At 48.5% G+C, this 133,430-nt stretch overlaps 1 protein-coding gene across 1 annotated transcript; it reads left to right on the top strand.

Moving 5' to 3' along the window:
* The first annotated feature begins 22,439 nt into the window (after positions 1-22,439).
* On the top strand, positions 22,440-116,481 carry LRRC75A (leucine rich repeat containing 75A). The gene is made up of 4 exons (XM_075720197.1): positions 22,440-22,703; positions 55,466-55,594; positions 80,463-80,575; positions 115,896-116,481. Exons 1-4 carry the CDS (start codon positions 22,440-22,442, stop codon positions 116,479-116,481), a joined length of 1,092 nt encoding a protein of 363 aa, XP_075576312.1.
* Positions 116,482-133,430: the final 16,949 nt, after the last annotated feature.

The following is a 133,430-nucleotide window of genomic DNA, read 5'->3' as shown; positions in this document are numbered from 1 at the left end:
GAAGCTTGTTAAAAGCTAGGCACTGTGTATTTGACAAGTACATGTCTTGCTTCTCTGAAGAACAGAGTTGAAAGCATCCAAGTGGTGCCTATTCAAATCTGGTGGCGAATGGGAGCATTGTTTAAAAGCAAATCTGTGACACTGTTTTATATTTTTTACTGGGGAGAGGGACTCTGAGAATTAGTAGAAAAAAGTGATTTTAGTGGAAGAGTTTTTACAAATCCCTTTGGTATGGCTCTAGGAAACCTGGCTAGTTCTGAAATGCCTGCCCTGAATGAGCGTTAATGCCCTGTGTTCACATGGTCTCAACTTTGAGTGAGTCTGCCGCTGTTTTCGTTAGCAAAACTAAGTCTTTGGCCTCCACTGAATCCTGTCCCTCAGCCAGCAAAGAGGAAGAGAAAGGCAGTCGGACACGTATTCACTTGTTTTCTGTTAAACAAACTCCCTTTCATAACTCGAGCACCCACTATTTGGCAAGTGCACAGCTTTGTTCACTGAGTTTTATAGAAGTGCAACTTGTGTGAAGAAAACATTTTTCATAGCTCTTGCTGCATAGAGTTACACTTCAGCAAACTTATAGGAGGATCTATAGTGAGTTCCCGCTGCAGGAAAAGTACTTGGCAAATCAATACATGATTGAATTCATTTTGCTCTAAAGTAAAGGTGAGCAACCTGCTGCCTGGAACATGTCCCAGGCCTCTTAAATGGGGAAAGTCTTGCTGTAATTTAGTGCCATAGCCTTAAGTCAGGTTCATTCAAGGTGCCCTCCTGGCTCGATAGTATGAGCAGCTTAAAACTAGGCGTTAGAAGTAGGTAGTACGATGGGGGGCGGGGGGGGGGAAGGTTGCTTTGCTGATATAACAGGGTATTTCCAGGTGCCGGAAGGTTGCAAGGGTGGGGTGAGCAGAAGGGATTCATTTAATAACACTGTAATCAGGCTGTTTGCTCATAAGGATGATGTTTGTTAACAAACTAAAATAAGGGCAATGAAAAATTATGTAAAGCTTGCTCATCTGGAAAAAATGCACGTGCTGTGTTTGCAATCAGATTACATCTAACATTAGCAGGATGCTACAGATTGGGATGAAAACTACCATCTGCCATCAGCGATGGCATTTCTTTAATGGGGTGCTTTGTGCCAAATATTTTGCTATTACGTGGAAGTATTGCTGAAAATGAGGAACAGCATCTGTCTTCTCACAGCAACACCTTCTTTCTGCAAGCAAATTTCTTTAGCCTTCTTTTTAAAATAGTTGAAATGTTCTCAAAAAGTTCATGTGAATGAGTATGCTGGCAGCTGCTGAAATTTGGATTGGAAATTCTCCTTTTCTCTCCAGCTCTAATCAAAATTTTGCTAGTGATGAATTGCCTGGTAGAGTGAGAAAAAGCTGTAGCTAAAGGTAGAAAACCATGTAACGCTTGCAACTTGTTTGTCTGCTGTTAACCAGCTATCTCAGTGATTTTCAAACTTTTGATTTCTGAGCCCCACAACTGTTGTCCTGGAAGATCCCCGAGAAGTTGCACGCACAAAGGTTCCTTCGTGGCGTCCATTGACTGGGTATCTTTTCTGTTGGCTTTTGCCAGCTTTTCAGAGGTAGCCTGGGGACTGACTTTGAGGTGTCTGTCAGCCCTGGGTTGAAAACAGCTCGGCTGAATGAACAGCAGCAATGCTGAGAAGCAAGGTGCAAGCTTGCTGGATTTGGATCTTCCTTCAGCAGCGATGCCAAGCGGTGCCCCTGTCCCTCAGTGCGCTGCACCGGCTCTCAGGAGATCTGGGTTCCTTGCTGTGCCTCGCTGGGTGACGTTGGCAGCTTGCTTTATGTTTGTAGGTCTCAGTTTCTCCTTTATAATGGGCTTTTAGAGCTCTGCTAAGTGCTGTGACCTTTAGCGATAGAAGTATCTTATCCTTGGCTAGAAAATGCATCTGTGACCATGCTGCTCCAGGGAGGGATAGGCTACGTCCTAACCTGCAAGGCTTCCTAGCAGAACCAGTATTCCCTGCTTACCTTTTGAAGGTGTTTCTTTACAGGATGTTAAACATTTGAGACCTAAGCATAGATTTCCTTGTACTATCTCTATTGTTAGCTCCTTGCAATGTGATTCTTGCACCTTGATGAAATAAATAAGATTTAAACTGCAGCTACAAAAAAAAAAAAAAAAAAAAAAAAAGAGTAGGGTGATACATAGACCAGCTTTTTCATAGACCTTATTAATGTTTGCAAATAAAACATTTCACAATATTCTTCATTATCATTTATCCTTTGAAAAGATCCCTTCTGGTAATGACCTCTATCTTGTAGCAAGAGGGTGCTTTACAGCGAGGAGGATGGCAATATCCTCTCTGTGGTCTTGGTATAAATCGCACCATGCAGTTGTTTTGTCTGTGGAAAAAGGGCGAGAGCCCAGGATCAACTCCGGTAAGGCAAGTTACTGAAAAATGTGGGTAAACCCACGTTATGTTCTTGTAGCCATTTCAACCCCAAGCCCTGTATGAACAAAATTGTCATCTTCTAGCAGGTGCAAATGGGTGAGAAACGTGATTTTGTGGCCTGTAGATGGGGCTGTGTCTGTGTGCATCTCCTCCCAGCAGCACTCACCACGGTTCAACACCCCAGGCAGGATTTTCACCCAGGAGTTTAATTCTGTTTTCCCTGGACTCCTACCCTCTCATTCCTTTGACAGCAGCGTTCGCTGAGCAGCTGGGGACAGGTTACTGCCTGCTCTGTTTTGGAGGGTCCCAGCTGGGAGGATTCACCATTTTGCAGAGTAATGAGGACAAGCAATACCTCATGCATGCCACTGAGAGCGAGCTGGTCGGGTTTATGCTCTGGCATTTAGCTAGAGCCAGGTAGGCTGGGAGCCCTGGCCCAGCACAGCTGGAGAAGGCTGTGAGATGGAGCCGGCTGGTGACCCACAGGAGCTGCTCATCACCCCTGATTGCTCCTCAGCTGGGTGGTGGGAGGCCGTGGTTGAGCTGGGGCAGTCACCACCCTGCGCTCCCTGCTGCTCCCTGGCCAGCCGGGTGACTTGTCTCCCCAGGGGACCCTGGAGAGCCATTTCAGGTCGTAAATTGATGGTTTGGGTGCAACGGCTCAGCGTGATCATGAGTAACTGCTTGGAAGTGAACAGGCTGCGCTGGAGCTACTGGATTCCTGCAGCCCTGGTGAGTGCCTGCCTGCGGGGAGGATTGTGGTGTGGGGGGCTTCAGGGGTGTCCCCAGCAGTGCCTTTGCTGTTGTGTGGCAAAATTGGGCTTCAAAGTGAGCTCAAAGGAGCCTTAGGGGCAGGCTAAGGGCTCGCTACGGGGCTCAGAGCAATGGGGGCGGCTGAATGTGCCGCAAACCTTTGAGCCTCACCCTCCTGAGAACCTGGTTGTGTTCATTAAGGCTCAGGGAGGGAGCAAATAGCTTGAAAATGAATATTTCCAAGGAAATCCTCAGTAAGATCAGAGCTAGTACAGGTGACCTAGAAACAAGGAGAAACCAAGAGCTGATCTGGGTCAGGAAAAGACATCTGAAACTCTGCAAGCAAATAATTTGAAGCACTGAGAGAAACTGAAAGTTGTCAGCTGAGGAAGGAGGGGGCTGCACCTTAACGGGGGCTTTGCAGGGTGAGCTGGAGGCCGAGAGCCAGGCTGGTGGCTCCCAGGCTGGCCTGGGGAGATGCTTTTGGTGGCTGGGCTCTCCCGGCGGAGCACCACTAGATGGTGGCAAGAGCTCAGCCTTAAACGCGCTTTGCTGGGCCGGGAAGGGGTCTGCTCCCTTGTGCCGAGCTGCCTTACCCCAAAGCTGGGCAGAGCAGGCATCTGCGTGGACCTGGGAGTGGATGTTTGTCCTGCGAGGGTGTGGGGTGTCGGACACACGAACCCCTTTCTGCTGCTGATCCTGCGGGGAAAGGGCAAGAAGGGGGAAAATCAGCTCTGGCAAAGCTACACAAGCGATCAGCAGCAGGGCGAGGGTGTAAGGTGTCCTGAGTCCCGTTCAGGGCACACAGGCTGGTAGGGGCTGTGTGTCTGTCTGTCTGTCCACGCTGCCACCCTACCTTGCTCAGAACAGAGCTCAGCCAGAGCCCCTTGGAGACTCAGGTCAGCAGCAAGGGCTCGTGGCTCTGCCTGGAGCTATAGGGGCCCTTTTCTTAATGAAAAGCTCCAGCACAGGGACCCTGCAGCCCTCCTGGGGTGTCCGTGACCCCAAAGGGAGGTGGGAGCTTCCCTTGTTGGGGCTGCTGGAGAGTCGGGGTCTGCATCTGTCGGGTGTCGTGGCTGCATCTCCTGAACGAGCGTAAGGAGCAGTAGTGAAAAGGTAGGCTGCTTCCCTCCTTCCCCTGATAAATGTGTCCTTGTCAGGTGTTGTGGATACCCTAAAATAGGGGGGGTTCATTTAGGAAGGGATAGGAAGTTGTTCAAACAGCAGCAGTTCTCCAGCCCTTTCCCCTGATGTTCCAAGTGGTCTCTTGGTTCATGTACTCCTTTGGACTTGGTCAGTGCCCAGGTTTTGTGCAGTGAGCTCAGCTGTAGGAGCCAAGACAGGGATTTTTTTCAGCCAGGTTGACTTTATCTATAGCTTCCAGTCGTGGCTGTGTCCCCTGGCATCTCCTCTTGCACCAGACCCAGCCAAGGCGCTGCTGGGGAAAGGGAGAGCTGTGAGATCTCCCTACGGGAGAGGTGATTCCAGCCAGCGCGCAGAGACCTGCCAGCCTTCCCGGTGCTGGGTCTAGGGGGGCTCTGGGTGCCAGCCAGGAGCGTGCCCGTCCTGCTCCCCTCCTGCAGTCCCACTCTCCACCATGTCCGAGCTGCCACCGAGCACAGCGGGGGACCGCACTGTGTCGAAACATCTCCTACCTGACAAACTGCCTTGTCTCTTTTGCCTTCATCTGTATTTTCAATAAATACACCTAGCCTTAGCACTCACTTAGCAGTAGGCATGTGCTATCCCCTGAGCAGCATCCGAGGCCACGGATGCACTCTTTTTAACTAGAAACAAATCTTTCATGCAGCAGAGGCCCTGGAGCGTTCCCAGGGCTGCTTTGTAGGGCTTTTAGACTGGCTCAAAGCTGGTCCTACAAACTGGTGCTCACTCCAGGTGAGTGTCAGAGAGAAGTAGCTCCTTGATATGTTTGGTGTGGCAGCCGATACCTCGGCTCGGTTCTGTGCCCACAGGTCCTTCCACGTCTGCAGTTGCTTGGGGAAAGTCTGGAGAACTGGTTCATTTTTCCTGGGTCTTGCTCCCAGGCAGGGGAAGGGAACAGCAGGAAATTTATAAGGAATAAATTGGGCTTGTGGATTACCCCTGCTGAAGCCCAGCCTGGTGAGCAGAAGGCTTACTAAGCAAAGGTCAAAGCAATTAGGCAAGCCTGTTCCTGCTATCGATTAAAGGAGTGTTGCGGAGGATTTGCCTTTCTCCATTGCGACAGTCATAAACCTCAGCCCCCCGGGTCTGACATTGGTGCTGGCTAACAAACATGGGGTCTGTCTTAATTCAGAATTAATATCAACAGCAATATTGGGAGGAGAGAGGGAATGTTTCCAGGAAGATGGCTCAAACTCTTGCTGGCAGCAAGACATTGACTGGGACCTGGCTCCTGTGCCTAACTTTGCTCTGAAGGCCACAGGAATTAGGTACCTAATTGGTCTTTGGAGGATTTGAGCTTTCCCACATCTCCTATTTTAAATAAAGCCACGGTCCACACGTTTCCTGGACGTGGTGGATGAAGGAACTCTTCTCCTTTCTCCCACCACTTTGGATCTTGCTTGAATGAAGATGCTGCATGCACGGTTCCTGCTGGCTGTTAGCAAGAGAGGCAAACTCCTGGCAAACTGTGCTGTACTTGGTGCTCTGAGAGCACACCCTGCTTGTAATTATTTATGGCACTCCATCGTGCATGAATAAAATGGTTTGTAGGAATACAGGAAGCCTTCATCAGGGGAGATGTCCCAGCAGTGCCTGCCTGGGCATGCTACTCACATGAGAATGTTCTGCCATTGCCAGAGCACCACAATCTGCATGGTGTCAACGCAGCCCTTCTGCAGGGGTTACTGTCTCTGCATCATTTTGTGCGCAGAAGGGATGTAGACTGATACAAAGCAGTTTTTCAGCAGAAAAGTTCCCTCCACCAACTGGTTGCCCGGGCATGACTGTACATGCGTAAAACAAACAAGTGACTGTAGCATGGGGGGAAGCCCGTACCCTGGCACACAAGGTGGCCGTCATCTTCTCAAAGCCCAGGCACAGCTGGAGGCTGGCATGGACCCTAGTGTCAATTAAAGCAGCTTGAAAGCTGCTGTGTTTGAGCTGGCTGGCTGGAGGAAGGAGTCCCCCGGCGTCCAGGGCTTGTTGGGGTGCAGCGCTGCCGGGTCTTGCTTGGCTGGGGTAGCTGAATACACTGGAGCAGATAACGGCCCCCTGGAATGGTTGCCCTGACAAAGTCAAAATACTTAGAGAAGCACTTCCCCGTTGTTGAGAATTGTTGGGATCTGAGCACGTTTGCTGAAAACCGGAGGGCTAAGTATGAGCATGTACTGAATAATACACCCTCAGGTCGATGCGCCAGCTAGTGCAGCATCAAGATCTCCCCTTGAGTCATTCGTGGCATGGCAGCAGCAGACAGACCAAAATTTGAGCTAAAGTTCATAGCTGCCCAATAATGAAGCCCAGGCTGCTGTTCCCGGATTGGATGGGATAAGGAGGATGTGGTGACGCTCCCCAGGAGAAGGAGCACGCCGTGCAGGGAGGGTGCTTGCAGCCCGGCTGCCGAGGGCGAGGGGCTTCTCCTGTTACCAGCCATCTGCTGCTGGCATCTTTGCTAAACTCTCGCAAGCCCTAAGTCCCTTGAGGCCGTCTGGTGCTGCCCTGATCTGGCTGCTCTGTGAATGTCTTAACCGCCAGATTAGAGCTGAGTGGTCTTTACCCAGGCGTGGGGAGCATTAGCCTTTGGGGGCTGACCGGGATGGGAACAGGTCTGGTGAAGGCTTGCTTAAGGGCATGAGCTGCTGTGTATGAACAGTGTTTAAGGTCAACAGAAACTTGCTGAAATCAACATTTCTGGTAGTGTTGAATCTTTCTAGGTTCATAACCTGGTTTGAGCAGCAGGTGACTTCAGAAACCTCGGTGACTTCAGAGCCACTGCTCCCTCTGTGTGCTGGTGAGACTTGGATGAACTCATGCCTCCACGTTTTTGTTTGCTGCCATGCTTAGGGCACAATGGTAACGTGTTTTCCACCAAGAGCATCTCTCAGAGGATCTTCAACAGCAAAGAGCATCTCTCTGTGTACAGGCATGGCTTGTAGGAGCTTTTAGCACTGAGACAGCTCTGCCGTGGCGTGACGGAGGAGGCTGGTAAATGGAGTAGGAGCTGCTACGGGTGCTCTCCATGTGAGTCCCATGGTGTGACTTCAGGAGAGTCAAAAGCCTGTGACTCTTGCGGATAGCACAATGTCTCCTATTTTTGGCCAAGTTTCCTGAGAGCAGCTTGCAAATGTTCATGTTGTTGGAAGCACAATGTCTCCAGGACCTGCCATATCTGTACGGGACAGCCCAGGAGAGCCATCAGCTTTCTGCTGGAGAGGTCTCTCCAGTGAGGGCTGTCTCTTCTGGGACTTCTCAGTAATGCTGGTAATGCTGCTGCCTCCTCCTCCCAGCGTTATTTCATGTGACACACAGCTTTGCCCGTAAGTGTGCCATTGATTGCAAAACCAGATGGTACCTTGCTGCCAAAAGATTTTGGGAAACATCCCTCCCTGCTGCCCTCTCCACAGGGAGAGGGTGCTCTGGGCATTGTTTTGCTCTTTTCCCTAAAATAGGTCACTTCCAACCACGAACGTCTGGGTTTTTTGCTGTTGCAGAAAGCTGCCAATAAGATTGCAACCTTCGGCATGCCTATGAGTGAGCCCATTCCTGGAAATGGGAAACCCTCCCCTGAACTGACTGCCCATCCATCACATCACCCAAGCTTCTCCATGCTGAGCTAGTGGGGGTTGCTTTTCCTTCTGGCAAATGAAAGTGTTTTGGGGTTTTTTTGTTATGTGTTTGTTTTAACTTTCCGAGAGAAGATGCCAAGGATGTGTTAGAGGAGTTTAATTTAATTTCTTGGGCTTCCAGAGGTGCTGAAACCAGAGGGTGAATCACTAACCCGTTCCGTGTGGGAAGGCAGGGATCTGCGTCACGCCAGCACAGACATCTGTAAATGGGGGGGGGAGGGGGGCATTTTTGAGACTGGTGTAAAGAGAAAGCAAAACGATTGATTTATTTGCTACCAAGGCCGCAATGGAGAACAACCCCCTTGGCAGCACCAGAATGGTCATTTAAGCCAGAAATCTCTTTGATGTCTCTGGGTTGGTTTGGGGTCTGTGTCTGGGGCCTCTTGCCTTGCTTCTCCAGGGGTGGTGTTAATGATGGGGAGGGCTGCTGGTGCGTGGGGTCACCTCCTGCACGTGGGTGGGTGGAGGGATGGGGTGGGAAGTGCTGCGTGCCAGATGGGAGTGGGCAGGTTCACTGGTTTCATTTTGGTTTTTTGGGGGCTGTCATAGCTTTGACAAATGCTGATATGGAGCACCCAAGTCAGAAAACCCTGCTGTGATGTAGGGCCTGACCAAGATGATTTCTAAGCTGCAGGCAGCTCTGTGCCCTCTGTGGATGGAAGTAGCTCTGCTGGGCTCTCCCACACCCACCACAGCTGTTTGCTGCAACTGTTTAAAAAACCAGTAGCACCTCTCACCTTGTACAAACCTCATCTGTCTTGACACCTTGATGCTGAGGGCTTGGGTTTGTATGTATTTCTATTAAAATTCATGATGCACAATAAAAACTGTGGCGAGACAAACCGCTGTTCATGAAGAATTTAAGACTGCTGTTTCTGGTCAGGAAATGCTTTACAGAGCTAGGGGTGCATTAGGAGAAAGCAAGCTTGAATAAGAAGCATAGCTGTACCTCTGCAGTTTAGGGGTTTTACTTAAAAAAAAAAAAAAAAAAAATCAACTCTCTTGTTGTGGCAGATAAGAGCTCAAGTGAATCTGAGAGAGACCCTGACCTTGGCTTCTGGAGATCACCTCATGCTCCTGCTCCAGTCTGCCTCTTGCTTCATGTCCTCACTGGCAAAACAGGGATAAAACCTCTCTGCCCCAATGGTTGATAAGATAGAGCGAGCCCCAGATTGGGACAGGATCGACAGACTCAGCAGGGAAGAGCATAGGTGTGAGGCTGCTGTAGTTACAGGTGGCGGTCTCGCATCTCTGTATCCGTGTTTGTTAAATGGGAGGTTGTGTTTTGGAAGGATTTCGTGGGGGTCGCAAAGTCTGTAAGCCTCCCTGGGATGGCCAGGAACAAAGGCAGGGCTTGGTGCTTCCCGCTGTGCTCTGGGTTAACGCTGCTGGTTCTCACTGCTCTGCGCCACCGCTTGAATCCAAAATCAGATGTTCAGAGCCCTCTCTGCAGGAATTCAAAGCACTCCTGGATTATTTCAATGCCGAAGGTTGTAGTGACAGGGAGAACTGCAACATTTAACTTTGATTTGATTTCTCTTTCTTCTTGTGCCTTTTAAGACTTTCAGGCCCCTAACTCTCCCTCCTACCCCCCGGGATCCACCCCACCATGTCCATCTGCTCATCCCTTATCTGCAGCTGCCAGACAGCTGGCTTCACTCCCATCCTCAGCAGCAGAAATGCAGCTGGTTATGCTGACAGCTGTCTTGATAGCCAGAGCAAGGACTAGAAGGTACCTGAGAGTGGAGGCCTCCCTGTGCTTTCATGAATTTTTCCTCCTATTTATGACCAGGGCATTCCCGCACAACAGCATGGGGAAACCTGGTGTGTCTGTTGCCCACCCATGGGTTGACCTTCCAATGCCAGATGTGCCGATGGGGTAATGTGTCCAAGCACAGGCTTCCTTCTGAAGGTGTCATATGGAAATCCAGACTCCATCCCCTGCAAATAGCCTTTGGAGTGATCCAGAAAGACACATGCTTGACTTTTCCTCAGGGATTTGCTTATGGGTGGGCTTACTGTAGCATTTGGTCTAAAATGTCTGAAAATATGAATGCATGTTGGCAAAATTGTTATTTCAGGGGTCCGAGCCATGGTCACAACCAACTGAAGTTACTTCGAAGAGCTTTGGCTCTTCTTTGCTGATGGGGGTGTAGGCTACCCCAGGTCATCTACTGGTTTGCCCTGACTTACAAAGAAGGGCAAGACTGGGAACATTTAGTGCAAGATCTGAGACAGTTGGGTCTTGGGATATCTCATCCCCTCCTCTAAATAGCAATACTCCCCTGGATCTCCAAGATTTAACACCCTCATCTTCTTACTGTGGAAAATAAGCTCTTCACTCAAGAAGTGAGGGCTTTTATCTAGATTAGAGCTGAGAAGACTAAGCAGGGAAGAGGCCTTTGAATTTGGTCAGGACTGCTACCATCTGGCACTTGGATGAGCTTTGTCTATTCTTTGCTGAATCTTTTTGTGGCTTTGGGTTAATTTATGCTCATTATGCTAGGGGGAAAAAAAAAAAAAATCACTGAGTGTCTGAACTGGTTGTCCCAAGGCAAGAGCTTCTCAGCATCCCGGCTGCTCTTGCCCCCCTGATGGCAGCTGGCAACAGCAGAGGCTCTGGGTCGTTGAAGGGCTGTGAAGTGATGGCCATTATTGCCGTGCTGATGATAGAGCGCCCTAAAAATGCTGCTCGAGGCATGGCAGCTTGTTGGCTCTGCAGAGGAGCTGAGGGGCTCCTGCACTGGATGGGGGTTTGGAGGGTGGCCTCTGCGTTGAGTCTCTGCAGAGGCATGATGAAGGTCTGATCCATCGGTGTTTGATTTCTGTGAGAGTTTTTAATGTTAATTTTGCCAGGTGAGGTGGCTACTGCTTTTAATTGCTCTGAGATTAAGTCCAGTGACTGCATTTAAAAACGCTGTTCTTCCGATCCTATGGTACTTTCATGTTTGCATTGTGCTGGGATTTTGTACGCAGTATTGCTGAGATGCTGAGCAATGCCACAAAAGGAGCCCTACAGTAAAGGGAAATTAGATCAACACTTCTTAACACTGTTTCTAAATTTTCCCCAGATTTTAGGTCTAAATTTTGGTTTGTGGCTCATCTGCACAGCTTGTCTTTTCTTTGTAAAGTGCCCTAAACTTTTGATGCTCTCATGTGTGAAGGGGAGAGGGCTGTCGGCCAGCATCCTCTTCCTCTAGCCCCATTTCCATTTTTCCTTAGAAAGCTGCAGTTTCTTTCCATTTGCCTTCTTCAAAAGGTTAGTGCTGTTATTTCCTTGTCCTACCTCTGCTTGCCATGATGAGAAAAAAAAAAATTCTGTTTGTGCTGTTGGGGACGAAAAAAAAAATGAGAGGAGCAGATTTTGGGTTTCACCTGCAGCATGAAGGCTGTGATTGCGCTGCCCTGGCTGTTTCCCTTCCATTCCTGCCCTTCTGCGTTCCCCCACAGTTGTTTTGTATTTAACATCTTCCTTTTATGAACACATTTTCCATCTGGGCTGGATTATTTAGGCATCCCAAGGAAAGTTTTAAGCTGCATCTCCCCTCCCCCTCTTCCCAGGAAACAAATATTTTATGCAAAAGACTTCACCGGCCCCTCGCAATTAACTGCCCTGTGGGGAGCGGGGCTGTGGGACAGGGGCAAGGCCAGGAGCTGGAGCTGAGTGAGCTCCAGTGGCTTGAGCACCTGGGTCTGGGCTTCCCTGCCAGGTTGGAAAAGGGAAAATCCTCGGTTCCATCAAGTCTTCTGACCTCTCGGGGGTGACTGCAGGAAGAAGGGGAGTGTTCATCAGTGAGGTTAAAATCTGAGCTGTACCCACTGCTGCACCGGTGGGGGTCTTGGGCAACTTGGCTGGGGATTAGGGCTGCTTACCTGGGGATGTGCTCAGGGACAAGAGCGAGGGAGCGCTGGGATTTTAATGCCTGAATAAATCCTTTTGATATAATCTAAAATCAGGCTTGGTTTCACAAAGCCCTCAGCCGCTCTGCTCCCCTGCTGCGGCGGGAGGGAATGGAGGGCCATGACCCCGCGAGCACTCGGGATTGCTCGGCAAATTCTCCTCTAAACATGGCTGCGTTTTCTGCCAGGGGAGTGCTGAGCGAGTATATCATGCTGGATTGGGTCAGCCTGACTCAAATTACTGTGTTTTGCTGAAATGACCCCAAAATATTTGATTATTTCAATGAAACAGAATTGAATCTTGATGCTGGTACATTGCATGATGCAAGTTATTTTTTTTATTGCCTCTTTTTTTCCCGTGGACAAGGCTTCCCAGCAAGGTCTAACCCTGCACTGCCAGGCAGATAACCCTGTTAGGTCAGCTCGGAAAGAGGCATCATCCCGGGTTCATCCCTGGAGCCCAGCCAGGCCACGAACCCTCCCCGAGAGGGAGGATGAAGGCAGGAGGAAGATACATTATTAACGAGAAATGCAGGGTGACGTTGATGCCAGCTGCCTTGCTTCCAGTCACTTCGTCACAGTAAACTGATAAGAAAATTAGTGTTTCCAAAATCAGAAAGTTTTCCTTGCATGAGTGAATGAAAACTTTGTTTTATAATTATTTTTTTTGAAATATCCACTTTTTACTCCAGGTTGGAAAGAAACCTATGGTTTAAGCCTCTCTGTGGCCAGGAATTCTTGGATTTAGGTCGGTTTTACCCCATGCTTGAGAGATCTGAACTGCAAACACAAAAGACTTTATTTATTCCTTCTCAAAAGAAGGGTCTTTTTGGTTTTACAAATAGAGAAGTTGCCCAAGCTGGATCATAGCATCACTTGGGACTTAAGGAAGGTCCAGATCTTGGTGCAATCCATTCTGGGGGTCTTACTCCTGCTTGGAAAAACATGCCATGCCATGCCACTCTTTCCTCTAAATAGAATATAATTCTCTTCAGCTTTAACAAAATTAAAATGAGGAGGGTAAAACTTAATTTTGCAATTAAACTAAGACTAGGCTGTTGTGCTGTGCAGGATGGAGTTTGTTTCTCATAACTGAGACTTTAAGCCTAAATTTTCTGCTCTTTTGAATGCCCTGAAAACAGTTCCTTCATTGCAGATAAAGCCCCCGATGACAGCACAGCTCGCCGAGGACACATCCAGTCAATGAACATACACAATCCAAAAGGGAGATGAAATTATGAGGATTTATTTGTGGCCCTCCCTCTCCCATCTGCACTTATTTTCCTTTCAGGCTCTGCTGAGCAGCACGTAACTGAGCCTAGATTTTTTTCATTTATTTATTATTTTAATCCTGGAGAGCTGTAAATGTCTAGCCTGCTTGAAATGCAACCCTCAGGTGCTGAGGCTGATGGCAAACCCAGACTATAAACTTGCTTTTCCCTGACCCTTATCAGCAAACCTGCCCAACCCCTGCACCAGGCAAAACGAAAAGGCTCCGAACAAGAGGCTTTAAGCAGCTTTGCACGAATAGGATTTGCACCAGTTTGTTTCTGATAAACAACCCCCAAGTTCAGCTCCTCCTACTCAGCCCGAATAGCTCGGGCGGATAGAGGTTATTTAGTTCCTCCTCTAAACAAAAGGCACCGTGAGCTCGGCTGGCAGTTTATTGTGCACATTTGTAAAGGTAACCGGGCTGGCATCGCTCTTCCCCTGTGTCTGGCGCTGAGATTTGATGAGACTGAAGCTGCCAAATACCAGCAACTTGATCCCTGGCGCTGAACTCCGTGTCCTGGAGCAGCAGATGATGCAGGCAGGGAGCAGGAGGGCCGGGATGGAAGAGCTCAGGGGCACGCGTGGCTGGGGATGCTGGCGTGTGTGGTATGAGAAATCTCCCACCTTTTGAAGGCACCGATTCGAATCAGGAATGGGCAGTAATGGCTGGAAAGGCAGTGCCTGCGGCATGAAACGGGCCAGCCAGCTTGGGGTGTGCCCTCGTGGCCCCGCGCTGTCCCCAGAAGCCACCTCAGCCTGGCACTCCCAGCAGCACATCCGTCGCCCCAGGTCGGCTCCACCAAACAGGCCCTAATCCCGCGCAGAATTTAGAGAGCAAATAACCGGAGTGCTTAATCCAGAGACACGGCACGTGCAAAACGGACTTAAACTCCCCTAATGACTGATGACCCCTCTTCCCAAGGCCAAACGTGGCCAGAGTTGGGCTGTGGCAGGAACGGATGGGGTCGGCCCCTCCAAAACATTCATCTTCACGTCACGGCTGGATGCTGGGAAACATTTGGAAAGCATCAGGAGCGTGAGTCAAACTGACTCGTGGCTCTTGGCTCCGCCCGGGCGCCGTGCTCGCTTCTCCCTCGCTGCAGAAAGAGTGCGGAGCGGCCGGCTCATCCAGGAGGGCCGGGTGCCACCCTGGCAAAGCGCTCCCCAGGCGCGGCGTGGGTCCTGGTGGGGTTTCCCCCTTCCTGGCGATTCGCCTGTCCCGCCGGGCAGCAACCAGCCCTTTGGTTTAGGCTGCGTGCAACAGCCCTTCGCACCCTCAGTCGCTGCTAATGCGCTGACCTCGGCACCTCGCTCGGCGGGTGATGGATTAACCCCGCTAGCGCCGCTGGGTATTCGCATCCCGTTACGGATCGGGTACCAGAGCCCGGGAGGGGATGCGACTCCTGGACACCAAGCTGTCTTCAGGAAAAATTCAAGAACATACTCCCGGAGCGTTGACTCCCAAATCCATATTTGAATTGGCCATTTCCCTGTGGCATATCTAACAGCACAAAATGATAATTCTCCATAAAAATCCTCATTGATCTTTTTTTACTGCTAAAGCATCTCAAGGCAATAATTTTTCCCTACAGACCAAAGTGCAGAAAACTGTCCAAGCCTTTTTAATCCTGCTGGAGGGAAAGCAGAGGGTAGTTTTCCAGATGACTCCAGAAAAATATTTGGCAGCTTTAACCTCTTGCTAAACAACTTTTGGACAGTGTGTAAACAGTCTTCTGGTTTCATAAACATGGCATCCAGATTGTTGAGTGGAAAAAAAGCTGAAGCCATCACGTGAAGGGAAGATGTATTGCTTCCGGCAGCTTAAGTATTTTTATATTCTCTCAGGGTTAAGGGTTTGAGTTTGGACATATTTTGCATGGGAAATCTGGGAGGAGAAAGAGGTGGCACTGGAAGGGGAAAGCACCTGAATCTGGAAAAATAGGAGATTATCAAAGCGTCTCTTGACAGCAGTCCCCATGCACGTTTGACGCCTAAGTGAGGAGGGGGAGGCGGGTTGTCCCTGCTCCCCTCTGCTCTAGAGGCATCAGTTTTGATGCAGAGGGGTCCATCCTCCCAGCACCCGTGGGTGTAATGCAGGCAAGCACCGCTACAGGCCGTCCTTTGTTATTGAGGAAATGCTTCTGGCATCTAACAAATATTTTTCTACTCTTCTGATTGGGCTAAATGATTAAACACTCGCCAGTGGCAAAAAAAAAACAAACCCAAACCCACCCAACCCCCTCCCCAACCCTAAACCTACAAAAACCCCAACAACACCCCCCCATGCATTCTCTGGGAGACAAATATAGCCTTTGCTGGATTTTTTTTAATGTTAAAAGGCCCATGAGTGAGCACCGGAGGGACCTTCTCTCATGCCTCTGCAGGGCAGTGGAGGAGAGGTGGTGGCTGTTGGTGGGATAACAGGGTGACAGCACGTTTTGGTGGCCCCCCAGCGAGCCCAGCTTTGCAAGGGGAATGGGGCATCTGGAGGTGAAATAGTTTGGCCAAGGGTGTTGCGTGAAAAATCCCAATTTCCTTCTGTTGCAGCAGAATTGCTTGGAAGGGGTCTAGGGTTTGATTTGAATGCTAATTCTTTTCTTCTAAAAACGCTTGTGTAGGTACAGTTATTCTAGTGTAATAAAAGTGATAAGGTGTAGCAAATTAATAATTAAGAAGAAAGCTTTCCACATCATGGTTTGGGGATTTTGGCAGCTCTGTGCTCTTGCCTTTAGTAACTTTTTTCACCCTGGTACCCAGGCTTGATGAACACGTCTCTCCTTTCCTCGTCTCTGGCCCTTCTCTGACCATCTCCCCTGGGCTATGCTGAAAAGAGATGCCAGAGCTCAGGACAGATTACAAGCAGCAAGGAAGAGCAGGAGGAAGGCACTTCCCTCTATATTGCACCGATATTTCTCTGGCTACTCGGATTATGTTCTCCCTTGCTTTGGGGGATGAAGACAAGGATTATTTTTTTTTTTAATCCTTTTCTAGCTTAGGCCAAATGTGGAGAATTAATTCAAAGGTGAATATGGGAAGACTTCATCCATTGCCTGAAGGAAACACAAGTGCTTCTACATGACATTCTTTCATTTCTCCTTAAAAACATCTCTCAGTACATGTAATGTTTCTCATCATTATATTGCCCCATTTATCCTGGAGTTTAGTTCATCTGCAATCACATCTTGCAGCATTTCACAAGGCTCTTCAACCCTGTCTCACTGCTGTGCCTTGTCAAAGCTGAATTGAATCAAGCTTAGGATATGGATAGCCTTTTGTTCTTTTAAAATCACATTGTTCAATTTGGCCTTCTTACCCAGATGTTGTCTGTTGAGACTGACTGCTGTCCTCTTCCTGGATTTGGTGGTGTCTTACAGTAAGGCTGTCTTGTTTTTTCTAAGAAAGAGACAAAAATCACATTAACTCTGAGATTCCTTTAAATGCCATCTTGGAAGTAATATTTCTTACAGTCAGCTTAGTCCTTTCCACATAGTGAGCAGCACTAACCTGAAGCTGATGCTGACATTTAAAATTAATCCTAATCATTCCATCCCTATCAAGAAAAATCAGCAAGTCCTGCGCTGCCCTCTAAAGCAAAAGAGATTGATGAGAAGCAGAGCTTGGTCCCAACTCAATCTCTGATTTGAACGCCCTGAATGTTTGGGGAAGGGACAGATGTAGATGAGATGGTTGGTGCTCCAGGTGCTTCCAGTTGCCATGGCTTTGTTCAGTCCTGCCAAGATCTGGGTTGTGGGAAAGATTTTAGGGGTGATTAAATGGTTACATGCTGGGGGTGTACCCTGACAAGCGAAATGAACAACTGTCCTTGAATTTGGGGGTGTTTTTTCTCTGTCTTTTAGAGAAACAGTAACTGTGGGGTTTAGATCAAGAGCTGAGCTGCCAAGAAATGCCCCCAAGACCTGTCAGGTGAGGAAGAAGCCATAAACTCCAAGGTTTCATGTGGTTGGGTGTCTCAGGTGGAGTATGAGAGCTCTCAAATACAAAGTGACGGTGGCGATGTCTTGCAACTTACAGAGGTCTACAAGCATTTTGAGCAATATCCCTCTTTTGAATATCCCATGTTGGACTGTACTTGTCCAGAGTGGATTTTCCAGTTTAAGATGAGAGTTCTGGTCAAAACCTGGGATCAGAAAGGGGTTTTCTGCCTCAGGCAAGCTGCGAAATTAATCTCCCCCATCTAAGCCTGTGAGTACATGAATACAGGGGTTAGTTGCAGCACCTTAAAAAGCACATTGCAAAGGACAACACAAGTGGGCTGGCAAGAGAAAAGCGTAACTAGATTGTGATCTTTCAGAAAAAACAGTCAGTCCTTCCTGGAAGCGGGAAGTTAGTTTTATCTGTGATTAATCTGAAACCAAATGTATATGCATACACATGTGCAAAGCGATTTGGTGGTGGGTACCCACACCTGGGATGTCGGGAAACTGAGGCTGTATATCTCTGTTTTCAGGTATTTGATGTTGGATCTCCTGCACGCCAGTTTATTCCATCAGGTTATTGACTCATGCGGTATGGATCTTCCCTGGCTTCTGCATAATACATTGAAAAGCTTTAGTTTAATTTTGATGTAGAAGTGAGAATGTTCTTAAATCTGAGTTTTGTGGGAGAGCATCAACGGTTTCCTTCCATGCTCTCATGATCTGAAGTTATTTCCTTTTAAAGCAATGGACTTTTCTAACACACCCTTAATACTAGATATCATGAGGAGTATGAACGGAGGGGGGAAAAAAAGGCAAACTCCCTTAGACAAGCATCTACTAATTTGCAGTTTGCACACATCTGTACTAAGGAAAAAATGCATATTGGCTGTGGATCCACTAATGAGTTTAGCAGAATATTTCATCGGTCAGAGAGCTGCAGAGTGAGGTCCAGCCTGCGGAGAGCTGCAGGGCAGAGCTGGTTCCCAGCACACAAGTGCTTGGGTCAGGTTTTTCAGCACTGGGTGGGCTTGGTTTGTACATGGGTGTTTTGAGCATGTATGGAAAATTGTGTGCATGAAAGCTGAGCGTTGCCATGAGGTTGGGTCTGTAGCCAGATGAGACCCTTTTGCAGGTGTAGAAGCGAGTAACACCCCGCGATGGAGCATTACTGAGGGATCTGCGTGTCTTGCACCATCGACCCACTGGTGCTGAGTCTGGAGGTTACTCTTGTGCTGTGCTGAGTGGTCACAGTGCCTTTGCATCCACTCCTGGGGAGCATAAATCCAACCTGGCAGCACTTGGCTTTTGCTTTGCATTGGTGTAACGAGAGTACACACTGCACTCTTTTTTTTTTTTTTTTTTTTTTTTTTCTGGCTTTGTCCTGTGTGCTATAAATAAGCCTGATCAGGAGCAGCAGATAAACTCTCTGCCCTGCTGACAGAAGTGTCATAAGTGCAAAGGTTGGGTTTTATTTATTTACTCAGGGCCATAGTTGCTGTGCAAAACTGCCTCCTTGGCCGGGATGTGGCTCTGCCTGGCTGGGCTCCCTGAGGGCTGAGCTCCCCTCTACCCCGGGGCAGTAGGTGGTGAAAGGAGAGGGTTTGTAGCTCTCATTCCATTGGGATCCCCAGGGGATGGGTACAGTGGTCCCCTCCGAGTGTGAAATGGCCCACTGGAAGGACCTGAAGAAGTGGAGGGAGGGCCATGTCTTCCTGGCACAGTCAGTCCTGCAGCCCGCGCTGACAAAGCTGCCCCATCTCATGGGGCTTGGCACAAACAGCCTCTTTTAAAGTGGGGAGAAATCAGTGATGGGCTTTGGCTCTCCATGTGCCTGTAGAAACAAGGCGTTTAGCCTGATACAGTCTTAGAAGATCAAATCCTGAACTATCAAAAGTAGTAAGTTTTCTTCCTGTGCCCCTTAGTGGCTTCTCTCTTCAGACCAGGCTGTATATCCCAATTTTGCATGGACGAGCAGTTCCCACTGGTGCTTCTTGGTGTCAGCAAGGATGCTGCAAACCGGCCTTGTGCTCTCCCCGCAGCCGCTGGGTCCCATGTGAGCTCAGGAGCGTGCTGCTGGGTGGGTTTGCTCAGCCGACCTCGTGTGAGCGTCCTCCCCCCAGCCCAGCCAGGATGGTCATGTCCAAATTCTTTTTCCTGCAGGACAAGCATCCGCATTGCAAAGCGCTGCCCAAGCTGGTATGGACCAGCATGAAGATTGTAATGGGCACAGGACCCACGCTGCCCGCTCCCGGCTTCATGTGACCTTTGAGGTCTGGGCCATCAGCTGGGCAGGCTGTGGGTAACTGGGCTGGGCTGGTGGCGTAAGAACTTGGCTCTTGGCATAAGGGAGGTGCGTGCTTTTCCCTTCTTCTTGGATGAGACACTCTGCTCGTACAGTGATGTCTCTTTGGAGGAGGCCTTGTTACTCAAGGCAGGATGATGTGCTGCCTGGCCTCAAATTCCACAGGAGCCAAGGGGCGCGGGGGATCCCAGCCCTGGCAGGGGTTTCTCTTTCTGCTTCTTTTCCATTATTTAATATTTTTGTTGGACAGATGAACTGACCTGATCTTGCTGGCTTCTCGGTGTACATCAGACTTAGAGGTGTGTGTAAAGAACAGGCTCTGAAATGAAACTCAGGGACAGGGAGAGGATTTTAGGGCTGGAAGCACCTTGCCTGCCAGCTCCTGTTAGGCAGGAAGGTTGCACGTATCGGCAGGACTGAGCACGCCGTTGCTGCTCAGGAAAGTACTGATGATGCTCAGTTGATTCAGGTGGGAAAATTGCCTTATGCAGAATGAACCCCGCCAACTTTGGGGCACAGTACGAGGCTCCAGGTCTGAAATGATGCTCCTTCAACTGGATTTTCAGACACGGGCCCCATGGAGCATCGTGCAGGGTCACAACAGCGTTTGATTGGTTTATGTTGTTATGTGTTATCACCCTGCTAAGAGCACGCAGAGGACTGATCCTTTTAAAGGGGGGAGGCTGTACCTAGGATGGAGTCTGCAGGGGAAAACACTGCTGCGGGGGTCAGGCATTGCTTCCCGCTGCCTCCTGTTGACGTTAGCAAATTGGCTGCCTCTCCCTGACTTCTCTGAGGAGATTTACTGCCAGGTAAGGTCTCTGGTTCACACAAACTTGTGGTTTCTGCAAACCACGGGGCTGTGTGTTTTCTCATGTGACTTAACTTGATATGGCTGAACCAGTGAAGTATAGTTTTTAGCTCGTGACAGCGGTCATGAGCTGTCTTCTTGGGGGAAGACACTGGTGTTTGGTCTGGTTTTGGATCCCGTGTAGTATGGCTCTGTAAACCAGAGCCAAACCCTACTGAAATCAGTGGGGTTCTGCGCCGTTCTTGTGGTCCGTGTATAAAAATGCATTACAGCGGTTGGCCTTTGGAGTTTTAGAACCAACTACCTGAGCCTCCAGCCACTTGGCTATCGAGGAGAGCCACCTTTTATTCATTGACGTAACATATTTGTGTATTCGTGGATGTGCAGTTACACAGGATGCAGAAAAGGCAAAAAGTTCTCATGTGTCACTTTGAGGTTATTTCTCACACAGCTGCAAAACGCCCCCGTACCACGTTCCTACTGCAGGAGGAGATGCCTTCCCCAGCCCGGGCACTGCGCAGTGCGATGCCTGCACTGGGTCTTCTCCTGCCCTGGTCAAGCAGAGGCATGGGGGTTGAATGCCCAGTTTGCTGCATGTCTGTGTTGGAAAACAGCCCCTCGCACTGGGAGAGGATATGAGGCTGCTGCTGGGGCCTCGTCAGTCCAAAGCTCATTCCTCCCAGCCATTTCTCAAGCAATCTGTCTCCTGCAGCAGGTGAGTGGTCCCTGTCTATAAGAGAGTTGTACATTATGATCTTTATCCAAGAGCTTCAATCCATGCCCTAAGCCCTGCCAGCGGAGTGCCTGGAACAGAAGGAGTGATTGAATATCGGATGGGGAACTGCTGGAGGGAGCAGCGTGCGCAAGGGGTGGTTGCAAGCGCTGGATGAGGGTGGCGGGGGGGCTTTGGCTGGGGCAGGGGGTGGCAGGGCACAAGCTGTGACTTCCAGATGGGCACTGGAGCAGCTGCTGGCAGGGATGAAGGTGAGGGAGGAGGCTGCGAGGTGCAGGAGCAGCCACGGTTTGGCGTGGCACGGCAGCCAGAGCCGGGGCTGGCAGTCCCGCGGGATCCCCCCCGCCCGCAGCGGTCCCTGCCCGGTGCTTTTCCCCGGGGGTGGGCTCACCCGTGGGGACAGACAGGGCTGCGTGCGGGGGCCTCCCCAGGTCGGAGCCACATCCCTGCGGGCGACGGGCGCGGCCAAGTGCCTGTCGGTCCCTCGGGGTGAGAATACAGCGGGAAACCCCTCCGTGCTCCTCCCCGGGAACCACCGGCGGGGATGCCCCACGCTGCCTCCCGGGGGCTGCCTGCAGCCGAGCCCCGGTGCCACCCTCCCCCGGTGCAACACCCCCCCCCCCCCCAATACCAGCCCGGTGCAACCCCCCCGCCCCCAGCGGGTGCAATCCCCAGCGCTGCGGGGCGAGATGAGGCGGCGGAGGAAGGAAGAGCCCCGGCCGGCTCCAGCTTCCTCCGCAAGCCCTGCCTCGGTGCACGGTGCCCGCCCCCGGCCCTCCCCCGGCTCTCCCCGTTGCATGCACCCCACGGCCGGGCGAGCCGCGCCGCCTCCCCGGGGAGCTCCCGCCGCCGCCGCCGCCGCCCCCGCCGCGCAACAGTTGCCCCCAAGTCGCGGCCGCCCCGGGGGAGCCCCCTCGGCGCCGGGAGGAGGAGGCGAGGGCTGCTCGGGGGGGTGGGGGGGGCTCGGGGGCTGCGCGGAGCCGCCGCCGCTTTGCAGCGCTGAGCACCGCCGCTCGCATCCCGCCGCCGCCGCCGCCCGGGGCCGGGAGAAGGAGCTCCTCGCATCCCGGCTTCTCGCCTCCTCGCCGCGATGGAGCGGGGCGGCGGGGCCGCGGCTCGGCTCCTCTCCGCCGGGTGCAGCCGTCCTCTCCTCCGCCTGCGGGAGCGGAGCAGCTCCGCCGCCGGGCACCGGCCCCCCTGCTAGGCTCCCGGGGGGCTCCGAGCCCCACCCCGCACCCCCTGACCCCCTCGTGCACCCCTTGACCCCCTTGTGCATCCCACCCACAACCCCTCGTGCGTCCCTTTGTGCATCCCCCCAACCCCCTGTGCATCTCCCCCACCCCTTTGTGCATCCCCCTGTGCGCTCCCAACCCCCTTGTGCATCCCCCCCATCCCCTTGTGCATCCCCCCCTGCGCCCCCCCTTGTGCCCCCCCCCTTCCGTGGCTTCCAGCCCCAAGCCCCCCGCCTTGCATGCAGCCTCAGGGCTGCAGGAGCCGGGGCTGCGCACCATGGGCACCAAGCAGACCAAGGGTTGCCAGCCAGGCAGCGCTGGGGAGAGCCCCCCGGCCCACCACCGCAAGAAGGTACCCCCCAGGGAAAGGGGGGACTTCCTCGCCTCCCTCGTGGTGAAGTCCGGCGAGAAGTTTGGGAAGGGTGGTGGCAGCAGCTTGCCCCCTTACCACCGGCGGATCTGCATGATCCAGGACATGCTGGTGCTGGTGAAGCAGGGGAAGCAGGAGGAGGCCACCGAGCTGCTGAGGCACCTGCGGCAGGTGAGGATGGGCAGGTTTCTCCTGGGGGGCTGCCTGCTTGCGGTGGGGAAAAGGTAGACAAGGAGCAAGACACATCCCGGTTTCGAAAGCCTGCTAGCAAAGAGGGGGCACGCTCGGTTTTTGCGGGTCTAACTTTCCTGGTGTAATTTTGGGGAAGTGGCTGAGGAGCTGCAGGGTGGTCATGGTGTTGGAGATGGGAAAATAACCCCGAGGAGGTGCTTTGCATTGTCTGCAGCGAGGAACCCTGCCGGGTGCATTTTTCTCCTTCCCTTCACTGCTCACGCTGATAGCTCTGGGGTTTGCAGTATGCACAGCCCACTCAAGGAGGTTCCCACTCAACTTTCAAAAAGTTTGGTGTTTAAAGCAGATCTGTAAAAGCGCTGAGGCAATTTGAGCTAGCAGCTATTGAGAATCAGCTCTTTTCTTCCTGGCTAGAGAAATACTGACAGTTAGCAGCTTTGCTTTTTATCTTGTTCTTTCTGACACACAATCACTTGGTCGAGTTTTGGTGGTGTTGACAGGGGCTGCTGCAAATGAGCGTGCGAGACGCTGTGCGAGAGTGGGAAATTAATTGTACAGAGCCCGAGACCTTTCCCCTTGAAAGTCTGTTTGAGCTGGGCATTAGCTGAGAAGCAACACTACAGAAAGTTGCTGTGAGCAAACAGAAAGGCAGCTGAGGAGCACTGCTCTGTATCCAGCAAATTAGCATTTAACCTTTTCTACTGATAGACGGTGATAAAAAGACCGAAGCGCTGGGCATTTTCAAGGCTCTGGGGTACACAGGGCTTTGAAAAACAGCAAGTTTTCCATGCAAACTGAAAACAGACCTGTCTTCAAGCTGGATTTTTCTCCCAACGAGCCTGCAAGGCACCCGGCTGTTTGGCGTAACCAGTTCTACCACCTGGGGAAAACTTGCTCAGATCTTCGCTGGGCATCGGGAGCTGCTTTCTTGCCCCATAGATCTGCTCTGTTGGCAGTCTGTCCACATGAAAACAGCTGGTCCAGAGTCTCGTGGTTTTCTTCTTGATTTGGGTTTTTTTTTGCATTTTTTCCTCATTTTCTGGTCCTGTTAACTTTTTAGCAAGTGGATGTGTTGTTTGGGGCATGTCCCTGACCCCTTCACCCCCCCGAGAGGCACACTTCTATTTACCCAGTCGGCCAGGGTCCCTCTGCCCGGCTGGTTTACGTGACTCAGGACTATCTTTGGAGCAGTCCAGCTGAGAAATCTGAACGGTTTCATACGTGTTTGTGTTCCTTTATAGAAAGCTCTTGCAACTTACTCTCAACCTTGAGATAAGGGGCTTTTTCTGAGACGAATGTGCCCCCTCCCTGGCAGTTAGGGGTGCGACTCCTGGGGACAGTGACCTCTCTGCGTGGGATCTGTGCGGCCGTGGTGGGTCACACACATGGCCGGGAAAACCCCATGGGGCAGAAGTGGCCGTGAGTTGGGCAGCAGATCCGTGCCAACATGTTGCGCCCTCTCAGCCCTGCCAAAGCTTTATCGTTGCACCAGCAGCCCATTGGAGCTGGCAGAAAGGCAGGTGCTAATTTTAGAAGGTGTTTATATCAAACACCCCCCCAAAAAAAAAAAATCTTGGTGCCTGTGAAGTACGGTGAGTTGCTCCCAAGTTGCTCTCTGGGTTCAGATACTGTTTTTTCTCAGCGATGCTCTGGACCGTCCTCTCCCTCCCCACGAGTTGGCCATGCAGGGTGTGAGGGAGCTGGGATGTGTCACAGCAGCTGCCCCAATGACAAATCTGACCATGGGGGCATCCCATCATCTGACTAAGGGGGGAAAAAAGCTAGAAATTAATTTTAAAATGCTGGGGGAAGCGAGGAACCTGTTACAGTCAGATAAGTCTTTGTGAGTGAGTATTTCTGAAGAGCTTGCTCTGATAAAATATATCTTGGAGTGTCAAAATAGGGAACACTTTGTCCTAGATACTATAATAGACTTGAAGCACATTTTTAATGAGACAGTATTATTCCTTGCCTCTGGGTAGCGAATGTGGGATGCCCCACTGAACAAATCCTGATTGCTGTGTTTTTTGACGGGCTGACTTTTGGGAGGTGGCGTTTCGGGGGTGCATCAGTGGCTGCAAAGGATGCTCGGGTCGCCCCCAAGGATCTGGGGCTGTGTGGCAGTGGGAGTCTTCGAGAGCTGAGCTCCTGCCTCATCCCAGCCTGAAAATGTGGATTTGGGGGGAAGGATGAGCTTCCACCTGCAGAGAGGGGTAGGTGGGTGAGCACGGTGGGGCAGAGACCTCTTCTCGTGAGCTATTAATATGGCATCCACTGCTGAGGGGCTGTGGTGTTGGCTGGTCCGCGTAGTTGCTAACGTAATATGCAATGATGATGATGCAAAACTGGGGCTTTTAAGCAAACCTAGTGACCTGGTACCCAGCTCTCAGTTTTGTTTAGTCTTTTTATTTTTTGAAAATCCCAACCATTTAGGTCACTGGGAGCATGTTGCCAGACCTGAGGCTGACCAGCTTTTCAGCTTTCCTTGCCGTAATGTCCTGCCTGACCCACCTCCTGCAAGACGAGGTTCGGGGGGCTTCTCTGTCCGTCTGCCAGGGCCCCCACAAAAGGTGTGTTTGATAATCAGCCAAAGGGCAGGGCAGCAAAACCGTATTTTGAACGGGCAGGTCCACGCTGGCACCAACGTCCAGCATGCCCTTTTGCATTTCACCAAATTTATCCATCGTGTTCCCCTCCCCTGAAATGGGAGCGACGCTGTTTTCTTTACAGACTCTCATAAGGATTAATTAGCGTTTCCAAGAATGCTTGGAGGTTGCAAACGACTATAAAAGCGCTAAGATACAAAGCGGATTTCTTTTTGTTTAAAAATGTAAAAAACGTGAACAGCAGATGGACTTATTTGCTTCGAGGCTGCTCCTCAGAGAGGTCAAGACGCGGTCTCCGGTGCGGAGGCAATTCGATCCCACTGCCTGCCCTCAAAATAACGCCTATGTTATTGCTGCGTGCAAGGGCTGGCGGCCGCCGTTAGAAAGGGTATGTTCTCCCTTTGCACAGCCAGCCTAATTAAATGACAGGCTCTTTAGCTAGAGATACCAGTTGCTCTTCCCTTCTGCTCTGGTAATGCTGTCAACTGCCCGGAGCCTAAACCCCACATTGTAAAATTAAAATCCCCTCCCAAGAAAGTGCTGTCCGCTGCCCTCTCTGGGTGAGGTGTATTTTCCCATAAGCCATCCTCGCCAGTGCTGCACGTAGGATGCTTTTGGCAGTTAAATGCATTGGAGGATAAGTGGAAATACACTGAATACTTAACATTTTATCGAGGCCAGAGTTTGGGGTTGCAAGAAGCTTGCTGGTCACCTGGATGGAGCCGGTTGCCTTTCATGGAAGTAATCCTTGCACTGAATGACTTTGAATTCTGTTTCTCTGCTATAAAGCGACTTCCTAGATACCTGTTGGCATCTTCTTTGCTTTCCTGCAAGGAGCTGCTGTAGGGCCTCACCCTAAGAGAGGGCAAAAACTGAATTAATTAAGGGTGTCCAGCACTTGGAGAAACCTGGGACCCTGTACCCCAACCCTGCCGACTGTCACGGGTGGGAGAATTGTGGCTCCTCTGTGCCGACGAATTGCTGTGCCTGTTACCACCAGTTGCAGAACAGGCTAGGTTTTAATATTATATAGCGTATCGCTCTTTTTTTTTTTTTTCTTTTTACTTTTTTTTGACACACTCTTGAGTTTCAGTGGTTAAAGCAGCCAAGCGTTGTCAGTATATTAAATTCTGGGAGTGTCTCTCCTGCTGGGGAGAGGATTTGTAAAACAAAGCATGTTTTCCTCCTCTCTGCTGCCAAACGGATCGTTTTCCCAAGCGAAATGGTGAGGCGCTTCCCAGCACATTACGTTTCACTCAAAGAATTTGCCATTGGTTATGGCTCGACGTGGACTTTTTGCTGGGCTGTTGCTGCTGCTCTGGCGGAGCTGGGCTGGTGGGAGAGGGGTGGGGGAGGAGGAGGAGGCATCCGCCGGCTCTGGGCATCACCTGCACGGGGCAGGATGTGTACAACAGTTCCAGGAATTAAAACAAAAAAAAGGGAAAAAGAGGACAAAGTATTGTAATAAAACCTCCGGGCGCTGGAGGTGGCCATAAGCCAAATTGCAAAGTCCAAGGTGCGGCAAAGCTTCACGACTTGTAAGGTGGCTTCTCTGCTCACGCCAGCCTCATGGGGGGTGTGGTGTTGGGTGGTGGGAGGGTGTGAAGGGCAGGGGAGAGGGGTCCTGGCCCCAAATGGGCAAAGGCACCATGATAACTCCGATTTGCAAGAAGGGGCCGGGGGCAAACATGCTCTGACGCCCACTGAGCTGTGCAGACCCTGCGCCCGCAGCGCAGGCAACTGCCCCATTGCCATGGACAGCCTGCGATCCCCATGCTCTGTCCCCCAAATACATCCCTGCCATGGGTGCAGGCATCCCCCTGCCCCGTCCGAGGCCGACCCCTGGGTTTTGCAGCCAGCGGTTGGGGGGAGCAAGGCACGACGTGTGCCGACGTCCACCCCGCTGGCTCGGTGATTAAATGCCTGCTACTTCTGAGCAGCTGCCTGGTGCCATGGGGACTGCGTGGCACAGGGATGCTTTGTTAATTAAATGATGAGTATCTTCATTATAAGAGGGGGTTGGCCAGGGGGAATAGTTTAAAAAAAAATTTAAAATGGCTAATGTAGAGACAGTTCACTTGGGGCTCCTGTGGCCTTCTCCCTGCTGCACCAGAGCAAAGGGCTGCGTGGTAAAATTAAAAAGCAATTCTTAGGGGCAGCCCTTCTGCTTAATTGACATTGGTAAGGGCATTAAATGGCAACTGATATAGATGGAGGGCTATTTATCCCAGCTGTCCCTGTGATTTGTATCACACCTGTCCGTATTTTCTTCCCCCAGGGCTTGGGATTTTGCACTTTCCAGGGAGGCAGGAGCTGTTGGGGAGAGTTTGGCGCAGGGCTGTGAAGGCAGCGAGCCACGGCCGATAGCTGGGGCAGCCCGCGAGGGAGCAATGAGGCATCAAAGGGCCGGCAACCTTCCTGGGGGAGGGTAAGAGCTCCAGCTTCTGGAGCTCTCAAAGAGAGAAATGCGGATGTTTCCAAACCTTCCTGGGAAGTCAGCTCTAGCATCTCGAGTGCTTGGAGATGCTGAGATGGGCAGGGGACGGTTTACCTGAGTTCAGACCAGCTGGGCAGCGTTACGCGCGGGCGGCCTTGAAAAGCAGTCGCCTGTGAAGATACAACTTGGCCCCTTGGCGTAACTTTCTGTGCTTGGTAAAAGCTCCTGAACTATTTCATGGCCCAATACCAGCCTGGTTTGTGTGTTACACAACGTGCACTTTCACAGTACAGGCCGTGGGTCAGGCGTTCTTTCAGGGTTATTTATTTCCCCAAACTACACTTAAGAGACAGAGGTGCTGTTGCGTAGTAGATCCCCATGGAGGTGGATGTGTTGTCAGGCGAGTTTGTGATGGTTGCGGTGTCTCTGGCAGCTCATCAGGATGAAGGGGTCGTTTTTCGGTGCCGCCTTGTCTCAGATTCAAACTCTCTCCCCGAAGGATGCTGGCCCCCGGCTTTGCACCAGCCTTGAGGCACGCGCTTCAGCCCTGCCGATACCAGCACTGCTTAAACGTTCCTCCTCAGCCGTGCGGTTGGACGTGCTTGTTGACATCTAGAGCAGACCTTGGGGAGCGCTGCGGTCTGATTGATAGGATGCAGCTTAGCCGCAGCCTGCGGGCGCCTCGTAGCTAGGACTGTGCCGCTCTGTGCTTGCTCTCGGCCCCGCGCGCACCAGCCATGGGGCATCATCCCCATGGAGACCGTCCTGTGGCCCCCGGGATGCTGGAGGACCTTCAGCATCATTTCTGCCACGGAAGCGAAGGCCTGGTCCCTCCTCCTGAGCGCTAAGAGCAGCCGATGCATTGGAGGTGACCAGGGTTGGAGTTTCTCCGCTCCCTGTAGCCTGGGACCTGCTGGCGGGAGGGCAGGGATGAAGAGGTTTGCAGCATTGGGCTTGGTTTTTTTTGGGAGTGGGAGTCCCCGGGGACAGGGAGCAGGGGCCAAGGCCGGGTGCCCGCTCTGCCTGCAGCACCGGGCACTGCACGGTGGAAGTTGGGTAACCCGGTGGGGTGGCTTTGGGATTAGCACTCATTTCCTCTGGTTTGGGTTGCTGATGAAACCACCAGCGCTCCCCACAGTTATTTTTAACCCTTAGGCTGCTGGAGGTGTTGACAGCAAATGACCGTGCCTGGCAGTGGTGGGGTGTTTTCTGCCCCAAACGGGTGTCTCTGGTCCCCTCACTGTGCTCCCTAACCCTGCCCTGCTGCAAGCTGCTCTCTTGCAGCATCCTTTTTCTGCTTGCTTCCCACCCTGGTTCCTTTTTCCTTCCCCTGTGGGATTTGCAGGTGGATGCGTCCCAGCGTCTGCTTGGCATCCGAGCAGCCTGGTTTTAATTAACTCTCTGGAAGGTTGCTGCTGCTGCTCTTCGTAAGGAAAACGTGTCTTTGGGGGATGCCGAGATGCAGGGAGGGAGGGGAAGGTCAGGCAGCGGCGGGGAGGGCAGAGGCGGTGCGTGCTCAGCAGCGTGGGCTCAATCCCTGGAGCCCCCCTGTGCAGCAGTGATGCTCACCCTGCCACTGGCATGGAGCAGAGTGGGTTTTCTCTTCTAGCAGGGATGTCCTCCCTGGGACTGGGGAATCACACGCATAAGAAATCAGTGTTGCTAGTGCATGCATTAATGCCACGCACGCAACGCACACGGGCAGGCCCTGCTTGCTGCAGGGATGGCAGTGAGAGAGCCTGAGCAGGGGCGAGATCTGTGTTCGTATATCTGCTTGCGTCTGAGGAGCACAGTCCCGGATGAGCTCCCTCCATGGCCAGCTTCCCCAGGGTCCCCGGCTCAGCCTTTCTGGAAGCGCTGCTAGCTCAGAGGGCTGCGTGCCCGGGGAGGTGGTGGCTCCCACGCATGCTCTCGCTGGGGATCCAGGAGGTGATGCAGCACGGGGCTGCCTCGTCTGGAAGGGTCAGAGCTGAAACTGCTGGGTCAGACCTTGGTTTCCTTCCTCTGGACCTGCAGAGCCGGGCTGGGCTGGGCTGTCTGCTCCTGGCCATGGGCAGTGGGCAGCTGGCTGTTCCCCAACGGAGGAGGAGGAGGAGGAGGAGGTCCTGCCTGTGCCCTCTCCGGAGCAGAAATCTCCAAGCTGGGAGAGGTTAATGGTTGCAGTTGGCGAGCCAGCCCCTATTCAGCACTTATCTGTTTATATAATAGCAGGAATGTGTCTTCCCCCCTGCCCAGGCTGCTGCTGCTTTCCCATCTGATGTGAAACGCAGGCAGCTCGGGGCTCCAGCCCTCAGACAGGCTGGCATGCACTTTTTTTTTTTTCTTTTCCTTTTTATCTTGCTTCAAACTGTAAAACCCCTGTGTCTGAGGATGTCTTCTCTCTATTGCCAGCGTGTGGGTGTGACAGCTGTGCGGGGAGAGACCTCTCTGCAGATCCCAGCGCTGGGACCTGTGCTGTGATGCTGTGCCTGGGTGTGCAGGGGCTCTCGGGGGACAGGGATGCAGGGGGGTGCACTTGAAATTCAGTATATTGTAGCTTCTTGATAGTTTTAGAGCAATAATAATATTCCATGTGTTGGGGGGTTGGTGACCTCCTCTTAGGTAAGGGAGATGGTTATATATTAATTTCATTCTTGTACAAATAGATACAGGATTTTTTTAGCATTTAACGTGGATTTTTTTTAGCATTTAACTTCTTCTGCAGATCCTAGACAAAAGCCTAATGTGATTTAATGCCTAATTCCCTTTCTTTCTTTTGTGTATCTCAGCCTCTTTCTCCTCCAAATTTTGGAGAAAAGATCAGCAAATGGTAAATTTAATCTTGCCTCTAAAAGCAAAAGCAAATTGTCCTTTCTGTTCCTCCCTAAGCAGAAGGTTTTAGCTCCAATTACTCCTGGCTGTGACCTTGCTGCTTTGCGAGCAGGAGCTGCTTCGAGCTTTCTGGTTTTCTCAGTTCTTTGCAAGACTACCTTTCAGGCTTTGTGTCTTTCAAAGTCAGCGACGCTTTCTTTGTGCGAGGGTTTGAGCGCATGGCATCACTAGCTCGAGGGAGAGCCTCGGACACGCACCAGAGCCGATGGGAGGGAGCTGCCTCCTTCCTCATGCCTTTGGGTATCTCAAAGGATATCTCATTCCTTAGGCCCTCTTTATAAATATTCCCAGAGGCCTGGCTCTCTTGCCATTACAGAGCAGGACTCAGGTCTGATATTGGTGGAAGAATTTCTTTACGAGATGTTTCTGGGTTTTGCGCGGGTTCCAAAAGCCTGTGCATCCTTGTTTGGCCCATGGAGGTCTGCTAGCCGCAGGCAGTGGACTGGGCTGCTGCTTTCAGTCTTTTAATGTCCCCCTTGCCTTTGAGATTGGTTTCTGAGAAATAGCAGCAGCATTTCCAGGGCTGCTTTGCTGCAGACCTGCTCCCGCTTCCCACTGGCACTGCTCCGCCTGCCCGTCCCTGCGAGGTTTTGCAACACTTGTGGGTGTGCTCACAGAGAGCAGGGGATTGCATTCTTGTGTTGCACAAAAGATTACTTCTAAGGCACTGTCCCTAAACTTCTAATAGTAATTGGGTTGAAATGAACATTAATTAGTTAAAGAAGAGCCCAAGCAACCAGCCTGCACTGTGAGCAGGACCCTCAGGTGCAGGGAGTGTTTCTTCGGACGACGGGGAAGCGTGTGCTGGGTTTCTCAGCTCCTTGCTTTACGTTTAGCCACAGAAAATGAATGCTAGCTGGGAAAGCAGAAGTATGCCAGGTTAGAAAAGGTGAGCCACCAGCATGGGCCATTGGGTGCAGAGCAGCTCGGCTGAGCTGGGGGGGACAGAGCAAGCGCTGGCCTCTGCCTTCACCCAGCCGGGGGGACACTGTGGCACCCACGGGGGACGGGCCCTCCAGCTATGCAGGAGGTGAAGCCGCGTTCTGTAAACCTCAGCATGCAAAACATGCCACGGCGAGTGAGTGCTGTCTGTCCCTTCCTCCCCCTCCAAAGCGCGATGAGCTCAGAAAACATCATATTAAAAAACAACAGCAATGACTTTAATGGTTCTCGTATCTTCATCTCTTGCAGGCAGAAATCTTCTTTGTGCAAAGGCAGAGATTCCCCATGTTTGCGTGACCAAAGGGCATGGGGCTTTAAGCAAATCTGTGCCTGGGAGCCCCTGGTCCCGTGGCCAGGTACCACACTGGGAAACGCTGCCAGAGCTGACTCTTCCTCTGTCTCTGGGGATGCTTAAACTGAGCCACTCGGGGGGTGGCTGGGAGCTGGCGAGAAATTAATTACTATCTCATTCTGCAGAGCTGTTCCTTCGCCCCCGTCCTCCCCAAGGCCAGGCAGATCTTGGCACAACAATTAAATCCCAGCAGGGGAAAGCAAAATCTGCTGAGGAAGGAGAGCAGATGTGCCCTCAGCCTTTTGCAGTCTACGGTGGGAAATGGTTATTTTAGCAGGAGATGTGGTGAGGGTTTTTGCTGGGACACCTCTCTCCCCGTGCCTGTAGCGCCGGTCCCGTGGAGCACAGTGCTTGTGGTGGGGACGGGTACCATCTCTCTGGCCGTGCTTTGGGGGACCCCACCTCCAGCGGGAAGTGGAAAGCAGGAGGTTGGGGGTCCCATGAGATGGCAAGTGTGGGGGCAAAAGCCGCAGGTTGGACCTGAGGGGTGCAAACCCCAAAAGGTAAAAGAGCACGTTGGGGCAGAGCCCCAACTCCTGTGCACAAGGGACGCGTCATACCTGCTGCAGCTTCTACCGTGGGCTTTTCTTGTGTTGAATAAGTCCCAGGCCCTGGCCCAGCCTGAGCTCACTGAAATCAGGATGGCAAAGCACAAATCTCTGCAGAAGCAGGACTCAAACCTGTCCAAACAGCCCATCCTTGATGGTCTCTTCTCTGAAGGTCCCTGTAGACCCATGGTGGCATGTAGGCAGAGCTAATGAAGCTTTTGTTCCTTCTGGTGTTCCTTCATATATTTCCATGTATCCCATCTATTTGGATACAGCTCTCCCCGTGCCAGAATTGGAAGAAGAGGGGATCTGGGGGAAATCTTGCTCCCAATGGATGCTGTGGGCTTCCTGGGTGGAAAGTATGAAGCAATTTGGGATGTGAGTATGAATGACCTACATGCATGGTGGTGACCTGAGCCAAAATCAGCAAGGAGGGGATCTTGATTTAAGTAGTCTGTTTTTGTGGGTAGGATTTTTTTTTTGGTCAATCTGTAAGAAAGAGGATGTTTTCCTGTTTGGTTGTAAAAAGCTGCTTCTGCTTGGTGTAATTGGATACTTCCTTTTCTGAGCAAGGAGCCTGGTGGATCTGGGGGCATTTATTTAGGCAGCTGTTCTGCTGGGTGATTAATTTTGTATGTTTTTATTCTGGTGGGAAATGGTGAATTTGGGGTTTACATGACTGATTTATTTTTTTTGTATTTCTGACTCAAGTTACATGGAGATGAAAATGAGTTTAAAATGCAGAAAACTAGTATTTAAATGTTATTTGATCAGTTAATAAACTCAAAATGTGCTGGATATGTAGGGCAGACAAAGGAAACATCTCAAAACATGTTTTACATTTAAAACTAGTTGATTCATTAACTAGAGTAGTAGTGGTACATAATGAATTGCACTTCTGGTCACCGTAATTAGCAATCTTGGCCTCTCAGGTTGCAGTTTTACTTGCAGATTGGAGAACATGCTTTTCTCCATTATATTTCTGATTTGTTCACTGACTTGGTGAAGGTAGGTGTTGAGCTGGACTAGGTGAATTAACTGAAATGAAGATGTTTTCTTTGTCCTTGTGAGATCTGGGAGGATCCCACCCCTGTAGCTGCCATACCTTGCTTACCCCCAGTTTGGAGGCACCTGCCAAGGTGATTCTCGGGGAAACATCCAAATTCCCTGGTGCCAGAGAGGGAAGTTACTATGAAAGTCTTCAAGAAAGATTTTACTTTCCAAGCTTCTTCCCTCTGAGCCAACTACCAAATACCTCTGACCAGATCCCAACTCAGAACAGCCTCCGCTCTACCTAATGGTTAAAAATCTTATGCTGTCAACAAAAACACGCAAGCATGGGATAAAACATGGGGAAGACCTGATTTCTTTCCTTAAGCCCCAAAACCTACTGACTTTACTTCAGTGATGTATTCCTGTAAGATAGGGGCAAGGTTCCCAGTTCCCCATGGTGTAAATCACAGCGCTGATTGAGTCTTGGGGTGGGAAGATGGGAGGCTCTTGAAGCACCCTGTGAAAAGCGGAGTTAATTTGCCCCAACTGATGGTCTCATCCATTACCTTCCCAATCAGCATCCCATTTTTCTGTGGGTGTTTTGAGAGGAAAGCCTCATCTTGGCAATTCCCTTCCTCGGGCTGCCTGGCAGCCTCTCATACAGCAGACAAAATCAATGTATTATTATGTGTGCCATTACCAACCTGTCAGGCTCTGTAATGGGAATTACAGACTGGCAGCCCGGTGAGCGGGGCAGAGGGCTGCAATTTATACAGCCAGTCTGAACAGCAGGCTGCGCTTGATAGCTTTGGAGGGGAATTAAGAGCATTCAGCATGGTCCTGTATATTGCAGGTATGGAGCTGTGCCTGCTGCCCTTGCCTCCTGTTCTCACCATTGCTGAGCGTGAGGCTGTGCTTTTCATCCTCTCGTCAGATTACAAGTGTTGCTCTTAACCAAATACCTAAGTGCCCTTAAAAACACTGAGCATCACCAGCGTGGGTGATACAAACAGGGTCCTTCCATGTCTCTGTGGTGTTACTTGTGGTGGGGCTGTGATGTCTGCGTTACAACGGGCTTGGGAAACACCCCGACCCAAGGGAGCCCTTGATGGACATAGGCGAAAGCCCTGTTTCTGCCCAAAATGAGAGACGGTGGTGTGTCAAATGTGCCGTGGCTGGTGCTGTTTGTAGCAGGGTGGTGTAGCCCTGGCTGGCACTGCTGTGTTTGATAAGTTCCTTCATGTTTCAGTTTTCCTGCGTGTAAAGTAGGATTGTACTCTGGAACTGCATCCGACGGCGTGTGCGGGGACTTGCGTTAGGGAGTTGCTAGCACAAGCACGCTTTAAGTATTCAGCTGAGTTATTTCACTGATTTGGCTTAAGCAGGGGAAAAAGGTGTCTTTGAATTGTATGCGCACAACATCTGCTCTCTGACATCTCCTTTTTGAGTATAAAAATCCAGTCCTTTCCATGGGTGAATGCCAGAGGCGGCATTCCTTCTCTCTTGCCTTGTTGCTTTAGGACGAGGGTATCAGCAGCTCTGAGAGCTGCTAGGACTCTGGGTTGTCCCAGCTTTTAGGATGCATGCGTCTCCTGGGTGTGTCGCAAGCAACATGGGACCGTGTGTGGGCAGCATCCGGCACAGCAGGTCTCTGCTCCTGCGTGGGGAGCAGCTGCTGTAACCGTACCACAAGTTGACTTTCCAGTACATGGCACTGCTCACTAAGTGGATAGGCTGAACTGCAAAAAAGAAGTGGCATGGGTGCTCTTTCTGACCTTCTGCATGCACAGCTTGGGGCTGGTTGGTCTTTCCTCTGTTTTCCTTCCCTCCCGTTGCTGTCCGGAGAAGGAGGGTGGAGAATTTGGCACGGTGCAGGTGACAGGGTCGGCCCCCATACAACAGTGCAAAGTTTGGCTGTGGTGAACTGCTCCATCCCTGTTCAAACAGATGTAAAGCAGCTCTCTGATGAGCTTAACTCCCTGAAATGTGGTAAGAAGTCTCTGCTTGGATGCTTTCATCTCTTGCCCATCAGGTGTTATTCTCCACCAACACAAAGAAAATAAATAAGCTAAGCTCCTCTCCTGCAAGACATTATTTAAAATTTTTCTTTTAGTGTTGCTGCATAGTGTAAATCCACTTTATTTTCTAGAAGGACTCATGTTTGCTTATGTGACCTCCCTTCGGAGGAGACAGTGCCAGAGAAAAAATGTGGAAGCCTGTAATAATCCCAAAGGCAGGGATAAAGTGCCATTCCTGCAGGTTTAGGTCATTTCACAGTGCTGCTTCTGTTGATTGCAGAAGGATGAGAATGACATCTTGCTGCTGAGCACCACGTGCAAAGTCCTGGTGGGACCCAACGCTGACCGAGCTCCATCTCTGGATACTTCATCTCTGACCGACCTGTCCGCGAGCCGGCAGGGTGCTGCAGGGCTGATTTGCAGCTCGGGCGCTCCAGGGTGTGCCGCTAGTTAAACTGAATGAAACTGTCTCCAGAGAGAGTTGCACAAAGCAAAAGAAAGAGTCGGGAGAAGGAGAAGTTGGTTTTGTGGTTGGGTTCTGGAGTAGGACCTGAGCTTCTGCTGTGTGTGTCTGTGCAATGCACATGTGGAGGCATGCTTTTTTGGCCTGACCCAGCTTTTACCGTTACAGCAGCTAAATGTAGAACAGAGGCGGCGATAGGGAGGGAGCAAGCGGCAGCAGCAGGTTGCAGCAGGACTGTGGCGCATGGGGAGAGACATGGCTTCGCTGCCCAGTGCTGGTGGGCTGTGCTCAGCCCTGAGCAGAGAAACCCTTGGCAAAAGGGACTGGTTTGTGGGTGAGATCAGCTTGGCCAAAAGGGGTTGCAAGGGCTAAGGGCTAAAGGGTGAAGAGCAATGGTGTATCACCCTTGGGAAGCGGGCAGACAGGGTCTCGTGGCTCCCCTCTTGCAGCTGGGCACTTGCAGTCTTTGCCTTCATCACCCCTTCAGAAGCCATGTAATGGGGGAAAGCATCTGTCCTACTCGCTTTGCAGAGGGAATGGAGGGGCAGAAAGGCTGAGGATCCTCCTGGTAAAGGGGAAGGGGAACATCCTCTGGAGCAGGGAAAATCCCAACATCAGGGACAGTGATGTCCAGAGGTGGCAGAGCTACGGGGAGGGCTCAGGGCAGCTGCTTTTTATCTCTTTCTAAACGTGCATGTCAGGAATGATAAGGGGAAAAAAAGGAAAGTGATAACACAAATTGAGTCTGCTTGTCAGCCTGCTGGCCTTCAGAAGCAGGTTTTTTCAACCTTTTCTACTTGTCAGTGGTGATTTTGGATCAGCCTGTGACATCTTCAGAGAGAAACAAGGTTTTTTATTCTTGTTTAATGTCTTGCAAAAGGAGTCTTTTCTTCAAGCGTGATTCCCTGGCGTTTCTTGGGGGGGAAAGAAGGTACCAAGCCTCATTTGGTGTTATTCTGTGTTCAAATGCCACCCCAGCCCATTGTGAACGCCGTTGTTTACCCACATCTCTTGTGTGTAAAGCTGTAGGTGTCTGGTTCACCACGGCCCGGTTGCTTCTACACTTGGAAACCAGCCCAGTGACTGTATTAGTCACGTCTCAGTGCTGTCTTGATACTGAAATCAGCTGTTTCATGGCCAGTTGAGGAATTTCAGCCCAGGGTTGTGGATGTCTCGCTGGGACCGTAGCAGGGAAGGGAAAGCTCAGCTCGCCGGCAGACAGGGCTGTGCAGTGAGCTCATCCTGGCTTTGCTCTTGCTCAGCTCATCATCTTGCATCAGGTTTCAGCAATTATTCAGCCCTGCGGTTGTATCTGGAAAACGATATTAAGAAGTTGGTCCTGTGTCCTGAAGGCTTCTAGGGTTCTTCTTTCTCTGCTGTTAACTTCAGGAGAAACTGGTGGTCAAAAATATTAGTGTTGGCTATTTTGAAGTTGGAAAATATATGTTCCTGGCTTGTAATGCCAGAGCTGTGGTGGGAGTTTCAAGCCAAAGACTTTGTTCTAGCACCTGTGGAAATATTCTTTGGCCTTAGCATTTCATGGGGTCTAGTTTAGTTTTCCCAGGAAGGCTCAACCACCCGTGGAGAAGGACAAGGGATTAGCAGGGTACTCTGTTACCGTCGGCATTTCAGACCTCTGCTTCTGGCTGGGGACGCTTCCTGAGGTGGTGTAACATTGTGAGGAAATAGGGAAATAGCCCAGGGCATGGAGACGGAGGCTTTCCTTGCTGGGTGCTTTGCTGCTGTTCCTCCGAGGTTTGTGTAAGAGGAGGTTTTGGCTGTCCTTGTAGACTACATGAACAGAACTCCTAGGCAAGTTTCCCAGGCACAAAAACCACTTCAGAAATTGGCTCCTTGTAGTGAACAAGCAAAACCCAGTGTGAGCCACGGGGACACCTGCCCCAGAGGCTGGTGTGTGTTGGACCCTGCTGCTGTGAGCAGCAGTGTTGAGGGACAACAGCCAGGTCTGGGGGGTAAAATTCAAAAGGATGCCAGGAATTACTAGAGGAGGAAGGATCTGCAGTAGGGTAAACAAAGGAGAAGCCAACAGCATATACTGATAACAACCTAAAGCCATTAGGGATGGGATGGAAGGGCTGATCTGACTTGCCAGCCATGTGGTGAGGGAGAGATCAGCCCACGCTTGTGCTGGATCACCGTGGTGGAGGATGTGGTTTCTCCAACATGGTGCGAGAAGATGTTGGTGTGTGGCTGACAGCCTGGACCTTGTGGGGCTGGAGGTGACAAGAGCTAGCCCATTGGGTGACCTGGGCCTTGGTGCTGGAGGTGCAGGCTACAGGTCTTGGGCACCTAATCAGCCATTTGGAGCTGGGAAGGCTGCTCTAGTTCAGAAGATGCAGCTGAAAGGTTTATCTAGGGCCCAGTTGAAGAGAAAGCCTGGAAAGATGTGCTTGAAATAACACCTCTGCTTAGTGCTCATCCACTTCAAGGAGACCTCAACACTCAAGTCAAGTTCAGTGTGGTTTTGGGGGCTTTGCCAGGTTGGGACAAGGTAGGGGGGAAGGCTGGGTAGGCAACATGTTAACTGAAAAATTGCTTTGCTTCTCTGTGGATGAAGACTGCAGAGTGTTAAGATGAAGGACCTAAGGGTTGCCCTGACCAGCTAGCATGCTGGATGCTACAAGCCTTCATCCCATAACCATCCCATGGAGGTTTATGTCAGCATCTTCATTGGAAACACAGGCTCTTCTATCTGAAAGAAAACCAGTGCCAAAAATCACAGAGTGAAGTACCAGCTGTCCTTTTATCCTTTCATCCCTCGCTGTCACTCTCCAAGAAGAAAACCCCTGGAGCTTGTTGGGCACCTCCATTCCTCAGTGGAAACTCCTGCTTTGTCTGGGGTATCTAATGGTCGAGTCAGCAGTGCCTGTTCTGTGCGAACAGTGACTCTTTTCTGGTGCAAAGGCTCTACCTTCCTAATGAGGGAACCCATTTGTGTGGAGCCGGGTGTTTGGGAGATGCAGATCAGCCCCAGACAGAGGAGGAGGAGGAGGCGTGGTGGCGTGCAGGGCACTGCAGACCTCACTTGGTGCAGCTCAGTGGAGCACCGTAAGCCAGAGCTTACTGCTGGCCCCGCTTTCTTCTTGCATCTTGGCCTCTCTGACCATGCTAAACTTGTGAGAACCAACTGTGCAAGTCCAGGCTTTTATCCTGAGCACCAGGGCATGGAGCTCAGCCATGCTTCCATGGGTGTGAAAACACAGAATAGGAGCTGACGCAGAAATCTTGATCTCCAGTGTAATCCTTTTCTAGAGCTGCCTCCTGCCTTGTTACTGGGACTGACTGGTGGTCCTTCTGGTCCTTGTCTCGGACCCCAACAGTGGAGGTTGGGTAGAAGGCACTGGTGGAAGGAAACTCCTCATCAGGTTGGGAGTGACGAGAAGCAAAAGCCTGTACTGAAATCTGCATTGCATCAGCTAGAAGTGCACGAACTCTGGCGTGACTCAGCAGTGGAAGCAGCAAGTTTTCCATGAGGCTGTCTCCTGCAAAGTGAGCTTAAGGTGTGGTTATTGTCACGCACAAGCGTTGGCTAATTGCGTGCTATCATCGGCTGGGCATTGCACTGCCACAAATCCATCACGTGCTGAATTTCCTTCGCAGAAGCTTCCTGGGCAAAGGTATGTTTTCTGTCTAGGTCGTCCTGAGTTCATTTGGCGCACGCTGCCGGCATCTTCACTGGGAAATGAAATATCAACAAGAGCAGCTTAATGGCCCTGACTGTCAAACAAAGCAGAAATATTCTCATTTTTAATCGAGGTGGGGAGGACGGACTTTGACAACTGTTATTGCTGAACAAGATGTACTGCTGCCTGTCCAAGCAGGAGGCAGCTCCTGGGTGGGCAGGAGGGGATGTGCTTGCTTCTCCTGCCACCCCCCAGCCTGCCTGGCTTGTGGGTGCTGCTGTGGGTTTGGGGGTGCAGAGAACACCTCTTCCACCTTGTAGAGGACCCAGAGCCTGCAAACAGGGCAAGAGGCATGGAGCACAGCAGAGAGGCTGTTTATTTTCTGCGTCTGTTCAGCACCACTAATGAAACCTGGATGAATTTCTCTTCTTGGCCAAGTGCAGAGGTCTCTGGCCATGTGTGGGTTAATCTGTCGCATCCCTTACAGCCACCATCCTCAAGCCCTTCTGCAGTGATGTGTGGTGAAATGAAGAGGATCTTAATAGCACTTACTGGAAACATTTGCTGGCGAGTTAGTGCGCTGGCTCTCACAGGGCAGAGCGCTTCTCAGACCAGCCCAGCCTACAAATTGCTTCTGTCTCGTGGGATCTCGTTGCCTGATTTTGTGCAAAATGCTCTTCCACTGATCACTTAAGCTGCATTTTGCTCTGCTGAGCTGATGTTCGTGGTGAGCCCTGGCCATTGCTTCTCGAGTCATACCCTGTGCTGCCGTGAAGGGACCAGGGTGGAGAGGGCAGTAGCAGAGAAGTTTTGCTTAGCAAAAGCCTGTATTAAGTGCTCTGCTAATCAAAGCCCTTCGGCTTCAATGGGACTTAAACATGTGTTTGTAGTTAATCACGTATTTAAGTGGTTTTCTAATTTGGCAAGCATGAGATAAGATATCCCAAAGGAGAAGGAGGAGAGCAGAGCCATGGCCTCCCAACTAAAGGTGTTTGCAAATGTGGATGTTCAAGGCTGAAGGCAGCAGTGTGTGAGTCTGGGGACTGGGGACGTGGGTTTAAATTGCTCAGACTCAGTTTCTCTGGTTTGTTCAGGGGAGGACTCTCTGCATACTCCACAGGGGCTTTGAGGCATCAAAGATGATGAGAAGAGCAGCGGTTAAGTGAAAGAGGAGACAAGCTGGGATCGGTGTGTTGCGGTAAATGCATCTGAGCCTGCGGCAGTGGAGGACAGAGGAAGGGTCCCACCAGCGGCTGATGAGCTCCAGGGGCAGGCACCTCCCAGAGAGGAGGACTCTGCCAGGTGCCCAGGGTGAGACCAGAGGCGCTTGAGGAGGGATTTTAAGGGAAATCATCTCACCTCGCACCTTGAAAAGTTGCTGAGCATGAGGCACTTGACAACTCTTCGGTAGGGCTGCACAGGAGAGGCTAATGCAATGCCTGGCTTGCGGCTGCTCGGGGGTGTAAGAAATACTTTCCCTTCCCTCCCTGATTTCACCCTGGAGGGACTAAGCAGTGTGGTTATCAGGATTAATTCAATAAACTCACACTGCCCCAGGGCTGGGGACCAGGCTTTTCAAAATGTGGAGGGAGCTGCCTTCATCTTCGGGTACCTTTGCACTACTATAGATCTGCTCAGTTTTCCATCGTTTTCTCCTCCATCTTGCTGCTGGTGAAGCTGAAGAAAAGAGAAATTATTTGCCCAAGACTCTGCAGCAATTCAGCAACTAATGTGGAGAGGCCTGACTCCTGCTGCTGATAACGAACGGGGCTGGGGGGACCTGCCCAAAACCAGAACAGCTCCATCATTTGTGAGACTTAGGAGTCTTTGATCTTCTCCTTCCCCTGTGAAAAATTGGGAAAGTCACTTAATAACCTGCCTGAAAGCTGAAGGAGGAGGTGGGGACAGCAGGTAGCAGCTCTCCATGGCTCCTGCTCTACCTCTCTGTTTGGTGTCAGCTCTGACACCTTTGCAGTATCTTTTTATGCAGATGTGGAGCTCAGCAGTGATCGGAGCATTGCACGCAAAGCAGCGCTGGTGGGAAACCCTCGATGTGCGTGGATGTTGGTGCCAGGCACCCTTTGGGGTTTCAGCTGTACAGCCATGCCATGCCTTGCTGCACGCAGCTTTAGATCTCATGCTACATATCACCTTGGCATCACATACTTTTAGGCAAAGCTCCTGCAAAAAAGGCAATTCACAGGCTTGATTAGGAGTTAATCGGAGAAGGGGGTGATACCCCTACTTTTCCCTAGGCTGGAGCTGCGTGGATGTGGCTGGTTTCAGAGCGTGTCTGTTATCATCCTGTAATTAGGGGGATAGCTCGCCGGCTCAGCTCAGTGGGTATGTGTGCAAAAGTGCGCGTGGTGGGTGTTTAATGAGACTGCTTCTGAACCGCCTGCTGTCGGTGTCTGGAGAGAAATGAGCTATAAGCTCCAAGTCTAATTCATGAAATGGGATTGCTGAGGAGTTTGTCCCTTCCCTGCATGGCTCAGACAACTTCTGCCCCTCGCAGCTTTTGGGAACATGTGGGATGGTAACCATGGGTGTGCATGTCCATTCAGCGATCGAAGCCTTTCTTTATCATAATCACAAGGACACGATGGCACATAATATGTCCTTTTCCCTTTTTTCAGGTAAGGTTAGGAGCGGCAACCCTCTGTGTTAAATAGCATCCTCCCTGATTTCTTCTCCCTGCTGCAACCACTTCGTGAACACATATCTGGTTTTCTTGCCTGGGTAGTTCTTTGGCAGCCGTTCATTCCCAGTGCCGGCAGCCTCCCACTGCAGGAGAAACAGACCCCACCAAGCTCGTTAGGTGGCCTGGGCTGGTCTTGAATATGTCTCCATATAAATACACAGCATTATAATTACCGTGATTATTATGCGAAGCATAGATTATTCTAGCATACAAGTGTGTTATGTATTGATTTACCATTACTTTGAATCCCATTACATGAATCTGCTTTATTAATGGACTTTGTCCATGCTTGAGATTAACTGTGATGCTGGATTTGCAAATGAAAGAATTGAAATTCATGTTGTCCATATTAATTACTTGTGCGATGCTGGCCGCCTTGGTAAGCCTTTGGAAGCTGTGGAAACCTTTATTTTTATTCCATTCCCGTTGGTCTGTCTTAAGTAAGAAAATGAGTTTGGTGCTGTGGGATCTGTTTGTTTTGCTCCTTTGCTGGAAGCCTCTTTTAACTGTTGAGAAGGTACCAAGTGTAGAATGAGGCTTCATCCTTGGTGTGGAATAGGCTGTTGTTAACTCAGGATAAGCCTTAATGCAGAAAAAGGGCAGGGAGGTTTTATTTCAACGTCAAGTTCAAATCTATTTTTCTCATCTCTTGTTTTGAGCTAAAATCTACCTGTATCTTGTTCCCCCTAAGGTTTTACAGTGTAAAATCTCTAATACATGTCTTCTTGCAGTGATATGTAGCCAGACTCTTGTGTTAAGCGCAGCAAGGTAGCTGTAGAGGGTAACTCCAGTCTACTTGCTGGTAAAAAAACAATGATATACCTGGACTTTGGATGTCCATGTGCCTGCAGACCAAGACTGAGATGAGAAGACCTATTATGGATCAGGGAATCAAGACTGCTCTTTCAGCTGCATTCAGGTGGTTGACGCTTAGGTCTGGCCAACGTAGAGTTGCCAGTGCAGTTCATTTGGTGTACATTTGGGTGGGGGGAAGAGAAGATGACAGAACTCTATTTTTGGCAGGAATGAGGTAGGGAGTGACGCCTTGGGGCAGCAGCAGGACCAGCATGGCGTGCTTGGGGAAGGGCAGCAGTGCTGTGCGCGTTGCGGGACATGCACATGCTCCCGTTTCTCCTCCTGTGGGATGCACCCATGGGTGCCTACATAGAGGACGGGGTGCTCAGGCTAAGATGGGAGAGGAGCATACTGATCGCCTTGCCTACCAGGGCATGGTTTTGGCTACAGCAAAACATTTCACCTTCTGATTCAGCTGTGCGTTTGCTTTCCGGAGGTACCGATGGCAGCCCAAGAGTGCGGCAGCATACTGGCGATGTATTTGGTATGCTTTGGGTAGTGCCGGTGGTGGACGTTGCAGCGTCTGGCTTCCTGCTATCTATACAAACCCATTTCTGTCCCTGCTCTCCTCTCACCCAGCCTTCTGCAGTGGTATAAATGGCACAAAAACAGGCTTGACATGTTTTTATTGGAGTCAGCTGCAATTTGCTCATTTAAATTATCTTTTTGTAACATCCACGTCATTCCATGGCAGCCAGTTTAAAGAGTTAATTGAATATTTGTCTCTCTCAAAGATGTCTTAAATTACTTCCCTTGAATAACATACTCTGGAAAAGAGCTGTGTTGAGGAATCATTGACGGTTGTTTTTACTAGTGCCTGTATCAGTAAGATCTTAGGTTTTATTCTAGCACCTATCTACTTTGAAGGATCCCAAAGTAATTGTTGAAGCATTTGTATAGTCTTCCACCGCTGAAATTCAGTCCCTTTGAAGTAGAGCCTAGCATTCATTGAGCAGTAACAATATGTCCCTCCATAGCTAATGCAATAATAATCAAGCCAGGGCTTGGAAGTGAAACCAGGTTTTAGATAGCAGTTATTGGATTGCAAGCTCTTATTGTATGTGCAATGACGGATTGATTTCTTTTGGGTGCTGGGAGGGTCTGGGAGGCTTTCTGGTGATACGGTAACGTCATTATCAATGCTGCAGGTTCAACGTGATGTGCCTGGGAAGTTCAGTACTTGGGGATGATGTGGGAGTGTTCCCGGTGGCTCACATGGGTGCCTGTGTGCTCGCTGTTGGCAGAGCTATACACCAAAACAAAACCCCTGTGTCAGATAGGTGTGGGTAATCCCCATCTCAGCATTTTTGGCAGCACTGCTAACACAGACCTGAGTGATCCCCTGAAATTATCAAGTTTCTTTTTCCATCATTGGATTGCAACAGCTCTCCTGGCTGAGGAGAGGAGGAGAGATCTTCAGAAAGCAGCATTTTGAATGGGTAGAAAAGCAAATGTGACTTTTCAACTGTGATTTGCAATTCCTTCATGTACTTGGCTGTATTGGGATTGCCTTCTCCTGGGAGCAGCTGATTAAGCTGTGCTCAGAGAGGACTTTTCACCCAGCGGGCAGGGTTGCATCGTTGCACGCCAGAGGGAGACCCGTGCTGATCTCCTCCTGAAATCTCTCTCAGTGGCAGCTGCTGGAAACAGGAGATGGGGCTCAAGTGGGCCAAGGCAATAAATCCTGCTTTCCCACTAACCGGAGGCTGATTCAACAGAATTAATGCCAGACCCAGGCAGCTCATGCCGTGTTGTGTTAATCTGTGAAGTGAGGGCAACTTGGACAAAGTGGCTGAATTAGAGCAGGGAAGACTGAGAGGTGAGGACTCCTGTTCTCTCATCTTCTCTGTTTAGAAAAGAGGGTGGTCCCCAGTGCAGGGCCAGGTGAGGCTGGCTTTTCTGCAGGCTTATCTTGATTGTCCATCACATCAGCCAAACCTCAGTTCTGGGAAAATCCAGCTGCTCCCAGTGTCTTCCTTGAGGTCCCAGCTGGGCAACCCTGATGGCAGCTGTGGACCATCTGGCCCAGCTGCAGACCATTTGTCCTCCTGTCCATCCATCTGCTGCCATGCAGGGCGTACCACAGCCAAGTCCTGGTTCTTCTTTTATTGCGGTCTCTTTCTTCCCCTGACACCGATTCCCCAAAACTTACAGGACCATAATTACCTTTGAGACTTTTGCCTCTTTCCCATAGTTTAATGAGACTGGCTGACACATGGAGTTACCTGGGGAAGGACAGAGAGGTGGAAGGATGGACAGACAGCACAGTTGCCCAAGCCTTTTTGCCCATTTGATTCATTGTTAAGGTTGGGCCATCTGAGTCAAGATTTTTGGACTCTTTTCTTAGCGTATCCCTTATCAGAGGTATTTGCAGGGATGTGTAAAGCAAGGGTGTTTGGCTCATTACTGTTAATGCAATGCAGTACATGCAGGTGGGTGATAAGGAGTAGATTGCACAAAGTGCTTGTAGACTCGGTCTTGCTCCAAGAACTCTCATCAGTTGTAGCATGTGTGGCGAGACTTGTCTGTAATTTCAAACAGGGAAAGGTGTGTGATTGTGAATGCTGCTCTTGTACTGGGAATCGTTCACTTACTATATGCCCGGTCTCTAACAGGCAGTGGAAATTATGAAGACAAGTGTTTCCTCCCCATCTGACAGTGTTGTCTTCTATTTGCAAATCTCTTCCCCTTTCCTGCAAGGATCTCAGTTCTGCCTTTTTTTTTGTTTTTGTTGTTGTTGCTCCTGTAAGTACTTATTATAAAGATGTGTGTCTATTTAGTGCATGTGAACACAACATGGTACAATATCTGCATGCACAACGAAAATTCTTCAGTGCCCATAAGGCATCTACTGTCGCCTTCCAAGGACAAGAGTCGTTTGAACTCCTGGTTACCTCCAACAAAACAGTGGGGGCCTAAAGCAAAACTTAAAAATGTAAATAGTATTGATGGCTGATCAGCTGCAAAACAGATGGGGCTGTTCTTTGGCTGGAAGAGTGGATACGAAAGCCATGCAGAGCTCTGTACTTGCTGTGCTGGAAAACAAAGGTGAAAACAGTACAAGTGGGATTTTCCTGCTCCGGTTGCCTAAACATTACATGTCTAGGATAAGCTAATTAGAGGGGCTTTTCTTGGCGGATAACTGATAGAGACAGCCACATCCAGAGACTGACTCAGCCCAGCTGCCTTAGAATAGGATGAATCACCATCTTCATATGAATTGACAGTAGACTGAGCTTAGGTGACGAGTCTGGATCCTTACCTGGCGGGAGATGAGATGCATCCTGTCCTGTAAGTCCGTTTTCTGACAGAGATCTTAGAGTCTTTTGCAAGGGAAAAGAAGTCTCTTTTTGCATGTGGGTGGCAGGCAGAAGAGGTGCAGTTAGGAGCTGGCAGCCAGTGGCACAGTGTGGTCAGGGCTGGGGCTGGTGCATAGCCTTCATCCTGGGGATCAGCCACTGACCCGTGCTGGGGCAGCAGTCCCTGTGCAAGCCCTACTGCCTTGAATAGTGAAAGGTACTAGTCACAGAGCAAAAGGAATGCTAAATTGAAGTTCTGCTTCTGACCTGTGGTTTGGACGCTCCAGTTGGCATCTGGGTTGCTCCAGCAAGCTCTTTTAACAGACACAAGAGGATGGAAATGGCAGATGCTTGATTAAATTTGTCATATTTCCTTTTAATGCTTCACTGCAGAGTTGTTAATGGGAGTTCCAGCAGCAAGAACAAGAGTTAGTAGGGTGGGTGTCTTGTAGGGTTGATGCATTAACCTTTTCCTTTGAATTTTAGCCATATAACGTGGTGGACTTTGGGTGGAGTTGGCTAGCAGGAGGTGAGGAGACTGTGAAGGTGGCCTTTCGGTGTTTGCACTTGGCTGTCAGCAAACTGGAGAGACCGGTGTGTTTGCTCACAGCCTCCTCCATGTCTTGCCCTTAGACCTGCGGCTTTTTCTGCCCGTCTTTCCTTTGCAGAAGGAAGACCTTGGGGGATCACTTTCCTCGGGAGTGTTTTGGTGCAAAGCAAAGCAAAAGAGGCTCTTGTACCTTAGGGCTGACACTGGCTGGGGTGCATTGCTGGAGGTTGCTGCTGTCACCCATCCATCTGGGGAGCAGGAGGAAGAAGTGACAAGTCCCATCAGAAGCCATCTGGTGCAGGCTCTGCGTGGCCAGCAGGATCCTGGCTTTGGGCTGTAGCCCCAAATTGATGCACTGGGTTGGATGGGAAACTGGGATGTGAGCAGCTCCCTCTGGTTTAGAAAGGATGAGTGAATAGTATTTTGTGAGCTTAAGACAAATGCTTGTGTTAAAGGCAGTGATGGATCTAAATTGTTTGAATTGTTCAAAGCAAATCCTGGAGTCACCTTCCCCAGATAGTGTTTCTAAGCTTTTTCTATACCAGGATCCCACTGGCTCTGTAAATCAAGATGGGTTGGGTAGCTTAGGCTATCTATTCTCATTAAATGTCCACAGGCACTTTCTTGAAGAAGTCTGTAAGCTGTGGTCTGGGCAAACTCCAGTTGGGGTAATTGCATTTGCCTTGCAGTTTAAAATAAAAACAGTGCATTCTTCTGCAAATCTCTTATTTGCAGTTGTTTATTATCTGGATGGCGGCACCATATCTCTGCTCATTAATCCATCTCTCCAAGTTTCTACAATTCCAGCCTCCTGGAGGGGGTTCAGGCTGCCACCATTTATTATTTGAGTCAATCTGCCAGGGAAATGTTTACTTTGTCCCTGAAACATTGACTCTCCTCTCTAACTGCACCCTCACTTGAGGCTTGAATGAGCAATCATCGGTTCCAAACCAATATTTACTTTCTTAAACAGAAAATATCCCACATATTTAAACTCAGTTTTTGTGCCATTCTGGTGGATTAGGCATAGAAACCTGAAGTAGCAATTGCTGGTTTGTTTGGAGGTTCCCAGGGTGCCTTCTGTGATGCCCCATCCAGACGTACTGGTCCCACCACCGGCTGCCCGGTCACAGCTGAGCCACATGTGGCTGCTAAATGCTGCCTGCCCTCTTTGAAGGTCCAAACTTAGGCATCTTTGCATTGCTGAGGTCTGTTTTTTCCCAAAACCTGTTGGAATGTCATTACCTTTCAGTTGTTTTCCTCCTCTCTCAACCTATGAAAATTGGTTCCTGTGTTAAAAAGCTCTTTGGGGAAGAGGAGGAGATGGATGGACAACGTGACTATTTCAGCCTTGTTTCCTTAGATACCCAGTTATGAATTAAGCTGTTTATAACATGTGTAAAACACTTTATTGCAATGTATAAACTCATGGTTTATAGGGGGTGTATGCAGATGACCAGAGCTGTTGGGCTGCAATAAATGCACCAGGCAGATAATCTTTCCAGCAATGCACTTCCACATTGCTTGGTCTTATCTCATAGGAAAGTAAAGCAGCACCAAACTTATTAGTTGTGAAGCAAATGCCAGAGGGCTCATCATGTGCAAAACAGGTGGAGGCTGATCCTAGACACTGTGGCCAGCCATGGTCGATTGCAGCTGGCAAATCCATAAATACCAAGTTTTACGGTGGCTTACGAACCTCGTAAGTCAACCAGACATTGGAGGATTTGTAAAGGAGTCAAACGTCCTAAAGATCAAAGGCAAGAAATATTTTGTTTGCTTGTTTTCAAGGGGTACTTCACAAGGCACAGGGGTTGAGCAGCTAAATATGTCCTCCATCAAGAAAACCAACCCCGCAGCCTTTGAGCAACCCACACTGTGCTCGCTGTTGAGTCACATCTCACATGCCTGTCTCTCTGAGCTGACCTTACTCACCACATTGCTAATGCTCACTTCATGAAATCATTTTTTCCAGATAAGTTGCTGCAGATGATTGATTGCACACAATATTAATCCTTCTCTTCCTTCATGCCCGACCCTTGTTTATAATACCAGCCTCTCCACTTGGAAATTCATTGTGCTGCCCTGGCTATTAGTGGAGATAAGAAACAGTTTTGGAAGAGGTGCTGGCCAAAATAGCAGCTATCAGGATATTTATGAGCAGCCGTGATTGCAGGAGCTCGGGGTGGTATTTTACACAGCAACCTCATTTGGGCAGCTGGTAACTTTATTCTCTCCGTGCTAATGAAAGCAGCAACAGCATACCCTGCTTTCTCGTATGACTTCTCATGTGGACCTGCTGAATTTTCCTCTAATTGCAATTCAATTTGTAGTGGTAAACAGTTTAATAAGCAAAAATAGGCTTCACTTCCGCTGTTTATGGCTCCTTGTGGCTTAGGGGAGTATTACATGATGCTGTGTCTCATGGAAGCACAACTTGGAGCTTCAAAAGCCGGTTGCTCAACTGTTAGCTGTTGTGCTGCAGTTTTTGACAGGCAGCAGAAGGGGAATAACAAGTTGCTTCACCTGGCACTAAGGAAAGATAAGCTGGGGGTTCAGCTCCCAAATGCCTTGCTTGCATTTATTTTTCCTTTTTCACTGGGTAAATGGCATTGCTTGTGTAGTGTTGGCCTGGGGAAGCCAATGGTGAGCTCTTAGTTTGGGCTGGATTTTGGGTGAAAGGGTTGTTTCTGTGGTCATTGCTTGCAAAAGGGACCCAGGTTGAAGAGAGCACCCAGCACAGCATCAGCTCTGCAGGGCAGCAGGGCTGACGATGCCTGGGCTTTCACTTGTCTTGGTGTTTTTCCAAAATAATTGGGTTCTCTTATGGCCTTTCATGGCTGTAGCTGGGAAGTTTCTGTTGCTGGCAGCAGTGGAGGGAGGCATTACAGTTTTCTGCTGCACTTCTTTGATTTAAATTTCTAATTCCTTCACATTTTTGGGGTGGTGTGGTTTTTTTGGTGGTTTGGGTTTTTTTTTTTTTTAGTCTAATGGCTTTGCATTGCTACATTTGCAGAATACTACTCCTGTGGAGACTGAATGCAACTAGTTGGTGGTGGGAAGCTTTCTTTCCAGTGGGTAAGCCATCCCCAAGGACTGACGAGTGGTTTGGCTCTCTTTTGGCCTCCTAAAGCTGGAAACAAGTCAGATAAATTGCAGGAAGGGGCACGGGTGATGGCAGGGAGGATGCGCAGCAAAATGAATCGAGCAAGACTCTTGCTTTTCTACTTAGTCCCAAAGTGATCTTCTCTCCCTACTCCTTAGTCTTGCCTGGCAAAGCAAGATTTTAGCTGCTGTGTTCAGCAGTAGGCACAGTTTGGTAAGACAGGCTCAGGGGCAGCAGCTCAAGTTGCAGGGAGCTGCCTAACGTCAGGGTCGGCTGCTTCTTCCCCGGTGCTTTTTGATCCACTCACAGCCTTTGAGTTGCCGTCAGTCACTTCTGTGTTCCTGACTTTCTCTGCTTGTTTTGTGTCGTTCATCCCAAATCCTGCTCGGGCTGGGCATTAGTGCCGGCTGCCTCATGGGGGTAGATGTGCTGTTGAATGTGCTGCTCTGAAATGTCCTCTCGGCCTCCTCCTGCCAGTGCCCATGGGGATGTCAGGACTCGAGGTGGCTCAGGAATGCAGAGATGTTCCCCTTCTCCTGCTGTACATTCACAAACCTTCCCAAACCATCTTGGCACTGTGCAGGGTTTTGGGTGCACACTAGAAAAACACCCCTCCAGCCTACACCAAGAAAGCCATGATCCTGCCTGGCTCATAAATACCATAATTTTAAACCCTTACACCCTACCTATTGAAAGTTGCACTTGCTATCCAGGTAAAGATCCCCTGGGAAAAGGGAACGTGCTGAAAAAAACCCCAAGTGGCTCGAGCCAGATGCTGGGCGTTTTCTCCAAAGCTAGCGATTCGTGGTTTGCTGCTGACAACATGAACTGGTGTTAAGTTATTAAATTGCAGATGAGCTCATCACTTGGCCTCCAACAAGTTTCAGCTTTGAGTGGCTTTAAAATATTACATGTGGTGGAAAAGAGACAATGCTGGTGTGGCAGAGAGATTTAGGGAGCAGCTGAGAAAGACATCTGTACATAAAAAATGTGTACCAGGAGGGAATACTTCGTGTGAAAAATGTAAGCTCTCCCAGGAGAGAGGAGGAGAATTCTCTGATTTATTGGTTCTACATTTTAATTTTAGCTTAAGAGAAAATTGTCAGACTTTTGAGATGCTTAAAGGGAGGTGGCAAGATGCTAAAGATGCTAAGCCTGGTTGATCCTCAAAGATCCCAGTGTGTCAAGAGCTGTGTGTGCGGGTTTACTTCTACCAAGCCCCAAACCCAGTTCCTTCGGTAGTGTGTGGTGTTTGCCAATGATACCATATAACTGTGGGCCAAATCCAGCTTTTACTTGATGATTTCTTAACCCTAATGTTGAGCTCTACCAGACTGGGAAGGTAGCATCCACATTGCTGTTAGGAGAGGTGTTTCTCTTCCTGAAAGAGTGGGAGTTTGCTTTGAGGATCTCCCTGCCCTACATTATCTGCACAATTTATATTTCTTCCTTTTTTTTTGCTCTTGCAAAGGAGCCCAAGCTCCTGAACACACCTGGTTCTGCAGAGTTGCCCATGGATCCATGCAGTGCTGCAATACATTAGCAGGAAGACAGTCTTGAACAAAGGAATTAGTTTTTCCAGCCTAATTAAATCCAGCCGTGCTGGAGCAGCCTTGGTGGGCTGGCCTGGCTGTCACAATGCTGCTCCTAGGGAGCACAGCGCACACCCTCATCTTAGCTCTAGATCTTGACGCTGAGATTAATTAATTTTTTTTAAGTGCCAACTTGGCAGAAGCCGTGGGATAGATCATAAATCGGTCCAGCCTTTTTTATTTTTCAAACTAGTCATGTTTGCAATCAGTGGGCACATTGGCTGGTTGGGTTTTGTGGCTGATTGGATTTGTTGTTTTGGGGCTTTTCTGGTGCTCCCGGCAAGGAGGAACAGCCCCACACATGTGGTTTTTAACTGCCTCAGCTCTTTTTTACAAAATGGCATGTTTGCAGTCAAAGCATCAGCAAAGTCAGTGTTAACTCAGTCAGTGCTGCGGTGATGCCCCTAAAAATAGCAAGGAAACCAGTACGCTGAATACTTGCCACCTCGTTTGTGGCATGAGCTGTAATTGCACTCTCTGACTGCTACAGCCAGTGTCTTCAGATAGAATAGTTTGGGTTGGTTTTTTTTTTTTAAGTGAAGATGATAATTTTCAGCCTGTCTGAAGTCACAGAGCATCAGCACGTGCAAACAATGTGCCTTCCCTCATGGTTCATTGGGGCCAGAGCATCTCTGAGCTCAGGACAGACTCCAATTTATTGCAGGGTGCCAATTGGATTTGCTGTATTAAAACACTGGGGGCACAAGAAAGGCAACTTTTTCATGTAAATTATTAACAAATTGCGTGTGTGGCTGTCAATAGTGAGCTGCAGACTGTGACCCTGGAGCAGCCGAGCTCAGGGGCATCAGCCGGAGGATGGTTGTCTCAGGGTTTTTAACACACACCTAAACTGATCGAATTGCAAAGCGTTGCCAGGATTCAGGGGACAATCCCCACCCTCAGCCACAGGTTTCTGTCCCGGTCTGTGCCCTGGGTCTGACAGGGATCGTGAATTTCTGATAGTTGAAGCTCCTGAATTGTATTTCTATTTTTCTGTCTTTATCCATGTGTACATGTACAAAGAGAGGTTACTTGGGTCTGTGATTATCTTATTTTTTCCTTTTTTTTTTCTTTTTTTTTTTTTAATTTTTAGACCATGTAAAGCTGCTTTCTTACTGCCCTGTTGTTTCTGTGATTTCCTACCGCAGCAGCTACATCCAACCCTACTGCACTTCTACTTGTTCCAGCAAAAACTGCATTTCTACTGCGAGGGCTGGGGGCTGCGGTGCTTTGGCTGTAGCACAGGTTTGAGATGGACTCGTTGCTCACATCTGCAGGGCTTAACATCTCACTGAGCTGTCTGCTCAGCTCTGCAAGGGAGAAAATGCCTCTGTGCGATGCCTTCCTTTTAAATGCCTCACTTCTAAATGTAAGAACTTGTGCTTGTGGGCGATAAGTGCAATTTGTGTTCGTGAGATGCTCTAATGTCCTCACATGACAAGTTCTGCGGAAGTGCAAAATGTTCAATAAAACCCAAGTTATTAGTTGAAACTATAAATAAAAAGAGAGTCAGGAAGGACTGCTTTTTGCAAGGTGATGGTGAATAAGATTGTCCCAGCCCTGTGCTGTGTGTCTGACACTTTTTGGGGGGGGTTGTTGATTTTTTTTTTTTTGTTTTTTTAATTGAGTCACTTGGCCAGACTGAGACTCCCATGTGGCCAAATAGCACCTTCCTATTACTGGCACCTTATAAATAACTTTTATGTTTCACTTTCTCCAGCTCCACATGACAGAACCCCCTGCCGTCAGGGTCGCCTCCTATATTTCATTCCTGTAGCTGGTTGGTTTTCCCTAAGAAGAGGACCAGAGCACCAAACGTTTTTCCCTTTATGCATGTTTCTTGCATTGCTCATTCCTTCTTCACCTGAAACTTCCATCTCATTTTTGTGGCTCGCTTTTTTCAGCCTCAAATTCTTTGTAGAACTTGGCCAGTTTGGTTTGATGGCACCACGATTAATCCCTGGGAGCACTGCCATTGCTGGGCAGCAGGCCTTTTCACCCCCCGAGATCTGTGTTTTCATTAAATTAGTTAAATTCTTCATGCCAGATGCACCAGCTATGTGGGAGGAGGACTTGGCATTTGACACAGTTGTGGACAAGTCTCTGTCTCCAGCATGGCTGTTCTTGGGGGTCAGAAGTAATTTTCCTCAGTGCTAGTGGATATACAGATACGAGGAATTCATCATTGCCTGTTTTTTAGTGGATAGTTGAAATTATTCCTCATTTCTGCTGTGTTTTGGTTCAAGAAGCAGGAGTAGGCACTAAGAGCTGGACCAGCCCACCAGCTTACAAACTCAGCTCCCGTTGCCAGTGAGGGCTTGAAGGACCAGAGCTTGTGGCTCCCTACACAAGTGTTTGCACTGATGCAGTCCTGGTGGTCAGTTCTTCCTTACCAAGTTGCATCTCCACTATTCAGTGTTGGCTGTCAAACAACCGCTTCCACGTTGTTTTGGCAATATAAGGGCTCTATCTTGCCAAAATGTATGGCAAGGTGGCAGGCAGGTCTCAGTGTGGATATGTCACTGCCCACCAGGTCTTGTAGAGGTCATCTGGAAAGTAAATGCCTTGGGGTAGGTGTGGTGGTGTCTCTGCTATGGGAAGGTGGATGCATTACCCAAAGCAGAGATGAGTTTCCTGAAATGCAGTAGGACCCATGGGTCTTGACTTTGCTAAACCCGGTCCGCACTGAGTAGAGGAGGCTGCTTCTGAGCTTCACCCTTTAAAAGCGAAAGCAGGCCTTGGAAGAGAAGCCATCTTATTACTGTCAAAAATAAAAGAGAACTAGCTTGATCAAGCTCACCCAGTAAGGCAGGTCTGGAAAATGAGCCCAGCTCTCCTGGAGCTCTGGTGTTTGACAAGACCTGTGAGGCCCATCTCCCTGATGGACCCACTCTGGCACAGGTTTATCCTATGGGGTGGCTGGTGGACCTCACTGCAACATGTGTTCATTTGAGAGGAGTACTGTCCTGTCCCCTGATCGGCTGCTGCTGCTGAGGAACAAAACATAGTGGAGATAAAATATTTGAAGTAAAAGAAGTACACTATATATAACCCTTCCCCTCCTTGTCCCTGTGCACTAACATATTTAATATAATGATGAGTTCTCTGCCAAAATTCCTCAAGTTATTATGTCTAAGGATTGAAAATGTTAGAAAATAGTCTTGGAGGGGACCTCAGGAGGTCTGATTCATCCCTAGGGTAGGATCAGGTCGATCTGAACTGTTCCTGACACATCCTTGTCCATTCTCCAACAGCAGAGCCTCCACCCCTTCCCCAGGCAATCTAGTCCAGCACTTCACTCTTCCCACCCCCCCACCCCCCCATTTATCCTCCTGGTTCCCTTGCTGCAATTTTAGGTTCATTCCTTCCTCCCTATGCACAACAGACCCAGAGCACATCTATGCTATATTTGTTCTCCAGTTCCAGTTTCATGCTGATCAAGCTGTCATGTTCACTGGAGTAATTTTTGATTTTACCTTGTTGCGAGCATACTGTTCACTCAGTGGATTTATGGCTTGTGAGAGGGATGAGGGTGTTCATCCTGCAGCCCTAACGCTTCTTTGCAGAGCAGATAAAGCACAGGAGTGCAGCTTTCTCCAGGGTGTCATGCTCATGTGTCCCTTCCTTGTGTTGGGTGGTGATGGGGGATCACTTTCTTCTTGGCTTCTTCATGGGGACCACCAATGTGGGCTAATTTTCAGATCCACGCTAGCGCTGGCTTTTGTAGCACATCTCATATTGCTCCTTTACCCTGTTTTCTGCAGGATTTGGGAATGGAGTCAACCTCTCTGGATGATGTCCTCTATCGATATGCCAGCTTTCGAAACCTGGTGGATCCAATCACTCATGACTTGATCATCAGCCTTGCTAGATACATCCACTGCCCCAAACCGGTAGGTACCGTGGTCTCATCACAGCTCCATAACTGTGCTGACTTGGGAAACCATTCTGCTGGGAGCATGGAGCTTACCTCTGAGTTCCAGGGAAAAAGCCTGCTGGTTACTGCTGTGCTTGTGTGTCTTTAGACAGAGAGGACCTGCTCAGAAATTGTGGTTTGATTGCACACTATCGGACTTTCTGGCCGACCAAGTGATGTTCACCTAATGTTAGTATTTTGGCTGTTAGCTCTTTGTTTTGCAAAGGATTTCTGCGTTCTGCCACTTTCTCTTTCTGTGTTAAAGACCTCACCCCATCAGGAACACTTTCTGCCTCACAAGGATAACAGACCGTTCCTCACCCTTGTGTGATATTTTTCATGAACCCAAATGACAAGAGAGTCCTTGGCTGTGCCTCCAAGGCCACGTTCCCAAAAAAGCGCAGCCTTCATGGGCTGCTGTTTGGGCTTGGACATGAGCATGTTTCTCTGTGAGCGCAGCCCCAGGCAGATGTGGGCTTTTAAAACTCTCAGCCCCTTTTGCTCACTGGCAGCTGTAGCAGCATAAGGGCTTTTGAAAATCCCAGGCTGGGTCCCTTCCCTTCCATGGTAAATGTGACTTTGCGTGGTGGCCACTGGCTGTTTGGATAATTAAGGTTTCTTTCCCCAGGCTTTCTTTTAAATAAACAATATTGTTGGTGTCTGATTTGCAGAGCAGTGTGGGCTTAGAAAGGTATGAAATGTCTGATCTCTCAAAACATGCTGGATGAGGAGGAAGATGGGTAAGAGAAAAGACCAAAAGCTACCAGATGGTGATCGCAGGAGATGTAGGTGGCATCAGATCTCTGGGGATTTTTGAGCTCTTAGTCTTCCTGTGCTGCAGTTCCCTACCTGTAATTTTGGGAGGATGGCACAGCTCTGCTAAATCGGTGTGATGTGTCCTGGCACTATAGTCATGGTGACATGTGCACTGAATATGAATCAGTTGCAAGCATCTAAGATATGCACCTTCCCGGGGAAATACCTTTCTTCTGCAAAGCACTGTGCAGGCTGTAGGGCAAGTGGGAGCTGTAGTTGGTGATGCTCCCTCAAATCCTCTTGAAACTCCCAGGAAAGGGCTTCCTCCTAAAGAGACATTTCTGTCCGTGTTTCATCTTGTTTGGTACAGGTCAGAGTGTGGTGGGGGAGCTGAAGGTTCATCTATCATGGTTGTATTTTTCTTCTCCCCTGCACATTGCTTGTCAGGAATTAAGGTTGCATTTAAAACAAATGATGTGAATGGTAGGAAGAGGCTGAGTGATGTTTTCTGGTAAGCCCAAAGGAGGGTTTGCAGAGCTTCCTGATGGGACATCTTCATTGTAACAGCTTCCCTGGGAGTGTGGGAGCTGTGTGGCTTCCCTGAACTTGCTGTCTGGAACCAATAAGCTACCAAAAAGTTCACTTTGAGCAAAAAGGAAGCCCTTCCACCCCCATAAACTGTGTTTGGCTCTGGTCATGCGTGCAGATGTGATGCAGCTCTGTTTGAGGGCCACCAGGAACCACCTCCCAGTCCATGGTATTCCCAACACTCTCCTTCCCCATCCTCCAAACCCTTCCCATGCCTTTTTGTCCTTGGGAAAGAGCTGCCTGGAGCAGTGCCATGGCATCAATCATCCAGGTTTGTTACCGCACGTAAGACTTCATACCCTGACGTAACCTGGAGCAGGGAGGAGAGGTGCAAATGCCCCAGGCGGGGTGTGTACCTGATGTTTGTGGGTCCATCCCCTGTGATGCAGAGGGGTGCAGCCCTTCCTGCAGCCCTCCTGGAGGGCAGCACCACCAATGTCCCAGCCATGTCTTGGGGGGGACATCTGAGCAAGACCCAGCCCTGATTGGGGATCACACAGTGAACCGCAGATATTTTTCAGGTGTTCCTGGAGGGAATGTGTGTATCTCCCAGCAGGTCCCAGCAAGCTCATCAGGCCTCTGAAATTCTGCCAAGAGCACTCTCGTTGCACTCTATATCCTTGGATTTTGTTGGAGGGGGGCGTTGTTTGTTCATTTTTCTCTCCTGGAGACAGCAAACTCAGAGCTAGCTCATCTGTCCTCATCTCTGCTGCTGAACTGCAACGTGTTTACCCATCTCATGCCTTCTTTTGATTTGCATGTGGCATTTTTAAGCTCTTCTTGGGAAGAGACCATCCATAGGTGTGATACGCCTGGTGTGATAGGGCAGGGGTCCGAGTTGGGACCTGGAGGCATTGCTGTCCTGTACTTACTGCTAATAATGGTTTTTTAATTTCCTGTAATGGTGTATGAAGGGATAGAGTCATTCAATGCTGTTTCTTGTGGATATTTTACCTAGTAATAGCCTCTACCGCTATTTAAAAATGAGGGAAATTACTTTCTTGAAATATTTAAACATTTCTTTAATTTTGCTGAGGAAAAGCTGCAGTGATGCTCGGGGTACGTCTGCCTGCGCTGTGGTGTGAAACTGGCTCTGGAAGTGCTTCATAAAACTCTCTACGCTCAGTAAACCGTGTTGGGAAGGGTGGAGCGAGTGCAGCAGCATGTAGACATGGCTTGGGGGCATCAGGGACCCAAATCTCCATCTTTAGACCAAGTATGGATGTCCCATGTGCTACAGTGTGAGCTCAAGATACAGACACATCCCTGTGCTGCATAGCTAAACCCCTGCAAAGATACCAATATATCCCTTTCTCTTTTCTTATGGAGAATAAGATCCTTTCCTCTCTCCTCCCCCATGGGGCGATGAGATGGGAAACTGGAGAAACCTATTTTGACGGGCGTGTTTCCAGGCAGAGAGGCCCCGTTCCCCCGCTGAGGTTACCCTTTTCCAAAGCATCGTGACTAAGCTGGTTTCTCCTCCACGTTTTGCCCTGGGAGACTAACGGTGAGCCGCGGCCAAGTGTGCACTCCTCACTCCTCATAAAAATAACCCAAGGCCGCTGATGCAACGGTGAACTGCTCCGCTGCCGAATACCTGCTTTCGCATGTCTCCCTGCACGTTTCTTTTGGCACTAAATGCTGTGAAGAAGTTAGTGCCAGTGTAAGCATAGAGATGCAAACTCCTAATACTGAATCATGGGCTTCTAGCAAACCATGGTGGTAAAACACGCAATAGCAAACCCAAATAAATCCAGCCCGTGCAGCACTGAGGCTCTTCTTCTGCATGAGATGCTGCTTGTTGGATGTACTTGGTCCTCTCCCTCACCTTTGCACAGCTCGGGGTTTGCACCACACCACACAGTTGTTTTGGTTCTGGAGCAAGGGACAGCTTCTCCAGGCCAGCGGTGCCTTATGAGACTGCTGTGGCAAATGGTGACAGGTGGCAAGTGTTCACGTGAGGGTGGCGACAGCTGTATTAATACAGCAGAGAAAATATCACCATGTTCTGCTGTGCAGCAAGGCACTCCATCAGGGATCCTCAGGGGCTCGCAGACAGTCGCTAAGCTCTGGAGATTGATGGGTGTTGCCTTGGAGAGGAAAGCAGGGACTGTGCAGGTGACAAGTCCAGCAACAGCAGGACTATGCTGCAGCTTCTGGTCTATGACTTAGCCTTGCTCAGGCTTTAGGTGCCACCAGCTGTGCTTTAAGCCCTCTTTCTTTGGGGAGCTCGGGGTGCTGGGTGAAAAGTAATTTCATCCCAGTGTTTGGCTGTGATATCTGAGACACTGATTTTCTTTATGTCCCCAAAAGCCTGCCTGTGTTAGTCACCTGGGTTATTTTCCAGCATCCAGTCTTCCTTTCCCCCAGACCTCTTTGCCTCCCTGCAGTTTCTTTGACAGAGACTTGGCAGCAGCGTACGAGAGCAGGAGAAAGCTCAGGGCCAGGAGTGTTGCAGAAGTTTTGGCTTTTGCTCTGCCTGCTGAAGGTATGCCATTGCATCCTGTGGCACAAATATACGTGAATATGTAGGTTGAGGCAGCTGTGAACTTGCCCACATCTGTATGGAGGTGGGACAGATGGGGCTGAAGAATGGGGCTGACCTACGCCCTGGTTCTTATTAACCTGCTCTATTAAATACGTGTCTGCTCAGGGTTATGGGGTCTTGCTTTCCTCCTCCCTCCTGGAGAGAGCACTTCTCTGGCTTTCTGTATGTTGCTTTTTTCGCTCAGCCTCTATTTATACCACCCTTAGCTTACAGGTGACCTGTTGGTCTCTCCTCTGAGCTAAAATAAAAGTTCCATCATTTTTCCGAGCTCTGGGTAAACATGTCCTGGTCTGTATGGCCAGAAGAAAGTTGGCCTGGACTCTCCAACGTGGCTGTGGCTCAGCGCAGTTCAGTGGATGCTTATTCCAGTGAGTAAATTCAAACCAGCAGCAAGGCAAGAAATGTAACTTGTGCTGGAGGAGCCTGGAGTGCTTTGAATGAGCCCAAGTGTGGAATTTATTTGGGTGAGCTTTCATATGGACATCGGGGTATGTCATGCAAAGGCTAGACCGTGTCTCTCCAGACCCCGCTGAGATCCCAGCCTTCCCCAAGGCGCTTGTGTTTGGGTAATTTTGCTAAAGGAGCCAAGTGAAAACTCTTTTCCAGATCACTTGGAAGTCAGGGTTTGGATTTGGTCCCACCCCTTGTTACAAACCTATAATGCAGTTCAACCGAAACCGGGTGTCTTGAGTACCCCTTCCTCAAGGGGCCAGGACGTGCCTGCAGCATGACCACATGGCGCCTCCAGAAATGCCGATGGATCTGTGTGACAGCAATCGCCCAGCTCTGGCTGTGGCTTGCTGGGTTGCTATCGGGTGGGGAAGCTTTCAGATCGAATAAATGCTGCCATTGCACGTGAACGTTGTGTTGAGTAGTGCCCGTCAATGTTGCACTCCTTATTTATTGCCTTGTGCAGCTTTTGTAAACCTTGGGTGTTTATTGTGCTTCAGAAGAGGCAGTTTTGCTCTTCAGGGAACTCTCAAACAAATGGTGCAGCAACGCTTTTCCAATGGGGTGTTTGCATAGGATCGAAGACATTTGAACAAGTGTTTTCTTCCCCATAGCAATGACCTTGGGGCAGTCTTTTATCTTCCTGCCTCTCTCCAATCCCAGCGCCCATGGGAAGGTGCCAGGCGAGTTCCTCGGAAAGTGGCTCAGCTCCAGGCACAGCCCACAGCCGCCCCTTTCCAAAACATGGGGCCAGGGTAAGGAGGCAGTCGGTGCTGCTGGTGCTCTTGGCCCCCAGGGCGATGTCTTTCTGTCCCCGTGAATGGGAAGAGGGGACAGAATGCTTTGGCAAAGCCGTGTGGCGTGGGACAGAGCTGCCCTGATGCCCCGTATCTTTCCTGGACCTGCTCAGGTTTCCACTGGGAGTTGTTCCAGGCAAAGGAGCTGAAAACACAAACGCGTAAGGAGCAAAGGGCCCCTGTAAAAAATTTGCAGCTCTTTTTGCCAGCAGGAATATCTGGCCATAAACTATTGGAAAATTAAACCAGTTTCTTTTTCCACAGACCAAAGCCACATGTATGGATGACTGATGACTGTGATAGGGAGTGAGTCAGGCTTTCCTCCGGCTTGAGGACTTGTTGAACGTGGGATAAGCACTGAGCAGAGCCGAGCAGAGAGAAAGTGAAGCCTTGGGCAAAGGCTGCTTTTTTCCCTTGCGACCTTGGGGTGTTTGATTGCACCAGCTCTTACCGGCCTGGGGATGTATCGTGGAAGCTCCTCCAGCCCCTGAAGGCTGCCCAGAATAAATCCAAAATGAGATTTTTGGCTTTGCTGATCCCCATCCTGCTGTTTTCTGTGGAGGAAGGCTTTTCTGCTGGTCAGTGGCCAGGGAAGGGCTGGCAGAGCAGCTTAGCAAAACCCCATCCCAAAGTCCAGCTTTGCTTGTCCGTTCTTCTGTTGGTGCCAGGAGCTCTTAGGCTGCAGCTCCAGTCAGAAGACAGGTGAAAGATGAAATCCTGTTTCCATGTAAGGTGCTAGATATGGGCAAACATTTCAGTGTGGAAGCTCTGTACAACAGATAATATGGTCCTCAGCTTCCCCACCAAAATTCATAGTGTTTCAAGATATGTGGTGACAGCAATGTGTTAGGGAGGGCATTTAAAAACTCTTCTAATAAATTGGTGTAGCTGGAGTAGTGACGTGCTGGGACTGGAAGCAAAATGGATTTTGCCCGTGTAGCTCTGGATAGAGCGAAGATCTATTTTCTCGTTTGCTTCTGTGTTATTTGAGAAATATATGCTTAGCCGCATCCCTGGCTCAGATGTCTTTTCCTGCATGAGCTCTAAATTGTTCAGGTTTGCCGTATGGATTTGATTACATGAATTGTCACCCATGAAAACAAGAAAGTATACAAAGAAAAAGTGGTTTTGTGACCTGGATGAAATAATCTACTTCTAACCACTCTTCAGCCCCATGGTATAAAGATTTAACTTACAGATGATGTTGGGTTTTTTATGCCCTGCATTTTTAAAATATGTTATTTCTGATGGAGCTGCATTGAAGCTAAAATGAGCATTTTTCCTTTTATTTACTATCCTGTGTGCTGTGACATGTGGCTAAGACTGTATTAATAAACTCAGTTTACACAGGATGAATATAATCAGGATACCGTGACCACCAGCTCGCTGCCTTCATCCCCAAACTAAGCACATAATTCAGCTCCTCCACCATGCATGTTATTATTTGAGCTTGAACTCAAATTATCATTCCAAGTTTCTGACATCACACTCATTTTTACAGCAGTATGACCCGAAATTATAGGTATGAAGTGACGACACATTGAGGGACGCTCAGGCACAGTCTGTCAGGTGAGCTTGTCAGCCTCGACGAGTTTCTTACCTTTTCCTTTTTCTATTAGATGTGCAAGGAAAATGCATCTCGCACATCTTCTTGCAAAGCTCTCAGATTCCAGATGCAATATGCTATGAGAGTACTAAGTATTACTTGTTCTTTGCTGTAAGAAACATCATAAAAGGAAGCTGATTTATGAATGAAAACCCTCTAAAACCCCAGATACCTGATATAAAAGCAAAGGGGATGAAGGAGGTTCCACTAAGTCAATTGTATTCTGTATTAATGGCTCCTTTTTTTTTTCTTTTTTTTTTGGCTGGTCTTGCTCCAAGTGTGAAGATCATTCTTTATGGGTATCTAAGACATCTGCAATACATTAAAATATCCTGCAGTATGAAATGAGCTGCAAAGCTCAGACCCCACTAACAACAACTCTGGTTCTTTCCTAACTTAATGTGTCCTGCCCTCGGCTCATCTTTTCTTTGCAAAAAGAGAGATGTTCTCTAAAGCTTCTGTGTGTGAGCTAAACCTGAGCAGAGTGCCTTGGAAACAGGGGAAAATTGCACTTTGCAGGTTTGTTTTTAAATATTAAGGCTAAAGGGGAATAACGGTGATGTCTAGATGAGCTGTGATAGTGCCACTACTGGCAAATTATTGGGTTTTTTTATGTGAAATGGCACTGCAGAGGGAGAGGGGATGAGCCAAAACCCCAAATGTCCAAACCCCGTGTGATGGGAGGAAGCCCCTGCTGACTTGTCCCTCCCTGCCTGATGAATTTGCTCAAATGGGCACTCAGCCCATTTGCACATGGGGATGTCGAGCAATTAATCACAGTCTGATCCGTGGTGCTGTTCTGCTGGTGCCTGTTTTTCTTTTTAAAAAAAATACACATTGCCAGCATCAGTGGGGAAGTGACAGGATGCAACCCTTTATTTAAGCATGCTTCATGGTGTAGGAACCCAGGGAGAGGGGTTTAAAAAACACCTGCATTAAAATGTCAAGTAGATTAAATATATTTCAAGCAATAGCACCTTATAAAAGATGCTAAATCTGTATTCCCCCACAGCACCAGTGTCACGGCTGTAGGATGAACTGGCCTCTATTTGTGCAAGACGCTATAATTTTTTGTTAGGGGAATGTGTGTGTAGGGTTTGTCTACCCTTAACCCCTGGGCTGCTTTTTTTTTCCCCTCTCTGTGTGTTGGGGTAACCCCCCTTTCTGGCTAGCTAGTATCTCCCTAAAAAGTATTAATTAAAAGTATGAAAAGGATTAAAAAGTATGGAGTTTTTTATGGGATAGGCTAAGGCATGGCAGCATGTGCAACTCTTACTGCAGTGTAGAGAGACAAAGAAGTCTTTCTCACGTTCCCAGCTACCTAACTGATACTATGTGGGGGTTAATGAATAGAGAATCTGTGATTTGAAAGCCTCTGAAATGCTGCAGCACAATTTGGGATGAAAGAGGCTGTATAAAGACAAATAGTTATTGGATGAGCTGACTGAGGCTTTTCAAAAAACTAAAAAACAACAAAAAAAAAATGTCCAGTGTGGCCAGGGTGACTTTTATGAAACTTTTATCTTTTTATCTCTTTTGGGTTGCTTCAACCCAAAATCTCAACACCAGCTGGCAGAATTGCCGGGCCCCTCGCTCAGTTCCCATAATAATAAGATGACCTTTCCTAACCACTGCATAACCATCTGTAAACCCTCCTAAATGCCGCAGGGTGGATTTTGTCAGCTTGGAGATGGATTTTGCAATGCCTCCAAAATGTCAGGTGCCACACGAGCTGGCGAGTGATGTGTGAAGCATTCTGTGCACTGCTTCCCCTCTTCTGCCAAGCAGTTGAGAGCATCTTGGGTAACACCAGTTGTCAGTGATGGGCATCATCACGCAGGTCGGAGCTGGAGCAGAAGATTAAAAAAAGGACCAGGAGCAGGAAAAGACATTTCATGGTAGCCCCATCTTTTCTCAAAAGGCAGCAGTTGCCAAGCGCCCAAGGTAAATTTCAGAGCTGAATCTAAAGCCGAAGAGGAGGGAGAAGGGGGCAGGTCAGCAGAAGTATTTTTATGCCCAAAAGGGAAGGAAAAGGCCTGTGGCTGCATTTTGGAAGGATCTACCGTTTCCTTGGGTCAGTTTTTTCTTCTCTGCCTCCTTGTTTCTCTTACCAATTTCTTCTCTGGAGAAAAAATGCTGTAGGACATGACATAGTCCCCCACTGGCTCTATTCTTGACTCTCCCATTGGCTGGACAGAGAAGAAGCTCCTCTCACCCTGCGTCTTGGAGGCCTGCCCTTCATGGTGGGCAAGAAAAAGATCCATAAGAGATGCTCTGTTGTTGGTCATGATGAGCAAGGCTCATTTCTAGTGTCGGTGAAGTCTCTTGGAGAAGGCTTTAATATTTGTATTGTGGTAGCACCTGGGGCTCAGCAGCTCTGCCTTGACATAAAAGAAGAAACTACATCTTTAAATGAGGTGTTTGGGGATTTCAGATTGTCTTCTGGAAAAAATTCTTTCCTCACCCCACCCTTGCCCATCTATACCATCTCCTGTGGCGAAGCCAGATCTTACCTGCCTCTTCCTTAGACCCTCAAGTCCATATAAGATATAGTTGTCACCTGCGTGCTCTGCTCCTCTGCCTGCAGACTGATACCAGCTTTCCAAGAGGGTTATCAGAGGGCAGAATTTTTTGGTCAGTGGATGAAAATGCTCTGAAATTTCAGAAAAGTCAGTTTGTTAATACACGGGAAGGGTTTGTTGCTCAGCCCTGTTGGTGTGATTGAGCATAATGAAAGTGAATGAATGTAGAGAGCATCTGAACAAAGTCCCTGGTGTCTTACTGAATGCATTGCTCCCCTCCAAAAAATGTCACCTAAGCAGCACATTGAAGAGCCACTCGCATGCAATCCCCGCCACAAAACGAATTTGCATCAAGCAGCCTTTGTCTGATCTTCTCCCTTGCTCCCAGAGAATCACAAGATGGGAATATTGCTAGGAAGAACTGTGATGAAGAAGGATGAAGCACTGAAGCTGAGCTTCTTCCACTAGAGCTGGCAAGGGCTGTAGTTGCCCTGGTTAAATTTAAACCTTCTCTAAGGACCCTTTCTGGCACAGCTCGGGCAGCCAGGAGTTGCGAGTCATTGCACAGAAGTACCGGTGCAAAGGCAGGTTCCCATCCCCATTCCGAGCTGAGCATCCGGGACTGTCCGCCCTGCCACACACTTCACCTGCAGCCTCTCCGATAACGTTAAGCAAGTGTCCCCGAGGGAGATGACGGAGGAAGAAACAGGTACTTCATTAAACAGTAACAACATATTTTATTGATGTTTTCTGATGGTAATTGACGTTTGAGTTCAGCCCATTTAGCTTTTAATCGGAATATAATTTACCACAAAGGAAGGAAGCATATTGATTCCCTGTCTCCTTGCAGGAGCACTATTTATTTACCTCGAGCACTGAAGAGTGCGTGGTGGGGACCCCTCCCACGGTATGGCTGGAGGGGAGAGCTGCGTGACTTGGGCACTTAGACGGGTATTTTAATACCTGTTTCCATCCTAACTCACAGGTGTGTGAATACTAAGGAAGCAAATGGTCTGCTGGCAATGTGGATTTGCAGAAATGAATGGTATTAAGCCATCAGAAGAGTTTGAGGGTTTTAATAAGGAGGGGTTTCTTCTCTATTGATAGACCGCTGCTGATGGCTGAGGAATTGCCCAGCCACGGATTATGGCCACATCTGACTTGGTTCAGGCAGAAAGGTCCTGCTCACCATTTGTCAAGATGGGTAAGAGAAGCTCTAATAGATATTATGACCCGATCTCTGCTGTTCTGGGGCTGCAAGCAACTGGTGCACCCATTTTTTCAACCCTGACCACTGAAGGCTGTCAGTGCCGAGGGCACATTTTGGTTAGCCCTGGCGCATCCTGGTGAGACTGCTGCTCTCCTGCAAAGCAGGGGCAGTTCCCCAGTGTCTGGGGGAAGGGATGGAGATGATGACATGTCCAGAGTCTCTGGAAGGGCAGAGAAGTGAGCCCTGCTGAGGAGCATGTGGAGCTTAGCTAGCCAGGGCTCAGTGGCACTGAGTGATGTAGGTACGGGGTCCCACACAATGGTGCAATCGCCTGCCCCAAATCCTGCCTTTGCCCCATGCTGTGGACTTAAAGAAAAAGCTATTGCTTTGCATGTATCCCAAATTTCAGCTTCTTTGCTGGGTAGCGTGGTCAGCCTTTGCCCGTGATTCTTCAGGGTGAGCTGAAAGCCCTTGAGGATAAAACACTGTTAGTGCCAAGCAGCTCTCCCTGCCCTTTCCTCGCTGGTTCCTCAAGCCCTGTATGCAGAAGGGAAAGAGCATTATCAGCATTTCACAGTAGGGGAAAGCGATGCCTGGAGTTGGGAAGGGCTGTGCATGATACTGCACACATCAGGGCTGAACCAAAACACCTCTGGGTCTCAGAAGTACTCACATTTCCAGCGCTAATCCTGGAATTTGAAGAGTTACTTGTGTTTAGCCTGTCTGCAGCATCACAGCTGCCTTGATGTATGCTTCAGGCTATTTCTTGGAGCAAGGAGAAGTTTTGTCCTTTGCTATGGATCTCCAAGCTCTGCCTTTGCAGCCCCCAGCACAGAGTCACCTCACTGGGGCAGCTCTGTGGCCCCTCAGGGCTTTTGCTCTGCCGGGTGTCGGAGGTGCTTTCACCCAGCCAAATAGGGACAATGTATTGGTGAGCAGCACTGCAGATTTGGGATGGGTCAGGACCCCGTGGGGTGCTGATGAGGTGAGAGGAGTCCTTCTGTCTGGTTCACCCCATGTGTATGATGTGTCCTCCTTCCCCTGGGAATCGCCAGGTGATTGCTCCTTCCAGAGGAGATGCAGCTGTGCTGTCTCTGTTGGGCAAAAAGTAATAAAGAAATGCAAAAAGCCAAGGTCTTGCCGATAGGGAAGTTGTCAACAGGGTTTTCAATGATTGCTTTTCATAGATGACAGGGACTGTGATTTCTGGCCACAGTCCAGTGAGCGATTATCTCACAATTTGGGGTATTTGGGGATTTGGGTAAGAGCTTTATCCCACCCTTTCCATCTTCAAAGAGTTTTGCAATCATTAGGTAATTTGCTAATCCTCCTGATTTCCCTGCCACTTTCCCTTTTCTCCTTTCCATCCAGCTTTCCAGGAAATCCCCAGTACAGAGCTTGTGTCCGCCTTCATAGTTTTGCATCCGCTTGGAGCACCTGATGAAGTGACCCCACTCCCTCAAGCTTGCTGCGTCCTGGAGCTGTTGCTGGGAGAGCTTGGCTGGAGTGCAGCCACTGCTATTAGCTGCTGCTTTGTTACTGTGATCTTACCTTTATTTCTTTAAAAAAAAAAAAAAAAAAAAAGAGAAAATTCTCACTTCTCTTGTGCCTACAAGGGCCCCACAGCGGTTAATGAGCTGAAGGTGAGAGTTGCTCTGAGGGTTATGCCCTTGCCCTGAGATTCACATTTCTGTGCCCAACTGCAATGGGCAGCAATGGGGACTGATGCAAGAGGGTCGCTGCCGCCCCTTCCCAGGCTCTCCTGCACGTCACAAGACTCCTAGGGGTTGTGGCGAGGGGCTGAGAGCTCCCACGGAATGACATAAATATTTGCAATGGTATCCTGGGGACACTCCTGCTCTCCTCCAACAGCAATAACGGACTGGACTGGGGTTTGCTTCCCGTGGGATCCTGTGCGGTGCAGCTGAGACACAGGCTCCGAAGGAGACTTGTTGGGCTGGGAAAATCTCTATGTGCTGTCCTACATCTGGGACATAAATAACCAAATAATCTACTTCTGGTTTAACCCTGGGGTGAGAGGGGTACAAAGAACAGCGAGTGGTTCCTGCATTTAGCAGCAAAGGCAGGTGCTGGGCTCCAACCTGCGGTTCCCAGTGGGATGCACCCCCAGAAAAGCTGGCTCCTGCAGAGAGAGCAGCTAGGACATGGTCTGGCTGAAGAGACACGTTTGCTCAAGGCAGGACGGTGGGAGGTATCACGGACACCGTGCAAAGCTCCGTGCACCCATCACCCTCCAGCATCCATCTCCATCCTGTGTGCATCACCCCCAAGCAGCGTCTGAGAGCCCGAAAAGCAAATAGAGGAGCTCCCCCAGAGACACAGTGCTTGCTGCAGCCTGGGGTCACATGGGTAAGTAGAGGCATCAGGTCTGTAGGTGATGGATAATGCTGTTTGCCAAAACATGGGGGAGCTTTGCCTGCAAACCACATTTGGACAGTGGCAGTGAGTGATGGGGAGCGGCTGAACCCCACTGTGGAGGAGCTGCCCAGGGGCTCTGCATCCCCCAAGGCTCCAAAATCAATCCTCCCTGTCTGTATGTGTAGGAGGATGGCGAGTGCCATCATCCACTGCATATGCTGACTTCAGTAGATGTTAGAGTTGGCACCTCTGACCCCTCTTCCCATTTGCAGTCCAGTCAGTGCAGCACCTTGGGTGTTTTTCTGTCTTTGCTATTCTACACCAGCTACGATGATTAACTCGTGAGTCGGTTGTTTGCTGAGATATTTCCAGGGTAATGAATGGTTCTTCTGGATTTTGAGCTGCTTGCTTTGTTTTATGATAACTCCCTGCATCTGTCAGAAGGATACAGATGCATTTGTCATTAAAAGGATGATCCGGTGACCCTTCCAGGAGTGAACACTGGCATCTAAATGGCCTTCCCATTAGTGACTTTGTTTATAGCACTGAAATGTGTCCAATTTATTTGGCTGAGGATCTTACTGTGTATATCAGGAGCGCGTGTTGGAGTGTTGATGCTCAAAAGCCTCCTCCACAGTCACGGTTTTGCTGTGCACATCAACTGAGAATGCAGTCGGTAGCATTAGGCATCACAACCCAGGACAATGCCACTAATGGGTGCACAGCAGCACACAGATCCCCTGCCGTTCCCCACATCGTTTTGACTGCTGCTCATTTATCCTCTGCTGCGGAAGCTAAGCTGGGTACCCTCCAGTAGCTCTCACAAAAGATTTTATATTCTTTTTTGCAATTTCCCTTTATCTTACGTGCTCCCCTCAGGGCCATCTATCACCTCGAATTTTATTGCCTTCTTTAATTGCTTCTCTGAAGTCCAAGTGTAATATTACTCCAAGATCCTTTTGAATAACTTCCTGAGTTGCTGCGATCCCATTCATCTTGTACTTCTGGCTCTCTTGATAAGCCCTATTGTACATTGCTTTTCATTTCGGTGTGTCAACACTGAATCTAATGCGTCGCACTTTGGCCTTTCGTCAAAGCGGATGATGAGAGCTTCTTGTGGCGGTATCCGAGTTGCAAAATTGGTTTCCATTTCTTTTCTTTGTTTCTGCAAATTTCCTCTTTCAATGTTCTGCTACTACTGCAGCTTCGCCAGCTCCTAATTCACGCTAGTTCAAGGCAGGGTTTAATTGCCAGGGCCCTTGGTACTCTGTGATTGTCCTAGGTGAGCACTCAGTACTGCGCTGGGACGCCCAGCGTGCCTGGTGTAGATGTCCTCAGCCATGCATTTCCCAGGTTTGGCAGTGGCTTTGTGGTGTCAGGCCAGTCCAGAGATGGACTGGTCTGGCTGGTTTCTGTAAGAGTTGAACAGGACCAAATCCTTTACTGAGAGCAAAAGAATTAACCTTGCTGGTGCTCAGTCCCTTGCTAGTCATCTTAAGGAGGTTAACGTCCATTCCCATCTCTGCAACCAGCATGTGATGGCAAGACATGGTCGTCTCATGCCTTTGTGATTTGGGCTGAGTTGGGGAGAGGGTTTGCACCATTAATAGATCTGCCTGGAAACAGAGGATTTGGTGGTTTTTGAACCATGAAGTTAATGCATGCACCATGCTCAATGGCCGAGTATTTGGTTAATTTGATCAAAGCCAGTTGCTTTTGGACCATGGAGTTAATGGGATCTTCTGGAGACCGACTGCAATGAGCATGGCGAGGAGCGATGGGTCATGCAGTTACCCTCAGCCGAGAGCCTGGTTATCCTTGCGGGCATCTCCTGCCCAGAAGTCCTCAGGCTGGGGCCACTTACGGTTTGCACCAGCTGCTGACTTTCTCCCTCATTGAGTTTTATGCTGCTGTTGGCCAAGACTCCACAAAATGTTAATTTTGCTGTGCTCGCTGCCAGAGCTGATGCTGTCTGCCCTGGCACGGCGTACCAGCCATCTGCTAAGGGACACCTTCAGCCACTGCTCCTGCCAGTGTGTCAGGCTTCCCCAATAAGGTGGTGAAGACCAGAAGTGCTGCTTAAGCTACGTGCTCTCAGTCCCGGGGCTTGCAGATAATCATGGCCCTAACCTTCAAGTAGTCTTATGCAAAAGCTTTTTCAGGTTGGGGGCGTGTTGTGCAGTAGCTGGGGCTGTCATTCCTGTTTCTGCATACCTGGCCCGATTGCTGCAGGCCTGGGTACAGGGTTTGAGACTGTACTGGGTGGTTTGATTGCTGGGTTTGGGTTTTGCCAGGTAATGGGATGAGCTTTCTGATCAGGAACACTGATGAGAAGTGGTTCCTCTTCTCATTCCTTGCAAGATCTCAAAAATGCTCCTTCCTATGCAAAAGGGTTGCTGCTGGACAGGAAGTTTTACTTTCTGATAAGCTTTTATCAAAGTATAGTTTATTGCTTGATAGAAGACTGGTCCTTCTCCTCAAAAAAAAGAACATCTTTTTCTTTGCCTTTTATTTATGCTGCTTTAGACCACTGCTTTTACCTCTGCCCTTCTTTAAATGAGAATTTTTGATGGTAAAGCCTATATCCTAGCAAACCAGAAGGAATGGAGTAAGGTTTCCTGTTATGAACAACGTTCCTTATCCAGACAGCATCTGGAGCTGTGTTTGGAGGGTTTGCATTGCATTTCGGTGCAATTTCTATGTCTATTTGTTTCTATTTCTGTGTATCTTTTAACATACTCTTAGTAGAATTTCCCACAAACCACTTCCTAATATTTGAGATAGTTTTATGTGAAAACACCCCTGTGTTAGGTGATTTGAAATAAGATATATTACCTTATTTGATGCTAAGCTTTGACCCTCTGTAAGACCTGTTGAGTTCCTGTGGGCTCACAGTGGCCACTGTAAAATATGACATTGCAGAACAGAAATGAGTGGTTGGTCCAAGATGGAGATGCTCCTCTCCTGGCAGAGAACATTTGAGAAAGGGAGCCGGTGGTACATGGTAATTTGACAGCTCTGTGAGGGTCTTGCGGGCTGCTCCCAGGTCCTGCACCCCATGGACCCAGCTCCACCACCAAGTGCCCTGCCACAGTGGGAAATCGGGAGCTGGTTTGTTTTTGTTGTCTTTTCAAACCTCCTGCTGCTACATGGATGGCTGGAGAGGGGACGTAAGCAGAGCTTGGGAAGGACTCGGCAGCAAGCTCACTGCTGGAGCTGTGCTGACAGAGGGGTCACCGAGCCCAAATCTGAATTTCCCATCCCCAAAAAAATGCATTTTTCCTCCAAGAAGCTAAATGCCTCTTCTCATATGAGACCTTCATTCTCTACCAGGACCAGCTGGTCTTTTCTTGGCCATTTCATAATGTGAATTAATTCTGGGGCAGATCATTCCCGTACAAAAGCCATCGGAGTGTCTATGCTACCATTGAGTGCTTGGCCCTAACCTTGAGCAGGGGGAGGCCTGGGCAGTGTTTGGCCCCATGGCTGCATACCTGGGGAAATTCAGGAAAGATCAAGTGGATTAGCTCAGTTGCAGTGAACCCTGCTGGGAGCAACCTCATTCTTATTAAAATGGCCTTTATTAAATTTGTTCTATTTCTCCTCTAATTTGAATTAAAATGGCCTTGATTTATTTTCAAAAGAATTTCTGCACAGGGTTATTGGGTGGTCATATGGACCGATTTAAAGCCATATTGTCACTTTATTTGGATTTTGTTTTCCTCTGTGTGGACAAGATATATCACTTACATCCACCATGCCCATATCTGCTTGCCTTTGGGCATCATGCACCTCATCACTCATTCCCCACACGCTAGGGTCTCTTCCCAGAGGGGTCTGAAATGATGGAGAGGGAATTGCAGTATCCTTATGGTGATATTTTAAGGACACCTCCCTGGAGAGCTCTTCCCTACAGCACAATGGGGATTTTTCCCCGTGCATTTTCATGCCTTCCCCAAGGAACTCAATGACTGACCAACCATGCAGCAAGAGGGGTTTGTTGCTGGCATGGATCCTCCCCTGCACACCTGGATGGGGTTGTAGGTGGGAGCAACCACCGAGCCTCCTGCCGTGGGATGATCTCACACCAACCTGAGCACTCGCTGCCGGCTGGGTGTTGGCATATTTTGGCCTTTGGTGAGAGGGGAATGGTGGATTTAAAAGCCTTTCCTGCCTCCTAGGCTCCTGGTCTTGCGGGAGGAAGACAGTTTGCTGGAGAAAACTCCATTAGGGCTTCCAAAGGAAAGCCTGGCGGTGGCTTGCTGGGGCCAGGACTGGCTGCAGCACAGATGTCTGCATGCAACAGTAGGCTGCAATTTAGCCCCATGCTTTGAAAGCAAGCGGGGGGAGGGAAAAGAAAGAAGAAAGGAAAGAAAAAAAGAAAACCAGAAAGCCATTAGATGACTTCAGCTCCGCGTGACTACATCAAAAGGGAAGGCATCATAAATTCAGTTTCTATTAAACCCCGGGGCCCTAGCGCTGGGGAGCAGGATGCCGTTCTCATGCCAGCGGCCAGGGAAAGCCCTTTGCGGGGCCACAAGAGCAGCTGCAGGTTTTGGGTGGACAGAGCTTTTTCCTAGCTGCTGCGCTGACCTGGGTTGGGTTCAGCCGCTCTGCGCTGGTGGATGGTGGACATGGGTTTCGCTTGCTAAGTGCCTGAGATGTGTCCCTGTGCCTTCTCTTGCTGCCTTCCTAGTAGGTATTTGGAGGTCCCAAAGACCATCAGCTTTGGCACATATTAGGGATCTCCTGGCATTGTGAAAGCTTTGCACATGGGGACATTTCACAGTGCTGAGGTAACATTTCCTCTTCATTCTGTTGTCATCCTTTCCAAACCCCAAAGTTTATCCCTACATCAGCATGGGTTACCGTGGATTTGTTCTCCTTTGCTTCATGCTAATTTGTAATAACTGATTTGATGCATGTCAAAATCATTGAGGATGATCTGTCCCTAGGCCTTCCTAGAGCATCTCTCACTATTATGTCTTTGTTTTACTGTGTAATAACTCTGTTTACCATTGTGAGCATGTTTTTTTTTCTCTCAGCTGTTTGGTTTTGGGTTTTTTTTTTTTTGCTTAATAGTCCACACTATTATCCTGTTGTCCTAGCTAATCACCCAAGACAAATAAATAAAACAAGGAAGAGGATTTGGAAAGAAATCTATTATTCTCGCTATTTTCTGGGTATGAAATAGGTCATGTTTTAAGGGTCACCATGCACTGAACTGTATAGAAAGCAAACATCTTGGCTGAGGGGTCTCCACACTGAATATTTCATATGTGGGGAATGGTGCTCCCAGGATGAGTGCAGTTTCCCTGGCCTGTGGCTGCAGCGGTTTGCACATGGACAGAGCTTTTTGTGCACCAAAGCGGCAACTGCAAATCCTGCAGCATCCAGAAAGGAATGATGAAAGTTTGAAAAGTTTTTTTAAAGAAACAGAAAAGGGAAAAAAAAAATTAAATTTTAATTGAGTCAAAATCATGGGTTTATGGCCCCATGGAGGGCCAATTGGGGACTTTTTGCAAGTTAAGATTTGCAGTGCAGCAACTTTTTTTTGCCCAGAGACTGATTGCAGGTGACAGAAACATGGGACTGTGTAATAATGCGAGCAAAAACCTGTCGCTTCCTCCGACCTGAGACAATGGCTAATTGTTCTAATTTAGGTCAATCCCCTGCTGTGCTGCAGCAGGAATTCCTTACCAGGGCTCTTTAATCATTCATATTGGCCTATTTTACATGATGTTTGGCCCCAGTGCAACCCCCCCCGGGCTCTGCACACCACCAGGGATTCTGCTGCTGGGGGAGGAGCGGGTGATTCATTTCTTAATGAAAACAAATTAATTTGCAATAATATCTTTATCACAAGGCCTTCATATGCTTTGTGTCCTCCTCCAGACCCTCTGTCAGCTTCTTTTGGAGCAGCCCTGAAATTCAGGTTGTGAATATGAGTCTTACCTCCTTGCATTGCCCAGATGTCATTGCCGCACAGTGATGCAAGGAGGGTAGGCAGTGATGCCGTGGTTATTTATCCCCAGCAAAAACACGGTCCTGTTCATCCCATGTTTGCTTTCCCATGGTGTCATCCCTCTGCTTCCAATTACCGCCCCCTGCCCTCCACCAGCAGAGCGGTGAGGAACACGTCCAAGGATCGCTTATTTGTGGTTGAACGTGGTGTGCAGATGCTGGGTGATACTTCACCGACGGGCCATATGGGATCTGTTGGTGCGTGGTGCTGATACAGGCTGAAGAGTTTCTCTCCTACGCCACAGGTGAGACCATCAGTGAGGATGAAACAGGTCCCCCTGCAGAAACCAGGGCAGGTTTAGCAGGATGCGACAGGGGTGAGCCTGGCTCCTAGCCTTTACCTGCTCTTGTTTATCCCTGGGGTTTAATAGATTCGCATTTCAAGCGCTGTTGCTCCATCTCTTCATCCAGAGCTCTCCTCTCGGGGCTGGAGCCAGGGTCAGGAGCCTGGTGGTCCCTGGCACGTGCCTGGGCACCCCCTCCACCATGGGGACAGACAGGGCTCGGCTCACGCCTCTCCCCCTCATTTTCCAGGAGAACAAGATCCTGGTAGTGTGGGGCTGGTTGCGGATCGCAGATGGGGCATGTGCCATGAATCCCTCTCCCAGCTGAAATCTGTTAAGGGATTAAAATCCTGTGAATCTCCAGGCTCCTCCCGGCAGTGAGCAGCCGCTGCCTTCTCCAGAGGGCTGGAGGCAGGCAACGATGGAGAAGGAGCAACAGGGAAAGGGGCCCTTTGCAGGGAAGAGCCTCCGCTCTCAGCTTTCCCCTCATCCCTCCTCCATCCCGCGCTCAGCATTGCATCTGATGGCCAGGAACTGCACTGGGTTCGCTGATGGCCGAGCTGCTGCCAGCTCGGAGAGGACATGGTCAAGTAGGAGCCAAGACATTGCCCCAGAACTGCTGATCTGAGCCGATGCTCGCACCACCTGCGTTTGCTCTTTGTGGGCTCCATGGCTGCCCGTGAGTCCTGCCGAGAGCTGGGATGCTGCATAAATGTGTGCTGTGAGGCATGTCTTCTCCTGAAAACCTTCTAGCAGAGCAGCCAAGATAAATTAAAAGGAAAGAGGGTGCCATACAGCTTTCTTGCTTCTTGTACAGAGTTCAGGTGCTGCTCAAAGCAGTTTTTCTGCATGCGTGGCACAGGTTTCTCTCCCTGTTGACACAGGGGCTGTACAGGCGTGTGCAAGATCACAGCGTGGAGAGCTTTTGCAAACTCACAGATGTTCCCAGGTGTGTGGCTGATGGATCTGCAGGGAGATAGCTCATCACCAGCATCTTATCAGCATTTATCAGCTGGCCTGTGAGTGTGGTGCTAAGAGAAAGGGTATATCCCAGCTCTATGAAACAGGTTTTTTCCTGGCAGCATCATCAGCTGGGAAAGCTGAACTGTCTGTGTGGTCTGTCCCACCTCCCCAACCCTGAGATGCTTTGCAGTTTTCCTCCCAGAGGTTAAAAACCAGAGTAACAAATGCACATTCCCACACACGTGCACCATGAATGCCTGATGCTAGAAGGAGCCAGGTATTCCATGGTATCACTGGGGATGCCTTTGCTGGAGATTCATCCCTGTGCGTTATTTCAGGAATGATTACTCCTGCAATTTGATTCTGGTGGTAAGACAATATGCTTGGTGAAAACAGCAGCTCTCATTGTATGCCTTGTGTTTGATTATTGTCCCTTCTACAGAAAGGGCACATAGTGTTTGCCAAAACCCAGGGCTGTGGGTTTGAATTTCTGTGGGTTGAGGTAAGTCTGCCTTGCCACTCATGCGACTTCTGACCGCAAAAAAAATCCAGCCTTATGCTGACCTTACAGCTGTAGTGAAGGAGTTGTCAGTAAGTGATGTGATGCAGGTGGGGCAGAAAGACCTTTTGGCCAGTGCTTGTGATTTTGAGGGAGGTGGTTAATCGCTGGAAGCAGCAAGGGAGGCAGCAGCATCATCTGCCCACCCGATGGGGTTTGTGTCATCTCTTGCATCTCACCTGGGGATGCTGGTGGTACGGAGCAGAGAGGATCATGCTGGATGGAGAGCCGGAGTGTTACCTTGCATCAGAGGGAGGATCGGCATCACAGTGTAATGCTGGCATGGCCTCAGGAAGCCTATAGCTGCCCATGGGGATAGTGCTTGGCACCATCGCTCCTGCCAGCGTAATGCACTAATCCCCAGCTCTTCTGGCAGCCCTGCATGCAGTGCTCTCCCCGTTCACCAGGCAGCGAGGTTAAAACTTTGTCAACACGAGCGAGTTGAGCTGATTTTTAAGCTGACTCAGTTTTCAAACAAGCTCTTGGGCTCATTCCCACCAGGGTGTGCGTCAGCTTCAATTATTTCCTGATAGACTTGGATCATAAACAGCAAAAAAGCCTTTGTTTAGACCATCAGACAAGTGTCCAGCTCTGCCTTTGGCACTGCATCAGCTAAATCCCTTCTTCTGCGCACATGTTTTGTGCAACACAGGGCAGCTCTCGTATGCCAGGGTCAGGCCTGGGGCTGCTCTGCAGCCTCCCGCAAAGCTCTTGGGAGGAATTGCAGAGGTTTAGGAAGGTACCTAAAAAAAGTGGGTTCTTGAAGCAGAGAGGTTTGCATCTCGCTCGTGGGCAGGTGAAGTGCGGCAACGGGAGTGAGATGTGCAGAAGCAAGGAGCCCAACCCCAAAATAGCATGTCTTATGAAGGCTCTGAAATGGGCTGTTTATTTGTCCCAGTGCTAAACTGGGGCATTTATCTACAGACCATTACAGACCAGTGTGGAAAAGACCATACTTTTGTGGCTGGCTTATACCCTCACACAGTACCGAGACCAGAAGGAGATGCATGAGTTGCTGTGTGCAGAAGTCATGTTCTCTAAATCATGTTTTAAAACACCAGAACAGAAGTAGCCCAGTACCTCCAGGGCTTGTGAGTCAAGCTTGCTTGTGAAGAAAAAGGGGCTGAAAGAGTGGCCTGGTGGGGATGACCGTGTGAAGGATGAGCTGGCTATGGCCACTGCTGTAGAGAGATAAGGATTAAAATATGCTTTGTCCTGCTCTAGCATCTTTCCTTGGAGCCCGTGATGTGCTGTATCAGTGTTGATGGACAATTTGCTGGGTTCTGTTGAGGGGATTTCTTTGGGCTGAATTTCTCAGAAATTGGCTTTATGTGAAGTTCGGGTCTGCGCTTCCACCAGCCATCTGGTCACACCACTCAGGAGGTCTGGCAGCTGCACACCAAGGGCCAGCGTGAGCATGCTGCTTGGGGAAAAATTCTCTTATCGGAGGGAGAAGATGGTCCTGCCACATTTGTACCAGCAAAAGCTTGTTTCTTTTACTTTCTCTGCTTTTTTTTGCCACGTTGTTCTTGTGAATCATTTCACTTCCCCGACAGTTTAGTTATCGGGATAATACTGGAGACAATTTTGATTGTCTCTTTCAGGATTATGTTGGAGGCAATTTGCAGAGCTGAATTGCAACATGGTGGCTACTTACTCCACAGCATTTTAGCACGTTGTTTCCTTTTCAGCAAGAGTTTTTCCACATGATGTGGTGAGGGCTTGGAGATGGAAACCCCTGCGCAGTGCTGAGGGTGGACACTTATTTCAGGGGCTGTTGCAATGCTTTGCAAGGGTAACAGCTGAAAAAAATAGATTTAATGGAAGCTGATGGCACCAGGCAACTTGCTGTGGATATAATGCAAAGGTAAAAAAAAAATAGGGTAGGTGTCAAAATTCACGGTGTTTTCTTCTTGCATTTGGGATGCTGGTTACACAGCGAGGAAGGCGGTGCTGGCAGAGGGCGCATGGAGAGCAGTTAGAGGGAGCAGCATATGCTGTTGCCTTCCCAAAATCTTTTGAGGCTTTAATTAAAGAATGGCTGCAATGTGTTTCCAGACCTTCCAGTGGAAAACATGAAATAAAACCTTCTCTTTCATTATTTTTTCTGTGTTAATTTGACAGGCTGAGCCTCCCAGGGTTCATCCATCCCCAAGCCTAGGGCACGAGATATTTATTGCCGCAGGGTCTGCAGTGGGAGGGGAGATTTCGGCATGCCTGAGGTTTAGCATAGGCTGACATCCCATTGAAATTTGCGGGATTAAAACCCTTATTTCAAGTTAAGCGTGGTGATAAATGAGGTGTTGAAAAGTATGGGTTTAAGTATGCTCTTAAGCCCATATTTTCTCCTCCGCAAACTGGGAAACAGGAGGTACGGCCGTCAAATGCTTGCGGAGCTCAGATGTGAAACAGCTCCTGACTTGAGCTGTTTCCAGCCCCTGCTGACATGGCCTTTTTGATACACCGTGCCCTGCTGGTATCTGTGGATCTTGAATTTCTACCTGAGCTGCTGAAATCACCTGCCACCATGTGCCTGATATAGGGGGTGAGCGCTGGTACCATCACTTTGCTGCCAGCTTGCGCAGCTGGAGCTGGGCAAGAATTGCCCCTGAATTAAATCAGCTTTTGATTAATGTTAGTCACTGTGTAGGCACTTAGACATGTCTGGGAATAAACTACCCCGATTTCTGTCAAGGCTTTGTCTTGAGTGGATTAAACAGAAAAGCTGGAAACCACAAGTCCTACGCTGATATTTCTGCTCCAGCCATCTGCAGATATGCCCTTTCTGTCCTGGTTTTGTGGTTTTTTACCCTGAGAAAACCTGCTGTAATTGTTTCCCTGCACACCCAGAGGTGATCTGTCAAAATCCCTATTGCTCCTTGGGTAATTCAATATTTATAATGTCTTTATAAGGCCAGTCCCACTCTGCTGACTTGGAGGTGAGGTGGGAGAATACATTGCATGAGTTAGGCTGCATGAAATGTGCCGCTCGCAGCTCTGCTGGGGCGCTTGGGCTCAAAGGGAGGACATGAAGGCAGCAGTAACTGGATGTCCAGGCAGGGAAGATGCAGCATCTTCCTCAGCATCCCTGCCCAGCTTGTCCCAGCACACAGCAAAATCCTGGCAATCAGAGTGAATGAGCAGCGAGCCGAGCCCAGGCTGATTGCTTATTTTAGGGCTTCCTATTTGGTTTCTCTGTCTTCTCTAAGATGTTTCATGATGCAGCAATTTCATAAAATCAGGCAGACGCCACAAATTGTCACATCTTGATTTTTTTTATCATTATTGTTCTTTAGGTCAGGTTAATCTCTGCTTGTGACCTTTCAGAGAGCAAGCCAGGCAGGGCAAGATGGGTGGTTTACATTATTGGATGTCATATCATGCGTTAGTATGTCAAGGTCTTGAAATTAAACACGATTGAGTGGTCCGGATACTGGTATTTGTATTTTGTGTTATTTTTAGGAACCAAAATTTCTAGAACCACATTCTTAGAAACTTTCAGAGTTAAAGTTTTCCAAGCCACTATCCTTTTGGGTGGAAATTTTGATCAGAATTGAGAAGGCTCCACCAAAATCCCTCTTTTCCTTGAAGCTTTTCTTTTCCTAACAAATAATATGTTTTGAGAGTTTCAGATGAGCACTGTTCCCGAGATCTCCATCAGCTCGCAAAGCCTCTTAGTGTTTGCTCTTTTGTAAAGCAGTTTTGATGGTAATGGATGGGTTGTTTGGTTTATTTAATCAATCTCCATAAAACTTTAGTGCTGAAAGCTGTTATGTAGTGGCAAATGATAATAGTGCTGCTACTGAATGAATTGCAGAGAGATGACCCTGCCGTGCGGATCCCCCGAACCCCAGCACAGCAGCCAAGAAGGAACCTCGTCATCCTTAACCAGGCAGGGCTCGTGCACCCCTGCGTTCGCTTGCCAGCAGCCATGTCCATGGGTGTGCAGGACGGGGTGGTCCTTGGTGAAATGCCCTGTCCTTGCAGCATCTTAGCAGTGTTGGGGTTTTTTTTTTCCCCCCTTCCTATACAAGTTTTAGCATGGTCCCTTATGACTTGCCAGCTCCTAGCAGGGAGTCCCTCCGGGGTCAGAGCATCCCATGGGCATCATGGCAATGCTGCAGACACCTTACCAGGCATCTCTCCCTTGTCTTCACAGGAGGGGGACTCCCTCGGGGCCATGGAGAAGCTTTGCCGGCAGCTCACCTACCACCTCAGCCCCCACTCACAGTGGAGACGCCAGGGCATCATGAAGAGGAAACCGCAGTCCTGGTGAGTTGGCTTTTGAAAGCCACCGTCACCCCCGTGCGTCTCTGTCCCCTCCCTGGTCCTTGAGTCGTGGGGACCATGCACAGGCTTAGAGAGTGTAAGGGGTTTTTTCCATTGTGCTTTTGGCCACGGTGTGCAAATGTGGGTGCTGGTGGGAGCTTCCTGTTGCACATCTGCAGCAATGGGAGGAATAAATCCACCACGATGAAAGGAAGTGCTTAAAACCATTAGCCAGGGCTGCGAGGGAGCCGGGAGGTCAAAACCTTCTGAGCTTGCCACAACCTCCAAAATCCTCAATCGCCTCCGATCTCACTGGCGTTTCCTCCGTGCGTGGTTGTGTTATCATGTTGCTTCATGCTCACCCAGAGATGTTTTCCTCCTTTTCCATTTTTCTTTCCCTGTTGGATCCTGGATGCAGACAAGAGCAGCACAATAGTGCCTGGGGAGGGGGAACAGGCTGGAAATCCTGGGCCATCCATCTTCCAAACATCCCCGTGCTGGGCATGGGAGAGCAGGAGACAAACTGCTCCAAGATGGCCTAATTAGCTGGTAATTAAAGCTTTGACATGTGTCACTGCGCACTCCATGGCTTGCAGCGTGTTTACACGAAGGGAACTGTTCGGTTAAAAATAGGGAGTAAATGACCCCGGTCCCCTCCTCGCCTGGGTCCTCAGCAAAGGGTCCCAGCTGCCAACATCCTGGATCCATGGAGCCAAAAAACCTGTGGATGAGGCTGATGGGAACAAAAAGGGCTCCTTGTTTTCTGTTATGCATTACATATTTAATTTATTATTTTTGTTTAAGGAAGTGAGAAATACAAAAGAAGCTGCAAGCTGGCAGAGTCAGGATTTGTATGCAGGTGCTCAGTGATGGTCCCAAGAGAGCTTTGGTTCCTGTTGTAGTGGATGCTATTTGTAGCCATAGTGGAGACTAATCCTGTGAAAAAACTTAGTCTGAATAGAGAAGAGGGGAGGAAAATGGACACAAGAGGAAAACAGACACAAGGGAATAAAGGACTGTGTGACCAAATAGGATTAGGACCACGTCTCCCAGAGATCTGGCTCAGCATCCCTTGCACACCGTTGTCCTTAGAGACCCAAATGTGGAGAAACGCCTCCATTCCATTAGCAGCAGTAACCATACTGTTGTGTGTTGAGCGTATTTAAGGTGTACTGATGACTAAAATTTGCTCTTTCTCATAAAGTGGCAGAAATGGAGGGAGCGTGCTGGGGCTGTGCTGCGAGGCTGTACCTCGCGGGCTGGGCTCAGCACCCGGCGCTGGGTAATGACCCAGGAGCTCAGTACCCTTGTGGGTTTTTTTCTTAAGTAGAATAGGAAATGCACACCTCTTGTCATCCCATCAGGGCATTATTAAAGTTAGGCTGATGTGGCAGTGGGGAGCTCTTTAGAGCCCAAAAGAGAAGAAATCCTTGAAAATGAAAAAATTTAAAGCAGTGCTTTGTGCCACTCTGTCTTTAATTACCAATCCCTGTCCTTAATTATCAGCTTGGAGCGGTTGTGCAAGTGCATCCACATGCCAATTATCTGCGAGGCTTTATCTTACAAGCCTGCCGTAATGCTTCCCTTTCCTTGGAAGAGCCAGGAAATAGCTGAGGTTTTTCATGGTTTTAAGAGCGGGAGTGAGGTTTTGGCTCTGAACAAGCCCTGACCACAGAGCAGTGACCCCAGGGCTGCCAACACATAGCTCTGGCTGCTGGCTAGTTGAAGCCATCCCTTTGCTAGGAGTTGAAACCAACCCTTTGCTAAGGTCTAAATGTCTTAATATAGAGAACGTATAGAGAATAGAGAGAATATCTGTCTTGCCTTCCCCGTGCTTGAACACCCGCTGCTTTATTTGTTTGCCACCAGTCACCCTGTTAGGGATGCTCCTGATCTCGTGTGTGTGTTAGCTGGTGGGTAATTCCTCCACAGCTGATGACCAGTGGGTGTTTCCCCAGAGCCCCCTGGGTTTGCAAGTGCCCTGTGATGCCTCCAAGGGAGTATTCGGGTCTTGTTCCCAGGTGTCATCGTTGGCTTGACCCAGCCCTATCATCAGATGTTGCAGGAACTTTCAGATATTAAGTTTACAGTTTTTTGTGTGTCTGTTGGCCATCCACAACCCATCAGTGCTCTGCTCTAGGGTGTAATTAGTAGCTGGCTCTAATGACCAGGGAGCTACAGAGCCCCTTGTGGCATCTGTCTCTTCGCAAGGAAAAGAACTTCAGCTCGGTGCGGTGATAGCAGAGGGACTGTGGTCCCCACTGGTGGAGTAGGAGAGCACAGGCCCATTTTATCAGAAATAAACCCGAGGCCTATGGGAATGCTTTCCCAGCTCTTTCTGTAGCTGGTTTTGTCACACCACATCTTGTCCTGTTCCTTTGCTTTGCTGGTTGCTTTTTGTTTAGAAACTAAACAGAGCCAATAAATCAAACAATTCCTGGGCTTTCTTCAAAGGTCCCATTCCTCCTGTTCCTCTCCCTCCTTGCGTGCTGGTTTTTGGCAGGGGGCTGACTGTGCCCCCGTGGAGAAGGTGTTTGGTAAGTAGCTATGGATGACTCTTGTAATTAGGATATGGTTTATTTTGATTTATTGGAGGCTAGCCTTGTAAACCCCCCCGTTTGCGCAGGCACAGAAGCAGTGCAGCCTAGTGCCTGGGAAGTCTGGGACTTGTGGTGTGGTTCCCATCGGTCTGTGGATTAACTGCTCCTCTGACGAGCCCAGGGCTCACTTGCTATCTCTTCTTGCTGCTCAGAGCTACTCCTTGGTGGCCCCCTGCACCGCACAGCCAGCAGCCAGTCTGCAGCAGAGATCAGGTGTCACAGCTGTCATTCGAGAAGGAAAAGCCCTTTCCTTGTTTTTTGGGGGAAACTGGCTTAAATTCACAACTGTGACAATAAGCCTTTGCTTATAACACAGGCAGAGCACAGGGGGCTCTGCCAATACTCTCTATCCTGGGTTATTAAGGGAAAAACTTTGGAAAATGCCCTGGGTTGTGCATGCTGTTGTGTTGCAATAGCGATTTAATAGGGTATCACTTATTCACAAAAAGCGCAGCAATCGGCCCACGAGCCTGCCCGCGCTGGTGGCGGGATGAACATCAAGGGCTGCAGCTCCCGCAGGGGGTGGACGCCCCCGCAGCCCACCCTGTGGTCCCTGGGTGGCCCTGAAAGCAGGTCCATTGGTGCCTTGCAAGCCTTCGCCCCCGCTGCCAAGGCGCTTCTTTGCGGGGATGAAAATTAAAGCTGAAAGCTTGGGCAGCACAGGTGTAGCCTCACTCACAGCAGGGGGCTTTACTGTTCAAACCCTGTTTTATTCTGCCTGTCACGGTGATATCAGTCATGTTTGGGGCTCGTCTCCTCTTACCACCTTCTCATAGACTCCAAAATCCCTCAGCTTCCCTGGAATTACTCTTGCTTTGCAATGAAGTTGGTGAGGTCTCAAGAAAGCCCACGGCGGTGCCCGCAGCACGGCATACAGTGGCTCCTCTCTATGGCAGCAGCCTCCAGCAGGAGGTTATAGGTAGGAAGAGGTGCTTGCTCTGGGGGCTTCAGAGCCCTAAAGCTGGGGCGTCCTCCTGAGAGCCGTGTATGAACCCAGACATTCTGAGGAAGCAAAAAGGCCTGAGAAGTTGCCTTAGAGGTCTGCAGAGGCAAATGTGCTGCCTGCTGGGATGAGATTGCATGCATGAACCGAGCTTGCCAGGACAAGCCCTGAGGCTGCTTCTGCTGCTGCTCCCGGGCCAGGCTGGGGAAAACAAGACAGGGGCTGCTGCAGAAGAGATGATGGTTTTTCCTTTCCCTGCTCTCCTTTTCCCTGCAGTACCGACCTTGTAATGTCCATAGGTTGCAACATGCAAATGATACTTTCTTAAGCCATTTCTTCTCCTTTTTCGTCACTCTCCAGGTGGGGTCTGAGACTGAGACCCCACCAGGAGTACCACGTCCAGCTCTGGAGCCCTCAGCACAGGAAAGACATGGACCTGTTGGACCGGGTCCAGAGGAGGGCCACAAAAATGACCAGAGGAATGGAGCACCTCTCCTATGAGGAAAGGCTGAGAGAGTTGGGGTTGTTCAGCCTGGAGAAGCAAAGGCTCCAGGGACACCTTATTGCAGCCTTTCAATACTTAAAGGGGGCTTCTAAGAAAGATGGAGACAAACTTTTTAGTAGGGTCTGTAGTGATAGGACAAGGTGGTAATGTTTTTTAACTAAAAGAGGGTGGATTTAGACTAGATGCAAGGAAGAAATTTTTTATGATGAGGGTGGTGAAACACTGGAACAGGTTGCCCAGAGAGACAGTAGATGCCCCATACCTGGAAACATTCAAGGTCAGGTTGGACGGGGCTCTGAATGACCTGATCTAATTGAAGATGTCCCTGCTCATTGCAGGGGGGTTGGACTAGATGACCTTTAAAGGTCCCTTCCAACCCAAACTATTCTATGATTCTTTCTTTCTTTCTTTGCGCTTTCTTTTAATTTTCTTTCTTTCTCATTGGAGAGGAAGTCTTCTGACTCTCCTGCAAGACAGCTTCGGGGTCAGAAAGGGACAATTTGGAGTCATCCCCTGTCCTGTGTTGCAACCTGCCTGGAGGATCCGTCTGTGGGAAGCACATAACCACATACTTTGGATGTGGAAACCTCATCTCCTGCACGGTGATTCTTGACCTTGTAATGAGTGTTTTGGCTCTGTCCCTCATTTCCTGCTGATAATTACGGATTGCAGCACAATGGCAGGGGTTGGGGGAGCCTCCCGGTGCAGAGCTGTGGAGTTACTCAAAAATACTTTGTTAATTAGAAATCTGTATCTTTGGGATGCATTGTGCTCCTGGGTCCCGTCTGCTGGAGACACGCTCATTAGCACACTGACTCGTAACAAGAAGAAACACAAGCATCATAATCTGTGCCATGGCTTCATTAAGAGGCATCATTTCTCTGGGCTCATGGCTGCGCCCGTCTCCTGATGCTCACAGTCCCTTGTCCCCTGCAGCTGGGTTAGACATGTTGGAAGGGTTTGGGAAGGAATTGGAGTTTAATTATCCCTAATTATTGGGAGCGCATTTGTGGGAAACAGAGGCTGATATGCAATCGCATCGGCTGCGCTAGTGCAATGCTGATCCCTCTCTCTGATTAAAAGGTTTCCCCAGTTGTGGGATCAAGGGGGTCTCAGGCACTAGTGGGATGTTTCTCTCTTCTTGCTCAGGGCTAGTGAAGGGGTGGTGGCCTCTGGATGTCGTTGTATTGCCACCTCCTTGGATGCCCACAGTCAAATTTTTAGTGGGATAGCATCCCTTCTTCACTAAATGCCCGCTGGTGTTTCCAGCAGGCATCAGGGGACATAGCCACAAGCAATGGGGTGGATCAGTCCCTCCTGGACCAGCCCATCCTGGGACCCCCTGGGACCTCTGCTGAGGTCTCACTGGCTTGGTGAGCGAGAGCCCTGCACGTGGGCGCAGCTCGACCAAGCGCTGAGCAAAGCCAGATAGCTGTAATTGGTCTCACCAGAAAAGTGGTGAAGTAATTACAAGGGGAAATTGCTTTTCTTTATTCCGCAACTGCTGTATTCGTTACAGGTGATAATCGGAAGCAGGGCAGCCGGAGGAGGAGGAGGATGGGATCAGATGATAGAGAGAACTGGAGCTGGTCGGTCATGCTACAGCCAGGCAGCCTGCTGCGTAGGCGGGGAGGAGGCTTGCGCTTTCCATTTCCATCTCACCCCAGGCATCGTATTCGGTGTGTGCATGGAAAGAGCCAAATCGAGGGAGAAGCTCTCAGCGTTGGCCACCCCTCTCTGCCATGCTGCCTGGCACTGGAGCACCCAAACCTGTGCCAAATGACTATTTTTTTTGCATATTAGAAATCTGCCTGTCTCTCACTTGCTGCCTCCCTCTCTGTGCCTCCCTCTGAATCACATATATTTATATTAAACATCCAGGATGAAAATTTTGCTTGGTAGTGTAGCCAATAGCAGGAGGATGAAACCAGCCTGCTAAAGTAATTTGTATGTATCTGGCTCTGCCTAGGGACACGATTACAGTCCGGCGTTTAACTAGCAAGTGTTGAATTAGATCCTGGAATCTCCCTGCTCCTCCTGCTGCCAAGCGCTTGCCTTCGGCATCGCAAAAGCAAAAAGGGTAATCAAAGCTCCGCCTGTCTGTAATTGCTTTGGAGCACGGGCTTGAGCGCTTCGTGGGGAGGGAGAAGGTGTTTCCCAGCAGAAACAGCCTCTGTGGCTTTGCTCTGTCTTTCCCGTCCCTGGAGAGTCGTGGCCAGTGTGTTGCCTCTGTTTGCTGCCTCTGTTGCTGCCGTGCACGGGAGCGATAGCGATGAGCCGGGGGTGCACCAGGGAGGGGATGGAGCAGTGGTGCCCGCCCTGCCAGGCTGAGCAGTGGGCAGCATCTGAAGCAATATCCATTATTCTATATCGTCACTCCGAATCTAGCCCTGTTTACATCAGGTAAAACCCTTTTTCAAACACAGTTCCTGTTGATGCCACTGGAGCACGAAACGTGGAATAATTTAGGGTGAAGCAGCTCAGTTTAAGTACTGGAATTAAATGGGGTCAATCTGGACCTAAATCCATGGATTTTTTAACTCTGTTGCTGCTCTGCAATAAGCAAAGAAACCTCCCAAAAGAAGCCCATGCCTGCACAGAGCTTACGGGGGGGATCCACACTGGGGTGAGCCAACGTGGTGCTTTCTTCATTTTCTGAAACCATTTTATGTTTCAGAGCTCCCAGTACTCACTCATGCAAATCCTCCCCCCTGTGCTGGGATGTGCGAAGAGCAAGGATCTGATTTTTTTTTCTCAGTTCACATGGGGTTTTCAAGAGGTTTTACTTTGCTCCAGCCAGCTCTCTTTTCTTTGCCACTTGTCCTTTTTGCTGGTGGCGGGGCCAGCCTGGATGCTGGGTTCGGATGCGATGCAGATGTGGCTAGCAGCTGGGAGTGTTTAGCATAGCACAAGGGTGAGGGGAATGTCAGCCCTCGTATGAGATCTGCTCCACGGCCGCACCAGGAATGTGCCCGATGAGGATTTGCAGGAAAAGGGGCCGTTTACTTTCTTTTTGCAGGGAGCGCTGCAGAGCAGCTGGCCAGCTTTCCCACAGTCCTGTATGAGCTCATTCCTATGGCTGATGGAGAATCTTAATTATTTCCCAAGTATTTATGTACATAAAGGATGAATCATGCCCATAGTTGGTCTAAACAAGGTCTTAAACAAGGGAAACATTCTTTGCTGGCTGTGGTAACACCAGGAATATAATTTATTTGTATTTTTTTTCCTAAATCCAAGAGTTGCTCTTCTTTGAGATGTACATGCTGGCGTGGAAACCAGCTCTGCCCACGTGTTGCCTGCTGCGTGTGGGCGCTGTGCATGCAGGGCATAGCTTCATAGGATTTTTCATATTTAGCTTGTGAACACAGATCACTTGAACACTATGGGCCAAATCCTGTAGTGATAATGCAAACACAACTTCTGTAGGTACCCAGCTAGGGGAGGGAGCTTTCGGTTATGGACTGTGGAGCAGATACATACCTTTATCCAGATGAAGTTCTTGGTGAAATGGAGCTGTCATTACCTCCCTGTTAACACCATCAATCCTCCTGATGCAAGAAGTGGGCACAGTCGCTCTGCGCTGCCCAACCTGGGGCTCCAAAGTGGGTTGGAGCTAGACCTGCCGCTGCCTCGCTGCAATGGGATGTCACATCGTTCATTTTTCTCCTTGCAGTTTCTTGCATCTCTGCTGCTATGATTTTCCCCACTGCATTTCCCCTGTCCCTTAGCAGCAGCCACCCTGTTCACAAGCTTTCTGAGCTGTATCTCTCCTCCATTCCAGTGCAAAAGCCCCTTTGTTTCTTTGTTGCACTAGCTCTTGTTCAGCTGAATTGCAATTTAAACAGAGTATTCTTTCATCTCCACTCGACAAGCAGCGCTAAACCACATTCCTGCTTCATTATGCATTACGCTAACGTGTCAGTCTGCAGAAAAATTACATTGCTCCTAAGTCACTCGAGGAGCCTTCTTGTTTATACTAATTTATTGTGTTTTACCACAACAACCATTGGGTTCTTAAGATAACTGTGGTAGCAAGGGACAAGGTCAGTGAAGAGAAAGAGGAGCTGCAGTATTTGCAGAAGGTGGCACGAGCGTGCCGGGAAACACTGAGGTCTTTGCATTTGGAAAAGTCAGGTCTCTTCTCAGGAGCCTGAATATGGATTTAGGACCTGAATATTAGGTATTTCTTTTCTTCAATCTCTTAAAGTTTAAGCCTGATTTTCTATTTTGTTGTTTTCTTAACACATCTAAGGTACTGAACCAAGCACCCATGGGGATGCTCTGCTCGTGCATAACCTCGATACGTCATTGCCAGTGCGAAGGGTGAGCCCCTAATTCCTCAGCAAAGGGGGTCTGGTAGCCTCACACATTTTGGCTTGTGGCTCACCACTTGAGCAGCATTGATTTTTCTTTGGCTTGAACAGTTTTGCGTCTTGAAAGCCATCATTTTTCTCTCAGAACAGGTTAGGAAAGTTGTCTCGAATGGGTTGTAATTCTCTGAGATGGAGGATATATTTAATCATAAAAAGTGTCTGACAGTAGGTGTCATTTTCTATCTCTCTGTGAGGGTTGGTATGAATAGGGTGAAAGCAGCAAACAGGTATTTTTTCTCTGTTGCCATACATTTCTGCAGGGAAATTACTGCCTCTGGCCCTGCCTCAATGGGAACTGCACCGGGGGTGTAAAAGCCCCTGTAATAGGTACTTCTCCAGGTAATATGTGCAAATTACAGGGCTATGCATGACAGAATCTCGTGTTTGTTTTCTTTGATTTTCCCAGCCTAAGCAGGGCTGAAAATGCAGTGACCATTTCCTCTCATGTTCTGCATCGCCCCAGCACTGGCAGTGCCTGGGAGGAACTGAGTGCAAGTTTAGCCCTGCAAGAGGTTGTTTTGCAGCAGCTGCTGACAAAGCAACAAGTCACAGAGGATAGTTGGTAGCCCAGGGCGGAAGGTAAACCCTCCTGGACTTGGTTTAAAGGGCTGATACCTCCAGCCTCTGGTATCTGCAGGGTTTGGTCCCGCAGGCACAAGTGTGCCATATCTATCCATCGTACGCCAGCTCCATCAGCGTGGTGTAAAATACTGCTGCCGAGGGCAAAAATCCTGCTTGATTCATCCTGCTCCAGCCCTGCCTCAGGCTCCTGCCTTGTCCCCAGCACTTAGGCCCACAGTGTATTTGAGACTGGGGATATTGGGAGTTTGAGCTTGGGTTTGCGCATCCACAGGCTGGATCTGTTGGGCTGGGAACGTAGGTACTGCCAAAGCAGCTGTCCTGGAGAGGAGGATGGAGCCATGTCTGCTGCTTTATGGAGGTAGGAATTGGCTTCACAAGGGGAAATGCAGAGAATAGGATTTCCCCTGGTAGGTTTTCTCTGCGGAAGGGTGCTGTGTGCCTGGGACGAGGCCCCCTTGCTCCCTGCCTGCACGGAAAGCTAAACCTCCTTTTCTTCAGAGTGGAAGAGTGTGACAGGTTGCCTTTTCCTGAGCAAGACCTTAGTCAGTTATAAAAGCAACATGTTGCTTTTTAACCCTGAAAGGGGAAGTGTGAACACCTCTCCTGGACCCCTCATTCCTCACTTGAAAGCACCTCCCGTTGCCTTTGCATCCTGCCGTGGTGGGATGTGGGAGTCCGCCTTCCCCCATGCCACCCTGGGATTTTGCTCAGTGCTTTGCAAAAGGCATTACCGGAGCATCAAGCATGATGCCATGGAAACCTGCCAAAATACCCGACAGGAGCAGGAATAGGGAAAGTTTGGCAGGCGTGCCCGAGACAGCATGCTGATGGTGTTTGAGCGGAGCACCACAAGGCTCTGGCACAGTCCCTTGCTGCTGGAGGCAGCTGAAAGTGTGTTTTTCTCCCTTCCTTTCAGGGTCAGCATAGCAATAATTTGGAGGTATTTCACCTCTGTGGGAGGCAGAGCTCCCAGCTCCCGTTTGACTGTAGTACCCGAATGCCGAGGGCTGCCCATCCTGGCTCTTCCCAAACCAGTTCACCCCCTCCAACCGTGGCACCACTGCTTGCTTGGTTTTCCGTGGTATTGCTCTGTTTTTCATGGTATTAAAGGAAGTGTGGAAACAGGACAGTAAAATACCTTTCACCGAGGCGGAATGCTTCGGGGTCATCTTTTACACTTGGGAGTCAGCCTGAACTCCCCTTTGCTCTCTTAAGACCCTCTGATGTGAAATCGTTAGAAATCACCTTGAAAATACCCAGCTGAAAGTGCAAATGAATAGTTTGGGGCAGCTTTTGGAAGTCAGAAGGCTCCATCAGGCTGCAGCAGTTTTTAACCCATGGTTACCTGTGGGTTGGATGTTCTCCATTGCATTTGGCAGCCGGGTACAGAGACCTGTTAAAACAGAAGAGAAGGGCGTTTTGATTTAGTAATGAATTTATGGAGGTTAAGCAGCCTTATTTTGTTGGTAGGAATGATCTTTTTAGCATCCCACTCCTAATTTCATCAGGGGCACAAAACATGTCTGTCCTGGAGGAATGCTGGGTGCTGCTTTTTCATACTTGCTTGCAGTGCCTGCTTGCATTTCGATACAAAGCCCTTGTGAAGCAAAAAAAAAAGGGAGTTTTCGCGTGGGGGAAGCCCGGTACATGAATAATGTGCCCTTCCTTTTGAAAACAGAAAGAGAATGAATGTTTGTGGATGAAAATCCTCTGCTGCTGCTGGGAGCTTGTGGGCGAGCGACAGGAGAAGTTGTAGCTCCTGCAACAAATGGTCTCTTCAGAGCATCCAACAGAAATCTGCTCTTGGTGGGAGGAGGCTGGAGCAAGAATTATGCAGTCTCTCCTCTTCATTAAAATCCCATCTATGTGTGTCTGTGTGCATGCACAGCAGGCGTGCTGGTAGCTGCTGCAGAAGAGCAGAGGATTTGTGAGCTGGAGAATTGACCCATGAGTGGGCGATCTCTTCTGTCTATGTCAATGGGACTTTATTTTGCCCTACGTTATGTGGCTGTCCCAGAGATCAAAAGGGACAGAGCAGCAAAGTGCTTTCTGGAGTGTGGAGCAAATGTTACAAAAACCAGACTGGGATATTGCCCGGTGCTGTGATTTCGGGGTGTGTTGCAAATCACTCTGCCTTTGCAGTGGAAAGCAGGCAATTCCCAAACCTCTGCTCCTCCCTGCATGGCCTGAGACTTCATGCATGTGTTTGGGATGGAGAAAAGCAAAACTCTCCTTCTTGGTGGTTCTTCAGGCTACCTGGAGTTGGGAACTGGGCCCATCAGGCTTCATCAGCGGGATGCTTGGCCCTGGCTTACAGGTAGGGTCCTGCATCTCACAGGAGGATGTGGGCAAGGGACAGAGGTGCTCCTGGCCATGGTGGATCTTCTGACGTTTGCTGGGTCGTATCACAATGACCGAGGTCTGCAGCCTCATGGCACCTGTGTGGTCACTGAGTCTATAAATCCTTGTGCTGACATCCATCTTGGGAGTTAAATACCTGCTGCGGTGGCTGCAATTTGGTGATAGCTCAAAAAGATGCATCACCCCGCAGGGTGAGACCGCCTGTGACCCTCTGCAGCAGGAGGCTGCCCGTGTTTGCCCTTGTCCTCACCCAGGCATGTCGTTGCAAAGCTCCCAGCCACCTCCGGCTGTCCGTGCATTGGCTGTGGCTGTAGCACAGAGCTCTGTTTGTCTCTGAGATGATTGCAGTCTGGATGCAGGCGGAAAGCAATTCATTTCCCAGGGTAGGCACTAAATACCAAGTGCTGTCTGCCTGTGCGTGGCAATTGATAATAAGAGCTCTACTGGGGCGGAGCGGAGCTTTTCCCTGCGTGTATCCTGCAGCATTAGAAATATTGTGGTTATTTACTACGGTTTTTCTCTTAATTGCCCTAAGAGCACAAGAGAGGCCGTCTTCAACCTTATCATACCCTACTTTTGTGATTGTCTGTACCAAGAGGGTTGGAAATTAGAATTTAATCTCTGCATATTGCTATGGTTCAGCATTCAAATCCCAGCCTGGCTGAGGCAGACCAGTCTTGCCTCTGGAAATACTAAATAACCACCAAAAGACTCTGACGTCTGGTTGTCCCTTGTCACTGTGCCAGCTGTTGGCCATGCAGGAGGGAGTCCCAAGGCAGCAGGTCCTGCAGATCCGCTTGATGTGAAGGAGTGACCCTGTGTGGGCACTGGGAATGGTGAGGGTTAACCCTGGGGATTGAGTAATCCTCCCGCAATAGAAGGATGACTTAACATGATGGGAAGACCTGGAGCGACACAGGAAAAGTCAGAAGGGAGCTAAGATTTTGGGAGAGAGAGTGGAAAACAAGGGGAGGATGAGCAAGACAAAGAAACCTCTCCCTTGGCTGCTGTCAGAGATGTGCTGAGTGATTTTGCAGCTCGAGGCGGTGAACGGTCTGCCCCGGCGCTGCTGCGGGGCTGCCAAGCGGCTGCGGTCAGCGGTGCCACCCACCACGAGCATCATCCTACCCATGGTGCATTCAGCATCCCGCTTATCTCATTTTGTCTTTTTGCTTGGCCTTTCTTCTAAAGCATTCGTCTCGGACTGATAAAACACTTTGCTCAGCCTTATTAATGAATTGCCCCAGTAATGAGAGCAATAGCAGGATGGGGTGTGGTGCTAACCCCTGTATCAGAGCTGGCTTGGCCTCTGTGGAGCAAATCCCAGGTATGTCCACGGATAACACCGGCATCGTGCAGTGCTGAGGGTGCCTGGCACACAGGTATCACCTCCAGCAGCTCCTTCGGGGGCTACTCACCCTAGGTTTGGTCTGGTACACACAGCACTCATCCAACATACATAAAACCAGAGTATTTTCTATGCTTTGGCAGAAATGTTTGGAAACTGTTGCAACACTGAAGAGGACCACATGGGAGGGGGCTGTCTTCCAGCAGTGCTGTGATCGGCTGTTTGATATGGCTCTTAGCCACGCACAGTACAGTGAACGAGCAGGTTTGCTGTGCTTCAAGGCATACACCCTGGCTAAACAAAATGGAAAAAAAAAGAAACCTTTCGAGGTACCAGGAGACAATAAGGAGTTGGGAGAAATATTTGGAGGTGGGTGATTTTACAGAGTATATCACAGGAGTGCACTTTTCATCACCTCTTTTTTTATTCCGTTTGGCACATGCATGACTGGAAGCACAGTGCCTCCTGTATTTTTGCTCTCTGCTGGTCTGTGTGGCTTCAAAACTGCCTGGTCAGGGGCTGCTTTGTTTGTGGAGAGTCCATTTTCCAGGATAGCTGATCCCGAGCAACCTTTTGGGGCTGTTTCTTTGCATGCACTGAGGTAGCTGGCCAGAATTTTTTGCTCCGTGCTGGCACCCTGACGGATGGGTTTGAGTGGGTGGGGTGGGCAGGTTAAGCCTGGCGTTAAATACGGCTAAGCCCCTTCCCAAAAAAGAGGGAGATGCTGGCGAGCAGCAGTGGCCGCTCCTGGCCCCACACGGCGCTGGGCAGCTGCCCCATCCCCACCGGCGCCAGCCTGGATGTCGGGAGCCAGCTTATCCCTGGGAAATCACGACCCTTTGAGGACACCCCGCCAAGATGCAGCTATCTACAGCCAGGCATGCATCACAGCACTCCCCTTGCTATGTAGAAAATCTGATGAATCTCTTCTTAAAAAATGCTGTCTAACATGAAGACATCCTGTCTGGTGGGTCTGGCGTTTTGTGACCATGTGAAAACCTTAGTGAAATGTTTTGTCCTTGTGGGAACGGCACGTGATGTTGGAGGGGAGAGGATGAATAGGCCAGCAATCATCCACTGCAGGTCAGCAGCGCAGGCTAAGCCAGGTGGAAAGAGGGGAAGGTTTTCATCCAGTTGGAGAAAGAGATATGTCTGCTGAATGAGAGAGGAATAAAAAAACCAAGCTAAGTAATTTTAAAGTCAATAATGCACAGCACTAAGCAGCTTTTGCTTTAAATAATGCTCTTTTAAGGCTAGTGGGCTATAAATACCAGGGCGTTAGGTTGTCCCTGGTGTGCACTTTATCCCTGAATCAGCATGTGTGTGTCAAACAAGGAGCGACAAACCTGACGGTGCAGCGAGGATGCCTGAGCCAGCACCCGTCTTCCCCCAGCTAAGCAGCCGAATGAGTGTGCCATCGTTACAGCAAAGCGTCAACATCAGCAAGTAGCAGGCTGGAAATAAACAGAAGGAATTGCTTTTTCACCCAGCTCTCCCTGTCGAATGATGTTGAAGAGCCCAAAAGCACAGAGAGTTCAGAAAGGAATTAAGGACAGCTTCATCAGTGGCCATTGAACACCATAGTTTAGGCTCAACCTCTGGCTCAAGAAGTCTCTAAAGGATTTGCCAGGGAGGAGTAATCGAATAAAGCTCTAGATCCTTCACCTAAACATTAACTAACCTCCAGACGCAGGATCTGGACATGGTAGACCTTGATGTGACCCAGGATGGTTATTCTTTTGCATTGATGCTTAGTAGCATTAGTGCAGTGCAGAGGTGAGATTTTTCCAGGGTCTGCAGCATCCTGCCATTCACTTAGAACTGCAGAGGCTCACTCCAGGCTGTAATTCACCTAATGCATCCCTGCCCTTCTTTCTCAATAGAAAAAAAACAGTGAACAAAGTGGGAACATGTTAGAGCAGCATAACGTGGTGACGATGCTGATCTGATCATTTCTTGGCTTGGGCTTGCATCGCGTCCTCTGCGTGGGTCGGAAACCGTTCTCCCTTTCAAGGGAGGGTCCAAATACAACCCGTGCTTGGTCCCGAGCCTGCCCTTCCATCGCTGGGATTTTTCTGCCCACTTCTTCTGTCTCCAGCGAGGCAGACCTATTTCTGCTCGCTCATGTGCTTTAGAGAGCCCTCAACAGTTAAAAGTGCAGTCCTCAGGGGAAATCTGTGCGGAGACTGACCTGAGACAGGATCTGGCCTGGGAGAAGAAGCCATTTAGATGCCTTGCAGAGAGGAGAAGCTCTCCGATACCGATCAAGCCTGGGGTGTCCCACTGCCAGGGTCCCTTGACATGTCAGCACACATCAATCTGCACCAGATGACAGGGTGACCTGTCCTTCCCAGGGGAAGCCGAGAGGCTTGAAAGAAAAGTGCTGCGATGTTTGTGGTTGAATTTAAAGAGTCAGAGACCTTTGGTGCAATGAAAACAGGACTAAATGGTGAGCAAATTAAAAGCCTGTTGTGGGGGTAAAGGTGAAGCACTGCAAATCCGGGGGAGCAAATATTTATGAGGGCTGTGATTAAGAAATAATTCTGCAGCATTCTATTTGTGGCAGTTAAAAAAGCTGCCATCCTGTTTGCTTGTTGCTGATATTCAGGGGAAATTTGATTTCTCCTGCGCCTGTTGGAATGAGAGCTGTCGGGTCTGCTCCCCACATTTGCTGAGAAACATGGGCATTTTGCACACCCCGAAACATGCCAAACAGGGAGGGTAAACAGGTGGTGAAATCACCAATTTTGTTCTTCATTTCCACTGAGAGTTATCTGGCCACCAGACCGGCACGTTTGGGATGGAAATGAGTTATTTTTCCTGAATATTGCAGCAGCATCTGGAAGGTGGGACTGTTGCTGGGCACTGCCTGAAGTCTTCCCAGCCAGAGCTGCTCGCCTTGGGGCCCTATTTGTGCAACGCAGATGAAAGTACCAGTTGAATTTCCCAGATGCTGAGCGAGTTGAAATCATCTGGCTGAAATCGGATGATACATCGGGCTGTTTGTTGCAGGCCAGTGGGTTACTCATGGGCTGGCACGGCTCCGGAGAGTGCAGTACTGCGACCTTACTGCACAGGAGGGGTTTACTGTGACAAGGCACGGCTGCTCGTACCTGCGTGCATGTGCAAGGGCTGCTGCGCCCCTTTGCACACCAGACCAGTGCGTTCAAACCCTGGAACAGGCTTCCTAGAGAGGTGGTCGATGCCCCAAGCCTGTCAGTGTTTGAGAGGCATTTGGACAATGCCCTTAACAACATGCTTTAACTTTTGGTCAGCCCTGAATTGGTCAGGCAGTTGGACTAGATGATCCTTGTAGGTCCCTTCCAACTGAAATATAATATAATATAATATTCCATTCCACTCCATTCCGTTCCATTCCATTCCATTGACATCTAATGGAGTTGTCTGAAGAAAGGTGCATCCCAGCTCCTGCACCAAGGGCTTTTATAGCATGTTTGTGCTTGGCAGCATCAAACCTTAAGCTCCAGCCACTGCCACTGGCGCTGATAAACCGCAAGTGGTAGGAGGGCAGCCACAAGGTTTGATGTATGGGGTTGGTTTGCTGCCGACCCAGCACAGCTTCCTAAGCAGCGCGGGGCCAAAGAGAGCCATAGGCAACCACAAACGTGTTTCCCCTAATATCTCCTGCATATTAGCAGCAAGCATTGCTCTGCTGAAGCAAGGGAGCGGGGGAAAGCTGGGCATTTGCTTGCTGCTTTGGCTCTGATGATAGCTGGACTGATGAGATTTACAGCAGATGACTTGGTGATTAAACAGGCCAAATCCCAACACTGCATGTCCAGAAAAGTCTTTTTGGCAGCTGATGAGGAGGAACTGAGAGTGCTTTTGCTTGCAGAGGGCTCATAACCACGGGAAGGGAGCACGGTGTCCTCACTTTATCAGAAAGTAGCATGGCTGCCTTGGGACTCTTTCAAGACCTCAAGTCACGGGTATTCAAACAGATTATCAGGGGCCGAGCCGGGGTCTGAATTTGCAAGTTTTCAGCGAATCTAGAGAAAACAAAATGTAGGCAAGCATGGTGATGCAGCACTTGGAGCATGAGAGCCAGAGACACCGGCTGCAAAGGAAGAGATTTTGTGCCACACGAGGTGCGATGAGCATCTGTCTAATCTGAAGAAGTCAGCCCAAGATTTGGGGCTGCCGGTTGCTAGCTGAGCGGGGAGCCATCAGGTTTGGCTGTTTGGGAGAATGTGGCTCAGCAGCAAAGTCTGGTTCTGGCATCTTGGACGTGTGGGGTTGGAGTTGGTGTGATTTGACTTGGAAATAGGGAATTTGCCTCGGCCACCGAGAGCTCACTGCTGGAGGCAGTGCCCCTTTGCTTAAGAACAGCAAGTGCCTCTTCAGAGGAGTTTCTCCTGCCTGAAATAACACCTGGCAGGGATGTTTTGAAAGAAGGCATCAGCCAGCACTGATTTTGGCCGGGACGTGGGTTTATGTATTCCGCACCAGCTGTAAAGCATCACTTGGGATGGTCAGAGCCATGCCTTGCAGTGGGGCTCCATGGGATCTCTCATTTAGTGTTACAGAGTGCAGGAAATGCAAACGTGTGGTTATTGTCCCTGCAACTGTTCAGCAGATTCAAATGAGACACATTGCAAATCAGGCTTCCCAGTTATGATCCAGGTTTCTGTCCTGTGTTGGTTCTGATCTCTGTTCCTGTGACACATCCGACCTACTAAACCTTTTGGTGCATAACTGGCTGCCCCCCTCGGCTTTGCCCACATCATCCAGCATCAGTGCGTCCTGGCTCGGTCAGTCTCTGCGCAGCTGAAGGGTAACTGCTGGTGAGCCAGATGTCATCTCGTGGCTGTCTTTTTGCTGATGTTATCCCTTACAGCCACCTAATCGTGGTGAGGCTGCAGCTCCGTCCCGTGTGCCGGCTGAGGTGCTGTGCCAGCCCCATTGCACCTTGCTCAGTTGGAAGGAGTTGGCATTAGCAAAGACCTACTTTTTAAGCTCTTGGAGCTAAACTGTCAATAATGCATGCATATTGAAATGCCACCCGGGTAAGTGCTACAGGGCAAGCTGTTGCATTGGAAGGGGCTTAAGATTTTCCATTGACTCACTCTGTAAAATGAGCCTTTACACTGTTTGTTGCCCTCCGCAAGTTGTCTGTGTTGCTCCAGAATATAAAACAATTAATCCAAACCACAGAGTACCAATTTTTCCCCCCACTGATGAATACTGACCCTGACAAATGCTTGAATTGCCTTTGCTGTTCCCTCATTGAGCAAATGAACTGACAGCCAGAAGTACTAGAAAATCTCCTGAAGTAGAAAAAAAATCTGGCAGTGAGGCTAGGATGAGGTGATTTACAGCAGGAGGACATCCCTTCCTACCTCCACGCTTTTCTGAGCTTGCTCACACTCTTGCTGCAGCCTTAAAAGCTTCGGGTAGTCACAGGCACTACCTGTGATTTCAAACCTCCATTTCAAGCCACCATCCTCCTCCTCCTCCTCCTCCTTCTTCTTCCCTCCTGCAACTGGACTAAGGAATAACCCAGTAGCTTTCCTCCCCTTGGAGGGGACATCCGCCTCCTTGCACTCAGGGGCTTGTGGTCCCCCAATTATGTTTTCTAGTCCCGTGCCTGATTAGAAAAGGCCTTTCTTTGACTGTGAAAAGTGTAATTTTTTTTTTTTTTAAATAATTACTCCTCCACTTCCTCTGCTTCTGGGGGGAGTGGAAATTAGATTTGCTTTTGACACATGGCGGCAATTATTTAAATCTATCCTCACAAAATGGGCTGCAGAGCTGGGAATCAACTAGTAGAAATTGTTATTAAATGAGGGAACCAGCTGGTGAAATAATTAATCCCCACACACACGTGCTTCCTTCCCACCTTGGAAGTCCTCCAAACACCCCGTGATTATTTGTCTTGTCTAAAGCAACCGCTGCCTTAGTCCCTTTTTAGCTGGTGAGGGGCAATTTGCTCCCTTGCCCCGGGCCCGGCTGCTGCTCCTGCACTGGGCTGGTCTCCTGCCGTCGTGCAAGAAAGGCGTCACCCCCCCAAGCAGCGGTGCCCATCTAATTACCAGTCAACCCCAGCGTGGCTGTCACCCTTGGCTATATTTCCCAATTAGGAGAATCGAGCTTTATGATGAAGCTTGGATAGAGGCTTTTAAAATTTTTTTTCAAGCCCTTTCACATTGTGCATCGTTAGCGGTGGTAAATGAAGGTGTTTAGTGAGCTCATCCATCATTTCCATTCTGGGCTCCGACTCACTGTTGGGGCGAGCTTCCCCCTCCTGTGCCTGCTGCTGCTCTCTTTGAATGAAAATAATGCTTTAAAATAGCGGCGCAAAGGAGGACGGTGGTAGGAGCACTGGAAGCACTGCTGCTGCTCGCTGCCGTGGGGAGGAGATCGGCTGGACCGAGGTTTTCAGCACAAAGGTTTTAGATGGTGGCAGCTGGGCATCAAGCGTTTCGAAGGGGCACCAAGGTGTATTTGTGCTGGATCTGGGTTGTTTCTTTTTTCTTGTGCATTGCTGCGGGGCTGGCAGGAGTGGGAGAGCCCACGTGGGGAGGGTTGGACCAGAGCAAGCTGCGAGCCGTGCACGAGGAGATGAGAGCAGCGGGGTGCAGGTCGCAGCAGGGCTGCGATGAAGCGTGCAAGCGTGCCAGCAGCCGGCACAGCTGGAGCTTTCCTGGCATGGGCTCCTGGGTCTCAAGCCCAATCTACTTGCAGCCCTGGTTGCTCCGGTTGCTCATAACCAGGCGTTTCTATCTGTCCCCCAGGAGCCCGGCCCTGAGGTTCCCGCTCACCCCATGGGCGACCCAGACACAGGCTTGACTCATCCACTTCCAGTTGACACTTCATGATTAGATGTGGCGTAGTCCTTTGGCTCACGGGCGATGGAGTGGAGAAAAAAAGCCCCCTTTGGCCAAGGGCTGAGCATCCCGCCAGCACTCAGGGAAGTGCAGAAGGATCTTTTGCATCTCAAAAGGGGCTGGTTGGCACCTCCAAGAAAAGGGAGACCAAGTTGCAGAGTGCAGACCCTGCTTCTCAGCTTTGGCTTTTGCGTACCTTGCCAACACACGGCAGCCTGTGTTTTGACACATCCCAGTCCCTGAGAAATGGTGCATTCAGCATCAAGACTGATTTCTTTTGTCTAGCAACGTGTAGCCCAGGGTGCAATATGCTCTTCCAGGTGTTTCACCCTCCCCTTGTCCAGGGCTAGCACCAGGCTGAGGAGCTACGGGCTTTTTGGGGGGAGGAAGCCATCCTCGTGTGCTGGCCTCCCTGCGTGCTCAGCCTCTCGTGAAGGTCACATCTCACCTTGCTGTTGGGGATGAGGATTATTCCTCAGCAACGTCTTGGCTAAGAGAAATGCCCATCTGGAGTGAGTCCTCTCCTGCGTTCCCCAGTTTAATCAGCTATTGGGTTACACTGGCCCTGAGTGCTAAAATGTGTCTCATCATCCTGAAGATGATGAGTTGGAGACTTGGAGAATAAATGTATACGTGTGTGTTCACATAATACAGACAAATTACTTACCTTGGGAAGATCTATCGTTGTGCTGATCTCTCCAGCATCGCTCATTCCCCTCTAATAGCCGGCTTGAAGCACAGCAGCCTGAAACCCCATCACTGATGGGTACAGAAAACAGAGAAAAGGGCAAAATGTTTGCGTTCAGAAAGCTGAATGGGAGAGGGTGATTGGTTTGTAGTTTCATTGATACAGCTGATAACAGGGCCTGTCTTTTAGCAGAAAAGCAAGTAGTTACACAGCCAGTGGGGGAAAATTCAGGGAAGGTTTTTGTGGTTTTCCTGCTCGTCTGGCAGGATTTGCAGTGCCGCAGGGACTCGGGGAGCTGGGCAGCACTGATGTTTTGCTGCAAAGAGCAGCATATCAAATGACTTTTCTGTTATGCCCAGCTGAAAAGGCAGTCTTGGCAGCCAGCTTCACCTCCGATATTAGCTCGGTTTCCATCTTCTTAGGGGAGATGAATGCTGAAATCCCCAACATTAGCAGGGAAATAATCTGCCAGAAGCAGTGAAGTGCTGGAGGAAGAGAGGGGTTTTTTTGGGCAGTTAAAGACACTCATTGTTGCCTGTTTTCTTTTGTTTGGCTTTGCGGCCCCAGAAATGGTAGTGGTTGTTTTCTGCTGACCCTGGGCTCGTGGAAGGGTTCTATTAAAATGAAATAGCTTTGCGAGTGGATAGCAAAGCTGCATGAAAAACTGCGCCCAGCAGGAAAAGGAACCTATAAGAGGCAAATAAAGCAGGTTCAACCCCCTGCTCCAGTGAGCAACCTTTTGCTGTACTTATAGAGGAGGACAGGGGTACTATTAAATCTTCTCATTGGAACGGAATATGAAAAAGCTACAAAAAAACATCCCTTTTTCTTTTGAAGACACAAGCAGGGAATTAGTAGTGGATCAGGGTGTATATTGTTATTCCTCATTTGATGAAAGCTGAGGTTACAATGGTCGCTCTGTTCTGCTGTGCTGAGTAGGACCCGTTATTTTCTCTGCACGTTAACATAAAGCAGATTGTATCTCCCGGTGCAGGGAGGGCTCGAGGAAGCACTCGCACACCAGTCAAGTCTCACCAGCTTAACACTGCCTCATCCCCAGGGGTCTCGTCCCTCCGTGAGCATCGCATGCCCCTGCAGAGAAGCAGGACGGAGACAGTGCAAGGCCTTCCTTGGCCAACATTACATCTGTTTATTGAAAATCATGCAGGACAGAACTTTTTTGGCTCGATAGATGTGCAAATTACAATTAAAAACTGATAGCTGTCTCATTTTGCCCATCTCTCCTCTTCATTTGGCAGCTGGTTACTCTTGCAGCTGAGACCTTCTTGCTGTGTAGCTCCTGCTGACATAAATGCCTGGGTGCCCTGTGGTCTGTCAGTAGGGTGCTCACAATGGCAGCTGAGGGCGTGGGTGCTCTTGACCCCCTAGACGTGGTTGGAGGACACCAGCCCCATAGCTATGGGAAGGCTGCAGGCTTGTCCGGCCTCCACCCTGGGTGGGGGAAACGATACATGTCGTCCCCCCGCCCCCCCCAGGTGTCTGAAATGTGTCCGCGGTCAGGCTGAAACAGAAGTAGGGTTTTTTTCCTTTGATCCACCTATGAGTGCATCAGGACCCTTGTTGGGATTGAAACCCTCTCTTTGGACACTGGAGGTGTTGGGACGGCGGTAGAAAAGGCAGGGCGTTGGCTTGAAATGGAAGATGTGCCAAGGATTGAGGGGGCAAGGGAAAAACAAGGGGTGATATCAGCTCCTGGCCCTGGAGAAGACATCTTCCCAAACAGCGTGAGGGACAAGCAGGGACCCTGGGAGCTGGGCTGGCGGCTGCGTCTCGAGCTCTGGCTCTCATCAGAGCAGCACAGGCAATAGGGGACCTCTGCCTGCCTAAACTCTTCCAAATGTGATCTGTGCTCCAATAAAATAAACAGTTTAGGGAAAGCGAAGCCCCAGGCACACACTTTGGCAACTGATCACTCCCTAATTGCAGGAAGAGCAGTTGGGAGAGGGGCTTTTTTGATTCTTTGGGCTGTTTTCTGATGAGAAAACTGGGCTGGAGGATCAGAGTTGAAGCTTCTCTCTGTGCACCACCACCCCCCAGCAAAAATCCTGTTTTCTTCCCCTTTGTATTAATGGAATTCAACTTATTTCAAGGAACAGGAAACACAAACAGCCTCTACAAAGTGTGAACCCCAAGCCTTCAGTGAAAGCCTGTTCAGTTTGGTACATGCAGTTCTCTGCACACTTTTCCTGGGCTTTTTTGTTGTTGTTTGACGGCACCAGGGACAGGTTTGAGGGCTGGGAGAGGATTTTGGTGGGCAGAAGTAAACCTGAGCCGACGCCTCTCAAGCCGCCCTGCTTGACTGTGTGTGTTTCCCCCACCCCAAAGCTCCCTGGGAAGGGATGGGGATAATTAACAACAGCCCCTTTCATCTGCAAATAGACAAGATGTGTCAAAACTCATTTCTTTTTCTCTAAAATTTGCATGAGGGGGACACAGAGGGAGCAGCCATGCTCTCCCACCCCACATTGGGGGTCACATCCAGCCTGTTTGCAGGGTTGTTCCTTGCAACCATAAGACAAAGTGGTAACGAAACCAAAGGGAGAGGCTGAAACGAAGGATTTCAAGTAACCATCCATCCCAGTTCTGCAGAAGGGGCTGGAGCCCCGGCCAGCACTGCCTTGCCATGCTCCATCCATCCCCACAGGTCTCCCATCCCTCACCATCGCAGCCCCTTCCTCTTGCCCCCCCCCGCTTCGTTTTTCCTCCTCTTCCTTTCAACTCACCGTTTGGAACCGTTTTAAACGCATTGGCAGCAAATTGTATGTTTTTATGAGCAATTTACCAGTGATTTCTCTTCCTATGGCCTCTTTCCTTTGGACACTGAGGGCTACAACTCAATTCAAAGGACCTTTTTCCAGTCAAACCAGAGCACATCAGCTTCCTTTCTCTCTAGTGGGGAGTTGCTCATGTAAATCCAATAGTTACTTGGGTATTTTTTATATACTCAATCATAAAAGTCCCTTTCCAAGAGTCTTTTCAGCCTTTTTTTTCCCCCTGTGCTAGAATTTAAAGAAAATGTTGTTTATTTTATTGAAAACTATTGTTTGTTATAATGCAAACTTGAACAATTTCTTATTCTGGTCCAGTCCTCTTCCAGGAGGTCATTTACAGAAGCAACAATCCCAACATGTTGTTTTCTTTTAAATTCTTGATTGTTTTTCTGTTGGCACCTTGTGCAAATTGCCTTTTCTGCAAATGCATGTTATTAATGGGGCGTCAGCTGCAGTTTCTTATTACGCTGGAGTGGAGCTCGTTGGAAATATTCCAGCACAGTTTCTCTATAGCAAAATGCAGGTTTCTTGAGAGCAACATGTATCATAGGAAGGAGTATATAAATACATTTCATTTGGGGGAGGATGGGAAAAGAAAAATGGAGTACTCCAACAGCAAGATATTTACAGTTTTTGCAGTAAGTTAAATAGAGTTATAATTATAGCAAAGCATTTTGATGGATCCCAAATGCTTATTTTTAGAATTTTGATTAGCAGGAAATTAAAAACAAGTTGGGAAAAATCCCTGTTCTTGTAACACATGAATGGTGGTTCTCATACAGAGCAGAAGACCATCGCTTCACTAAATATTTGAATGCAGCCCCCTCGGCTCTGGACCGTGACAAGGAGCTGGCTGTGCAGCATGCAAATGAGAGCAGTTCTTCTGCTTAATTATCCTTACTTGGAGATATTTATCAAGTTGCTTCTTCAGATAACAGTATTTTATTTTCCAAGAAGCTTGTTGCTTCTAAAGGTTTAATTGGGTCCTTTTACTAAATACCACAGAGACGCCATGAAATTATGACGCAGCAATAATCTCGCAGCTGTAGACTGGTGAAAGCTGCAGGAAAAAGTGGTTTGCTGATGGAGCTTGGCCATGGGAAGGCGTGGGTCCTATTTTGGTCCATCCCAGACATTTTGTTTGATTTAACCTTACCACTGGACCTTCTGTAGGCGTTACCGTCATAGGGCCCCATCAGTGGCTATAGGTCACCAAATATCCACCATGAGCAGCTGCTTCTCCAGCACCCTGGGTGTGAGCCCCAGCAATTGGACCCAGAGGGACTTTCCTTGAGTTTCCGAGTAATGGATCCTTGACTTCCACTTGGCCAATGTTAGTGGGTCAAATTTATGTGGTTTGGACTGAAAACCAAAAACAGTGCACATTTTTTTTTCCCCCTTTTAAATTCATTTCAATAACTTGTTCAATGTGTCTGGTTCCTTTTTGTATACTGATATTTTTCTCCTCAGTTTCCAAAAGCAATGCAGTCTTTGCACTTCCCGCAGCCCATGTGCCCATGAAAGACAGTGCAGAAGCCAGTCCCTGCCTGCAGTTTTTGCCTGAGCTGCCTGACTCTCCCTCTCCTTGGTTTCTCTTCTCCTCTGTGCTAGCACAGGATTGAGGCACATCAACCTTAGAAAGGGACTAAATATCGCATTGCCAAAATGCTTAATGCAATGAAAATTTCTGTCCTTTATTTCCCTTCCTCAGGAAGATGCTCTGGGGTGGAATTAGAGGCATTTTGGGAGATGTTAAAGTAAATTAATCCACCCAGCCCCAAACAGAGATTCTTCTCTGTTTCTTCTGTTCTCCGTTCTCTTCTTCTGTGCTGTTTCGCCCCAAAGAGATGCTGCACCCAAAATGTCAGATTCCTTCCTCCACATGCATGTTATTTTGAATATTAGGATGCTTAGGTGTGTTCAGAGCTGGATCTGGGTCTTCAAAGCCTGAGTGCAGCTGTCCAAAGCCACTGTCAGCTCTCAGATAACTCAGCCCATGTGACATACCCAGCAGAAGAGCTGAGGGCTGTGCCACGAGTAGGACATCTGATGGCATGGTGACTTCTCATCCCTTCACCACACCAGGGATGAGACAGCATCGCATCCCCTGCAACGTGGGAACCCATCTGCAAGGTGCAGTTTATGGGCTGTGTCCCTCCTGATCTGGGTTTGGGGTGATGTCCTGGCTTTTAGGCACCAAGGTCTGGGTGATACTGCTCTCTAGTGGATGGGTCTTCATCAAACGGGTCGAGATGAAGGAGTTGAGGCTGATGGAAATGGTCAGCACTCATCCAGGGATAAAAGTGACTTTTTCTTGTTATTTGTGTCACAAGCTTTTAGAATTTAGTATGTGTCTGTGGAGACATTACATAGGCATGGAGTAATTTAGTAAAGAAACATAAATCAAAGGTGCTTGACTTTATCTCACCATGATGGGAAGGCTTTATTGATCAAGATCTTTCTGATGCCAATGGTCCTTCCACTACTACCACGCTGTGGCTGAAGCCACAAGACCTGTGTCAGCTTTCCTGGTGCAGGGGATGCTCTTGGGTGCACAGAAATTACTCTTCCCATCAAACACCCCATCCACTTACCAAGTGTTGTGCCTGGAATGGGGCGGGGGGTGAGGCGGGGGCGGGGAGGAACAGGCCTGTGTAGCTTGATGTGGAGCCAAAAAAAATTCAGTGGGATTTGGAAAGGAAAGATGTGTAAACAAAGAGCTATTCCTGGAGCAGCCTGTGCACTTGGGCAAACAGAGGAGGTATTGCTGCAAGCATCACACATGCAGCGACCAACAGCATGCAATGTTGGGGATCCTGCTGCAAGAGGAAAATGAAGAAAAAATTTTAGCATTCCCACCAGGTATACTCTTAACAAGATGCTTAAAAAGTGCTGTGCTTGATCTGAGAAATACCCCAGTGTTTGGTCTTGCAATGGCAATAGGAGATCCTGTTTAGGGATCTTGGGGGATGCGATGCCCTCAAAGCAGTCCCAGCAGCCACAATTACTTTATAAATGGCCATAATAAAGTTAATTTTGATGTCAGACATCAGAGCCAAAACTAGGAGCAAAGCTCCCAGATGATGAGCTCCAGGCTGAGCGATCTGCCCTTCCTACCCCCCCCAAATCAGATGGCACTCGCTGGAGGAGCAGTCTGGGATTTTGATAGCAGGGGAAGGAAGTTAACAACAGGGATGTCTAGACTTTGTGATGTGAAAATTGCAAATCTTAGCAAAACTGGGAAGGCTCTTGGAACAAGAAGAGACCAAAATAACTAATGCCCACTGGTACTTTCCCTCTTAACAGTAAAGACTTAGGAATTTCTTATGTGTTTATCGGTAAGCTCTGAAGGGTCTTTAAAGTTACATATTTATATATTTTTTAAAAAAATCCTCTTTACCCTGAATCTCTCCAAGGAGAGGAGTGAGATCTTTCCAAGCTATTCATTTGTAAAGGTGGTGAAAACCAGAGACTTTAAGCTACACTGTTAATAAACCTCTAAACCTTTCCATGGCAGTAAACAATGAGCTAAACCAGCTAATGACTAATCACAACAGCACACACACGCCGAAGTGTTGACGAGCAGAACTTAAGAATGAAGTAAAAGGTGAGCATGACCTGTGGTAGGAAGCGCGTGTCTCCAAATTTTGGAGAATTTGGCAATTCCAGTTCTGATCTGGGCTCTGTCTACATTATTTTTGGATTTCATCTTTCATGTTTTGATGAGTGTTGCAGGTTTTTTTAAACAAAAGGAAGGGGGAAAAAAAAAAAAAAAGGAAAGTATTCAGCCAGGCAGCATCACAAACCTGTTAAAAAGATTTTTTTCTTTTTTTTTTTAAACTCAACTTGGGAAATACAGTCCTTTCCTTGCCGCTGGCGTAAGTAGAAGCATTTTTGCTCTGGGACTGTAATGCTGCTCCCTAGTTTAAATATGGAGCAGCTGCAAAACACATATACACAAGCACATGTGTGTATATTTTTATATCCCTCCCCCTCCCCCCCAGCCTCCTGACATAGATTTTGGAGCAGCCTTTCAGGGTCCCATGGCTGTTGCTGTTCAGCAACAGGCTGCTCACATAGGATCAAACCATCCAGCCTTGTCCAGGCTCCTGGCGATGAAGCAAAAGGGCCCAATTTTGGTGAATTATAGAATTTCTACAATTACACTCCAGGACATAGATCCAGCCAATTTCTTTTTTAAGTCCTAACATGACTTTTGATGTTATCAGCCACAGCAGTGCCATGTCTGCTTTGGACCTCCCACAAAGCCCTTGATCTCAGTGACATCCCGTGGCTGAAGCTAGGAGGTTAATTTGAGTGCTGTGTACACACTCCTTCCTTTTATCCACCGGGAGTTTAGTCTTTCAGCATCAGTGGGTGTCCCTCAGCTCATGCATTGAGAGAGACGAAGAAAGAGCAGTCTATCCTCATCTCTGTTTTATTCATCTTCATTATTATATATACATTATGTAAGATATAAGATATTATCATATACACCTCAGTCACATTCTTCATTTAAGCTAAATAATTATCTTTTCTTGGCTCTGTTCCTCCTTTGAGGCTGGGGGAGCTTAACCCTTTTGTCAACATTATTACTAACAGAGTACATGCATCTATGATTTGTTTGTATTCCTTCCCTCCATTTCCAAAATATCTATTCCAGTGTTTGACTGTCATCATTTGAAGCAGGAGTAGGGACTTTGAAAAAGCTATTTAATACTTACCTTTGATACCACCAGTATTTCAGGACAAGTCTTGTCAGTCTCAAGACTTTTTTTTGTTTTCCTGATGATTCATTATGGTCAATAATTTTTTGCTGACATTTTTCATAAATAGTTTTCTCACTAGTGATATTATATAAATTTTGTACTGTAGGTCTTCACTCTATGGGGCTGCCTCTTCTTCATTTTTCTCAAGCTGTTCCTTTGCCCTCCAAGGAAGTGGCTCAGTAGCCCAATTATACTTTATTATATGACACATTGGCACCTCATGTCCTGATTTCTGTGGTGCTTTAGAGAAATGTCATTAATTTAAACCAAGAGGAAATCCTTTTCTTTTAATTCTCTTTGATCTAAACATCAATATTCTTGTTCATGTGAACATTTTCTCATTTGAGTCAATACTGCATGCAAAATAGCTTTCAGTTCAGCATGAGTGTATATAAATCAGCACCCTGCCAAAGCATTATCCGGGTTTAGTGCATGGTTGTATATCCAATCCTATCATTACATTGGTCAAAACCCCATATACTGTTTCCAGCTGGGGAAAAAATCTGTGTCTTCCCCGATGGAATATCCTCATAAAAATGTGAGGATGAAACTAAGTGGGTGTAACTGATCCTCCACTAAAGCTCATAGGGATTTGTTTAACTGTAAGATCTTCCTACAGAGATTTGGGGCCATTCTGTGGCAAACTTTATAGCAGGGATAAAAGTTTTTACAGCTGTTTGTTAACATAATATCCTCCTCGTTTCCATGAGATGGTTCAGAATATGCACAGACTATTTTTATTAAATTATGTTTGGGGTTTGTTTGTTTGTTTCCCAAGGGACAGATTGAGCATAGGCTGCTGCAAAACAGCAAGCCATCCCCCAGCACAAGCACAGGGCTGCTCTGACCCAGTGAGTTAGGAGATTTCCTCTGCCTTTCATATAGACTGCAGATATTCAGGGTGAAAAGGCTATTTGTACAAGATAATCAATCCGTTTCAGTAGGTAACAGTTAAATCCCTTGCAAGGGGAAAAGGATAGACCCCTAGTGAGAAATTCTCTTTTACTTGCTGGCAGAAATTGTATGCATGCTCCAAGGGAAAAAACCCAAATGTGAAGCAATATTGAAAGCAGCTCAAAACAAAAAAAAAAGAGCTGCCCTTAAGTTATCCCCGTTCCCCCTTTGTTATCTTCTTGGTTTTGCTAAATTAAAGCCACACTAGAAGTCCCACAAGATATTACATGAAGGCAGGCGGGCAACATTGCTCTGTGCAGGGGATTTCCATGCTGGATAAAACAAGGATCAATCCCTGAATGCTTATTTTAGCCATGCTTTTAAATGGTTATCACTTATTCACAGGGATACTATGTGCTTTGACAGCAAGATCCCGCTATAACTAGCTTCAGTGCTCAAAGACTGCAAGACAAGAGTAATTTAGGTCTTTCAGGTGGGAAGAGCTTGTTACCGAGGCATCACCTTAGCTCCAGCCTCACTACACCTCGCTCACCAGGCTGATGATGCCAAAAAATGTTGTGGTGGTACCTATGGGAGAGGAGTAGCTGCCAACATATGAACATCAATTTATTTTGTTTAATAATAAATATACTATTTCATTGTTTTCTTTCCCAGTGTTGCCAAAAAATTACCAGTAGAGAGAACCACGTCACATTAACAGCTGTCTTTCTGCCCACATACAGGTTAAATGAGATCCTGTAAAGGGCTAAGTATAGATCTTGCTAAATTACTGCAGAGGTGTGTGTTTGAGGTTCCAGCTAACCCAGCAAACCACGAACTGTCGCTAATGGAAGTGCTGCTGCAGCAGTGAAATGGGTCCCCAAGGCACAGGAGAGTTTAGTGAGAGTCCAGGTGTGTTGAGCACCAGGATATTATTGACTTACCCACTTGGTATTGGAACATTTAGTAATAGTTTTTGCACTGTATGATCTGTCTTGCTATAAGGAGAAAAAAAAGAAACACACCTCCTATATTAAACAAGGGAAAACATCAGTAGTTTTGTAACTTTTTTAAAAATCCCTCTTGTTCTGCTACTGAGATGTGTTCGAGGACTGATCCCCCACCGAAGTAAGTTATTTCTACCAGAGCTTCCAGAGCTGTTTGCTCCTAGAAATTTTGAGCTATTTTCTCATGTTAAATAAGCTTTAAGACTAACCTAACACTGTTAAAATGAGGCCCCAACTCTTTGGATGAACGAAGCTTAGGTTCAGCCAGGCAATTTTGATTTAAAACACATTCCTGTGGAAGAGCAGCTCAGGATCTTGCCTAGGGCAAAGGGGATTTGCATCAATTCATTGACATAACTTTTCTCTGGCTGGTTTTAGTCTGGGTAGCTGTTTGCCTACAGCTGCACCAGCATGAAAAACAAAGACCAAGTTAGTAATTGCCCCAGCTTAGACTGAGCAGCCTGGGCTACTGGAGTGAGCCTTCACCCTCTTGCAAAGCCAGGCTTGCTGCCGATGGCAGGGGAAGGGGTTGAGGGAGCAAGCCCAAGCTCTGACCCTTCCTCCAGCCCCTCTGCACAGCCCAGCTCACAGCATGGAATAAATTCAGTAACCAGTAGCATTATCCATCACGCCTCTGTCCACTTTGCAGTGCAAGTTTGGTAATACATTTAGTTTTAAGATGACGTAGAGGGGTGTAGCAGATGCATCCCAGCTTCACCACATCCTGCAGCTGAGAGGAGCCCAGATGGGAAAGTGCTAATTGCACCATTGCACCGAGGCACCAAAAGAAAAAAAAAAAAAAGATGAAAATTATAGAAATTGTCTGGCCAGCCCTTTGCTAAGCAGCGTGCATGAGTAATATTTCCCAGAGCAAACCAGCAACTGAAACGTGCAGATAATAATAAACGGCAGCAGCAGCTCTCATTAGCCTTTCCTCCCACCCCAACCCGACTGTTGGCTGATGTGTGTAATAAGTCACAGGCACACACGTTAACGATCGAAGATCTGTTTAAAAAAAAAAAGGTTCCAATCAGATTTGTGTGCCTTGGAATGGGCCTGAATCACACATTCAGAGCCTGCCATGGGTGATTATAGGCTGGGGCTTCTGTTTATCGGTAAAGCCCCAGACCACTTAGCACACAGTAAAAACACTTAGCGAAGGGCGGCTCATCCATCAGGCTGGTTTGGTTTCTTCTCTTCAGATCACAACTCTCTTGCTAGGATGCCAAAAGGAAGTGCAGAGACTTGGAGCACCCAGCTGTGCTTATGGTTCCCGCTGGATTGCCTGTGCCCATGTAGGGATGCTGTGTTTTAACCCAAAAATCCCACTCAGCTGTGTAGGAACCTGCAGGAGCACAGCTCTGTGCCAGGGTTTCAGTTTGTTATCGGCTAAAGCTGTTCCCGCAAAGCCAGAGGAACGACCGTCTTGGATTTCATCCGACCTGGAAAAGCAAAACCACATATTAAATAAGTAATACACCCATAAAAGCCCAGCGTGCTGCCACTCTCTGGTTTCTCTGCTGCTGGTGCCGTATGCAGAAGGAAATGGCTTTCCCTCTGCCTCCAGCTGTTTTGGTTTTGCTCCTGTAGATCTTGCCCCTCCTGTGATCACCCATCTCCTTGGAGTCCTACCTAACTCTGCTGGATATGTCCCTTTTCTCCTGATTTCTGTTCTTGAGACTCCATTATGGATTTTTTTATTCCCCCTACCAATGGACAAGACGTTCCTCATGATCTGGCACAGCCTCGTAGGCAGGGCTACGTGTCAAATTAAGAAACAGGTGATATTTCGGCAAGACATCCCAGATGTTTGTCGTTCTCCCCATCTCCCATGGCTTCCTGTTGAGGTCCACTGGGTTTGCTGTGCAATGATGAGCTCCTACAGCCCGGGGCCTGATGGACCCTGCCCCAACCTGTGACACAAGTGTGGTCACAGCAGATAGTGCTTGCTAAGCTGCCCCAGCTCGCTCGCCTGATGAGGTATCCCAATGCTTTCTTTATGCCAGGGCTGCAGTCAGGATGATGGATCCAAATTACCCTCGGGTCTCCCAGGTACTTAGAATTAGAAGGTTAATAAGAAGTCAATCACTTTTCTTAACAGTGGTAAAGAAATTGGCTAACTGTTGCAGAAACCCACATTTTTAAGGATGAGAAATTAATTGATACAGCTGCCATTTGGGCTAGTGCCATTCAGGCATTTTTTTGGGAAGACTCGCTGTCTTCCTAGATCCTGCAGTGCCCTTCCTGGTCCCTCCCCTCCCGCCTGGCTCGAGTCTGCTCCAGCCCACAGTAATGTCCCCCCAGCAGCAGCGACCGCAGCCAGGACAAGCTCCTCTCTTTAAACATCAAATCCCTGAATAACATACACACAGCACGTGAGCAGTTTCTGGGGCATGAAGAGAGAGGGGAAAAAATCGATTTCCTTAAGGAGACCTTAACATTGCACAGCCTAGTTTAGGTGGAAATCAGTCATTTTGCTTGCAGCACAACAGGCAGGTGTCTTTCTATTATAGCAGGAGGGTTGCACTGTGCCACGTGAGCCCGTAAAGGGCTCAGGCAACCACAAATAAAAAAAACCCAAATTTAGTTCTTTCCTATAGGGTGTTCCCTGAAAACAAATAGTTCATGTGAAATGACTGCAATCCGAGAGCCAGGTGATGATCAAGGCCTTTTGCACAGTTGTTGCATCCAGCTCTGATTTCGGTACCTGCTGTAGCCAAGGAGGCTCTGTGAAATTACCTCCCTTTATGCTACAGTGCAGTATCAGAAAGCCACGGCTTAAGTGCAAATTGAAACTGGGAAGAGAGCTTTTTTCCTAGTGTTTAGCCAAGCCTCTAGATAGAAGTTGACTTTAATCCCAGTGCTTATCTGCATCCATTTCTTCCTTGTAATAAGATCTTCAAAGGAGGAGTAAGAACAAAGTACTCTAAACAGACCGTGGAGCATAATCCAGCATCACCAAGGGAACTCTAAAAGAGATCTTTCATCCCTTCCAGCCTGCCCATCACAACCTGGTCAGGATTTGTGAGTTGTTCCTGGTCTAAAAACAGCACCCAGGAGTTTGCCTGCTCTCACCCCAGCTCAGCTGGGTCATAGCCAGGTCTCCATAGCCAACCTGTGGCCATCGCACCCAGTACATGGCTTTTGTGCCGTTCAAGAGAGCAGAAGAGTAGCTCTGGATTTGGAGACTCTCTTGTTAACTGGCACACAACCTATGGCCATGGACCTTTGGAGTAAAGCTCTCATTTTTCCCCTTGTTTGAAATAACAGTCTCTGGGCAGTCACCTCTCATGGGCAGCTTGGAAAAACATGCTCAGAGGAGACAGCAGAGCTGCATCTTGGCCCCAAGTCCTCCACAGCATTACGTTATCTGGCCAACGGTTTAGCCCCAAGTGCAAATGCAGTTGCTTTCTCAGCCAGTGCACATGTGTGTACCTGATGGCCAGCAGGACATCAGGGCAGCCCTGCCACAGCTTGTTCTGTATTTGCTGCTAAAACCAACATAAGTCCTGTTAAGCTAGCTGCCTTGCTGGCTGCATCACCTGCATTGCCCCACCAAACAAGGTGGCCTCCTGCAGTGATTTGGAAAGCACTGCCTGTTGACTCAAAGGCAGGCAGTTCATATTCTACAGGGCTGTGAAAGACAGACAAGTAAGGCAAATAGCTCCGTACCCAGGGCAGAGCAGACATGCATGGCAGATCATCATCCGTACATTCACAATATCTTGTACAACCCCCATGCTCCCAAATCTTACTGCCCTCCTGATGACTACAGGTGTTCAAACTAGAGCACTTAGCTCATGCCTATGCACACAAGCATTGCAAGTGCCATCCTTCATGGGGGGGGACACCTCATGGCATGTCCCCTTCTGCTGCTGGGCTGATCCAGGCTTTCTGCTCTCCCTGGCCCTTTCCTAGAACCTCGATACATGCTAGCTTGAAGCAAATTCTTCAATTGTAGGTTGTTGCAATTCCAGCCTTCCTGTGATTATTTAGGAAAGTTATTCCAGTGATGATGATTTTGGAAAGTACACACACCCCCCCATGCATTTTTGGGGGTTTATTTCCATAGGGACTGCAGAAATTTCACTCCTCCTTGGCTTGCAGGTCTCCAGTACATCAAGTGGCCATGGCAAACACCTCATACCCCAGTGGTGAACACAAGTATTGCTCAGTCAACAATAAAATGCTTTGGTACTTACAAATAACCTTCATTACCTTCCACTCTGCCTCTATTCTAAGTTATTCTCCCAAAGTCTAGTAGGGAGCTCACAGCACCTTGCAAGGTTATCTGTGTCTGTGCATTATTTACAAATTAAAGGTCAGCACAATTTACAACTCTCTAGCTGTGTGCCTTCTGTAAGACCTCAGGGGAAAAGCCCAATGCTTACCAGCTGCCTGCACCGACCCCCAGATCACAAACACAAACAACTCACAGTTTAGGGCACATGTTGTGGCACTAGCCATAAAACATTTTACCGTGCAATGCAAGACAAATTTCAAACAAGGTGTGTTGGCACTGGAGCAGACACACTTGAGCACCTGTGCAGTGGAGGTGGTGGGTTTGCTTGGTGGTGGGCATTGCTCAGCAGCTAAGAGCAATGTTAGTGCTGGTTTGCATTTTCAGCTAGAAAAACCAACAGGTGCTGGGCAGAACCGTTCCCTGGCTCAGGCTCTAATGAAAGGCAAAAGCATTTCCACAGCTGGCTGGTTTGGAATGAGGCTAACGCATGTGCCACCACAGCAGATGAGACATGGAAGCTCACCAAGTTGACATGAGCAATTAGCATGCATGAGGCGCCTTCTACCTCCTAATTCACTCAGAATAATTCATTAGCAAAAAGTCCTCAGGAGCACTAGTCTACCGTCAGGTCCTCATTGTAGATGTGTTCTTTGATTCACTTTAGAAGATAAATTGACCTGTGAAACTCCAGTCTAGCTCATGCTAATGAGTCTCTGTAGGGCCATCATGAGAATTAATTTATTTATCTAAGGATTTCTCCGTAGTGCTCATCTCGGCAGCTAGACTGAAGAGACATAATAGGTCTAACACACTGGAAATACTAGATCAAATCACCCAACCCTGGAGATGTCTATCCTACATTTGCTGTCTTGGGCTAAAGTCATTGTGGCTTGGGGTCTCAGTTTCCCACCTGCACAGCCAAGAGGACAAACACACGTCCTGCTGGTCAAATTGCTTCGTAATCAGTGTGAGAAGTGTTATACCAGCACCAGCAATTCCTGTCCATCTAATCAAGGGCTTCCTCACCCTTTTTTGCACCTTTAAAAGCAGCAGAATAGCCTCTTCATGCCAGGGTTTTGCAGTGGCTGTAGAAAAGAGCTCTGCGCTCTTTCTGAATTACAATGTTTGATTGTGGTCTCATTGTTTCTGGCTGCCTTCTATCAATAAACAGCCTTGAAATGTCTCTCTGCCCCCCAACTGCCCAGACATACTCCTGGCCTCTACAGAAGAGATGGTTAACCCCAGCTGAACATCCTACCTAACTCATGTTCTTGTCCCCTTCAAGAGCAGCCAGGGAGCCCAAAGCGATGCCACCAAGCAGAGACGTGCCCCCACATTAATGTCCCTCTCTTTTTCTTCCCCCACAGCTTGAAGGCTGTCCTGATGGGGAAGCCTCAGGACAACACAGTGGACTTGTCAGGCATCCCACTGACGCTGAAAGACTTGGACCGTGTCACGTCCTACCTCCAGCACAGCTCGGAGCACATCGACACGGTGGAGCTATGCTTCACAGAGCTGACAGACGACATGCTGCTGCAGCTGCTGCCAGCGCTCTGCGTGCTGCCCCACCTCACCACCCTCTCCCTCAATGGCAACCGGCTCACCAAAGCCATCCTACGGGACCTCACTGAAACCCTGAAGGACCCCAAGAAGTTCCCCTCTGTCACCTGGATTGACCTTGGCAACAACGTGGACATCTTCTCCTTGCCACAGCCCTTCTTGGTCAGCCTAAAGAGACGATGCCCAAAGCAAGGCAACTTGCCAACCATTCTAGAGTTCGGAGAGGGTCAGGTAAGCGATTTGGAGAGCCAAGATGGCCTGGCTGAGAGCCAGGAGGACCTACAAGCTGGACCAGGCAAGACTGACAACATAGGCTTGCAGCAAATGAACAGAACAGTCGAGGCTGGGGAGCTCCCCAACTCGGAGCAAGGTGCTGCGACACCACAGACATGATGTCCGGCTCCGTGGCTCTTGAGTGGGTGCATTGAGCAAGGATGACTTAAAACCGAGACCTCAGCGTTGGAGGTCCTGGCTGAGGGTCGATTCACACGGTGGGATGCTTCAGGAGTCCAGACTGCTGCCTTCCTCCCGTACAATGAATGTCAATTTTTTTCTTTTCAAAGAACAGATAAAGGTGATTGCGCTGAATACTTGTATTTTATAAAAGCTGGCCGGGTATTTTTAAACATTAGTGATGTGCTATGCTTTTTAACCTCTCAAAAATACATCTCCAAGGTGGTGTAATAGGAGGCCCTTAGAAGAGCACAAAAGGGGAGAAGGAAAGTGCCCAGACTTTGCAGGGAAGGGCTCCCTTTCCTTAGTGCTGGACCTATCCAGACCCCAGCTGCTCTCTCACACGTGATGGACAGACAGCAGTCACCCCAAAGAGGACTGCCACCAAGATAAACCTTAAATCCTTTTCAATCCTGACTTCAGGAGTTGATGATGAATAGCATATCTGCTGAGATACAACAAAAGTCTGATCACACACTAACCAGGGGTGTTTCTCTTAATATTGTGAGCCAGCCTGAAGGGAGAGCTGTGCTTTCCTGGTGCGGAGCTAAATCCCAGCCTGCAGCGTGCCTGGATGCCACTCTCACCCTCCAGCCTTACCGAAATCAGGCTGGCACTTGTGCCTGCCCAGTATTTATTCAGATGTAAAATCCAGTTTCCCACCAGCTGTGCTGCTGTAATAACTCCTGAGCTTTTAATGTGGTACCTGGAGCTTGCACCAGCAACGCTGAGAGTATTTGATCCATTTTGGGGAGCAATCCGCAAAATCTGGAGCTGGGGCTCAGCTCAGGTTCATTGCCATTGCTGACAGAAAAGACCACAATACTGCACGTTTATAAAAGAAAAAATAATTCTGGGGTTCATCCCTATATCACTGCCACTGAGGGCTGGGCGGACACAGACAGCTGGAGATTTAAAGCCTCAGAAAGGCTGTTGGGTCACTTGGCTGTGTCCATCACTCCCTACACCAGAACTGCTTTGTTTCTAAAATGTTGCTTTGGTTTTTTTTCTAAGATACATGGTTTTGATTTTATTTTATCTTCGATGAAAAATGGATCACCCCAGAGCAGCAGTGCTGGAACGTGCACTTTGGCTTTGGAACCAGAATTTCATTTGATCCTAAACCTGGGGGAGGGCAGGAAAGTATGAAAAACTTCCTCTCCCTTACATTCAAAGGACCAGACGTGACTCCCTTTGCTAAGAGGGAGCCCCTTTCTATCTGTTCAAAGCCCTTCCCCTGACCAGCTTTACAGCATCGCTTTCCTGGCTCGCAGCAGCGACTCTCTGGCTTTGCTTTTTCTGGGTGCAAATGCAGTCAGACTTTTGGTCATGTCTTTGGCTCTGTTCATTTAATATCATTGCACCGGGAAGCATTTTCCAGAGGGGCTTCACGCTGTCAGTGGTTGTTTCTCCTCTGTATGCAAGTAGATGACTTAGAAGAAACTCTGCTACTTGTTTTAATACATTTGGCAACATTCAGTATGATTTGCATGTATCCAAGCCTTTTTCCTTTTTTTTAAATGCTAACTCTTTCCAACAGGCATGAAAAATTTTGCAGTGAATAAACCGTTCTGTTTGAAATAAAGGAGCTATCCGTAATCAAAATAAATGACAACGTTTAATAAAGACCCAGCGTTTAATTGTTCCTCTGTACAGGTTGAATGCCCAGCTGGCAACCCAGAGCACCCCAGCAAAAACCACGACCGGAGGAGAAAGCAGTGCTAAGCACTGCAGCTCTGGGTTCTTCAGGGTGCTTTACAAAAGGGTCGCTGTAGCTGGCTGGAGGAATAAATAGCCCGGTTTATGGGCTGGATTCTGCAGGGTGGGCGCAAGGTGGACAGAGAAGCATCATAAAAGCATCTGTTACATGTTAAATGTTGCCAGTGTGCAAAACTAATGTGGGAGAAATGAATACCGAGAAGGGCATGCTGCTCCACAGGGTATTTATCTCCAGTGTTACAGTCTCAGTGCACTGAAGGAAATGGCTTTTTATTTGCAGCAAGGACTGTTTATATGATGTTTGTTCCAGCACCCAAACCATGGCAGGGGCTCGCACAGGACACGGCAGCCAATGTGCTGGTGAGAGCAGGTTTGTCCTAACTCACAGGAGCCCTTCCTTGCAGCACTTGGGGACTATTTCCACCATTACTACAACTTTAATCAGGTACCTTTAGCAGAGGTATAAATTAAGCAAGATGTGATACACCAGGTTGGCCGGGTCTCAGCTGCATCCCTAACCATCAGCCCATCCTCAGGGGGAGGTTGCACTTCTCCCCCTCCCCAGGAGCCACACACAGGGGTCTCCTTTTCTGGGGCAGGCTGCGGGATGGAGCCTACGGCACGTATGTTTTGTTCATATGGAAAGGCTGACAGGCAGCATGTAGAGCCTGTGCCTACACCCTAAGTGTCCAAAAAACGGGTAGATGTGGCACTTTGGGACATGGTTTAGTCTAGTCTACCCTTGATTGGCTTAGAGTAGACTTGGTAGTGTAGGTTAATGGTTGGACTGGATGATCTTAAAGGTCTTTTCCAACCTAAACGATTCTATGATTCTAATCAAGAACAAGAATTCTCCTCAAAATAAAGATACTCCAACAATTTCTTCTATAAGAGGTCAGGCACTGGTTTGCTCAGTACCTCAGTATTCAACACCGGGCTCCCCTCCTTCCTATGCACAGCTCCGGCCCCTCTGTCTGTTTAAATTATTTAAATCATAAGCTCCTTGCTGCAAGGTTTTTATTTTCTGCTAAGTATTTGCACAGGAGCCAGCTGCCCTGGATCTCAGCATCCATCTGGACCCCCCAGTTTGGCCGTACAAATTCATAAACCAGAGGCACTTTGTATGTAGAGCACTGCATCATTTATTGATGCTTTCCACGCTCAATTCCCTCACCGACACAAACCACCCAGGAGGTTGCTCCTGCCACATTTCCCCTCCAGCCAAGCTTCTACCTGCTGTGAAACACATCAATCGACTGGGAGATATTTTGCATCTATCAGGCTCTTTCTGCTACCAGCAGCCCACCACCTCAGCTTTGGGCCACAGAGGGCTAAATGCAAGGCTCTGTGCCCAATGCTGCTGCAGATTTGCTGCGGGGAGCACCTCGTCCCAGTCATCCCCCTCTGCTGTGAAATGCTGCGGTTAGGTGCCTTGCGTGATCATCCAGGACTGTGCTGCAAAGGGGCAAGCCTCTGGAGAAAGACCCTGTCCTGGTTTTGGCTGGGATAGAGTTAATTTTCTTCCTAGTAGCTGCCATAGTGTAGTGTTTTGGATTTAGTTTGAGAATAATGCTGGTAACACACTGATGTTTTATAGAATCATAGAATCACAGAATCATTTAGGTTGGAAAAGACCTTTAAGATCATCCAGTCCAACCATTAACCTACACTACAAAGTCCACACTAAACCAATCAAGGGTAGACTAGACTAAACCGTGTCCCAGAGTGCCACATCTACCCATCAGTTGTTGCTAAGTACTCTTTATGCTAGTCAAGGACTTTTCAGCTTCCCATGCTCTGCCAGGTGCCCAAGAAACTGGGAGGAGGCACAGCCAGGACAGTTGATCCAAACTGCCCAAAGGGCTATTCCATACCATAGGACATCATGCTCAGTATATAAACTGCGGGGAGTTGGCCGGGGGACAGCAATCGCTGCTCGGGAACTGGCTGGGTATCAGTTGGTGGGTGGTGAGCAATTGTGCATCACTTACTTTGTATATTACTATTATTATTTTCCCTTCCTTTTCTGTCCAATTAAACTGTCTTTATCTCAACCCATGAATTTTACTTCTCCCCCCCCCCCCCCCCCCCCCGATTCTGTCCGCCACCCCACCGGGGAGGGGGAGAGTGAGCAAACAGCTGCGTGGTGTTTAGCTGCCTGCTAGGTTAAACCACAACAGACCCCACATTCCTCAGCCCTTTGCCCCATGCAGACATTGCATCACTTGAGCTAGCTCTGCTCCACTGGTACAGACAGGCTGTGCCAGCATCTCTGTGTCCAGCGAGGATTTAGCCCTTCTGAGAAAGGGAAGTAACTAAAAGAGCCTTTTATCAATATATTTGTGCATGCTGAAGCTTGCACCAAATTACTGACTTTCATCGGAAAAGAAAAAAAAAAACAAACAAAACAAAACAGCTCTAGTAGAGACCATTACTCAGTTATAAAAACAAGAGGGCTTTAGCTAATCAGTCTCTTCCTCGCAGCGTGGATTAGGTCAATTAGCCATTTATTGCACTTCAGGATGACGATCATCCTGTGGGCTCAGTAAAGAGTGGGGGGTTTTTTTGTGGTTTTTTTTTGTTTTTTCAAGAAAGCAGCATGAGATTGCTTCCCTTCCCAGCCCATCGGCATCAAAACAAGCTTGGAGCTCGCTCCATGTATAATCAATGTTCCCTGTGCTACACTAGGCTACTTGTTCTGGTCAGAAGCTTTAAATGGCCCTAGAAGAAGGATTTGAGTACTGAAAGTCACTGCTGCTAGAATATTAAAGTTGATTGAGGTCATTTGTTGTCAAAGGGAGGAGGAAATGTCCACCATAAAATAAAAAAGTCCATAAAACATCTGAGCCCGGTTTGGTTAGTTATCTCCACCAGCACCACACAGCTCTGCCTCTGCATGAAAGAAACTAGTCTGTGGGAAAAGATTTATGCCTTCAGCAACAAAAATGTAATTGGAAATCATTCTGCACAGATTGAAGAGTGCAAACCAAGGGGAATCAAAACAGTAGGCGAGGAATGAGAGAGGCACGAAAGGGCTGATGCCCCGTGCTCCGGAGAGCTCATTCCAGCTGGCCTATCTCAGAAGAGTTTGCGCAAGCCCCATTTGGGTTTTGAAGGTGATTATTGATTTAAAATGAGGGTTACATTTTGGGGGGGGGGGGGGGGGGCTGGGAGCAGGCAAGAGGGCTGGAGATGGTCACCCCTAAGCAGGGACTGTGCTGGAAAGCCAGGAAGCCACAAAAAGCACTGTTGAGGACATCAAGAAGCTCAAAACCGCTTTGGCCAAAAGCATTGCTTGCTGCTCATCAATCCTTCAGAGAGGAGCAGAAGACTGCAAACACCTACCCAGAACTGCTGCAGAGGAGAGGCAAAAAAGTGATCCAAGGCACTAAGGAGACACCGGGGGAGGAGCAGCGGCTGAGCAGGGGAGAGGGCTGCCCAAGGCAATGAAACCACACTGGGCTATCACACTGTGACTGACTTTGCACTCGGGCACAAATGGTTCAGCGCTTTCATATGGTTCAGCACATCTCAGTTCAGCAGCCAGAGAGGGGGAGGCTCCTGAGCTTGTGCAGGGACTACTTGTGTCCTCAGAAATGCAAAGGCTCCCATGTTCCATTAACTGGGAGCACAACGCCTATAGCTACTATTGCCAAGGAAACTGATTGACCTTATTAGCAGTATTCATGTATTAATGCTTACAAGGAAGGGAAAAAACAACTTGCCTAACCTCTCCAGTGTAATGTACTGAGGTGAGCAACAGATTTAATCTCTTCCTGACCTCTTTGGTACACAGATGTCATCCTGGAAACATCACACAGTGATCCCACTCTTTCTTTGCTCCAGGGGCAGTTGAGTTTTTATCTGCCTGGGGGCCGTATTCCACCAGCAGATTAGACACAGCAAGAGTAGATGATCTTTCCAGCTCTATTAAATGTCTTCAGCATTAAATTCTGAGGGACAAACAAGAAACAAGATCCATCACTCAGTCCTCCAACAGCCTCCAGCAATGTCTCACCGCTTCATATAAGTGGGCCCCATCTTCAAGAAATATTCTCAAATGCTCAATAGCCATAAGCAAAAGAGCTGACGGCCTGCAATACCAGAACCTGCCAGGCTTTGGAGATTCAAGTTTTCCTTTCCATACCTTGGGGGAATAGATGTCCTCTAAGATGATGAAGTGGCATTAAAGGCTTGATGGGGATCACTCCCCTCCCTTGCAGGACCCCACAAACAGTGACTGCACACTTTCAAGACATGGGTTTGTACACGCCCAGGCAGCACATCATGACTGCTACTTATCACACAAAGCTAGCCAAAAAATAAGAAATACAACAGGTTTTGGTCCTACTGTGTATTTACACATGCGTGGTCAAGGACAGCTTGTCTGGGAGGAAGGCAAAGCAAGGAGCAAACACCATCTCCCTGCACCGATTACAGCCACACACTCCACTTTGAGCCTAAAGCAATAGCCTGGGCGATGCCATGCTGAGCTACAAACCCCACAAACTTTATCATAAATGCAAACATCTGCAGCTTGTGGGCAGGAAGGTTCCCAGCTGGGAGACGGGCAGAAGAGATGAGGGGAAATTTTAGCGTGGGGCTGGCTGCGAGGCTGCCCACATATTTCACCCCACTGCAACCCACGCTCTGCTTGTACCAGAAAAGCTCCTCCAAGTCCACATAGGTGCAATCCCTTCCCACCTGGACCAAGCCCTGGAGGGGATCGGGGCCCCTCTCCCTGATGCATACAGCCCAACGCATCCTTTGCCCTCACATTCTCACCCATTTTACTTACACCCATCACACACACCTTTAGGACAAATCACCTTTTTTTTTTTTTTTTTTTTCTCTCTTCTTTTTCCCGCCTCATATTTCCTGTTCTTTATTCAGAGGGAAAAACAAGCATCAGGTACACAGGAGGGTGTTTGGGCAGGGCAGGCAAACGTTTTTTTCTGCACTTGCTAAAGGACTGGGGTTTCCCTGATGCAGCCTCCTCTCTGCCTTAGCAAAACCCAACTTGAATTGTATTTATTTTCATTCCCTTTCAAGCTTTAAGAAAGAAATATATATTTGTAGGGCTGCAGCACATGGAGGATTTCCTGTGTGCTCCCCGGGAACGCACAGCACTGCAGGGGAGAACTAAAATAGTAATTAAACTGGAGGGGGTGATGGGTACAGGCTGTTTTTTTTCTTACATCTGTATTTTGCAGCCTTTGGGTTGTAAAGAAGCAGGTTCATAGGAAATGGCTGTTTATGAGGAACAAGTGAATGAAAAATAATCACAACTGCTGCAAAAGAAGGTGGGTTTTCAATGTGAAAAACATGTTTTTCAAACAAGAAAAAGCTGACCTAGTTGAAAACCCAGAGAGCAAAAGGCTGGCTGACTTCTATCGTCATTACAAATATTTATTGGAAAATGCAGTGCTTGGGGAGTGCAAAGAGTGCTTCTGCAGGAACCAAGAAGGATTCCTACGCTTGTCATGGCAGAGGTCTAGCAAGTGCCCTCCTGAGCAGACGCTGCTGTTCTTGGGTGCGGATGCAAGCAAACCCCTGAAGGCAGGAGTGCGCCGAGCTGCCCGGAGTGGAGCTACATCAAAATCTCAGTGGAAATCCCAATATCCAAGATTTAGGAACACTGGACTGCCATTTTCATGAGCAGACAGGTCCAGAGGAGAGCCACCAGCCCTACGTACACCCCAGGACCTCTTCTTCCAAAATCATGAGTCAGGCCTCAGCCCTTTTCCACCTAAACCAGAACTCAATAGCTGGGGACTGCTTTTGAAGGCTGTGAGCCAGGCCATAACAAAATCTACGTGAATACCCTGGTTATTGCGAGGAAAATAAACTGTTGCAAGACTGCTTCAGCTGCAACTGGTCAAATAGAGAAGAAACCAGTAGAAGTGAAGGAAGACGCTTGCAGGATGCAGTTTTCCCAGGGAAAGATGACTCTGATGGGGTTGGAATGAAGGACACAAACAGGGAGAAGTTTGAGACCTGGGCAAATCTCACCCACAGCATCTGGGATTAAAAAACCATCTGCATAAAAACCCAGGAGGTTAGGCTAAAACTTTCAGCTGCTCCCATGCTATCTGAAGCTTGATATTTTTTTCCCCTTATTAATAGAAGAAAAAGTCCTGTCTAGGGGAATCTTTTGCATTATTTATTGGCAGCTCATGCTGGCGTGTTTACTGCTGGTCCTGGAGATAGTGAATGGTCTGCTCCAGCTCAGCTGATAGGGGGAAAACATATATAGTGGCATCTGGAAAAGCAACTAAATATTATCCCTCAAGGACTACCTGTTTTACATACAAAACACTGAGCAAGCACAGTTAGAAACCAGAGGGGCTTTAGCTCTTGCTGATCAAGGAGCTCTGAACCAAAATTACATTGCAGTTCAGATGCGTGCAGCTCTTGTTGGAATCATTTTCCTTGGTGGAATGATAAGGCCAATGCCAAAATACTTCAGGGCCCAGGAAAAAGGTGCCAGATGGCAAGTACTGAGCACTGGGGAGGACCAGCCTCCCGCGAGCAGGGACGGATGGATCAGGCCACCCTCCCCTTCCAGCCCATCAATTATCTCCTACGTTGCAGCGAGCAAACATTCCACCCAATTGTGAAATTTCCCTTTTACTACCACCACAATCCAAAACAAACACACACAAAAATCATATGTATCGGAGCGTTTTGATGCTTATGACAACACTACGGGTCTTGGCCAGGATCAGGGCTCTCTTGCAGCAGATGCTGTACAAACACGACAGCCCCTGCCTGCTGCCTGCCCTGACCATGGGCAGCACAGCATCCTTCCGCCATGCACTCCAAAGCTAACAACGAGCAAAAGTGACTCCCGAGTGACTTCTTTAAGTAAGATGCATTAGAAGACCAGTTTTCCTAAATTGTCAGGATTAATACTGGCTTTGGAAACACCTCACAGATTTTGCTATGCAATCCATGTGCCCCGCTCTAGTAAGAGCGTCAAGGGAAAGCCTGCAAGGCTCGCTTAGCAACTCTCAGCCTCCAAGTATTAAGTTGGCAGATCAGCCTTCAGAGGTCACAGCTAAATTGAGTAATTTCATTGATTGCACCGTTAATTGCCTGCCAAGTGGAAAGCTGCCGCATGACGGACGAACGGTTAATTTACAACAGATCACGCATAGGAAGCTTTATCACAGAGAAAGGCAGTAGCAATTGGCCAGGCAGTAGCAACTACTGCTCTTCTGCTACCTTGTGAGATGGGCGAGATTATAACCAAACTTACTGACCTCCTTTTTCAGACATTGCAATAACCAATGTCTCCAAGCAACATCATAAAAGAATGGCAAAAAAAAAAAAAAAAAAAGGCTGAAAAGGCTGTACATCCAAAATATGTGATTTATATTGAGTTGAAGGCTTGCTGGAAATAATGTGGATGTTAGCTTATTTCTTTCAGCAGACATAATCACTAAGCTGGTGGGGGAAGAAAGTATTTGATCTACTTTGCTTGTGCATTACCATTAACAAATATTAGTGCAGAATTTGTTCACAAGGATGAACTGCAAGAGCTTTGCTAATTGGAAAGGACAGGAGGAGACCTGGCTCCCAAGCTTGCACCACAGGACAGGTATTTAGGAATACAGTGCCAACTTTTTGCATGAAAACTGCATAAACCCAGGGCTCAATTACTCCTGATCAATGGGGAAATGAAGATACTTTGTAGTCCCTTCTGGCAGTTCTGTTCTTGCATTTTCTGTCTTCTCTTCTGTAAATACGCAGAGGAGACAGCTGTTCTTACCTTTGGCTTAGTTTATGGTTCCACATAAAATTGATGACCTGACTGAATAGTCAGAAAAGATGCAATCTGTTCATCACCACCTTTAATTATTTGTGGAGATTTCTAAATTAATTCCCCAGGTTTTCTGCCTCTTAATAGCTTATTGATTCCATGACTTCTGTGGCATCTCTCATTCTTCTTTGCTATTTTATTAATTCAATCTGAGAAGAAAATAAACCTGTGGAGCCTATGTAGCATCCTTCAAGAAAGGTTCGCTTAGCTGCATCTGGCGGGTTTGGCTGAGCAATCAGTTGCCAGCACGGCTCTTCAGTAAGCCTGTTGCATGCTGCATCTCTCCATGAGCTCTTAGCAGAAGCAGAAATAGCATTTGAGGTTTAGAAAAGAGAAGCATAGGGCCACTGCCTTGTGCTGTGCCAAGAAGAGGAGAAAAATCAATATATTAAGTCACTGAAGATTTGGTCCATGCGTTTATCACTTTTTTTTTTTTTTTTTTCAGGTGAGGCTGCTCTGTTTCTGGCTCTCCCAATGGCTCACTGTGTTACCTGTCAGTTGTGCCCTTCCCCAGGAGAAACCAGAGCTCCCCTTGGTTTGTGCAAGCCTTTGCAGAGGTGCTCTGTGATTAGGATTTTGCATTGCAAGCAGCAGCCGAAGGTCTCCACCAGCAGCAGGACCACAAGCAATAGTGATAGACATGTTAAACACAATGTGAAATCACAGCTCCATGATTAGACCTCAAAGCACCTTATTAACAGGCATGCCTGTGTAAACTCCTGGAATAGATATACAGAGATTTATATATATATATGGAAAACGACAAGAATTTATATGGAAAACTGCAAGATAAAGGAAGGGACATTGGCTATAACAAATATGGAAAACCCAGCTACATCACACATCACCATAGGAATGAGCCTCACTTTTCCTCTTTTGCAGCTGCCTCTTGTCTTGCTACTACCTCCAGGTAAGACCTGCAATTCTGGCTTGTCTTATATTTTGTTTATATAAGGTGGCAGTAAAGAATCACTCTCTGAGCACCACGTGCATCATGCTCCGGGTACATACTAACCTGGCTGTTACCAAACTCCTATTGAATCCTGTGCATAGAGATGCAGGCAGAAAATCTCAGAGGTCGACAGATCCTCAACTACAAAAAATAAAAGGCATCTGCTTCAGACTGCGTGCCTTCACACATTGCTTTCCAATAGGAGGAGAACATCACTGTTACTTTTTTGGTTTATTTCATCTCCTTCACTGTACACACCTGCTTGTTAAATTATGAATTTAAAGGCTAAGTATTTTTCCATCCGCTCTGGGGGAAGCTGTGCTTTCTTGCAAGCTCAGAGCTCCCCTCCACCACATGCACCGGGAACAGCTTTGCACAAAGCTGCAGGCTAAAATGCAAAACTTAGCCTTTCTTTGTGCCCCTCGCATGCCTCCCTTTGCCACAAAAACCTGCCAACTAGGTTCAGGTTCTTTGCAAGAGATGGAAAGAAAAAGATAATCAGGCAAATTATAAGGGGGAGATTTTCAAAAGAACAAAGTACCTACTTCTCCCTTCCAAGCAGCTGAAGAAGAGGCTTTGCAAGTGTGCTTAAAGCCAACTGGGTGATACGCATTTTCCTAACAACTGGCAAAAGTTACTGTAAAAATCACTCCATTGTTCAGCCAGGAAAAAAAAAAAACAAACAAAAAACCCAACATAAAGCAGCAGAACAGCTTAAAGCATTGCAACACTCAGGAGATACAGGCTGTATTTCACTACTGCTCGTTTCCAGAGCATAGGTCCAAACCTCAGCTCACATCAGCGGTACGTCAGGCCCGTTCAGTAAATCGGCGGCACAGGAACATGTTTGCAACGCGCTAAATGAACCAAGTCCCCAGCGTCGCTGGGAGAAAACCCAGCTTCCCATCTCAGAGGTAGTTAAACTCTCTTTCTGCACGTCTCTCGCTGCTGAAACTGTCCTCGTTCTAGCTCATTAACCTGAGTGGGTAATGCTTCTTTAAGCGATAATACTAATTAGGAAGTGGTAAAAGGCAAGAGCTATTTTCCCCACACCTACACAACACGCAGTACACACGCACAATGGAACTGCAGCTTTAATTTAGGTCGTGCTTTTCATATAAACTACATCTTGCAGACTGATCTGAGCAGCTCGGGTTTGCATGTCAGCAAAATTACCCATCTGATGGGCAAAGTCTGCTCCACCTCCACGCGGGCCAAGCAAGCCTCATTTAAAAGGTAGCCCCACACAAATTCAGCACAGCTCTCATGAAAGGCAATAAACCAGCATTCTCTGATGATAACTGCCAAGCGAGAGCCAAGCGATTGGTAATACCTGATAGGAAATAAGTTCCGGACCAGGGCGTTTCTGAATCAATGCCATGTACTCACAACAAAACATGGCCAGAAGCCTCTATTATCTTGTCCTTATTTTAATCCGTGTGTTCCTCAAATCATCCGCTTCTTGCTGGGGAAGGGTCTGGAGCACAGGCCTTGTGAGGAGCGGCTGAGGGAACCGGGGTTGTTTAGCCTGGAGAAGAGGAGGCTGAGGGGAGGGAGACCTTATCGCTCTCTGCAGCTACCTGACAGGAGGGTGTAGTGAGGTGGGCGTTGGTCTCTTCTCCCAAGTAGTTAGCGATAGGACGAGAGGAAATGGGCTCAAGCTGCGCCAGGGGAGGTTTAGGTTGGGTATTAGGAGACATTTCTTCACGGAAAGGCTAGTCAAGCGTTGGAACAGGCTGCCCAGAGAGGTGGGGGAGTCACCATCCCTGGAAGTGTTCAAAAAACGGGTAGATGTGGCACTCTGGGACACGGTTTAGTCTAGCCTACCCTTGATTGGTTTAGTGCGGACTTGGTAGTATAGGTTAATGGTTGGACTGGATGATCTTAAAGGTCTTTTCCAACCTAAACGATTCTATGATTCTTTTCCCTTTCCCTCCTAGCCCACTAAAACTTCTTCCAAAGTAACAAGACACTAACAGCCTCCTCCTGAAATCCCTCCGTGCACCAGGATCAGCATTTTCCCATAACCACCAATTATTTCCTTCTCCCTCCTTAATTTCTAGGAAAATCTGAAGGGTGTGATTAGACACCAACTTCTCTGGGAAACCATAATTTTTCTTACCTGCTTTAATTCCTCTTCTAATGGATGTAGGTACCACCTCTTCTTCCTCTTGCAACTGTGACCTCCTGCCTGCTAGTCTACAACTTCAAAGGCTTCTTGCTTAATCATCAATCAGAAATGCAGCTTTCCATCCTCACCTCCCTCCAAAACCACCCAGAAATTTGTTGTTTCATCCTTGGAGCTTGCCATTTGCTATCCTGTGAGAGCAGGAGAAATTAGATAAGCATAGTACTATTTTTATAAAGTTCTGGATTCTGCTAAGGGAAGACAGAAAAGACAGAAAACCCAAAATCATTGCCCTGTGCCTGAGCATTAACTGGAGCGGGGGGGGGGGGGCGGGGGGGGCACATTAAATGGGGTTGAATGTTTAAAATGAAACGGAGGTAAACAGCCTCACCTGGGCCCCCCAACGAGCACCAGCTATTTAGTTGATAAGGGTCAGCAAATGTCCTGACCTTGTTCAACCCAAGCCCTGCATCAGTCTGTGAGCAGCCTCAAGGCTTTTAATAAGATTTTTCAAGTTCCACACAGATTGGGCCACCCCTTCTTGCAACGACCTGCAGACCTTGCATTTTAACAGGCGATCAGATTTTCAGGGGCTGTAGCGGGGGATGAGGGAAATTGCCAGACTGACTGGATGTAATTTTAATGCCTCGGATCAGGAGTAAGACCTGCCTGTGAAGGATGAACCTATGGGCTCTGATGAGAAAGTCTCCACTGCATCTGACAGTTTAAATCTTATTTTGTAGTTACAGTTCTGCACAAATATCCTCTCTGAACTGACCAAAAATTGCACCCACAGTGAGTGGGCTCCTGAACGTGCTCTCCAGAGGTGCTCAGGAGGGAAAAAGTTTCCCCAAGTACAGTATAAATTCACTGCCACTTTCTACATTCTTTTTATCTGTTTCATCTAACTTTGACAGTCTCAGATTTCCTCCATGTACTTTGCATGTCTTTTGCAGCATCCCGTCTGCAAACCCAAGCGTCTTAACCTGCTGCCCGCTTGATGAGAGGAGTTTCCCTGGAGGCAGAGCAGCCTTTTCCACCTCCCTCTGTACCAGAAACTCTCTCCAAAGACACAAGCTAACAAGTTTTCACACAACCACTAGAGAAACCGACCCCCAAAATGCGCTGAACTTTACCACCAGCCACCCAGAGCAGAGGCAGCCATCAGAGCAGAGCTGTCCCTTCATCCGTGTGAGCAGCTCTGGGTATCACATCAGTTCTTCAAACAATTTTGGTGTCATTGCGGTTACCTCGGTCCTGCTCTCCTCCCCAAAACCCTTCTTCTTCCTCAGCTTTCGCCTCTGAGCTGCTGATACACTGACACAGTGTTGCTGTCATCTCCAAAGACCTTTTTGAAGCTTAAAAGCAGTAGCTTTGAAATACTTTCTCCTTGATGTGGGCTCCCATTTTGGATTACCAAACAGCCTGGCGCTGACACAAAAGCTTTATATTGCCTCCTGCATTCACAGAGCATCTTCCTCCCCCAGTGCAGAAGCGTGCAGGCTGGTTTAGGGAGATGACTGGATACATATTAAATCAAGTTCAAAGTGTACATACCTCGGTACAGCGTCTTCCCACTACCTCCTCAAATCACTGTGCATTTCAAAGCTCCCAGTTCGCACCTGGCTTTGAAACAATTCTCATCATCCTCACAGCAGGTATCCTACGTATTTCACATCCCGAGGAGCACTTGGCACAAAGATTTTATTATTTACTGCTACAGTTGAAAGTAATAAATATCTGATTTGACACAGTTAAGTAAAATGGCTTTATCCAACAACTGACCAAATTGGCCTTCCCTTTACTCACCCCAGCGAGGCTCTGATTTCCAGTTTCTTCATCTGTAACGAGGAGGTAATATGGCTTCACAGGAACGCTGGCAGACCATTTCAAGATTATCTGATGGAGGCACAAGAGATGTAAAGCATTACATCAGGCATTTCACCTGCTGTCGTGGCCCATGTTAAATGACTGGAGATATTCACAGATCGCCTGAACGCCAGTATTGTATTTGCTGTCAGATAAGGGCTGTGATAACCGAATGACTATAGGAAGTATTTTATACCACCACTATATACCACTTGACCCAGGTATTTATTAATGAAGTTTAAGCTGTTCAGGAAAATTCATTATCTGGGTGATAAGCTTAGCCTTTGCCTCTTAGCTAGGAAGTTTGTCTCTGAATGTACTGTCAAACCTCAAACCTATTCCACCGTTCAGTTAGTAACAACACCCAATACAAACTAACAGCCAACACAAACAAATCATCAAAATGCAGTTAACATGCATACAGAATACAAGAAAAACAAAGACAACAGAACCTGAAGAAACTATCCTCCTACAGGATCTGGAAAAGGACAAGCAAGGAAGTAATTTAAAAATCTAGAAAATAAATTAAATGATAAAAAAACAAGGACAGCCCACCAGGAAGCCATAGGCAGCTTTAGAAATATGGATCATTATTTCATTTGTTTAGAGAGTTCACGTTGCAGCTGTACTATGCAATTATTTTACCACAAACCATTACAAATAAAAACCCTGTTACGAAAAAAATCTAAGTATTGACTTGCAAAAATTAACAGGAGTCTAACAACAAAAAAAAGCACGTACGGGAAAGGCCTTAATTATTGGAGATGAAACTTTTAACATTTCAAGTTGATTAAAACAGCAGGGATTTCAAATTCAGTCTCCATCGTATAAATGATTTTCTCATTTGTATTTTGTTCAGGTTTTACAGTTCCAGACACAGGTGCTGTGCTGCGAGGTGTTTATTGACTTCAGCTGAGCTGAAGCTCAACGCCCACCACCAAGGAGACACAGCAGGGCTTTGCTGCGTGAGTCGCAGGCTTTAGCAAGCAGCCGGGCTTGCAAGTCCTGAGGCTGCGTGCATTTGGGTAGAAGGTAATGAAGGGCAAATAATTCTTCATGTAGGGCTTGTATTTTTACTAAAGAAAACTAAATTTTAACTCCTTTGGTTCCTCATCACACTGTTTATTCATGCACTCTTGTGCCACTGCTGTCTGCTTAGACCAGAAACGCTTTGGGGCTGGGACCATTACTGCAACGGGTTTGCACAGTGTCAAAGAAAACGGAGGCTCAGCCTTTGCTGGTCCTACACTAAAAAACATTATTAACAGCTAATTAGCAATATTTTCACCGTGTGGGTGATTCTCTGCATGTTAATGAAAGTTGGAAATCTTATTAGACATGCAGGAAGGAACCAGCAGTAAAACCGTGTTTCCCCAAACAAGCGTCTTCCAAGGTTGCAAAATCTCTGTCTCTACAAGAAATGCTCTGAACTTGATCACTGCACCATCTTGTGGGCTCGAGCGTCGGGAGGTAAAACAGGGCAAATGTTATTCTCCCTCTTCCCGAATTAGAGTACAGGAGCACAAAATGCTTACTGTTTTTAAAATATGTCCTCTTTACATGCTCTAAATCAAATTCCACCTGTTAAATTCTTACAGTATTAAGCGGTATTAGGATCAGTTCATAACATTTGGGCTAAAATTGATTTTAAGCATAAAATTGAGACACTAAATTACACGAACTGACAAAATAAGGGGCATGTTTGTCCTACCAGACAACCAAATGATGTGTCAATGTTGTCCTTCTTTACAGGAACACGTGAAATGTGACAAAGCTTTGGCAGCACAAAGTCAATCAGGTGCTAGGAACAGTGCTGAGCCTGAGCCCTGGTGAGCACCAGAAAGGCCAACCACCCCCCGGCTGTTCTGAGCCTTCCCTCTTTGCTCAGCGCAACTCAGAGTCGCTGCCTGTAGCATCTGAGAAACTCTAACAGACAAAGCATTTGCTAATGTGGCAGTTGGAAGAAAACAAGACCATAAATTTTCCGTGCATGACACTAATATCATCTTAGTTGTTCCTTGCTAGAAAACAGCAACTCCTTTGACAGGGCTTTGCTCCTTTCACTAATTTGAAATGAGGGAGAGAAGAGTTGAAAAATGAACTGCTCTTCCATCTGCCTTCAAGAGAAAAGGAGCAAAGCTTCACAATTCACGACTATTTCATTCTGAAAAGGTAAAATATGCAGTATATCCCTTCCTCCCTTCTCATTAAGTGGATATAGCCAGCTAAAAGCGATTCCGCTGAAACAGCAGCTACCAAGCCAAGAACAAACACGTCTTCAGATTTTAGTTAATAGCTGGGATATATTAATTATAGTAATTTATGGGTTTGCATGAGTGATTATTTTAATGGTGTAGATATGATTGCTTTATAATACTAATCAAGAAATAATGATG

The sequence above is a fragment of the Pelecanus crispus genome, chromosome 12, assembly GCF_030463565.1.
Source record: "Pelecanus crispus isolate bPelCri1 chromosome 12, bPelCri1.pri, whole genome shotgun sequence".
In the NCBI taxonomy this organism is placed as follows: domain Eukaryota; kingdom Metazoa; phylum Chordata; class Aves; order Pelecaniformes; family Pelecanidae; genus Pelecanus; species Pelecanus crispus.
Note: the sequence above shows the minus strand (reverse complement) of the source record. Positions and strands in the feature narration are given on the sequence as shown.

Coding starts and splice junctions, on each gene's coding strand:
- LRRC75A (XM_075720197.1), top strand. CDS start 22,440: ATGGGCACCAAGCAGACCAAGGGTTGCCAGCCAGGCAGCGCTGGGGAG. Junction 22,704..55,465: donor TGCTGAGGCACCTGCGGCAG/GTGAGGATGGGC, acceptor TGTTTTCTGCAG/GATTTGGGAATGGAGTCAAC. Junction 80,576..115,895: donor AAGAGGAAACCGCAGTCCTG/GTGAGTTGGCTT, acceptor CTTCCCCCACAG/CTTGAAGGCTGTCCTGATGG.